Source organism: Rattus norvegicus, chromosome 3, assembly GCF_036323735.1.
Source record: "Rattus norvegicus strain BN/NHsdMcwi chromosome 3, GRCr8, whole genome shotgun sequence".
Lineage (NCBI taxonomy): Eukaryota > Metazoa > Chordata > Mammalia > Rodentia > Muridae > Rattus > Rattus norvegicus.
This window is the reverse complement of record NC_086021.1, coordinates 158699153-158826861: the sequence shown is the minus strand read 5'-3', so window position 1 is coordinate 158826861 and position 127709 is coordinate 158699153. Positions and strand designations below refer to the sequence as shown.

At 40.8% G+C, this 127709-nt stretch overlaps 4 pseudogenes; all 4 read right to left on the bottom strand.

Moving 5' to 3' along the window:
- Window positions 1-30547: 30547 nt before the first annotated feature.
- On the bottom strand, window positions 30548-57966 carry LOC134486326 (induced myeloid leukemia cell differentiation protein Mcl-1 homolog; annotated as a pseudogene).
- A 3729-nt stretch (window positions 57967-61695) lies between these two features.
- Window positions 61696-62801, bottom strand: LOC134486170 (ankyrin repeat domain-containing protein 40-like; annotated as a pseudogene).
- Window positions 62802-76342: 13541 nt separating this feature from the next.
- On the bottom strand, window positions 76343-77543 carry LOC134486171 (protein SET-like; annotated as a pseudogene).
- A 15182-nt stretch (window positions 77544-92725) lies between these two features.
- On the bottom strand, window positions 92726-98114 carry LOC134486174 (calcineurin subunit B type 1-like; annotated as a pseudogene).
- Window positions 98115-127709: the final 29595 nt, after the last annotated feature.

The window sequence follows — 127709 nt, the reverse complement described above, 5'->3', positions numbered from 1 at the left end:
GGTATAGATAGGTCCACAGGTATGACTATTTTCATTTTTCTGAGGAACTTTCAGACTGATTTCCAGAGTGGTTTTACCAGCTTCCAATCACACAGGCTATGGTGGAGTTTTCATCATTGTCTACATCCTTGCCAGTGTCTGTCGAAACTTGAAATTTTTATCTTAGCCATTCTGACTGTTGTGAGGAGGAATCTCAGGGTTCTTTTGATTTGCACTTCCCTGATGACTAAGGATGTTGAACATTTTTAGGTGCTTTTCAGTCATTGGATATTCCTTAATTGAGAATTCTTTGTTTAACTCTGTACCCCACTTTTTAATATGGTTATTTGGCTCTCTAGAGTCTAACTTCTTGAATTCTTTGTACATAATGGATATTAACTGTCTATCAGATGTAGTATTGGTTGGAAAATATCTTTTCCCAATCTGTTGGTTGCTTATTTGCCCTATTGACAGGGTCTTTTCCTTACAGAATCTTTGCAATTTTATGAGGTCCCATTTTTCTATTTTTGATCTTAGAACATAAACCCTTGGTGTTCTGTTCAGTAAATTTTCCCCTGCACAAATGTGCTAGAGACTTTTCCCCACTTTCTCTTCTATTAGTTTGACTATATCTGATTTTATGTGGAGGTCATTGGTTGAATTGGACTTGAGCTTTTTACAGGATGATAAGAATGGATCAATTTGAATTCTTTGATTTGCTGATTTCCAGTTGAACTAGCACCATTTGTTGAAAATGCTGTTTTTTTTCCACTGGATGGTTTTAGCTGCTTTGTCAAACATCAAGTGACCATAGATGTGTGCATTCTTTTCTGGGTCTTCAATTCCATTCCATTGCTCTACCTGCCTGTCTCTGTACCAATACCATACAGTTTTTATTACTATTGCTCTGTAATACAGCTTGAGGTTAGGGATGGTGATTTCCCCAGAAGTTCTTCTATTGTTCAGGATAGGTTTTGCTATCCCAGATTTTTCGTTATTCCAAATGAATTTACCAATTGCTCTTTCTAACTCTATGAAGAATTGCATTGTAATTTTTATGGGGATTGCATTGAATCTGTAGATTGCTTTCAGCTAGATGGCCATTTCACTTATTAATCCTATCTATCCATGAGTATTGGAAATCTTTGAATCTTCTGAGGTCTTCTTTGATTCTTTTTCAGGGACTTAAAAGTCTTGTCTTACAGGTCTTTTCTTGCCTGGTTAAAGTCACACCAATATATTTTATATTATTTATGCCATTGTGAAGAGTGTCCCTTTCTTAGATTCTTTCTGAGCCCATTTAATGCTTTTATAAAGGGCTACTGATTTCTTTGAGTTAATTTGATACCAGTCACTTTTCTGAAGCTATCACCTGTAAAAGTTCTCAGGTAGAATTTCGGGAATCATTTATATAAATGATCATATCTTCTGAGAATACTGATATCTTTCCCTTTTCTTTTTGAAAGATTTATTTATTATACATAATTTCACTGTAGCTATCTTCAGACACAGCAGAAGAGGACATCAGATCTCACTACAGAACTACTGGAAGAACAGTCAGTGCTCTTAACTGCTGAGCACTCTAGACCAACTCTCCCTTTTCCATTTTTATTCCCTTCATCTTCTTTTCTTGTCTAACTGCTCCAGCTAGAACTTCATGGACTCTATTGCTTATATAGGGAGAGAATGGTCAGCCTTGTCTTGCCCCAGATTTTAGTGGGATTCCTTCAAGTGCCTTTCCATTTAATTTGATGTTGGCTGTTGTAATATTACATTTATTGTGTTTAGGTATTTTTGCCATGAATTCCTGATCTCTCCAAGACTTTTAACATGTATGGGTTTTTGAATTTTTAAAGGCTTTATCAACATCCAGTGTGATGATCATGTGGTGTTTTTTGTTTTGAGATTGTTTATACGGTGAATTATGTTGATTGAATTTTGTATATTGAATCATTCCTGTATCCCTGGAATGAAGCCTCCTTAATCATTATGAATGCTGGTTTCGATGTGTTCTTGACTTAGTTTATGAGAATATTATTGAGTATTTTGTATCAATATTCATATGTGAAATTTTCTGAAGTCCTCTTTCTTCGTTGTGTCTTTCTGTGGTTTAGATTTCAGAGTAAATCTGGCTTCCTAGAATGAATTAGGTAGTGTTCTTTTTATTTCTATTTTGCAGGATAGTTTGAGGAGTATTGCCATTAGCTTTTCTTTGAAGGTCTGGTAGAATTCTGCAGTAAAACCATCTGGTCATGGGCTTTTTGTGGTTGAAGGTTTTTAATAATGGCTTCTATTACTTAAGGGTTACTTTTATATTCTTATATCTGTTGAAGCTTGTTTTCAATTTTGGAGAAGGTTCCATGAGGTGCTGAAAAGGTATTTTTTTTGTTTGTGGGTGACATGTTCTGTAGATATCTACTAAATGCATTAAATGCATTTGTTTCATTAAGTTTGTTAGTTTCACTGTGTCTCTGTGTAATTTTTGTTTCACTGACTTGTGCATTAGTGAGATTAGAATTTTGAAATCTCCCACTATTATTGTTCAGGGTTCAATGTGTGTTTAGAACTTTAGTAAAGTTCCTTTTATAAATGAGAGTGTCTTTGCATTTGGGGCATTGATGTTCAGAATTGATACTGCATCTTGGTGGGTTTTTCCATTTATGAGAATGAAGTCTCTTGCCTACATCTTTTGATTACATTTGGTCGAAAGTCGGTTTTATTGGATGTTATAATGGGTAATCCGGCGTTTTGTCTTGTGACCAGTTGCTTGGAAAAGTCTTTTCCAGCTCTTTAGTCTGAGGTAGAGTTTATCCTTGTTGCTGATGTATGTTTCTTGTATACAGCAGAAGGATGGATCCTGTTTAAGTATCCAATATGTTATGATGTGTCTTTTTATTGGGGACATCACTATATTGACGTTGAGAGGTATTAAAGACCAATGATGGCTAGTTCCTGTGATTTTTGTTTTGGGGGATAGTAGTGTGTGTGTGTGTGTGTGTGTGTGTGTGTGTGTGTGTTTCTCTTCTTTGGGGTGTGTTGTGAGAAAATTTATTTCTTGTGGTTTCATGGGTATAGATTCACTCCTTGAGTTGGAATGTTCATTCGAGTATCCTCTGTATGCCTGGATTAAATTGTTTAAATTTGTTTCTTTGTGGAATATATTGGTTTCTCTATATATGGTAATTGAGAGTTTTGCTAGGTGAGTAGCCTACTCAGTCATCCAGGATCTCTAAGAGTGTGCCTGACATCTGTCTAGAATATTCTGATAGGTCTGTCTTTATTTGACACTTGGCCTATTCTCCTTATAGCTAGCTTTTCATATTCTTTTTGTTGTTGTTCTGTGAATTTAGTGTTTTGTTTCTGTAGACTTCTTGTGTGTTTTTGGCAATCTCTTTCTTTAGTTTAGCAAAGTATTGTATGATTTTGTTGAAAATGTTTTCTGACCCTTTGAACTGGGAATCTTCACCCTGTTTTATTTCTGTTCTTCTTAGGTTTGTTCTTTTTGTTAGGAGCTTTTTACACTTTGCAGTTTCTTTTACTGGTATATGAACATCTTGTATGGTATCTTCTACATCTGATATTCGCTCTTTTCTTGTATTCTGGTAGTGATGTCTGCATATGTAGTTCCTTTGCTCTTTCCCATATTTTCCATCTCCAGGTTTGCCTGCATTTGTGATTTCTTTCTTGTTTTATTTCTAAATTTAGGTCTTGGACTGTTTTGTCCAAAACCTTCCCATGTTTGATTATATTTCATTTATTTCTTTAAGGGGTTTATTTATGTCCTCTTTAAAGACCTCAATCCTCTTTTTTTAAAAAAGATTTATTTATTTATTTATTATATATAAGTATACTGTAGCTGTGTTCAGACACACCAGAAGAGGGCATCAGATCCCATTACAGATGGTTGTAAGACACCATGTGGTTGCTGGGATTTGAACTCAGGACCTCTTGGAAGAGCAGTCAGTGCTCTTAACCACTGAGCCAACTCTACAGCCCCTCAATCCTCTTTTTAAGCTGAGATATAAAGTCAGAGTACTGGGGATAGCATACAATGACAGGGACTGCCAGCAGTAGGCCAGAATGGAGACATCTCAGAAGCCCAAGGTAACTCCTTGTTAAGTAGGGTGGCGTCTGGGACCCTCAGAAGCAGGAGACACATCCCTCCATGAGACCTGCCATCTGAAATAAGAGGCTGGCTGCCTGCAGTAGGCTGGGATACAGACATCTCAGTAGCCCACAGCAGCTCTTTGTAAAAACTGGTTGTTCCTGTTTCTCCTAACCTTAGCCCTGGACAACGGCTGTATAGATTTCATTTGTGCATGACTGCCTTTCAGTTGGCCTTGGTGTGCATAATTATTCTATTATATCTGACTTTCCTACTTCTTTCTCCTTTTGCCCTGTTGAATTCTGTGAAACTAGATGTTCCTTGATGTTATGATTCTTAAACAATTGGAAATTGAGGCATAGGGGCACAGCACAGCACAGCCCTAATGGCCCAGGTGCATGCTGCGTGTTCTTATCTTGGAAACAATGTAATAACTGCACAATAGTAGTTCCAGATCAATGCTTGACTTGTGAAGAAACTTTAAAGAAATTATTAGAAAATGAATTAGAGCCAACATTGGGACCCTAAGAAAGGAAAAAGTTATTGAAGTTAGGAAATGAGTTTTACATAATATTTGAGAGTGGTTTCTGGATAAGGAAGTATAGAATATATAAAATTATATACTAGTAAACTAAGTCAAAATACTGGGACTCTTAAAGAGTCATTGTGTGCAAGAAACAGAAAGCTAGCGGAACCACTGAGTGAAGGGTTAACTTGATTCTTTCTGGCCACTGCCTGACAGCTTTGCCTGTGTCACTTATCATGCAAAGTACTTGACCTCAGAGCTTTGAGCTCTGAAGTATAATAAGTTAAAAGTGAAAGTTTAAATAATGATAAGTTTACAATTATTATTATTTTGGCCACAGGCCTGGGAACAGAAGAAGCTTAAAACTTTGAGGAACAATTGTAATTCTTAGTTCTTTGTGGGATGTGGTTATTCTTTTGAATTTGATTTGACAATGATTATTCAATGTCTTTTTTCTACCTACTTTTGAATTATCAATAAAAGACTGGAGCAAGAGAAAGGCTAGAGAGCATGAGAAGAGTATGTGAAGAGGGAATGAGAGAGAGCAAGTGAAGAGTGAATGAGAGAGCGTATGGGGAAGCGAATGAGAGAGCGAGTCTGAGAACAAATGTGAGAGTGAGTGAGAGCATGAGAAGAGCATGTGAAGAGTGAGTGAAGAGAGAATGTGAGGTGTGTGTGAAGACTGTGTGTATGAGTGAAAGGAGAGTGCATGTGGTGTGTGTGCGATATGTGTGAGGTGTGTATGAAGAGTGTGTGTGAGAATGAAAGGGTAATGAACAGAGGTGTGAATGAGTGTGGGAGTTTGAGAAAAGAAACCTGCATTAAAAAAAAGCAGAGTGCACAAAAGAATGCAAAATTTGTGCAGCCTCAAGCTGAGAGAGAAAGAGAAAGAGAGAGAGAGACTTTAAGTCTTGAAATTGCCTGTCAGTTTGTACCCAAAGAGTAGTCTGTGTATATTTATTATGCGCCTTACAGATATCCCTGCTTCCAGTTGAGAACCCCGATCCTGTGTTGAGGCTGGATCCCGGCATCAGAGTTTTGCTTTTCATCTGTGAAAAAGGGTACCCAGGGTTTGCTGGAGTAGGATTAAAGTAAATAGAACACGAATGATAGGATATAGGAATGACCTTCCATTACTAGAGGCACCATGAGTGCTTGGCTATGGGAGTGAGCCTATCAGAGTACACAGATTATGTGTTCTGGCTTACAGGTATGAGTCTGTTATAATACATTCACCATGAGTTGTGAGTTACATCCATGAGTCCCCACAAATACTGGTAATATTGGTATATAGCCTTGAGTTTGCCAAAGTGTGTGTGTGTGTGTGTGTGTGTGTGTGTGTGTGTGTGTGTATCATGCCAAATTATAGCCATGAACATGCCATCGAACATGCAATGTGATAGCCATTCCAGGTGCTTTAGGGCTTTATAAACCAGGTCTACATCATGAGGATTGCTCTTAGAATTATATTTTAATTTACTACAATAGCTTAGCAAGCTCTAAATGCCCAAGGCTCTTTTGACCAGAAATTCAAACGATGTCCACCATTGTCACATAAGCAACAGATCACACTTGTCCTAACAAAACTGTCATGCTGTTTGTACAAAAATTTGTATTATTTTGTTCTCCCTTACTGTGATAAATACCATGACAGAAAACAATATGGAAGAACATGTCTTTATTTTATTTGTACTTATTAAGGAGGGAAAATAAAGAATGAATTAAACTAGTGTAGGAATCTAGTAGCTGGAACTATAGTTGAGACCACACAGAAATGCTTTGTACCTCCTTTGTCTTCAGACTCTTATTTACCTCCATTAAAAAGATATATATTTAGCCTTTGTATTTACTCTGTGTGTGTGTGTGCATGCACATATATGTGAATGTACATGGATGAATGTTAATAGACAGAACACAAACTAATTCTCAGGAGTGAACAAGATAATAACTATCAGATGAACTTCCTGAGACACGCCTGCCTTGTATTAATAAATAATCCACAGCAAATTTGCTCTAATACACAAGACCCAGGAGAAAATAATTTTAGGAACTATTCCTGCCATTAACATACTTTTCCTGTTATTATTAAATATATAACAATCACTAGGTAACAGCCCAACATTTTGAGCAGATCTCTGAAGAACAACAAAGATGTACTGTCTTGTAGTGATGCCATGTTGACAAATAGATGACACTTTTAAAAAAAGATGTATTCATTTTATGTATATGAGTACACTGTAGCTGTCTTCAGACACACCAGAAGAGGACATAAGATCCCATTACCAAAGGTGGTGAGTCACCATGTGATTGCTGGGAATTGAACTCAGGACCTCTGAAAGAACAATCAGTGCTCTTAACCACTGAGTCATCTCTCCAGAAGATGATATCTTCATTCTTAATGATGATCCTATCAAAATTCCTAAAATTGTATCAGTATTTATTAATCTCTTTTATTGTGGGACTGCTATTACTGGAAGCAGTTCCTTATATTCAAAGCATTCCTTATATTCAAAACTGCAAGGAGAACTCTGCCAGTCTCCCAGTGTCGCCTATTATGTGTTTCTCAGAGTAAGCAGACATTCTACTACTAAGAGCACACATTCCAGGAGGTTGTAAAACCATTAATGAAAGGTCATGAAAAGAACTAATGATTTATTATAGGTGCTAGGACAGAAGATAAAATATTGACTGGGTTTATCTATGTAAAATTTCACTAATAACTTAGTTGAGGTTTTTAACTCTTCAAGAACTTGTGGAGCTGAGACAGGTGATGAATGTTGAGCCAAGCAATTACTCCGAATGGAGATGCATATGGAGATGCATACAAACACTGTCCGTTGTAAACTTGTTATTTGATTTATGATTTGAATTTATGTATAAACTTGTGATGAGCTTGTATTATGTGATCCTGTATTCGGAAAGATGTTTAAGTGCCAAGGACAAACAGGACACTCTCACTCTCATGCACTCATTCTCCTCCTTTCCTCTTTTCTTATCCCTCCTCCTTTTCTTAGCACTCCTTATCCCTTTTCTGATCATTCAGCTTTTTCCTTTTTCCTGCAAGAGCTTTCATAAGAAAAGTTGTTTTTTTTTTTAGTTTTTATTAGATATATTTCTTTACTTACATTGCAAATGTTATTCCCCTTCCTGGTTTCCTGCCCATAAGTCCCCATCTACTCCCTTCCCCGTCCCCCATATGGGTATTCCCCCCATCCATCCCCCGTACTGCCCCCCCATATTCCCCTGCTCTGGTGGTCCAACCTTGGCAGGACCAAGGGCTTCCCCTTCCCCTAGTGCCCCAACAAGGCTATTCTCTGCTACATATGCAGTTGGAGCCCTGGGTCAGTCCATGTATAGTTTTTGGTTTAGTTCCTGGAAACTCTGGGTGGTTGGCATTGTTGTTCTTATGGGTTTGCAAGCTCCTTCTACTCTTTCAATACTTCCTGTAATTCCCCCCAAGGGTGTCCTGTTCTTAGTTCAGTGGTTTGCTGCTAGTATTGACCTCTGTATTGGATATGCTCTGGATGTATCTCTCAGGAGAGACCTATATCCGGAAAAGTTTTACAAACTAGAAATAAACACTAAGTTCACTTTTCAAAGTGTCCTTTTTCCCCCCACCTGAGACTTAGACTAGCTGGCTGAAAGTGAGAGCCATTCAATTCCTTCAGAAATAAAACAAAGTCTACATTACTCAATCTCCTGCTGTTTTAGGATGAGGTGCTAAATGCCAGACACTGTAGTTTCTGGCCTCAGAGGAACACAGAAGGTAGGTCAGCCACAGTAGAAAAGTATCTTAAATTTAGATAAGAAAACCTTTTATTATTATACAGCAAGACCACCATATAAGAGAATAAGCACTGATGTTACCCTAGTTACGAATCACATTACACTTAGATTATATATTATAATATATAATAATATATATTATTATTATATCTCTTAAGACAGAATTTTATTCCGAAATCTTGAAAGACAACTCTTATCCTCCAACATTGCCCTTCCTTCTCTGCTGCCTTATAGAGAACCAAGAACAAGAAAGAAGACCACTCCACAGTCTGGCCTATGGCAACTAATGACATATATTCTCCATGAAGTCACGGTAACATACAGTTTTCCGTTGCCTGCTGTAGGTGTTAGGAACTAAACTCCGGTTCGCTGAAAGGACTTTGTGTGCTCTTACTCAGGGTGCCATGGCACCAGGTTCATTACATAACTTTTTTTTCAAATTAGATACTTTTTTATTCACATTTCAAATGTTATTTCCTTTCCCGGTTTCCTGTCCATAAGCTCCTATCCCCTCCCACACCCCTTCTTCTTAAGGGTGTTCCCCTCCCCATCTGCCCCAACCCCCCACTCCATATCTTTCTTGGGCAATTCTGAACAACTTGCTAAGGTGTCATAAAACATGATGGTCTGAGTCCTCACACATCAATCAAATAAAACCCCCACTGATTAGGCAGCAGACCTCTGTATTGTATACATTTATTCAATAGAAATTCTCCTTTCCCGATGACTCTATCTCATAACAAGTTGACAAAAAAATGAACTACCAGAAGCCACATCCCACTTATCACACATACCTAATAGGAAAGACTGTAAACTGGAATTTTTATTTTTATATATTTCCTGTTCTGTTTTGTCTTGTGTTATTTTTCTAGGCAGGATTTCTTTGTGTAACTGAATACTGGCTGTAATGGGCATGCTTTATAGACCAGTATACCCTCAAACTCACAGAGATCCTCTTGCCTCCAGCTCATGACTGCTATCATTAAAGACACATGCAGCATGCCCAGCTCATGGCATTCTATTTTTTTCCTCTTTTTTTCTTTATTAAATTGAGTATTTCTTATTTACATTTCGAATGTTATTCCCTTTCCCGGTTTCCCTACCAACATCCCCCTAACCCCTCCCCCTCTCCTTCTATATGGGTGTTCCCCTCCCTATCTTCCCCACATTACCACCCTCCCCCCAACAATCACGTTCACTGGGGGTTCAGTCTTAGCAGGAACAAGGGCTTCCCCTTCCACTGGTGCTCTTACTAGGCTATTCATTGCTACCTATGAGGTCAGAGTCCAGGGTCAGTCCATGTATAGGCGTTAGGTAGTGGCTTAGTCCCTGGAAGCTCTGGTTGCTTGGCATTGTTGTTCATATGGGGTCTCGAGACCCTTCAAGCTCTTCCAGTTCTTTCTCTGATTCCTTCAACGGGGGTCCTGTTCTCAGTTCAGTGGTTTGCTGCTGGCATTCCCTCTGTATTTGCTGTATTCTGGCTGTGTCTCTCAGGAGAGATCTACATCCGGCTCCTGTCGGCCTGCACTACTTTGCTTCATCTATCTTGTCTAATTGGGTGGCTGTATATGTATGGGCCACATGTGGGGCAGGCTCTGAATGGGTGTTCCTTCTGTCTCTGTTTTAATCTTTGCCTCTCTATTCCCTGCCAAGGGTATTCTTGTTCCCCTTTTAAAGAAGGAGTGAAGCATTCACATTTTGATCATCCGTCTTGAGATTCATGTGTTCTCTGTATCTAGGGTAATTCAAGCATTTGGGCTAATAGCCACTTATCAATGAGTGCATACCATGTGTGTTTTTCTGTGATTAGGTTACCTCACTCAGGATGATATTTTCCAGTTCCCTACAATTGCCTATGAATTTCATAAAGTCAATGTTTTTGATAGCTGAGTAATATTCCATTGTGTAGATGTACCACATTTTCTGTATCCATTCCTCTGCTGAAGGGCATCTGGGTTCTTTCCAGCTTCTGGCTATTATAAACAAGGTTGCTATGAACACAGTGGAGCATGTGTCTTCGTTACATGTTAGGGCATCTTTTGGGTATATGTCCAAGAGAGGTATAGCTGGGTCCTCAGATAGTTCAATGTCCAATTTTCTGAGGAACCTCCAGACTAATTTCCAGAATGGTTGTACCAGTCTGCAATCCAACCAACAATGGAGGAGTGTTCCTCTTTCTCCACATCCTTGCCAGCATTTGCTGTCACCTGAGTTTTTGATCTTAGCCATTCTCACTGGTGTGAGGTGAAATCTCAGGGTTGTTTTGATTTGCATTTCCCTTATGGCTAAAGATGTTGAACATTTTGTTAGGTGTTTCTCAGTCATTCAGCATTCCTCAGCTGTGAATTCTTTGTTTAGTTCTGAACCCCATTTTTTAATAGGATTATTTGTCTCCCTGTGGTCTAACTTCTTGAGTTCTTTGTATATTTTGGATATAAGGCCTCTATCTGTTGTAGGATTGGTAAAGATCTTTTCCCAATCTGTTGGTTGCTGTTTTGTCCTAACCACAGTGTCCTTTGCCTTACAGAAGCTTTGCAGTTTTATGAGATCCCATTTGTCGATTCTTGATCTTAGAGCATAAGCCATTGGTGTTTTGTTCAGGAAATTTTTTCCAGTGCCCATGTGTTCGAGATGCTGCCCTAGTTTTTCTTCTATTAGTTTGAGTGTATCTGGTTTGATGTGGAGGTCCTTGATCCACTTGGACTTAAGCTTTGTACAGGGTGATAAGCATGGATCGTTCTGCATTCTTCTACATGTTGACCTCCAGTTGAACCAGCACTATAGGCTGAAAATGCTATCTTTTTCAATTGGATGGTTTTGTCTCCTTTGTCAAAAATCAGGTGCCCATAGGTGTGTGGGTTCATTTCTTGGTCTTCAATTCTGTTCCGTTGGTCTATCTGTCTGTCTCTGTACCAATACCATGCAGTTTTTATCACTATTGCTCTGTAATACTGCTTGAGTTCAGGGATAGTGATTTCCCCCAGAAGTCCTTTTATTGCTGAGGGTAGTTTTTTGTTATTCCAGATGAATTTGCAAATTGTTCTGTCTAACTCTTTGAAGAATTGGATTGGTATTTTGATGGGGATTGCATTGAATCTGTAGATCGCTTTTGGTAAAGTGGCCATTTTTACTGTATTAATCCTGCCAATCCATGAGCATGGGAGATCTTTCAAATCTTCTGAGGTCTTCTTCAATTTCTTTCTTCAGAGGCTTGAAGTTCTTCTTGTAGAGATCTTTTACCTGCTTGGTTAAAGTTACACCGAGGTACTTTATATTATTTGGGACTATTATGAAGGGTGTCGTTTCCCTAATTTCTTTCTCAGGTTGTTTCTCTTTTGTGTAGAGGAAGGCAACTGATTTATTTGAGTTAATTTTATACCCAACCACTTTGCTGAAGTTGTTTATCAGCTTCAGTAGTTCTCTGGTGGAACTTTTGGGATCACTTAAATATACTATCATATCATCTCCAAATAGTGATATTTTGACTTCTTCTTTTCCAATCTGTATCCCTTTGATCTCCTTTTGTTGTCTGATTGCTCTGGCTAGAACTTCAAGAAGTATATTGAATAAGTAAGGAGAGAGTAGGCAGCCTTGTCTAGTCCCAGATTTTAGTGGGATTGCTTCAAGTTTCTCTCCATTTAGTTTAATGTTAGCAACTGGTTTGCTGTATATGGGTTTTACTATGTTTAGGTATGGGCCTTGAATTCCTATTCTTTCCAGGACTTTTATCATGAAGGGGTGTTGAATTTTGTCAAATGCTTTCTCAGCATCTAATGAAATGATCATGTGGTTCTGTTCTTTCAGTTTGTTTATATAATGGATCATGTTGATGGTTTTCCGTGTATTAAACCGTCCCTGAATGCCTGGGATGAAGCCTTCTTGATCATAGTGGATGATTGTTTTGATGTGCTCTTGGATTCGGTTTGCCAGAATTTTATTGAGTATTTTTGTGTCGATATTCATAAGGGAAATTGGTCTGAAGTTCTCTTTCTTTGTTGGGTCTATGTGTGGTTTAGGTATAAGAGTAATTGTGGCTTCATAGAAGGAATTCAGTAGTGCTCCATCTGTTTCAATTTTATGGAATAGTTTGGATAGTATTGGTATTAGGTATTCTATGAAGGTCTGATAGAATTCTGCACTAAACCCGTCTGGACCTGGGCTTTTTTTGGTTGGGAGACCTTTAATGACTGCTTCTATTTCCTTGGGAGTTATGGGGTTGTTTGAATGGTTTATCTGTTCCTGATTTAACTTCGGTACCTGGTATCTGTCTAGGAAATTGTCCATTTCCTGCAGATTTTCAAGTTTTGTTGAATATTGGCTTTTGTAGTAGGATCTGATGGTTTTTTGAATTTCCTCTGATTCTGTAGTTATGTCTCCCTTTTCATTTCTGATTTGTTAATTTGGACACACTCTCTGTATCCTCTCGTTAGTCTGGCTAAGGGCTTATCTATCTTGTTGATTTTCTCAAAGAACCAACTTTTGGTTCTGTTGATTCTTTCCATGGTCCTTTTTGTTTCTACTTGGTTGATTTCAGCTCTGAGTTTCATTAGTTCCTGCCTTCTACTCCTCTTGGGTGTATTTGCTTCTTTTTGTTCTAGAGCTTTTAGGTGTGCTGTCAAGCTGCTGACATATGCTCTCTCCTGTTTCTTTCTGCAGGCACTCAGAGGTAAGAATTTTCCTCTTAGCACAGCTTTCATTATCTCCCATAAGTTTGGGTATGTTGTACCTTCATTTTCATTAAATTCTAGGAAGTCTTTAATTTCTTTCTTTATTTCTTCCTTGACCAGGTTATTGTTGAGTAGAGCATTGTTCAACTTCCATGTATATGTGGGCGTTCTTCCCTTATTGTTACTGAAGACCAGCTTTAGGCTGTGGTGGTCTGATAGGACACATGGGATTATTTCTATCTTTCTGTATCTGTTGAGGCCTGTTTTTTGACCAACTATATGGTCAATTTTGGAGAAAGTACCATGAGGAGCTGAGAAGAATGTATATCCTTTTGCTTTAGGATAGAATGTTCTATAAATATCTGCTAAGTCCATTTGTTTCATGACTTCTCTTCGTCTTTCTACGTCTCTGTTTTATTTCTGTTTCCATGACCTGTCCATTGATGCGAGTGGGGTGTTGAAATCTCCTACTATTATTGTATGAGGTGCAATGTGTGCTTTGAGCTTTAGTAATGTTTCTTTTATGTATGTAGGTGCCCTTGTATTTGGAGCATATATATTTAGGATTGAGAGTTCATCTTGGTGGATTTTTCCTTTAATGAATATGAAGTGCCCTTCCTTATCTTTTCTGATGACTCTTAGTTGAAAATTGATTTTATTCAATATTAGAATGGCTACTCCAGCTTGCTTCTTCCGACCATTTGCTTGGAAGGTTGTTTTCCAGCCTTTCACTCTGAGGTAGTGTCTGTCTTAGTCTCTGAAGTGTGTTTCCTGTAGGCAGCAGAATGCAGGGTCCTCATTGAGTATCCAGTTTGTTAATCTTTGTCTTTTTATTGGGGAGTTGAGACCATTGATGTTGAGAGATATTAAGGAATAGTGATTATTGCTTTCTGTTATATTCATATTTGGGTGTGAGGTTATGTTTGTGTGCTTTTCTTCTCTTTGGTTGCCAAGACGATTAATTTCTTGCTTTTTCTAGTGTGTAGCTTTCCTCCTTATGTTGGGCTTTACCATTTATTATCCTTTGTAGGGCCTGATTTGTAGAAAGATATTGTGTAAATTTGGTTTTGTCATGGAATATCTTGGTTTCTCCATCTATGTTAATTGAGAGTTTTGCAGGATACAGTAACCTGGACTGGCATTTGTGTTCTCTTAGGGTCTGTATGACATCTGTCCAGGATCTTCTGGCTTTCATAGTCTCTGGTGAGATGTCTGGTGTGATTCTGACAGGTCTGCCTTTATATGTTACTTGACCCTTTTCCCTTACTTCTTTTAATATTCTTTCTTTACTTTGTGCGTTTGGTGTTTTGACTATTATGTGTTGGGAGGAGTTTCTTTTCTGGTCCTATCTATTTGGACTTCTGTTGGCTTCTTGTATGCTTATGGGCGTCTCTTTCTTTAGGTTAGGGAAGTTTTCTTCTATGATTTTGTTGAAGATATTTACTGGTCCTTTGAGCTGGAAGTCTTCATTCTCTTCTATATGTATTATCCTTAGGTTTGATCTTCTCATTGAGTCCTGGATTTCCTGTGTATTTTGGACCAGTAGCTTTTTGAATTTTACATTATCTTTGACAGTTGTGTTGATGGTTTCTATGGAATCTTCTGCTCCTGAGATTCTTTCTTCTATCTCTTGAATTCTGTTGGTGATGCTTTTATCTATGGCTCCTTGTCTCTTCCTTTGGTTTTCTATATCCAGGGTTGTTTCCCTGTGTTCTTTCTTCATTGCTTCTATTTCCATATTTAATTCCTTCAACTGTTTGATTGTGTTTTCCTGGAATTCTTTCAGGGATTTTTGTGATTCCTCTCTATAGGCTTCTACTTGTTTATTTATATTTTTCTGCATTTCTCTAAGGGAGTTCTTCATGTCTTTCTTGAAGTCCTCCAGCATCATGATCAAATATGATTTTTAATCTAAATTTTGCTTTTCTTGTGTGTTTGGATGTTCAGTGTTTGCTTTGATGGGAGAATTTTGCTCCAATGATGCCACGTAGTCTTGATTTCTGTTGCTTGTGTTCCTGCTCTTGCCTCTCGTCATCAGATTATCTCTAGTGTTACTTTGTTCTGCTAATTCTGACAGTGGCTAGACTGTCCTATAGGCCTGTGTGTCAGGAGTGCTGTAGACCTGTTTTCCTGTTTTCTTTCAGCTAGTTATGGGAACAGAGCATTCTCCTTTTGGGCGTGTAGTTTTTATTGTCTACAGGTCTTCAGCTGTTCCTGTGGGCCTGTGTCCTGAGTTCACCAGGCAGGTCACTTAGAGCAGAAAAGTTGGTCTTACCTGTGGTCCGGAGGCTCAAGTTTGCTCGTGGGGAGTTGTTTATGAGCTCTCCACGAGGGCAGCAACCAGGAGAACCTGAGCCCCCCTTTCCAGGAGCCCCCATGCACCAGGGTCCAAGATGGTGTTTGGTGTTTTCCTCTGGAGTCAGAAATGTGGGCAGAGTGTAGTCTCTTCTGGCTTCCCAGGCGTGTCTGCCTCTCTGAAGGTTTAGCTCTCCCTCCCACTGGATTTGGGTGCAGGGGGCTTTTGACCGGGTCCTTCAGGTTCCAGCAGTGTCTGGGGCGCAGGGTACCTGTAGCTCCATGCCCCTATCTTCCCGTTCCCAGAGGCTGTATACAGTTTCCTTTTGGGCCAGGGATGTGGGCAGGGGTGGGCAGTATTGGTGGTCTCTTCCGCTCTGCAGTCTCAGGAGTGCCCACCTGTCTGAACGGTGAGCTCTCTCTCCCAAGGGGTTTGGGAGCAGGAGCTGCAGGTGGGGATCAGCCAGGTTGGGAATCCAGCTAAAAACCCGGCATTCTATTTTTAATGCTTTATTTTGATCAGATAACACTAAATATATCCTGACATTTTGTTCAATTAGTAGCATTGGGAATGAATTCTTTCCCAAAAGTAGTCTTAAAACAAAAACAATGATCAAGGTTTTTCAGTAAAAGGTAATCAAATAGGCAGATGAATTTTTATAATTGTCCAAATCCTTGTGTTGCTTCCTTTTCACGTCAAAATTAGTAAAGATGTACCAGTCATGTGTATAGCCTTCCGCAATGCATGTAAATTTGCACTGTACATAAATTTAGCTATTATAAGGCCTTTAGAAAGCTAACTATGTAAATATTTCAACAAACACCTACAATATCATTAACTGCAGTAAGATAGAAATAACTTCCTCTCACTGCTGAGAGGTACATGGGCAAACAAGGCAAAAGTGAGACTGTCAGTATTTGGGGATATGATATAATTAGGAAAGGTTGCTCCAAATGAGCTGGCAGCAGTACTTAACAAGTGCTGGAGACTCCAGAGAACTCAATGTGTGAATGGGATTAAAAAATGGCCATATGGCCTGCTTCAGGGAATTGTAAGGGATACCTGACAAGAACTTTGTACCCCTAAGAAATTTACCATTCTGGTTCTTTAAGTATCTCTCTTAAATCACCAGGGAAACATCCCCTTACTCTTGCCATAATCTAAATTGGCTAGAATCGGTCCCACTGAATATAATGTGTTCTTGATTACATAAGGAGAAAGTGAGTGCCTTCCTCTTTTTCTGCAAAACATTCTGACCACCATATAAGGGAATAAGTACTGATGTTACCCTAGTTACAAATCACATTACACTTAGATTTTCTTCTAAAAGAGAAGAGAAATGGTTCAGTTGTCACTGATATAGAGCATATTGATCCTCTAGCATGAGCGTTCCATTTACAAGTGAGCCAAGAAAACAGAAAGGAAGGACAACACTGAAATCCATGGTGACATCGGAATTTATCCATTCTTGAGGTCCATGTAACTTTTAGCATCATCATTGTCCCCATGGCCATTCTGCCTCAATATTCACCCTGGAGAGACTAACATTATCATGAAGTCCAATCTGAAGTCCATAAGATGAAATCCCCCAATTTGATGTAAAATACCTATGCCATGCTTCCATTCATATATTTTAAATGCTTCTCTTAATAACTTCCTTTGTTCTATTATTGTGAACAAATTAGAAAAACTGTGACAGTGCTGTTATATAGGAGCGTGGTGTGTAGTAATCCAGTCTATTTTACCAGGTCGTGATCTCTGATATTTGGCTCCAGAATTAACTTTTCGGGTTAGGCCCAGGTATGGTAGAAATGCTAATTTCAGGACTAGGTCCCACTCAGCTAGTTTAGCCTCTGTGCTTAACAGAGGCAAGCAGATCTCCGAGTGCTTTTGCAATGTTAAAAGAAAAAGAAAATCAGAATTGTTGATTTCTAAGAATTAAGGGCCTGGGTCACAGGATGCTAATTCTTAAGATAGTCAAAGGGAAAGGTGAAAATGACTGAATTGATATATAGAAAAGCCTGTGCTTATATGCAGGAGGTGAGGATCCAGAGATAGAATAACAAGAGAGAACTGCTTGGAGAAGGGTCTTTAGCAGAACTTAGAGAGAGCTGTCTGGAGATCTCCAGAGGAAGCAGAACAGAGAGAAAGCAGGCTGGAAAGCTGTCTCTAGCAGGGCATAGGCCTCTAGGTTGGATCTAAGATTTGACTGTCACTCCTTTGTTTTTGCTGCTCCCAGACATCCCTTCTTTTAGAACATCCCTCTTGGTCCTTGGTAATAGAGGTTTATTTTTATACCGCTAAATTTTGAATCTATATGTTCGGACTTATAGAAAACATATTCTTTTTGAAACCATACAAGTCAATCCCAAGTACTAGAATATACCTAACTATTTTGATTTATGTTTCTTATGGAAGAGTATTTACAGACCATGGTGAGCTGCCATGTGAGTGTTGGGGAAGGACAAAAGTATGAACAGTGCTTTTTTTTCTTCAATCTTTAATATTCTCTTTATTTAAATTTCATATTATCTTTTCCCATCTAAATTTTCTTTTATTTTTTTATTAGATATATTTCTTTACTTACATTTCAAATGCTATTCCCCTTCCAGGTTTCCCATCCATAAGCCCCCATCCCCTCCCTGCCCCTTCCCCCATATGGGTATTTTCCCCATACATCCTCCTTATTGACACCCCCATATTCCCCTGCACTGGGGGTTCAACAACGGCAGGACTAAGGGTTTCCCCTTCCACTGGTGTCCCAATAAGGCTATACTCTGCTATATATGCAGTTGGAGCCCTGAGTCAGTCCATGTATAGTCTTTCTGTAGTGGTTTAGTACATAGAAGCTCTGGTTGGTTGGCATTGTTGTTCTTATGGGTTTGCAAGCTCCTTCAACTCTTTCAATACTTCAATACTTCCTCTAATTCCCCTCAGGGGGTCTTGTTCTCAGTTCAGTGGTTTGCTGCTAGCATTGACCTCTGTATTGGACATGCTCTGGATGTGTCTCTCAGGAGAGATCTATATCTGGTCCATTTCAGCATGTTTTTTTTTTTTTTTTTGCTTCATCAATCTTATCTAGTTTTGGTGGCTGTGTATATATATGGGCCACATGTGGGGCAGGCTCAATGGCCGTTCTTTGAGTTTTTCTAAAGTTTGCTTCCATATATCCTCCTATGGACATATTTTTCCCCTTTTAAGAAGGAGTGGGAGCATCTGCATTTTGGTCATCCTTCTTCTTGAGCTTCCTGTGGTCTGTAGATTGCATCTTGGGTAATTTGAGCTTTTTGGCTAATATCCACTTATCAATGAATGCATAGCAAGTGTGTTTTTCTGTGATTGAGTAATCTCACTCAGGATGATACTTTCTAGTTCATTCCCTTTCCTTATGAATTTCATAAAGTCATTGTTTTTGTTATCTGACAAGTACTCCATTGTGTAGATGTACCACATTTGTTTGAATCCATTTCTCTGTTGAAGAGCATCTGGGTTCTTTCCAGCTTCTGGCTATTATAAATAAGGCTGCTATGAACATAGTGGAGCATGTGTCTTTGGTGTATGTTGGAGCATCTTTTGGGTATATGCCCAGGAGTGTTATAGCTGGGTCCTCAGGGAGTGCAATGTCCAATTTTCTGAGGAACCTTCAGACTGATTTCCAGAATGGTTGTACCAGTTTGCAATCCCACCAACAATGGAGGAGTGTTCCTCTTTCTCCACATCCTTGCCAGCCTCTGCTGTCACCTGAGTTTTTTATTTTAGACATTCTGACTGGAGTGAAGTAGAATCTCAGGGTTGTTTTGATTTGCATTTCCCTGATGATGAAGGATGTTGAACATTTCTTTAGGTGCTTTTTGGCCATTCCATAATCCTCAGTTTAAAATGTTTTGTTTAGCTCTGTACCCTATTTTTTAATAGGGTTATTTGGTTCTCTGGAGTCTGACTTCTTTTTTTCTCCATCTTTATTAATTTGGTTATTTCTTATTTACATTTCAATTGTTATTCTCTTTCCCTTTTTCCTGGCCAACTTCCCGCTAACCCTTCCCCCTCCCCTTCTATATGCGTGTTGCCTTACCCATCCTCCCCCCATTACCACCCTCCCCTCAACAATCACATTCACTGGGGATTCACCCGTGGTAGGACCAAGGGCTTCCCCTTCCACTGGTGCTCTTACTGGGCTATTCATTCCTACCTATGCAGTTGGAGCCCAGGGTCAGTCCATGTATAGTCTTTCGGTAGTGGCTTCTAGAGTTCTTTGTATGTTTTGGATATTAGCCTTCTGTCAGATGTAGGATTGGTAAAGATCTTTTCCCAATCTGTTGGTTGCCATTTTGTCCTAATGACAGTGTCTTTTGCCTTACAGAAGCTTTGCAGTTTTATGAGGTCCCATTTGTTGATTCTTGATCTTAGAGCATGAACCATTGGTGTTTTGTTCAGGAAATTTTCCCCAATGCCCATATGTCTAAGACTCTTCCCCACTTTTCCTTCTATTAGGTTGAGTGTATCTGGTTTGATGTGGAGGTCCTTGATCCACTTGGTCTTAAGCTTTGCACGTGGTGATAAGCATGAATCGGTTTGCATTCTCTACATGCTGACCTCCAGTTGAACCAGCACCATTGGACCCATGATTTGATTTCAAGTTGTTTGTTTGTTTCCCTGCTGCTCTCAAACACCCCTTCTCTTAGGAACCCAGACCTATTCAAGGTTGGTCCTTAGCTGTTGTGTTCTTTGTCCTTTCTATATGTGAGAATAGTGGCACTGGTATAGTCATTGCTTAGATCACAGGTCATGATTAGTAGCATTGGCTCTTTAGCCATAGGCTTTACAATGTCATTTGCTTGATGTCAGCTAAGACTTTGTACTGCAAGATGGAAATTCCAGAAAGGCATTTTTGTCCATCATTTTCATGATTTACATTTGTTTCTGCATGACTTTGAGCTAAGAATTCTCCTAAATATTTATTCTTTTGCATTATCACAGTGTACAGAAGAGGATGTAACTTAGCATGCTAAGAAAAGGCGAACCTATATGTGAAGGTATCCACATTCACTAAGTCTAAATACTTCCTCTTTTAGAAGAAAATTGTTGCTTTAGAAATGGCTTCCATGCTTTTTTGACTCCCACAAGGGGGGAGGGGGTCTTTCTCACCACTCCTGTCTAAATCGTTGGACTGGCAATTCGTAGTACTCAACGTAACTCTTATCAGAAATTATCTAAAACAAAATAGGTGGTTATTGTGGGGGGTTTTCTTAAAGCTTTTGAATTTGGAAAACCCTTCTTTAATCTGGATTTTTTGAGATGATAAGATCCATCTTTAATCTGTGCCACAGCTTACATATATTAAGGACACTAAAGATGATAGATACCTCGTTCTCTTTGTCTGATTGCTCTACTTCTGCCCAAGAAGGTTGTTTGTTTGTTTGTTTGTTTGTTTCTGGCATCAGAGCCTGTTTCTTAGGAATTCTGATATATACTGAAGACCAGGTGAAGCATGCAGCCACATGGACTAAAGCACTTCTGGTTTCTTCAAGTTTTCACTGGTAGACAGGCACTGTTGGGCTAGTAGAACAACACAGCCCTTGAGCCAATCTAATAAATCCATTTCCAACATGATAGAGATTGAATCTATCAGTTCTCTTTATCTAGAAATCTTTACTAATATAGCTGTGGGTTTTGTTGTTGTTCTTTGTTTGTTTATGGTACCGAGGAAGATGTGCTGCTTAACAAGAATGCTCCACCCTGTTGGTCATATGATTCCTCCTTTGCTCTGAGGGTTGTTTCATGACTATCAGGCAAAAAGGATTAGCAGTTTACTTGAACACAGAAGAAGGCACAAAACAAAAATCTTGTTTCCTAAATCCCTCCTTAATTGTTAAGATTTCGGGCACCAATTCAGGTGGAGGTACCACAGATAACCTCACTGCAAATTTAGAAATGGGCTGTGCAAGTTATGTGCCTTAATTCTAGGTAGAAGAAGGGGAAGTGCCTACTGAGTGTTGTGATTTGAGCTTAGGCAAGTTCCAAAGCTGCAACATGGGAGGATAGAGGCACTGTCCACAAAGGGGAGAAGCAGATGTTGAACATCTGGAAGCTGGAGTAATGGGTCCTCCCTGGACCTGGGTAGGAAAACAGATAAAAGTTGTGTGAAATGCAAAGCTCTGCAAATCTCCAAAGGGACTGGTCTGTGAGGAGTAGCCTTGGCCTGGAACTACTCCACTGAGTCCCCTCAGCACACTTTAACCCTAAGGGTGGTGCTTATGTCACTAAGGACTCACTAGCCAATCAGAACATCCAAGTGGATCTGCCAATCAGAGTAGAAGGTGGGCTTTTCTGGATGGTTTCCTGCAAGTTCCTCTTGAAGCTGAGCAGTCAGGAGTGTTTCTTTTTGTTCTGTTCTGAGTACAGCTGCTGGGTGCTATGCAGAGAGCTCAGGCAAACTCAGAAGTCTGCACATGGTAAGTGCAGGGCCATCTCCAACAAGGGGGAGGGAGCTGGTGTGGTGGGTTGTCCCTGGGCTCTGTGGTAAACAGCAGCCAGACAGAAGCAATGACTTGTGTGGTTCCTTGTGGTTTGGTTCCCTCACTGGATCAGGAGATGGTCTGTGAATAACTTCACCAGGGTGGCTCCATCTGCACAAAATATTTGGAAAAAGGGCTTCTGTGTATAAACATACTTGGCAGGATGCCAAACTCAGAGAGCCCTAGTTTCTCTACTATCTTCAGTAAGTTCTGGCCTTAGCTGTTAGCATTTAGCTGTTAACATGAAGGTGTAAGTTCCATTTGGAGTTAACTTTTTGGAGGCTGTAAAGGCATCTCATATGTTAGGTAACTCCCCAATATTAAGCTGTGAAGTAGAACAGTAAAAATAATGATGGAAAGGGTTTATCAAAATTTAGTGACACCAAGTAGAATGTTGCGGAGGGATGACTGCTTCTAAAACACTGGACACATACACTGTATGCTAACCAGGCCTGTTAGAAAATAGAATGCTAGTATACATGTGTTTGTTTATCAGGATTAGACATTTGTCTACAAACAATAACAAAGGAGACAATTCTGGTTCATAATAAGCTACAAGGCCCATCTTGATATCAAAAATAGGCTTCTAACAAGTGGCTTAAGGGGGCAATATATGGTCACCACTAATATTAGTGTTTGGTGTGGCAGGAGGTCCAGTTTCTGTTTCTGTCTTCTTCTTCTTCTTCTTCTTCTTCTTCTTCTTCTTCTTCTTCTTCTTCTTCTTCTTCTTCTTCTTCTTCTTCTTCTTCTTCTTCTTCTTCTTCTTCTTCTTCTTCTTCTTCTCCTCCTCCTCCTCCTCCTCCTCCTCCTCCTCCTCCTCCTCCTCCTCCTCCTCCTCCTCCTTCTCCTCCTCCTCCTCCTTCTTCTTCTTCTTCTTCTCCTCCTTCTCCTCCTTCTCCTTCTCCTTCTTCTTCTTCTTCTTCTCCTTCTTCTTCTTCTTTTTTTTTTTTTTTTAGGTTTTTTTTTTTTTTTTTTTTTTTTTTTTTTTTTTTTTTTAATGGGGCTGGGGACCGAACCCAGGACCTTGCGCTTCCTAGGTAAGCGCTCTACCACTGAGCCAAATCCCCAACCCCTCCTTCTTCTTCTTTTTCTTCTTCTTTTCCTTCTCCTTCTACTTCTCCTCCTCCTGCTCCTCTTCCTCCTCCTCCTTCTTTTTCTTCTTCTTCTTTTTTTAGTATAAAAGAAATACATATTTGTTTTATTGATATCAGGCTTAAACTTGTGTTAAACAAGTAAACCCTGAGAAGAGCACCGTGGTTAAAATTAGTCTGCTTTCTCAAAGCATTGTACAATTTAGCAAGTCAACAGGGGATCAAGTGTCTTATATCTACCTGTGATCCTTAAATACAGAAACAGATTAGATAATTAACCCAACACAGTTATAACTCAGATTTGTTCTACTACAACGAGTCCACACATACAACTGGCTCTGCATATACACTAGAACTGATCATGACAAAGTTTTAAAAAGCTGTAAGAAATACATTTCTAACTAGAGAAGTTGCAAATTTCAAAAGGCAATGGAAAAACTAAATCCAAGACTTCCTTCTTATGTTCAAAGAAATAGACTTTCTGTAAAAATATATACAATTTTCACAGACAAATACATTTCATAAGTTTTCTTAAAAATTGAGACACCCGTAGATCCCGGCCTGCAGCAGCTCTCTGCTCCCAGACCCCGTGAGAGAGAGACCCAACCGCCTGGTCAGGTGGGCACTCCTGGGGCTGCAGAGCGGAAGAGACCACCAACACTGCCCACCCCTGCCCATATCCCTGGCCCAAGAGGAAACTGTATAAGGCCTCTGGGCTCCCGTGGGGGAGGGCCCAGGAGCGGCAGGACCCCTGCCTGAGACACCGCCAGAACCTGAAGGAAACAGACCAGATAAACAGTTCTCTGCACCCAAATCCCGTGGGAGGGAGAACTAAACCTTCAGAGAGGCAGACAAGGCTGGGAAACCAGAAGAGACTGCTCACTGCACATACATCTCGGACGCCAGAGGAAAACACCAAAGGCCATCTGGAACCCTGATGCACTGAAGCTCCTTGAAAGGGCGGCGCAGATCTTCCTGGTTGCTGCCACCACAGAGAGCCCGAGGGCAGCACCCCGCGAGCGAACTTGAGCCTCAGGACCACAGGTAAGACCAACTTTTCTGCTGCAAGTGACCTGCCTGGTGAACTCAAGACACAGGCCCACAGGAACAGCTGAAGACCTGTAGAGAGGAAAAACTACACGCCCGAAAGCAGAACACTCTGTCCCCATAACTGAGTGAAAGAGAGGAAAACAGGTCTACAGCACTCCTGACACACAGGCTTATAGGACAGTCTAGCCACTGTCAGAAATAGCAGAACAAAGTAACACTAGAGATAATCTGATGGCGAGAGGCAAGCGCAGGAACCCAAGCAACAGAAACCAAGACTACATGGCATCATCGGAGCCCAATTTTCCCACCAAAACAAACATGGAATATCCAAACACACCAGAAAAGCAAGATCTAGTTTCAAAATCATATTTGATCATGATGCTGGAGGACTTCAAGAAAGACGTGAAGAACTCCCTTAGAGAAACACAGGAAAACATTAATAAACAAGTAGAAGCCTACAGAAAGTAATCGCAAAAATCCCTGAAAGAATTCCAGGAAAACATAAATAAACAAGTAGAAGCACATAGAGAGGAGTCACAAAAATCCCTGAAAGAATTCCAGGAAAACACAATCAAACAGTTGAAGGAATTAAAAATGGAAATAGAAGCAATCAAGAAAGAACACATGGAAACAACCCTGGATATAGAAAACCAAAAGAAGAGACAAGGAGCTGTAGATACAAGCTTCACCAACAGAATACAAGAGACGGAAGAGAGAATCTCAGGAGCAGAAGATTCCAAAGAAATCATTGACTCAACTGTCAAAGATAATGTAAAGCGGAAATAGCTACTGGTCCAAAACATACAGGAAATCCAGGACTCAGTGAGAAGATCAAACCTAAGGATAATGGGTATAGAAGAGAGTGAATACTCCCAGCTCAAAGGACCAGTAAATATCTTCAACAAAATCATAGAAGAAAACTTCCCTAACCTAAAAAAAGAGATACCCATAGACATACAAGAAGCCTACAGAACTCCAAATAGATTGGACCAGAAAAGAAACACCTCCCGTCACGTAATTGTCAAAACACCAAACGCACAAAATAAAGAAAAAATATTAAAAGCAGTAAGGGAAAAAGGTCAAGTAACATATAAAGGCAGACCTATCAGAATCACACCAGACTTCTCGCCAGAAACTATGAAGGCTAGAATATCCTGGACTGATGTCATACAGACCCTAAGAGAACACAAATGCCAGCCCAGGTTACTGTATCCTGCAAAACTCTCAATTAACATAGATGGAGAAACCAAGATATTCCATGACAAAACCAAATTTACACAATATCTTTCTACAAATCCAGCACTACAAAGGATAATAAATGGTAAAACCCAACATAAGGAGGCAAGCTATACCCTAGAAGAAGCAAGAAACTAATCGTCTTGGCAACAAAACAAAGAGAATGAAAGCACACAAACATAACCTCACATCCAAATATGAATGTAACGGGAAGCAATAATCACTATTCCTTAATATCTCTCAACATCAATGGCCTCAACTCCCCAATAAAAAGAAATAGATTAACAAACTGGATACGCAACGAGGACCCTGCATTCTGCTGCCTACAGGAAACACACCTCAGAGACAAAGACAGACACTACCTCAGAGTGAAAGGCTGGAAAACAACTTTCCAAGCAAATGGTCAGAAGAAGCAAGCTGGAGTAGCCATTCTAATATCAAATAAAATCAATTTTCAACTAAAAGTCATCAAAAAAAGATAAGGAAGGACACTTCATATTCATCAAAGGAAAAATCCACCAAGATGAACTCTCAATCCTAAATATCTATGCCCCAAATACAAGGGCACCTAAATACGTAAAAGAAACCTTACTAAAGCTCAAAACACACATTGCACCTCACACAATAATAGTGGGAGATTTCAACACCCCACTCTCATCAAGGGACAGATCATGGAAACAGAAATTAAACAGAGATGTAGACAGACTAAGAGAAGTCATGAGCCAAATGGACTTAACGGATATTTATAGAACATTCTATCTTAAAGCAAAAGGATATACCTTCTTCTCAGCTCCTCATGGTACTTTCTCCAAAATTGACCATATAATTGGTCAAAAAACAGGCCTCAACAGGTACAGAAAGATAGAAATAATCCCATGCGTGCTATCGGACCACCACGGCCTAAAACTGGTCTTCAATAACAATAAGGGAAGAATGCCCACATATACGTGGAAATTGAACAATGCTCTACTCAATGATAACCTGGTCAAGGAAAAAATAAAGAAAGAAATTAAAAACTTTTTAGAATTCAATAAAAATGAAGGTACAACATACCCAAACTTATGGGACACAATGAAAGCTGTGCTAAGAGGAAAATGCATAGCGCTGAGTGCCTGCAGAAAGAAACAGGAGAGAGCATATGTCAGCAGCTTGACAGCACACCTAAAAGCTCTAGAACAAAAAGAAGCAAATACACCCAGGAGGAGTAGAAGGCAGGAAATAATCAAACTCAGAGCTGAAATCAACCAAGTAGAAACAAAAAGGACCATAGAAAGAATCAACAGAACCAAAAGTTGGTTCTTTGAGAAAATCAACAAGATAGATAAACCCTTAGCCAGACTAACGAGAGGACACAGAGAGTGTGTCCAAATTAACAAAATCAGAAATGAAAAGGGAGACATAACTACAGATTCAGAGGAAATTCAAAAAATCATCAGATCTTACTATAAAAACCTATATTCAAAAAAAACTTGAAAATCTTCAGGAAATGGACAATTTCCTAGACAGATACCAGGTATCGAAGTTAAATCAGGAACAGATAAACCAGTTAAACAACCCCATAACTCCTAAGGAAATAGAAGCAGTCATTAAAGCTCTCCCAACCAAAAAGAGCCCAGGTCCAGACGGGTTTAGTGCAGAATTCTATCAAACCTTCATAGAAGACCTCATACCAATATTATCCAAACTATTCCACAAAATTGAAACAGATGGATCACTAATGAATACCTTCTACGAAGCCACAATTACTCTTATACCTAAACCACACAAAGACACAACAAAGAAAGAGAACTTCAGACCAATTTCCCTTATGAATATCGACACAAAAATACTCAATAAAATTCTGGCAAACCGAATTCAAGAGCACGTCAAAACAATCATCCACCATGATCAAGTAGGCTTCATCCCAGGCATGCAGGGATAGTTTAATATACGGAAAACCATCAACGTGATCCATTATATAAACAAACTGAAAGAACAGAACCACATGATCATTTCATTAGATGCTGAGAAAGCATTTGACAAAATTCAACACCCCTTCATGATAAAAGTCCTGGAAAGAATAGGAATTCAAGGCCCATACGTAAACATAGTAAAAGCCATATACAGCAAACCAGTTGCTAACATTAAACTAAATGGAGAGAAACTTGAAGCAATCCCACTAAAATCAGGGACTAGACAAGGCTGCCCACTCTCTCCCTACTTATTCAATATAGTTCTTGAAGTTCTAGCCAGAGCAATCAGACAACAAAAGGAGATCAAAGGGATACAGATCAGAAAAGAAGAGGTCAAAATATCACTATTTGCAGATGATATGATAGTATATTTAAGTGATCCCAAAAGTTCCACCAGAGAACTACTAAAGCTGATAAACAACTTCAGCAAAGTGGCTGGGTAGAAAATTAACTCAAATAAATCAGTAGCCTTCCTCTATACAAAAGAGAAACAAGCCGAGAAAGAAATTAGGGAAACGACACCCTTCATAATAGACCCAAATAATATAAAGTACCTCGGTGTGACTTTAACCAAGCAAGTAAAAGATCTGTACAATAAGAACTTCAAGACACTGAGGAAAGAAATTGGAGAAGACCTCAGAAGATGGAAAGATCTCCCATGCTCATGGATTGGCAGGATTAATATAGTAAAAAATGGCCATTTTACCAAAAGCAATCTACAGATTCAATGCAATCCCCATCAAAATACCAATCCAATTCTTCAAAGAGTTAGACAGAACAATTTGCAAATTCATCTGGAATAACAAAAAACCCAGGATAGCTAAAGCTATCCTCAACAATAAAAGGACTTCAGGGGGAATCACTATCCCTGAACTCAAGCAGTATTACAGAGCAATAGTGATAAAAACTGCATGGTATTGGTACAGAGACAGACAGATAGACCAATGGAATAGAATTGAAGATCCAGAAATGAACCCACATACCTATGGTCACTTGATTTTTGACAAAGGAGCCAAAACCATCCAATGGAAAAAAGATAGCATTTTCAGCAAATGGTGCTGGTTCAACTGGAGGTCAACATGTAGAAAAATGCAGATCGATCCATGCTTATCACCCTGTAGAAAGCTTAAGTCCAAGTGGATCAATGACCTCCACATCAAACCAGACACACTCAAACTAATAGAAGAAAAACTAGGGAAGCATCTGGAACACATGGGCACTGGAAAAAATTTCCTGAACAAAACACCAATTGCTTATGCTCTAAGATCCAGAATCGACAAATGGGATCTCATAAAACTGCAAAGCTTCTGTAAGGCAAAGGACACTGTGGTTAGGACAAAACGGCAACCAACAGATTGGGAAAAGATCTTTACCAATCCTACAACAGATAGAGGCCTTGTATCCAAAATATACAAAGAACTCAAGAAGTTAGACCGCAGGGAGACAAATAACCCTATTAAAAAATGGGGTTCAGAGCTAAACAAAGAATTCACAGCTGAGGAATGCCGAATGGCTGAGAAACACCTAAAGAAATGTTCAACATCTTTAGTCATAAGGGAAATGCAAATCAAAACAACCCTGAGATTTCACCTCACACCAGTGAGAATGGCTAAGATCAAAAACTCAGGTGACAGCAGATGCTGGCGAGGATGTGGAGAAAGAGGATCACTCCTCCATTGTTGGTGGGATTGCAGACTGGTAAAACCATTCTGGAAATCAGTCTGGAGGTTCCTAAGAAAATTGGACATTGAACTGCCTGAGGATCCAGCTATACCTCTCTTGGACATATACCCAAAGATGCCTCAACATATAAAAGAGACATGTGCTCCACTATGTTCATCGCAGCCCTATTTATAATAGCCAGAAACTGGAAAGAACCCAGATGCCCTTCAACAGAGGAATGGATACAGAAAATGTGGTACATCTACACAATGGAATATTACTCAGCTATCAAAAACAACGAGTTTATGAAATTCGTAGGCAAATGGTTGGAACTGGAAAATATCATCCTGAGTGAGCTAACCCAATCACAGAAAGACATACATGGTATGCACTCATTGATAAGTGGCTATTAGCCCAAATGCTTGAATTACCCTAGATACAGAGAACACATGAATCTCATAAGTTTTCTTAAAAATTGAGGCGTTCCAGTTTCATAACTAACTAATGAACCTTATTAACCTTATTAACCTTTGGCCATCACTAGACTAATAAACTTAAGCATACCTGGGCCTGCTTAGAGCACCTCCTCCTTCACCCTCTTGTACAGCACTGCGGCTTCTAGCCAGAGATTGGTTACTTGTAGGTTAAATATCCATTTTACACAAGTCACCACTATTGTCAGGGCTTCTCTGTCAGCACTAGGAGCAGCTTAATGGATGCTGCATACTTATTGAACTCTAGGACCAACCTGGTGACTGGCCCCTCTTCCATCTCCAGACAAAGAAATCAAACCTTTTCATTCACCCTTGTCATTCATTGTAGAAGTCCTCCATGGCTTCCCAAAGTTTGCTGAGAGCGAACTTCACTTCATTCAGACAGTGACTCTTCCAGAGGGAGCACTTTTCCCATGTATTTATTCTCATTAGCCACAAGTCTGTAGCCACTTTCTTTCTGCCGTGTTAAAATCCCGGGCAGCTTCAAGTGCACCTTCATAAACACATTTGTTCTCACAGAAGCATGTAGTTGGTGGCTGGAGGTTTTAGAGTCACCTATTGCACTCACAAGCTACCTTATTAGATATGCCAGACCAGCCCCTACTCCAGCAACACCCACAAAAGCCAGCAGCACATTTCTGATGCTGCCTTCTAGGTCCTGTAAGTGGAAGAACTCCACAAACCCATCCCAGCCTCTTTGTTTCACAAGCCAGTTATGCTTCTTCCTTACAAGAACCTCTGTGATACTTTCTGCTAAAGGTTCGATGCAGCTTTCTTGGTTTAGGCTCTTTAAGTGTTTGGCCACAAAGGCACCAAAAGAAATCCTGCCCCAGTTTGTTAATCCATCTTTGAAAACATGGAAACCACTGAACTGAGAATAGGACCCCCGTTGAAGGAATCAGAGAAAGAACTGGAAGAGCTTGAAGGGGCTCGAGACTCCATATGTACAACAATGCCAAGCAACCAGAGCTTCCAGGGACTAAGCCCCTACCCAAAGACTATACATGGACTGACCCTGGACTCTGACCTCATAGGTAGCAATGCATATCCTAGTAAGAGCAGCAGTGGAAGGGGAAGCCCTGGGTCCTGCTAAGACTGAACCCCCAGTGAACTAGACTGGTGGGGGGAGGGCGGCAATGGGGGGAGGGTTGGGAGGGGAACACCCATAAGGAAGGGGAGGGGGGAGGGGGATGTTTGCCCGGATACCGGGAAAGGGAATAACACTCGAAATGTATATAAGAAATACTCAAGTTAATAAAAAAAAAAAAAAAAAAAGAAAACATGGCTCATCACTCAAGAAAAAGATTTAACATTGTCTTCGTTTTTAATGTCCAGTTTCTGAAGCACGCCCTGGAAGGCAGTCTCATGGTTGGGCTGCACCTGATCGCTCAAGCGCCCCAGGGTCTCCAGCGCCCTCTGGCCCGCCCCAGGGGACCTCGCCAAGAGGCTTAGCGTCCTTGGAGCCGGTCGCCTGCTCCCACAAGTAGCAAGTAGCGCAAGATTATCTCCAGCAACTGGCAGTACAGATCGTGCCCCCCCCGCCCCCCCTCCCCCGGTCTAGCCGCCTTGCTCCTGAGCTCCAGGAGGGGCAGCACCGCTGAGCGTTTGCTGAGCACCTCGGGCTTGCAACGGTCCAGCTCTTCCTCTGGAGACAAGATGGCCGCGGCTGACAAGGCCATCTCCTAGGGCGGCACAGCGAGGAGGCCAAGCGACTTGAGCAGCCGCCTCCCTGCCGACGCGGTGACGTCAGGGTCCTCGGCGCCCATGGGCAGAGGCCGGGCAACCACCCATGCGCCAGGCAGCAGAACGGCCTCCCCTCCCAGCTCGCGCTGGGCCTTGGCCTCCTAGGCTATCCCTACCTGAGAGCTGCTGCCTGCGCTGAGGCTAGTGCAGCAGCAGTACAGGTTCAAGCCCATTACCCCGTTTCTCCGCAGGCCAAACTTGGTCTAGCTGGCTCGGGTGGGCGATGGGGGGGCGGGGGTGTGGGTCGAGTGCCAGGAAGGAGGCAACTCCAGACTTGAGGCAGGCGGAAGTCAGGAGTCCAGTTTTCTTCTTAAGAAAAGCATAGTTTTGCCACATGGGAAAACGACACCTGGTAACAACTCTTTGAGACTAAAAACAGGGTTGTGTTGAGGACTGGCCTGATCAAGCAAGGCTTTTTATTAGGCCTTCATGGATGGAGAATGGCACAGCTCCTTCTCACGCTCCAGAGCCAGTAACAGCCTGGGGCTTAGGCCTTAGGAGCTTCCCTAAGGTTCTGATGTAGTGAGAGTAAAATAGAGCTCCTTCTCTAAAGCAAGGAAGGTGCTTGGGAAATCAGGTAGTGGTCGGACCAGGGCCTTTGGGGTTGGGTTGCTTCAGATACTGAGATCCCAGCCCTTTCTACCACATGAGGCTATGGTTCTCACTGGGGCTTGGTCAGTAATGTTTTTGAGATGTTCAGTACAAAATTCTTTTATTAGATCCTTCCTGTGTTTTTCCCGTTTTATGGTAGTTTGTGCTAACTTTATAGAAATCTCTCACTTCTTTTTTCCCTCCTGTAAGAAGTACACCAGATGCTATTCTTCAGAAGCCTACTCGGCATAAGACAGCGGTTGTCCAAGACATCCCCACCCCAGCTCCCACACTGTCTACCTCCTACTTTTCCTGTCTCTCATCTTCTGCATCCATCTCAGGACCCTGTCACTGAAGAGTGACCTGCCGTGTCAGGGCACCAGTGTACTTAAGAAATAATTCTGGTTATATTGTTGCTGTGTAAGTCTCCCAACTGTGGGACTTGGGGTCTCCAGTCTACACTTGTTATTTAAAACATAACCCTGGGTCTGAACTTAAAAGAGACATGGATTGATAGCATATCTGGAATGTAAAATCTGTTCTTGGCTGTCTTTTCTTTGAGCATTAGCCAGAGCTGAGTAGATTGTGTCATTAAAAAGATTTTTCTTCACTAATGTAATCGTTTGTGGAGTGATTCCTCCCCAGGGAAGGTATATTAATCCTAGAATAGCTACATCTTCTTCCCTTTTACAGAAATGTTTCTAAGAGAAGCTGTATTGACTCAGGTATCTTTGATCCCAGTCTCAGGCTTCCCAGGCAATGACCTTTCTTTCCAATGATAAAATTCCTAAATTCTCAAGTCCCAATCCAATGTGGTCTTGGTCAGTAATGCTTTAGATGTATTAGATCCCTCTGGTGTTTTTCCCATTGTATGATAGTTTATGCTGACTTCACAGAAGTCTCCCATTTCATTCCATTGTTGCCCTGTATGAAGTATACAAGATTCTACTTTTTCAGAAGCCTACTTGGCATAAGACAAAGTTTGTACAAGACATCCCCATCTCAGCTTTGATCCTTTCTATAATCTACTTTTCATGCCTTCGAATTTTAAGACACCTCCATCTCAGGAACCTTGTCACTAAAATGTGACCAGGTGTTTCAGGGTGTACTTAAGAAATAATTCTGGTTATATCTTTGCTGTGTAAATCTCCAATCAGAGCATATACATTAACATTCCAAAATGTCAGAGCTAGGAAATGCTTGACTAAAGCAGGACCAAAAAGAAGATTGGCAAACTCCAAACCCTGCATTTCCATGTCTGATGTCCAATTCCTTTCAACTTTGTTGACTTCAACACAATTCTTTCTCTTGAGCTCGTTCTGTTTGTTGGCAGCTTTCCGCAGCAGGTAACCCACAGCTCTGGTATTTCTAACATCTTGAGGTCTCTTAGGCAAATTCAACTTCACAGCTTCTTGTTCCAATGAACTGGGCTCCTGCAAAGGGCTTGGGTCGAGTCTCCAGCTCTGCCCTCTGTAGCACTCTAAGCTCTGGCTGAATCCACTCCACAGCTGCTGCTGCTCTTAGTGGTCATCCCATGGTATAGGCATCTTCATTATGCTGGGGACTTCTACAACTAGGCTGAACTTTCACCAATAGCCTCTCATAGGATCACTTCTTGGTGCCAACCCTCAACTTCACCTATGCTGCCCTTTTACCAATGGCCTTTCCCAGCCTCTCCCAGTGTCAAACCTCAGGTGGTCTCCATGATCCATTCATGTCTTCAAAACCAGCACCATATGGGTGATTCTTATATATTACCAAGTTTGGCTACCAGTATGTCTACTTCTGGAATACAGCTTGTGCTCTCAGAAAACACTTCCTAGAAGATTTCAGTTCAGTGATACTGATCTCTTAATCTCAGCTAATTTCTTAGCTACAGATAACTAGCATCACTTGTCCCAGTAACCCCTTCTATTCTTTACTCTAAAGCCAGTGCCACTTGGCTAAAGCTGCCATGTTCTGCTGCTTGCTGGACTTGGAACATTGGCCCCTTGTTCTGTTCCATCTTCACCAGTTTTTCTGTTTTCAATAATTTTTTTCACTGCCTAAGTTTGACTGTTCTGTAACTTGCTCTGTAGACTGACCTTGAACTCAGAGATCTGCATACCTGTATCTACTTTGTGCTGGGACTAAAGTTCCACCACTATGCCTGGACCTAAGTTACTCTTTAATACATTTTCACAATATCTTTATAAACATGGCCACTATCTCTCAAGATCTAGATCACAGGTATGCCGTCCATTTCTCCATTGTAGTTCATTCTAGGTATGGTCAAGTTGACAACCAAAAATAGCCATCACAATTGGCGTACAGACACTTGGAGATTAAAAACTGTGTCATAGCATATCTCCAATAGTTGTGTAGACAGAATCCTGGGCTGACATTCAAAGCTGACCAGCTCTATGGGCATGGACAAAGGAACCGGCTCGTCCTGCCTGGGTCTTCCTTATAACACCATGATATAACCTAACTGCAATGAAGGTACCTCATGCACAGCGCTTTGAGTAAGGCCTTACACCTTCATGGCAGGACCTAGGAAAGCTTACTCATTTGTTTTAGTCTCTCTTGCAACCACCTGGCTAGCTTGGCCACCTTTTCATGTGTCTGTCACTCTTATAAAGACTCAGGTCATAATTTCCATATACAATTTAGTGCCAAGAAGAGATTATTCTTTTTTTCTTTTATTGGATACTTTTATTTACATTTCAAATGTTATTTCCTTTCCTGGTTTCCCAGACATAAGCCCCCTATCACATTCCCTACCCCTTCTTCTATAAGGGTATTCTCCTCCCCATCCACCTCCCCTTCCCAGCGCCCTCCCCCGGTCATTTCCTTACACTGGGGGTCCAACCTTGGCAGGACCAAGGGCTTCTCTTTCCATTGGTGCCAATAAGGCCATCCTCTGCTACAAATGCAGCTGGAGCCATGGGTCCATCCATGTGTATTCTTTGGGTAGTGGTTTAGTACCCAGGAGCTCTGGTTGGTTGGCATTGTTATTCTTTTGGGGTTGCAAGCCCCTTTAGAAGAGCTTATTCTTAAGGAAATGATAATATCAAACAGATGCTGGTTTTCTGTTTATAGAATAACACAAATAACATATTTTCCTTTTCATCAGTGAACAGCAAGTTTGGTATCAAATGTCATGATGTTACTGGGGTTACTACTCTCTATCATTTTGTGTTGCTCCATTCAATATTGAATGTTCTTGTAGAGAAAACACCTTATAAGTAGAATATGAATTTTATTAGTAGGGTGGGTAGTGACAAATATGTAGCTTCATAGAAAGGGACAGGCTTATATGTATTCCTAGTGTTCTCCAGGTTTAATGTTTTTTTTTTTAATTAAAAAAGTTCCTTCCTAAAAAGAAAAGAAAAAAGAAAATTTTTGTACATTGAGGGTAAATTATAATCCTTTACATCACCAAAATACATTGTAAAACTGATAGTGAAGTATTAAAAAATGACAGGGACCTTCCAGGGATGAGGATAGGTCAGTAAGAATTAGAAAATTTAAATATTGTCAAATTGCATTAATGCCCATGTTCATTTATCATAATGAACCCTTGCCCTTTGTATAATTAATGTTTGCCAATAAAAACATAAACTGAAGGGACTGCAACCCCATAGGAAGAACAACAATATTAACTAACAGGACCTCCCAGAGCTCTCAGGGACTAAACCACCAACCAAACATGGATGGATCCATGACTTCAGCTACATATGTAGCAAAGAATTGCCTTTTCTGGCATCAATTGGAGGGAAGATCCTTGGTCCTGTGGAGGCTTGTTGCCCTAGTGTATGGGGTGCTAGAAGGGTGAGGTGAGAGTAATTGGGTAGGTGGGGGGGGAGCACTCTCTTAGAAGCAAAGGGCAGGAGATGGGGAGTTTGCAAAGGGGATGACATTTGAAATGTAAATAAATAAAATAACTATATATACATATATATGTATATATATATTCTACTATTCTGCAGTTACTCCAGGATATATAGTCATATCTGAATACTTGGAAGTAAGATTTTACGGTGAGAGAACATAGGACCTTTTTTTTTATGGACCTGGGTTATGTCACTCACTGTGGACTTTTCTAGTCCAATCCAGTAAGTTCATTATTTTATTTTTCTTTAGAGTTGATGTTGACTGTGGGTTCTCATACATAGCTTTTACTACAATGGGATACAGTCTCTCTGGTTCTGTATTCTCCAGAACTTTCATCATGAAGGCATGTAAGATTTCTTTCCTGTGTCTACTAGGATGGTCCTGTGTTTGGGGTCTTTAAATTTACTAATGTGTTTTCTTACATTACCTACATGCACATGTTTAGCCATCTTTGCACTCAGGGATGACACCAACTTATCATGGTGGATAAAATCTGTGACGCACGTCTGCACTCTGTTTACAAGGACTTAATGAGCAGTTTTGTGTCTAGGTTATCAGGGTTGTTGGCCTGGCACTTTATTTTAATGCTGTGTCGTTGCATTTTTTTTTTTTTTTGATATTAGAGGGAATATGGTGACACTGGACTCATCGGAGCAGTTAGGTGAGTATTAATTCTGTTCTAGTTCAGTTTTTGTTTGGTTGGTTGATTTGCTTTTATAAATATTTTAAGGAGGGTTGGTTGTTGATCTCTGTCCCTGGACTTTATATTTAATTGTTCTATAGCTGGAAGGCATGTTATTAACGACTCCAAAGTCTTCACCATTTATCGGTCTATTTAACTTGTTGACTTCTTGGTGAAATTGAAGTATTTTGGTGGAATCAAAATTTTCAATAATCCTGTAGGTTTTCAAGATTAAAGGAATGCATGCTTCTACAGTATTTCCTTATAACATGCTGAATTTTGTTGGGGCCTCTTGTACTATTTCTCTTTTCATTGTCTATTCTGTTGAATTAGGGCCCTTTAGTTCTATTGACTAGTTGGGCACAGGATCTGTCAATCTAAGAATCAGCTCTCAGTTTGTTTATCCTTTGTATTGTTTTCTTTGATTTGTACATGATTTTCATAATTTCTTGCCATCTACTGGGTTATTATTTGATTTCATTTCAAACAATATTTATGTTGTATCATTAACTCATTTATGGTTTTGCTAATTTTTTTAATGTTAGCACTTAGACATATTAGTTTTCCTCCTGAGACTGCGTCAGTGTGTGTCTATAAAGAAATGTAGTGGGGTTGGGGATTTAGCTCAGTGGTAGAGCGCTTGCCTACCAAGCGCAAGGCCCTGGGTTCAGTCCTCAGCTCCAGAAAAAAAAAGAAAAAGAAATGTAGTAAGAAAATGACACACTTTTATATTAGTGTCTCTCTCAGCCATCATTAGAGAAGTTTCCTCTTGTAGTATGAAATAGTATAAATATAAAAACCCCCAAAATGACAATGTGCAGAGATATTCTTGAAACACTCTGTCCTAATTGCAATGTCTCAATCAAATTCCTCCCATCCAGCAAACTCTGTGGTGGAGGATCCAGAAAGATTCTAAGAATATGTGGGGTTGGAAGAAATCAAGAAAACAAGGTGGGAGACAGGCTGAGCTGTGGCCTGGAAAGTGGCGTATGGGGAATAGACAGGAGAGTGGGACCAAGGGACAAAATGATGAATGGAAACCGGTGTCTGGCTGGCAGGGGTTGGAGGAGCATCTCTAGAATGTGCCAGGGACCTGGGCTGTGAGAGGCTCCCAGGAGTCTATGGGGTTGACTTTAGCTGAGACTCCCATATAGGATCTGGAACCTTCAGTGGTACTGCCTATACGCAGGCAGGACCTCAGGTGGAGAGATAAGGACACCAAACCACTCAGGAAACTTGTGACCAAAATTTGTCCTGTCTAAAAGAAATGCAGTGATAACGATGGAGCAGAGACAGTGGGAATGGAAGACTTAAGACCCATCCCAAGGGCAAACATCAACTCTGACACTATCAATGATACTCATATGCTTGCAGTCAGGAGCCTAGCATAAATGTCCTCTGAAAGGCTCCACCCAGCAACTAACTGACACACATGCAGAAGCCTACAGCCAAACATTGGAAAGAGCTAGGGATGTCTTATGGAAGAGTTGGCGATGAAAACCCCACAGGAAGACCAACACAGTAAACCTGGATCCTTGGAGGTTCTTAAAGACTGAGCCACCAAGGAAAGAGCACACAACACACTAGACATACCCCCCAAAACACTTATGTAGTAGATATGCAGCTCAGTCTGTCTGCAGTTCTCCCCAGAACTGGAGCAGGGGCTATCCTTAAAGCTGTTGAATATTTTTGGATCCTATCCCCCAGCTGGGCTACTTTGCCTGGCCTCCGGGGGAAAGGATACACCTAGCCCTGCAGGATCTTTATGTTTGGGTGGAAGATAAGCAGGGGAAGGTGGCTTCACCAGTGCTCAGAGGAGAAGGGGAGGGCACGATGTAGGGAGGGACTGTGTGAGGATGCTAGTGAGAGTAGTGGGGGCAAGGATCCAGATGAAAAGTAAATGAATAAATAGAAAAAATATATGTAAACACACATGCATGTACATATAATATTTATTTACATATACACATATTTATAATTATATTAATATTAACATCAATATTTGTATTAATATTAATATTAATATTAATATTAATATTTATATATAGACTGTGGCAGCATGCACAGGTTTGGGCTGAATGAGATTCCAGAACTGAGAGAAGTGGATCCAAACCTCCATTCCTAACTCAGAAACTATTTCCAGTTGATAAAAAATTTACATAGTAAAAATTAGTTCTCTCTAAAGGAGTCTTTGTGGGTTTACAAAACACACTTAAGAGCAGACCCCATGCCCCTAAGTAGATAACTGAGGCAAAATGAACTTAGAGACATTTTGGGAGGACTTTTTTGTTTCTTTGATTGCTTGTTTGTTTACTAGTGCTTTGTTTTGCCCCCACCTCCATCCCCCTTACAGGACTTCTGCTATATACTCTTTCTTGTGATTTTGTGGGATATTTTTCTGTGCATGTGAATGTGTGTGTCTCTGTGTCTATATGTATTTCTTGGGCTTTTTCTTTGGCTTTAGTTTTGCCCATTTGTTTGCTTTTTTTCTTATTGTGATTTGTTTTCATTTTATCTTATTTTTTGTTATTGTCATTTTATTTATTTTTAAGATGCCTGATTCTTTTCTGTTGAGAGAGAGATGGGGGTGGAGTTCAGTGAGTGGGAAGATATAGAGAATCTGGGAAGAATTGGAGGACATTGAACCATAATCAGAAAATAATGTATAAAAAATCTACTATCAGTTTTGTTTAAATCCCATACTCATACTAATTTGATCTTGGCCCTGGACTTTATTTAGGGTTACAAGTACTGCAGGTCAATATCTCAAATGTTTGAGTAATGATTTTCATAGGCAACTACAGAGGATTTTTAGAAAGGTTATTCTGTGCAAGCATAAGATTCAACTGTGTGCTGCCTACAAGAAAGACACATTTTCCTAGTTGTCTGGACTAGACTTTCAGTCTCACACTCACATCTATCTTCCATAAAACTGTTGTTATTTCTGTGTAAAAGGTAAGAAAGATGACCAGACATTAGAGTATTAATTCCTAATCACCTTTTACACTTCTGCCTTACAGTCAGGAGAGAACTGCTGGAGAATATCAACTTCTGACTGAGGAGGGAATGTAGAACTTACCCTTTTAAGGTCTCTATGTGTCACCTACCTGACCAATTTCTTTCTCTTAGTATCAGCAAAATCAATTTGATATCTATATAGCCCTTCTTGCTCCATCATTCTTTGCCTAGTGTCTATGATGTAAAGCAAACTTTAAAGCAATAGAAGTCTTGTTATACAAGCTCTCTTTCTGCCAGGTAGGATTTTATACTTATTCAGTCTGACAGCCTTTCACCTGATGTTTTTAATCTTCATATCACCTCATCACTGATATAATTGATGACCATGAAAAAGAGTAGGAAAGGGAGGGATAAAATCTGCCAGAGCTGAAAATCTGCATGTAAACTTTGACTCTCCTAAATTTAACTTTCAATAGAGTACTGCTGAGTCGAAGCTCTACTGATAATATGAACTTTGATGAATAGGTTATTCTGTGTGTTGTATATAATGTGAGTGGTGTCAGAAATATAAGATGTGGGAGAGGTCACTGTGTAAAATGAAGGTCAGTTCACTGGTGTGGCCAACTGCTCTGAGATGTGAGTATTCTCTGGACTTCCTACGTACTCCTGACTCTTGAGTTCACCAGACTGACAACAGGTGACTAAAATAAACACAAGGTATATGTGTATGCCTCCTTCATACTTGGTTATATTTGCTTGATATAGAATGGCACCATGAATAGCCTGAATGTGAGGGGAGACATGTTTTAATAAACTGTAATATCTATAATCTACTTGCGTCTTGGGGTAGTAAATACTAGAATGGGCCTGACAGTAGTAAAATGTGTATTATGTGTTGAGGATGTACACTTTCCTTACTTTTTATATATTTGGACTAGATGGCTGATCTGCAAGTATGTTCTAAGTATCTCGTTTATGAGGTTGGCAATGAGCTTAGTGGGTAAAGGTACTTGGCACTCAACCTCATGACATGAATTTTATCATTTGAAGCCATGTAAAGATGGAAAGAAAAACTAACTCCATAAAATTATCCTTTGATTTCAGGTATGTGTCATGGACCATGCTCACTGTGTAATATATTTTCCAACCACACACACATTATATACAACTAACCCCATATGTAGTTACACACACACACACACACACACACACACACACACACACACAGTCAGACAAATAAAACCACTAATTTTCCTATTGATTCCCAAACAAAAGCACCTGCCTCTAACCTATATGACTTAGTTCATATTGACTCCCCACAAGTTGTTATTCCACACACAATCTGTGTTGCATATGGCCCAACACACACACACACACACACACACACACACACACACACACACACACACACACTGTAATTTAAAATTATAAATACATAAGAAAAAAGAATAAAAAAAGTATAACTAAACAAAATGAAAGAGATTATCATGTGACATACTTGCAATCTGTATGTGGGTCACTGGTCAGCAGCACTGGTCACCTGACATCAGATAGCATGATTTCTCCTTTGGTGCATCTCTGCAAAAAAAATTTTTGATTGTGAAAAAGAAACTTTTATGTGTCTACTATACTGTATACATGTCACATGGGGATGCAATACAGTTACTTACAGATAACTGAGTCTTTCTGATTTAGTCCTTGTGATTTATGGAAGTACTGTGGTCAGGCTATGGTTCATTCTTTTTTTTCCATCTTTATTAACTTGAGTATTTCTTATTTACGTTTCGATTGTTATTCCCCTTCCCAGTTTCCGGGCCAACATCCCCCTTACCCCTCCTTCTCCCCTTATATATGGGTGTTCCCCTCCCCATCCTCCCCACATTACTACCCTCCCCCCAACAATCACATTCAATGGGGGTTCAGTCTGGGCAGGACCAAGGGCTTCCCCTTCCACTGGTGCTCTTACTATGCTATTCAGTGATACCTATGCAGTTGGAGCCCAGGGTCAGTCCATGTATAGTCTTTGGGTAGTGGCTTAGTCCCTGGAAGCTCTGGTTGGTTGACATTGTTGTTCATATGGGGTCTTAAGCCCCTTCAAGCTCTTTCAGTCCCTTCTAAGATTCCTTCAACAGGGGTCCCATTCTCAGTTCAGTGGTTTAATGATGGCATTCGCCTATGTATTTGCTGTATTCTGGCTGTATCTCTCAGGAGAGATCTACATCAGTTCCTGTCGGCCTACACTTCTTTACTTCATCCATCTTATCTAATTGGGTGGCTGTATATGTATGGGCCACATGTGGGGCAGGCTCTGAATGGGTGTTCCTTCTGCCTCTGTTTTAGTCTTTGCCTCCCTATTCCCTCACAAGGGTATTCTTGTTCCCCTTTTAAAGAAGGAGTGAAGCAATTGCATTTTGGTCATCCTTCTTGAATTTCATGTGTTCTCTGAATCTAGGGTAATTCAAGCATTTGGGCTAATAGACACTTATCAATGAGTGCATACCATGTGTATTTTTCTGTGATTGGGTTACCTCACTCAGGATGATATTTTCCAGTTCCATCCATTTGCCTATGAATTTCATAAAGTCATTGTTTTTGATAGCTGAGTAATAGTCCATTGTGTAGATAAACCACATTTTCTGTATCCATTCCTCTGTTGAAGGGCATCTGGGTTCTTTCCAGCTTCTGGCTATTATAAATAAGGCTGCTCTGGACATAGTGGAGCACGTGTCTTTTTTATATGTTGAGGCATCTTTTGGGTATATGCCCAAGAGAGGTATAGCTGGGTCCTCAGGTAGTTCAATGTCCAATTTTCTGAGGAACCTCCAAACTAATATCCAGAATGGTTCTATGAGTCTGCGATTCCACCAACAATGGAGGAGTGTTCCTCTTTTTCCACATCCTCACCAGCATTTGCTGTCACCTGAGTTTTTTTTCTTTTTTTTCAGAGCTGGGGACCGAATTTAGGGCCTTTACCACTGAGCTAAATCCCCAGCCCCTGAGTTTTTATCTTAGCCACTCTCACTGGTGTGAGGTGAAATCTCAGGATTGTTTTGATTTGCATTTCCCTTATGACTAAAGATTTTGAACATTTCTTTAGGTGTTTCTCAGCCATTAGGCATTCCTCAGCTGTGAATTCTTTGTTTAGCTCTGAACCCCATTTTTTAATAGGGTTATTTATCTCCCTGAAACCTAACTTCTTGAGTTCTTTGTATATTTTGGATATAAGCCCTCTATTAGTTGTAGGATTGGTAAAGATCTTCCCCAATCTGCTGGTTGTCGCTTTGTCCTAACAACAGTGTCCTTTGCCTTACAGAAGCTTTGCAGTTTTATCAGATCCCATTTGTCGATTGTTGATCTTAGAGCATAAGCCACTAGTGTTTTGTTCAGGAAGTTTTCTTAAGTGTTCAAGATGCTTCCCCACTTTTGCTTCTATTAGTTTGAGTACATGTGGTTTGATGTGGAGGTCCTTGATCCACTTCGACTTAAGCTTTATACAGGGTGATAAGCATGGATCGATCTGCATTCTTCTACATGCTGACCACCAGTTGAATGAGCACCATTTGCTGAAAATGCTATCTTTTTTCCCACTGGATGGTTTTGGCTCCTTTGTCAAAAATCACGTGACCCAGAAACACCGCCGGACCCTGAAGGAAACAGACCGGATAAACAGTTCTCTGCACCCAAATCCCGTGGGAGGGAGAGCTAAACCTTCAGAGAGGCAGACAAGCCTGGGAAACCAGAAGAGACTGCTCCCTGCACACACATCTCGGACGCCAGAGGAAAAAGCCAAAGACCATCTGGAACCCTGGTGCACTGAAGCTCCCGGAAGGGGCGGCACAGGTCTTCCTGGTTGCTGCCGCTGCAGAGAGCCCCTGGGCAGCACCCCACCAGCAAACCTGAGCCTCGGGACCACAGGTAAGACCAAATTTTCTGCTGCAAGAAAGCTGCCTGGTGAACTCAAGACACAGGCCCACAGGAACAGCTGAAGACCTGTAGAGAGGAAAAACTACACACCCGAAAGCAGAACACTCTGTCCCCAGAACTGACTGAAAGAGAGGAAAACAGGTCTACAGCACTCCTGACACACAGGCTTATAGGACAGTCTAGCCACTGTCAGAAATAGCAGAACAAAGTAACACTAGAGATAATCTGATGGCGAGAGGCAAGCGCAGGAACCCAAGCAACAGAAACCAAGACTACATGCCATCATCGGAGCCCAATTCTCCCACCAAAACAAACATGGAATATCCAAACACACCAGAAAAGCAAGATCTAGTTTCAAAATCGTATTTGATCATGATGCTGGAGGACTTCAAGAAAGACATGAACACACTTAGGGAAACACAGGAAAACATTAATAAACAAGTAGAAGCCTACAGAGAGGAATCGCCAAAATCCCTGAAAGAATTCCAGGAAAACACAATCAAACAGTTGAAGGAATTAAAAATGGAAATAGAAGCAATCATGAAAGAACACATGGAAACAACCCTGGATATAGAAAACCAAAAGAAGAGACAAGGAGCTGTAGATACAAGCTTCACCAACAGAATACAAGAGATGGAAGAGAGAATCTCAGGAGCAGAAGATTCCATAGAAATCATTGACTCAACTGTCAAAGATAATGTAAAGCGGAAAAAGCTACTGGTCCAAAACATACAGGAAATCCAGGACTCAATGAGAAGATCAAACCTAAGGATAATAGGTATAGAAGAGAGTGAAGACTCCCAGCTCAAAGGACCAGTAAATATCTTCAACAAAATCATAGAAGAAAACTTCCCTAACCTAAAAAAAGAGATACCCATAGACATACAAGAAGCCTACAGAACTCCAAATAGATTGGACCAGAAAAGAAACACCTCCCGTCACATAATTGTCAAAACACCAAATGCACAAAATAAAGAAAGAATATTAAAAGCAGTAAGGGAAAAAGGTCAAGTAACATATAAAGGGAGACCTATCAGAATCACACCAGACTTCTCGCCAGAAACTATGAAGGCCAGAAGATCCTGAACTGATGTTATACAGACCCTAAGAGAACACAAATGCCAGCCCAGGTTACTGTATCCAGCAAAACTCTCAATTAACATTGATGGAGAAACCAAGATATTCCATGACAAAACCAAATTTACACAATATCATTCTACAAATCCAGCACTACAAAGGATAATAAATGGTAAAGCCCAACATAAGGAGGCAAGCTATACCCTAGAAGAAGCAAGAAACTAATCGTCTTGGCAACAAAACAAAGAGAATGAAAGCACACAAACATAACCTCACATCCAAATATGAATATAACGGGAAGCAATAATCACTATTCCTTAATATCTCTCAATATCAATGGCCTCAACTCCCCAATAAAAAGACATAGATTAACAAACTGGATACGCAACGAGGACCCTGCATTCTGCTGCCTACAGGAAACACACCCCAGAGACAAAGACAGACACTACCTCAGAGTGAAAGGCTGGAAAACAACTTTCCAAGCAAATGGTAAGAAGAAGCAAGCTGGAGTAGCCATTCTAATATCAAATAAAATCAATTTCCAACTAAAAGTCATCAAAAAAGATAAGGAAGGACACTTCATATTCATCAAAGGAAAAATCCACCAAGATGAACTCTCAATCCTAAATATCTATGCCCCAAATACAAGGGCACCTACATACGTAAAAGAAACCTTACTAAAGCTCAAAACACACATTGCACCTCACACAATAATAGTGGGAGATTTCAACACCCCACTCTCATCAATGGACAGATCGTGGAAACAGAAATTAAACAGTGATGTCGACAGACTAAGAGAAGTCATGAGCCAAATGGACTTAACGGATATTTATAGAACATTCTATCCTAAAGCAAAAGGATATACCTTCTTCTCAGGTCCTCATGGTACTTTCTCCAAAATTGACCATATAATTGGTCAAAAAACGGGCCTCAACAGGTACAGAAAGATAGAAATAATCCCATGCGTGCTATCGGACCGCCACGGCCTAAAACTGGTCTTCAATAACAATAAGGGAAGAATGCCCACATATACATGGAAATTGAACAATGCTCTACTCAATGATAACCTGGTCAAGGAAGAAATAAAGAAAGAAATTAAAAACTTTTTAGAATTTAATGAAAATGAAGATACAACATACTCAAACTTATGGGACAAAATGAAAGCTGTGCTAAGAGGAAAACTCATAGCGCTGAGTGCCTGCAGAAAGAAACAGGAAAGAGCATATGTCAGCAGCTTGACAGCACACCTAAAAGCTCTAGAACAAAAAGAAGCAAATACACCCAGGAGGAGTAGAAGGCAGGAAATAATCAAACTCAGAGCTGAAATCAACCAAGTAGAAACAAAAAGGACCATAGAAAGAATCAACAGAACCAAAAGTTGGTCTTTGAGAAAATCAACAAGATAGATAAACACTTAGCCAGACTAACGAGAGGACACAGAGAGTGCGTCCAAATTAACAAAATCAGAAATGAAAAGGGAGACATAACTACAGATTCAGAGGAAATTCAAAAAATCATCAGATCTTACTATAAAAACCTATATTCAACAAAACTTGAAAATCTTCAGGAAATGGACAATTTCCTAGACAGATACCAGGTATCGAAGTTAAATCAGGAACAGATAAACCATTTAAACAACCCCATAACTCCTAAGGAAATAGAAGCAGTCATTAAAGGTCTCCCAACCAAAAAGATCCCAGGTCCAGATGGGTTTAGTGCAGAATTCTATCAAACCTTCATAGAAGACCTCATACCAATATTATCCAAACTATTCCACAAAATTGAAACAGATGGAGCCCTACCGAATTCCTTCTACGAAGCCACAATTACTCTTATACCTAAACCACACAAAGACACAACGAAGAAAGAGAACTTCAGACCAATTTCCCTTATGAATATCGACGCAAAAATACTCAATAAAATTCTGGCAAACCGAATTCAAGAGCACATCAAAACAATCATCCAGCATGATCAAGTAGGCTTCATCCCAGGCATGCAGGGATGGTTTAATATACGGAAAACCATCAACGTGATCCATTATATAAACAAACTGAAAGAACAGAACCACATGATCATTTCATTAGATGCTGAGAAAGCATTTGACAAAATTCAACACCCCTTCATGATAAAAGTCCTGGAAAGAATAGGAATTCAAGGCCCATACCTAAACATAGTAAAAGCCATATACAGCAAACCAGTTGCTAACATTAAACTAAATGGAGAGAAACTTGAAGCAATCCCACTAAAATCAGGGACTAGACAAGGCTGCCCACTCTCTCCCTACTTATTCAATATAGTTCTTGAAGTTCTAGCCAGAGCAATCAGACAACAAAAGGAGATCAAAGGGATACAGATCGGAAAAGAAGAGGTCAAAATATCACTATTTGCAGATGACATGATAGTATATTTAAGTGATCCCAAAAGTTCCACCAGAGAACTACTAAAGCTGATAAACAACTTCAGCAACGTGGCTGGGTATAAAATTAACTCAAATAAATCAGTTGCCTTCCTCTATACAAAAGAGAAACAAGCCGAGAAAGAAATTAGGGAAACGACACCCTTCATAATAGACCCAAATAATATAAAGTACCTCGGTGTGACTTTAACCAAGCAAGTAAAAGATCTGTACAATAAGAACTTCAAGACACTGAGGAAAGAAATTGAAGAAGACCTCAGAAGATGGAAAGATCTCCCATGCTCATGGATTGGCAGGATTAATATAGTAAAAATGGCCATTTTACCAAAAGCAATCTACAGATTCAATGCAATCCCCATCAAAATACCAATCCAATTCTTCAAAGAGTTAGACAGAACAATTTGCAAATTCATCTGGAATAACAAAAAACCCAGGATAGCTAAAGCTATCCTCAACAATAAAAGGACTTCAGGGGGAATCACTATCCCTGAACTCAAGCAGTATTACAGAGCAATAGTGATAAAAACTGCATGGTATTGGTACAGAGACAGACAGATAGACCAATGGAATAGAATTGAAGACCCAGAAATGAACCCACACACCTATGGGCACTTGATTTTTGACAAAGGAGCCAAAACCATCCAATGGAAAAAGATAGCATTTTCAGCAAATGGTGCTGGTTCAACTGGAGGGCAACATGTAGAAGAATGCAGATCGATCCATGCTTATCACCCTGTATAAAGCTTAAGTCCAAGTGGATCGAGGACCTCCACATCAAACCAGACACACTCAAACTAATAGAAGAAAAACTAGGGAAGCATCTGGAACACATGGGCACTGGAAAAAATTTCCTGGACAAAACACCAATGGCTTATGCTCTAAGATCAAGAATCGACAAATGGGATCTCATAAAACTGCAAAGCTTCTGTAAGGCAAAGGACACTGTGGTTAGGACAAAACGGCAACCAACAGAATGGGAAAAGATCTTTACCAATCCTACAACAGATAGAGGCCTTATATCCAAAATATACAAAGAACTCAAGAAGTTAGACCGCAGGGAAACAAATAACCCTATTAAAAAATGGGGTTCAGAGCTAAACAAAGAATTCACAGCTGAGGAATGCCGAATGGCTGAGAAACACCTAAAGAAATGTTCAACATCTTTAGCCATAAGGGAAATGCAAATCAAAACAACCCTGAGATTTCACCTCACACCAGTGCGATTGGCTAAGATCAAAAACTCAGGTGACAGCAGATGCTGGCGAGGATGTGGAGAAAGAGGAACACTCCTCCATTGTTGGTGGGGTTGCAGACTGGTAAAACCATTCTGGAAATCAGTCTGGAGGTTCCTCAGAAAATTGGACATTGAACTGCCTGAGGATCCAGCTATACTTCTCTTGGGCATATACCCAAAAGATGCCTCAACATATAAAAGAGACACGTGCTCCACTATGTTCATCGCAGCCTTATTTATAATAGCCAGAAAATGGAAAGAACCCAGATGCCCTTCAACAGAGGAATGGATACAGAAAATGTGGTACATCTACACAATGGAATATTACTCAGCTATCAAAAACAACGAGTTTATGAAATTCGTAGGCAAATGGTTGGAACTGGAAAATATTATCCTGAGTGAGCTAACCCAATCACAGAAAGACATACATGGTATGCACTCATTGATAAGTGGCTATTAGCCCAAATGCTTGAATTACCCTAGATCCCTAGAACAAAGGAAACTCAAGACGGATGATCAAAATGTGAATGCTTCACTCCTTCTTTAAATGAGGAAAAAGAATACCCTTGGCAGGGAAGGGAGAGGCAAAGATTAAAACAGAGACTGAAGGAACACCCATTCAGAGCCTGCCCCACATGTGGCCCATACATATACAGCCACCCAATTAGACAAGATGGATGAAGCAAAGAAGTGCAGACCGACAGGAGCCGGATGTAGATCGCTCCTGAGAGACACAGCCAGAATACAGCAAATACAGAGGCGAATGCCAGCAGCAAACCACTGAACTGAGAATAGGTCCCCTATTGAAGGAATCAGAGAAAGAACTGGAAGAGCTTGAAGGGGCTCGAGACCCCAAAAGTACAACAATGCCAAGCAACCAGAGCTTCCAGAGACTAAGCCACTACCTAAAGACTATACATGGACTGACCCTGGACTCTGACCCCATAGGTAGCAATGAATATCCTAGTAAGAGCACCAGTGGAAGGGGAAGCCCTGGGTCCTGCTAAGACTGAACCCCCAGTGAACTAGTCTATGGGGGGAGGGCGGCAATGGGGGGATGGTTGGGAGGGGAACACCCATAAGGAAGGGGAGGGGGGAGGGGGATGTTTGCCCGGAAACTGGGAAAGGGAATAACACTCGAAATGTATATAAGAAATACTCAAGTTAATAAAAAAAAAAATCACGTGACCATAGGTGTGTGGGTTCATTTCTAGTCCACAGGTCTATCTGTCTGTCTTTGTATCAATACCATGCAGTTTTTGTCACTATTGCTCTGTAATACTGCTTAAGTTCAGGGATAGTGATTCTCCCAGAAGTCCTTCTATTGTTGAGGATAGGTTTAGCTATCCTAGGTTTTTTGTTATTCCAGATGAATTTGCAAATTGTTCTGTCTAACTCTCTGAAGAATTGGATTGGTATTTTGATGGGATTGCATTGAATCTGTAGATCGTTTTTGGTAAAATGGCCATTTTTGTTATATCAATCCTGCCAATCAATGAGCTTGGGAGATCTTTCAAATCTTCTGAGGTCTTCTTCAATTTCTTTCTTCAGAGGCTTGAAGTTCTTATTGTAGAGATCTTTTACTTATTTGGTTAAAGTCACACCGAGGTATTTTATATTAATTGGGACTCTTATGAAGGGTGTCGTTTCCCTAATTTCTTTCTCGGCTTGTTTCTCTTTTGTGTAGAGGAAGGCTACTGATTTATTTGAGTTAATTTTATACCCAGCCACTTTGCTGAAGTTGTTTATCAGCTTTAGTAGTTCTCTGGTGGAACTTTTGGGATCACTTAAATATACTCTCATCATCTGCAAATAGTGATATTTTGACTTCTTCTTTTCCGATCTGTATCCCCTTGACCTCCTTTTGTTGTCTGATTGCTCTGGCTAGAACTTCAAGAACTATATTGAATAAGTAGGGAGAGAATGGGCAGCCTTGTCTACTCCCTGATTTTAGTGGGATTGCTTCAAGTTTCTCTCCATTTAGTTTAATGTTAGCAACTGGTTTGCTGTATATGGCTTTTACTATGTTTAGGTATGGGCCTTGAATTCCTATTCTTTCCAGGACTTTTATCATGAAGGGGTGTTGAATTTTGTCAAATGCTTTTCAGCATCTAATGAAATGATCATGTGGTTTTGTTCTTTCAGTTTGTTTATATAATGGATTACGTTGTTGCTTTTCTGTATATTAAACCATCCCTGCATACCTGGAATGAAGCCTACTTGATCATGCTGGATGATTGTTTTGATGTGCTCTTGGATTCGGTTTGCCAGAATTTTATTGACTATTTTTGCATCGATACTCATAAGGGAAATTGTCCTGAAGTTCTCTTTCTTTGTTGGTCCTTTGTGTGGTTTAGGTATAAGGATAATTGTGGCTTCATAGAAGGAATTCGGTAGCGCTCCATTTGTTTCAATTTTGTGGTATAGTTTGGATAGTATTGGTATGAGGTCTTCTATGAAGGTCTGATAGAATTCTTCACTGAACCCATCTGAACCTGGGCTCTTTTTGGTTGGGAGACCTTTAATGACTTCTCCTATTTCTTTAGGAGCTATGGGGTTGTTTAAATGGTTTATGTGTTCCTGATTTAACTGGGGTACCTGGTATCTGTCTAGGAAATTGTCCCTATCCTCCAGATTTTCAAGCTTTCTTGAATTTAGGCTTTTGTAGTAGGATCTGATGATTTTTTAAATTTCCTCTGATTCTGTAGTTATGTCTCCCTTTTCATTTCTGATTTTGTTAATTTGGACACACTCTCTGTGTCCTCTCGTTAGTGTGGATAAGGGATTATCTATCTTGTTGATTTTCTCAAAGAACCAACTTTTGGTTCTGTTGTTTCTTTCTATGGTCCTTTTTGTTTCTACTTGGTTGATTTCAGCTCTGAGTATGATTATTTCCTGCCTTCTACTCCTCCTGGGTGTATTTGCTTCTTTTTGTTCTAGAGCTTTTAGGTGTGCTGTCAAGCTGCTGATATCTGATCTCTCCTGTTTCTTTCTGCATGCACTCAGAGCTGTGAGTTTTCCTCTTAGCACTGCTTTCATTGTGTCCCATAAGGTTGGGTATGTTGTACCTTCATTTTCATTAAATTCTAGGAAGTCTTTAATTTCTTTCTTTATTTCTTCCTTGACCAGTTTATCATTGAGTAGAGCATTGTTCAACTTCCATGTATATGTGCACGTTCTTCCCTTATTGTTATTGAAGACCAGCTTTAGCCCGTGGTGGTCTGATAGGACGCATGGGATTATTTCTATCTTTCTGTATCCGTTGAGGCCTGTTTTATGACCAATTATATGATCAATTTTAGAGAAAGTACCATGAGGTGGGGAGAAGTAGGTATATCCTTTTGTTTTAGGATAGAATGTTCTATAAATATCTGTTAAGTCCATTGGGTTCATGACTTCTCTTAGTTTGTCTATGTCTCTGTTTAATTCCTGTTTCCATCATATGTCCATTGATGAGAGTGGGGTATTGAAAACTACTACTATTATTGTGTGAGGTGCAATGTGTGCTTTGAGCATTAGTAAGGTTTCTTCCATGTATGTAGGTGTCCTTGTATTTGGAGCATAGATAATTAGGATTGAGAGTTCATCTTAGTGCAGTTTTCCTATGATGAATATGAAGTGTCCTTCCTTATCTTTTTTGATGACTTTTAGTTGACAATCGATTTTATTCGATATTAGAATGGGTACTCCAGCTGCTTCTTCCGACCATTTGCTTGGAAAGTTGTTTTCCAGCCTTTCACTCTGAGGTAGTGTCTGTCTTTGTCTCTGAGGTGTATTTCCTGTAGGCAGCAGAATGCAGGGTCCTCATTGCGTATCCAGTTTGTTAATCTATGTCTTTTTATTGGTGAGTTGAGTCCATTGATGTTGAGAGTTATTAAGGAATAGTGATTATTGCTTCCTGTCATATTCATATTTGGATGTAAGATTATGTTTGTGTGCTTGTCTTCTCTTTGTTTTTTTTTTTTTTTTGCCAAGATGATTAGTTTCTTGCTTTTTCTAGGGTGTAGCTTGCCTCCTTATGTTGGGCTTCACCATTTATTATCCTTTGTAGCTCTGGAATTGTAGAAAGGTATTGGGTAAATTTGGTTTTGTCATGGAATATCTTGGTTTCTCTGTCTATCTTAATTGAGAGTTTTGCTGGATACAGTAACCTGGGCTGGCATTTGTGTTCTCTTAGGGTCTGTATGACATCTGTCCAGGATCTTCTGGCTTTCATAGTCTCTGGTGAAAGTCTGGTGTGATTCTGATAGGTCTGCCTTTACATGTTACTTGACCTTTTTCCCTTACTGCTTTTAATATTCTTTCTTTGTTTTGTGCATTTGGTGTTTTCACTATTATGTGATGGGAGGATTTTCTTTTCTGGTCCTGTCTATTTAGAGTTCTGTCGGCTTCTTGTATGGTTATTGGCATGTTTCTTTAGGTTAGGGAAGTTTTCTTCTATGATTTTGTTGAAGACATTTACTGGTCCTTTGAGCTGGGAGTCTTCACTCTCTTCTATATCAATTATCCTTAGGTTTCACCTTGTCATTTAGTCCTTGATTTCCTGTATGTTTTGGAGCAGTAGCTTTTTCTGCTTTACATTACCTTTGACCTTTGTGTTGATGATTTCTATGGAATCTTCTGCTCCTGAGATTTTCTCTTCTATTCTGTTGTATTCTGTTGGTGAAGCTTGTTATCTATGACTCCTTGTCTCTTCTTTGGTTTTCTATATCCAGGGATGTCTCCCTTTGTGCTTTCTGTATTGCTTCTATTTCCATTTTTAATACCTTTGCCTGTTTGATTGTGTTTTCCTGGAATTCTTTCAGGGATTTTTGTGATTCCTCTCTATAGGCTTCTACTTGTTTATTTATGTTTTCCTGCGTTTCTCTAATGGAGTTCTTCATGTCTTTCTTGAAGTCCTCCAGCATCATGATCAAATGAGATTTTAAATCTAGATCTTGCTTTTCTGGTGTGTTTGGATATTCAGTGTTTGCTTTGGTGGGACAGTTGGGCTCTGATGATGCCGTATAGTCTTGGTTTCTGTTGCTTGGGTTCCTGCCCTTGCCTCTTACCATCAGGTTGTTTCTGGTGTTACCTTGTTCTTCTCTTTCTGACAGTGGCTAGACTGTACTATAGGCCTGTGTGTCAGGAGTGCTGTAGACCTGTTTTCCTGTTTTCTTTCAGCCAGTTATGTGAACAGAGTGTTCTGCTTTCTAGCATGTAGTCTTTCTTGTCTACTGGTCTTGAGGTGTTTCTGTGGGCCTGTGTCCTGAGTACCAGCCAGGTCACTTGGAGCAGAAAAGTTGGTCTTACCTGTGGTCCGTGCCTGAAGTTGCTCATGGGGAGCTGCTTTTGAGCTCTCTGCGAGGGCGGCAACCAGGAGGGCCTGCGCAGAATTTTCCCTGAGCCCCCATGCACTGGGGTCCCAGATGGTGTTAGGTTTTTTCCTCTGGTGTCAGAAATGTGGGCTGAGTGTAGTCTCTTCTGGCTTCCCAGGTGTGTCTGCCTCTCTGAAGTTTTAGCTCTTCTTCCCAGGGGATTTGAGTGCAGAGAACTGTTGACCGGGTCCCTTTGGGTCCGGGCAGTTTCTCTATGGTTCATTCTTACAAGAGGAACATCCTGTGTGATCAGTCTCCCCTTTGGCTTCTGGTTTTGAATCTGTTGATCCTAGTTAATGACAATGCACACTCCCTCGGTGAGCACCACACGTTTTTCTAAAAGTTTTTCAAATGTTCTGTCTCTAAACCTCAGTTGGTCTCTCATACATCTGTATTTTTTGGTAATCTAACAAATGCTTAAGGTGGCCCCTGCAGAATCACAGGTGCTTGGTTCTGGAGAAATGCCTCAGGAAGTATGAACGTTGGCTGTTCTTGCAGAAGATCAGGAGTCAATACCTAGCACATGCATACAGATTATAACCAACTACGTCAGGTCTAATGGATGCACAGTCCTTTTCTAGCCTTGAAGGCACGGGTACTCAAGGCAGCACATGTGTCAACATGCAGAAAACACATACCCGCACACCGCACACATACCCGCACACCGCACACACACACACACACACACACACACACACACACACACCACACACACACACACACACACACACACACACACACACACACACACACACACACTCACACACCAAAACTAAATCTTAAGAAAAAATAAAAACAAAAACTCTAGGATTCATTCTGTTCAATTTCTGTCTTCTGTTGAGTTCTGTAGTTTGGTCCTTGTCTGCACTGATTTGACCAACCTCTTAGTTTTATAATTCAGTTCTGGAAATATTGTAGAATGCTGCAGTTCCTTTTTCTTGCGTGGTAGACTTGGAAACTTACCTGATATATCTCCTAAAGTCCTCTGTCTAGAGAATTTTCTTTAATTGTTTCCTTCCTTCCTCCCTCCCTCTCTCCCCCCTCTTTCTTTCTTTCTTTCTTTCTTTCTTTCTTTCTTTCTTTCTTTCTTTCTTTCTTTCTTTCTTCTTTTCTTTCTTTCCTGTGATTGACAAAGGGTGAACGTACATAGGAAAAATTGATATAGGATTTGGTATAAAATACAAACTGGGCTCAAATATATGATCTTCTGCCTCTTTCTAATTACTGGAATTACAGATGTGTGACTCCATGCTTAGTCCTTTAAAATGCACTGTATTAGGTTCTTTTCCTTTCCACAAGGTGGGATGGTAATGGAACTTAAGTCTGTTGTAGGAGCACAGATTTGGAGATACAACATAGATTGCTATTCACACAAGACAGGGAATAGGACAGAACAAAGTACAAAGAGGAGCAAAGTTGAACTTGGTAAACCATGAGTTTCATTGGGGTTACTTATAGAGTTATGGGTGAGAGGTTATTTACAGAAGTAGAAATGACTCAAAGACAGAGGCATCAGCAAAGTCCACCAAACACAAGTGACATCTCACACAACCTGGGAACCTTATAACCTACAGACTCCTAAACAGGTTGGAGGGCGTTCTTTAGGGGTAGCTCGGTTGGTTGGAGCTTGCCCTTTCAAGTGACTCAGTTGGTCTATACATCTTCTAGGCACATTGGCTGCTTTCTGCTTCTTCTAGGCAGCTAGTCTGGATTGTCTCCTTTGTAGCTGGCTTTGTCTGAGAGTCTTCACTGCGCCTATGCTACTCTGAAGTAACTCTAAGCAGCAATTATTCTACTCTTGAAAGGGATGCCCTAGTGAATCTCATCAGCTTCAGGGACTTTCTGAAGTTACTTTGTGTTGGTTACTTTCTGGCTAAGGAGATTTCCTGTAGGGTGTAATGGTTCAAGCTCCACAGCATTCCACCCCATCTTGCAGCTCTTACATTATTCCTGCCACTCTTCTGCAATGGTCCCTGAGCCTTGGAAGGGGTGACTTACATACCTGTTGTGCCTAAGAACTAGGGGTGATTTACTTATCTTACATATCTGCTATGTCTAAGAATTAGGCCACAGTACCACAACTTGATCACAAGAACTGCAGTGGTGGTTATGAGTTGATGCTGATAGCTTCTATGATCTGTGTCATAAAAACAAGCTTATTTAAAAGGACATTTGACAGGTACATATAATCCATCTAATAAAGTGATAGAAGTTGCCTCCCCATTGTGACCACCCCATCCAGAGGTTTTTGTTCAGGCCTACAGTATCAGATATGAACTCCCTCCTATGGAGTGGGCCTTAAATTCAATCAGAAAGCTGTTAGTCTTACCTGTAACAGCCTTGTCACTACTAATTGAGAGGGACATTCCCCTCATTTCTGTCTGGTATGTTAGGAATCATGGTCCATAGATAAGCAGTAATGTGGGTGACAGTTCTCTACCACAAACTTGCATGCTATCCTCTGACACAATGATATGGACCAGCAGGGTGGGAGATCCATCTTAATCCCAGCCAGTGCATCCTATATGGTGATGGTCAGGTCAAAGCAATGTCTTCAGCAAAGTCTTAGTCTCTAATTCTGGCATATGACCAACAAGTGTAGCAATAGACTTTATGATTTGTGGGACCTCTAGGGTTTCCATAGCCATCAACTCTCTGGTAGGTAGCCCATTCCTGCAATGGGATTTTCATTTAGTTACCATGGGCCTTCTGGGAGTATCATTTTTCACACAAGTAACATCCCTTTGATACTTTTTCCTGTCAATTAACGCATCCTGGTAGGACTGTATTGTTCCTGGGTGTCTCTCCAATGTCTTGTCAACTCTGCAAAACACTCAAACCTCAGCATTGTGTGATCCATGGACCAAAACATTTTCCAGAGGGTGGACAATACAAAGCAATGTCTTTCCCATAACAAATAGTGGGATTACAAAGATGACCCAGTTGAAGCACTCAAGCTGTCTGTTTCATCTCTTCTACACAAGTGTCAGGTGACCCCACAAGTGCACAGTTAAGAAGATACTAAAATTGAACATAAGCAATATCAAATACAGTATGGAAGATTTCATCTGTTTTGTCAGTATCAACTCCATAGTTCAAGGTGGATACAAAACATGGAGAAAAGCTGCTAACTTCATTAGCTCCTGTAACTCTCAGTGATTTCCTTTGAGCTGTTATGTTTCTGTATCTCAGAGCTCCTCCCTGGAGCCTTCATACATTTCTACGTCCACAATCAACTCAGTAGGTGTGAGTGCAGGATTGGCACTGTAGCTGTTACTATGGCTTTAGTTTCCCCATTCAACAAATTTGACTATTTGTGGGTCCATAGCATGAACTTTTGTTAAAAATACATATACTCTGCTTAGTCTTCAGGAATAATCACCTACCTACCTCTGGCTTGATCATCTTCACCTGAACTATTTTATCACAGACACCATCTGCCAACTCCTCCTGCTTTAAAGCATTCCAGAAGCCCTTTAGCTCATAATCTGGCTTTTCAGCAATGTTTTTCTTAAGAACTCTAGCTTGACAGAAATCATTCCAGGTTTATCTCTGAGTCACTCAGACATACCTCGTCCTCTGCGTTACCATACCCTTAGCTCCTCTAGAGTGCCTTCCAATATTTTACAGATAGTTTTTCCTTGATGATGTAAGTCATTGAGATCTGCAAAACCTTTTCTACTATATAAAGTTCTTGCCCCCTGAAATTGTTCATCAGAATTGTTAAAGTTCTTTACTGATGTGGATTTTTGCTGTATCAAACTTTTGTTAAACTTCTCATATGAATGCTGTTCTATCTGTCCCGGTGAACTGGGTTTCAAACATACTGTGTCTTATTCTGAGGTCCCTCAATACCTCCTTTTTTTGATCTTCTAGCCCCTGACACTTATGAGGACTTCAGCTGGAGTTAACCAAGTATTACTACTGGCTTTCATATGCCAATCTCTTAGGGATTTATTTCCCTCATACTGTCTCAAGTCATGTATTCTTTCTCTTAAGGAAGGATGAAAAGTTACATTACTCAGTTTTCCTCCTTCCACAGCTACTGGACTGATTCCATTTGATTTTTTTTCTTGTGCCAAAGCACAATGAGCTAGGTTGCACCAGGCTCTTTTATTGTTTATTTAAAAACTTTCCCTGATTCCTGAAGTTTAAGTGCTGAATATGTGCTGATGACCCTAAGTTCTAGTACAGGACCAATGGTAAGGCCCCTACTGCCTGTTGGATTACAGATTTTCTCTCCTTTCCCAATAAAATTTGGACTCAAAGAGCATATTCTATTTCCCTAATCACCTTTCTCTTATCTGTTATTTTCCTCAATTTGTTGGCCAAACCAGAGGTTTAGATGGGGAGGATGCTAGCCACATCTCCCTTTTCCTATTTCTATAGATCCTTTATACAAATAACCCTCATGATCACATCAGATGGCTGTGCCATGGTGTTTCTTATACTAAATAACTATCCCTAGAGGTGTTCAGGGTCACACGGTATGAAGTTTTTTCTATTGACATTCTGAATTTTACTTGTCCTATATATTTTTGTTACTCCCCAATTTCTATTCAAATTGATGGAGAATCCAAAAGCAAAATGGCAGATTTTCTTCAGAATTTCATTTATCAGGGTCACATCTACAAAATGGTATAGGATCTAGCTAGATCCATCAGTTATGAATGTTGGAAGTCACAGAGTCTCACAATCATGTAAGTCATAGAAATGTGAATCTGCCATGATCAAGGAAACCTCAGCCATTTCCTCACAAGAAATCCCGAAAGAAGAGTCCCAAAATAGCATCAGAAATATTTTTAATTTGATACCAAGTCCAAGAAGTAAAAGTAGTTTTAAAGCAATGAAAATATGGTCATGGGATGGACACAGCAGACTAGGTGGTGTGGTCGCGATGGTGGAGTTTGCTAAGCGTTTCCTAGACCTTAGTGAGCATGTTGGCGGTTTTCACAAGGCAGTCCAGACTCAGCAGCAAGAACACCGAGAACGAAGCAAGCCTGTATTTCTAAAAATGCCTGTGTTTGCTGGAAATAAAGAAAGATTACAAACTTCATGCAAATGGCTATCATAAAAAACAGGAATTCCTCAGAGCTCTCTTGAAGGCTCTTGAAAAAAAAATCCAGATGAATTCTATTATAAAATGACTCAGGCCAAGCTTCACGATGGAGTTGAGATTTTCAAAGAGAGCAGGGAAGAAGGAACAGCAGGGCAGCTAAAGCTGGTGAGAAGTCAGGACATCAGTCCTGGACATAGAGATGAAAAGGGTTGCAGACGCAAAGACAATTGAAAGACTGAAACCAGAGCGCCGTCTGCTGGATTTACAGGGGAAGCAACAAAATAAGCATGTATTTTGTTTTTGACACCAAAGTTGGACAGTTTGCCTTAAAGCAACAAATTTACGACCATATAATTATGAAATATTTTATGTGCCTGGCCTTTTAAATGACCCTATGCTCTTTTTTAATTTTTTATTGGATTTTTTTTTTTACATTTCAAATTTTATCCCCTTTCCCAGTTTCCCATCCATAAACTCCCTATTCTATACCCCTTCCCCCGTCTATGAGGGTGTTTCCCCACCCATCTGCCTATTCCTTCCCACTTCCCCTGTCATTCCCTTACAACGAGAGGTGGAGTCTTGGCAGAAACAAGGGCTTCTCTTCCCACTGATGCCCAACAAAGCCATCCTCTGCTACATATGTAGCTGGAGCCAAGGGTCTGGCCATGTATACTCTTTGGATGGTGGTTTATCCCCTGGGAGCTCTGATTGGTTGGTATTGATGTTCTTATGGGGTTGCAAACTCTTTCAGCTCCTTCAATCCTTTCTCTATCTCCTTCATTGTACATCCCGTTCTCAGTTCAAAGGTTGGCTGCAAGCATCTGCCTGTGTATTTGTCATGCTCAGGAGACAGCTATGTCAGGCTCATGTCAGCATGCACTTCTTGGCATTCCCAATATTGTCTGGGTTTGGTGGCTGTGTGTATGTGGGCTGGATCCCCCGTGGAACAGGCTCTGAATGGCCTTTCCTTTAGTTTGTGTTCCAAACTCTGTCTCTGTATTTCCTCTATGAATATTTTTGTTACCCCTTCTAAGAAGGACTGAAGCAGCCACACTGTGTTTGTCCTTCCTGTGCTCCATGGTCTGTGGATTCTATCATTGGATAATCTGAGCTTTTGTGCTAATATCCCCTTATCAGTGAGTCTATACACGCTGTGTTTTTTTTTTTTTTGTGATTGGGTTATTTCACTCAGGATAATATTTTCTAGTTCCATCTATTTGCCTATGAATTTCATTGTCATTTTTTTCAGTTAACATTTAATTTTAATAATACCTGTTATGTTTAAATAGTCAAGAACGCACAAGGTAATGTCGTCTGTGAATGTTTACATGGGTGAATACATGCTTTAAATATGCAGTGGAGGAGGAGAGGTGCATTCAATTACAAAGTTTAAAAGAAAATCCCTTGTTATCAATTACACAAAGCATATAAAAATATTTCTCTGAATGCATAGATTAAGACTCGGAACTCACCTAAGAACAACCATGCAGTTTCATCCCACTGCAGAGACACTGACCCCAGAGAACTGTGGCAAAGGACAGGACACTGGGCAGAGCCATGTGGGACATGACCTTTGGTCACTCTGAAGCTCTCCATTGCTCTTGTGCAGCCCACCTCCCAGCCAATCAACTAGGGTGGCTGAAGGAGTCTGAACCCCAGGAATTTAGACATGAATTAAAACTGAGTTTATTTCTTCTAAGATAGAATCACACTTAACTGAATTACTGAAGTTTTTCAAAGCAAATGAGACGGGGGGAAATGGTTAGTATTTCTAAGAAGTAGTGTCTGATTGGTTGAAACACAAGGGAGGTTTCTTCAGTAAAGTACTTGGGAAAAGGGGTGAAGAGCAATGGCCACTCTGCTATGCAGACACTCTGCAGGAGAAGTTACCAGCTGTGTCAGTGGTCATACCATGCAGTCACTCCACAGTGACAGCACAACACTGGCTTTGAAGTACACTCAAGCTGATTTAAGCACTCAGGCGACAGTGGGAGGCCATTACCTCAGCACAAAGTTCTCATCTAGTCCATCTGCATCTTTCCAGTCTACTGCAGTGTTCTAATAAAATTAAGTTAATACACAGGAAGTTAAGTTTCTTTGGAAACTATAGGCTCTATGGGGAAAAAGTTAAAGACAGCAGGGATCCTGGACAACCACTGCTCCAATCCTGCTCTCCTGCCCTCCTGGGTGGGCCAGGTCCTATCTAAAGTTACGTCAACAGAGGCTTCAACTTTAATGATGCTGAGGAGCGAAGACTCTTGAATGAACTCTTGGAGAAGATCCATACACCACACTCTAGAGTCTAATCAGGTCCTCACAACTGACTGTGGTTGTAACTGGATATTCCTAAGATTGAACACTTTGTTTACAAAAGTAACAGACTTCAGAGTTATGCAAAAACCCTAATCATTCCCAAAATAACCTTTATCTTTGATACAAAAATAAAGATAACTCCTTTAGTTTGGTTTCCCACAATAACCTTTAAAACAGCAACAAATCAGGCTCAAAAGCTGCTTTTCATTCCTGGTGGGGGTGAGAGTGGTGGATGGACCAGCAGAACTTGTTCTCTTCTTGAATGGTGCAATTAAATAGGGGCGACAGGAGCTGCCTCTGAGCAAGGTGGTGGCTTCTTTGGAAAGCATTAGAGAGCCCCCTAGTGACTGTGGAGGGGAGATGCAAAGATGACTGTCCGAGACAGCTGCAGTCATTAGTGGTCATAAAAGGAAACTGCAGAAGGCTCTTTTGGTTAACAGCTTATTTACAATTAGGTAACTATATTTTAAATACTTTAAACCTGAGTAACATTTATAAATATGCTACATGAGACCTCACAGCCGCAAGTTTCACTGAAATCCCTTTGTCCAGTACCTGTGCTTGCTTTCTTTCCCCAGTCTTCCTCACTAGTCAATTCAAAATTTCATGAGTGTCATAAGCATGCAACACCAAGAGAAACGCACCAGGCCCTTCAGGTGCACCGTCAACAGGAGTGGCTAGAAATATGTCCGAGGTCTCAATTTCTTTGAAAACTCTCTAGATTCCGCACGTAAAACACTGGCTTTCGTACCTTCAGCTTCTGCCTCTCAAGACAATTTTCCAGCTGCTCAAAGATTCAGCAATAGGGTTATTGTCCACCAAGAGGCTTGGAAGAGCCGCACCATTGCTGGGGGACGGGGTTCCCGCCTGCCCAGGCAGGATGTTAGTGAACACTGCGCAGTGGCTCCAGGGACCCTGGCGGACCTCCAAGGCTTTTTGATCAATGGCTTGTCCTTTGTCCCAGAGGTGACACATACTGTCATGATACTCAGTGATAAAGTCCCTGCTGCATTAGTTTGTCAGGTTTGAAGCTCTTGGGTTGTATCAAGGTCTCTCAGTCAGGGAGGATGCAGCGTTTCTAAACAGAAAATTATTCTCACTTATCATCAGAGCCAGTTCCAGCTCCTGGAAGTCCTGGATTCATGCAACATCTTTGTTCTTTCTTAACAGAGTATTGGGTAACTGTATCATCTTTTCCACTTGGTCTGGATTAACACTCAGCTCACAGCAACTCACTCTGAACAATTCTAGGTAAGTGAGTTTCTATCGATCAAGTTCACTTTCAATGAACTCATTTTCATGAAGAGATGGGTTCTGTACCTCACCTTGAGAACCAGCTCTTGCATATTTAATGGAAGTGCTCCGGTGAAGAAACGTGGCTGGGATGCTGGCACTGGTCCTGCATATGGTACAGCATTTTGAGGTTCTAGAGACACCGGTGGGTTGGATGGGACAGAGAACAGTGAACATTTCTGCCCCACTGGTGGCTGACAGACAATACCAGGTTTTGATCTTTCTGGTGTTCTAAGTATGGCAGAGGGGCCAGAGATAGCAACATTCTGGACCAGTGCCAAAGAGGTGTGACTCCCTAGGAAAGGCCCCTGGCAGAGGGGTTCTGTGGGGGAGGCAATGGAGGTGAGGTGAGCCATCTGCAGGGGTCGGGCACTGGAGGTGGAGAGGGACCTCCACTCTACAGCTGGGTGGAGTCTCTGCTGCAGGGGTGTAGATAAGAGGGAAGGCTGGGTTGGTCAGATAGTTAAGATCAAAGGGCAGTTCTGACTCCTTCAGCTTGGGGATCTCGTCCTCATCATCATCTTCTACTCCCACAATCTTCCTGATTTCTCTACTTGATGTGAATTGTACTGGCATTTCTCCTTTTGTTGTAAGAATCTCTGTCAGCTCCTGAATATAACAGGTAGGATACCATCTGCCCATGGTTACATTTACATGCCCAGCGTAAACAGGCCCAGCCTTTGATCTCATTTTGGGAGTCCACATCCATCCCACTCTCTACCAGTTTCTGTACCTCCTGAATGTCCTGCAAGGCCTCTGCCTACAGCAGCCTCTCCTGTTGCTCCTTCTGCTCTAAGAGGGCACTCACCTTCCCCAGGGCCCTGGCCCCCAGTGGCCCCTCTTTGAGCATGTCCTGCCTGCCATGGCCTCCATGGCCTGGGGAGGGAGGGCCAGGCTCTCACCCTCCACTGGCACCTGCACTCATGCTGCACCCAAGGGTGGGGGTGGGGGTGTTCTCCTGCCTGCTCAGCAGCAGATCCCCCAAAGTCATTGTTTTTAATGGCTGAGCAGTATTTCGTTGTTTAAATGTACCACATTTTCTGTATCCATTCCCCTGTTGAGGGACACCTGGGTTCTTTCCAGCTTCTATCTATTATAAATAAGGCTGCTATGAACATAGTGGAGCATGTATCTTTTTTGTATGCTGGAGCATCTTTTGGCCCAGGAGTGGTATAGCTGGGTCCTCACGTTTCTGAGGAACCTCCAGACTGATTTCCACAGTGGTTGTACCAGTCTGCAATCCCATCATCAAAGGAGGAGTGATTCTCTTTCTCCACATCCTCACCAACATCTGTTGTCACCTGAGTTTTTGATCTTAGCCATTCTGACTGGTGTGAGGTGTAATCTCAGGGTTGTTTTGATTTGCATTTCCCTCAACTAAGGATGTTGAACATTTTTTAGGTACTTCTCAGCCATTCGAAATTCCTCACTTGAGAGGTCTTTACTTAGCTCTGTATCCCATTTTTTTTTTAACTTTCTTGAGTTCTTTGTATATATTGGATATTAGCCCTCTACTAGATGTAGGATTGGTAAACTATTGGTTGCTGTTTTGTCCTATGTCAGTGTTCTTAGCCTTACAGAAGCTTTGCAATTTTATAAAGTCCCATTTGTGGATTCTTGATCTTAGAGCATAAGCCATTGGATTTCTGTTTAGGAAGTTTACCCCAGTGCCCATAGGTTCGAAGTTCTTCTCCACTTTTTCTTTTACCAGTTTGAGTGTATTTGCTTTTATGGGAAGATCGTTGATCCACTTGGACTTGAGCTTTGTACGAGGTGATAAAAATGGATCAATTTGCATTCTTCTATATGCTGACTGCCAGTTGAACTAGCCCATTTGTTGAAAATGCTATCTTTTTTCCACTAGATTGTTTTAGCTCCTTTGTGAAAGATCAAGAGACCATAGGTGTGTGGATTTATTTCTGGATCTTCAGTTCTATTCCATTGATCTACCTCCCTGTCTCTGTACCAATATCATAAAGTTTTTGTTACTATCGCTCTGTAACACTGCTTGAGTTCAGGGATGGTGATTCCTCCAGAAGTTCTTTTATTGTTGAGTATAGTTTTCACTATCCTATGTTTTTTGTTATTCCAAATGAATTTGCAAATTGTTCTTTCTAATTCTATGAAGAACTGAGTTGGAATTTTGATAGTAATTGCATTGAATCTGTAGATTGCTTTTGGCAAGATGGCCATTTTTACAATATTAATCCTGCCAATCCATGAACATGGGAGGTCTTTCCATCTTCTGATATCTTCAGTTTCTTTCTTCAGAAACTTGAAGTTCTTGTCATACAGATCTTTTACTTGCTTGGTTAGAGTCACACCGAAGTATTTCATGTTATTTGTGACTATTGTGAATGGTGTCATTTACCTAATTTTTTCTCAGCCTGTTTATCCTTTGAGTAGAGGAAGGCTACTGATTTGTTTGAGATAATTTTATATACAGCCACTTTGTTGAAGTTGTTTATCAGGCTTAGGTTCTCTGGCGAACGTTTGGGATCACTTAAGTATACTATCATATCATCTGCAAATAGTGATATTTTGACTTCTTCCTTTCCAATTTGTATCCTTTTGGCATCCTTTTTGCTCTGATTGCTCTGGCTATGACTTTAAGTATTATATTGAATAAGTAGGGAGAGAGTGGGCAGCCTTGTCTACTCCCTAATTTTAGTGGGATTGCTTCAAGTTTCTCTCCATTTAGTTTGATGTTGGCTACTGTTTTGCTGTATATTTCTTTTACTATGTTTAGTTATGGGCCTTGAATTCCTCATCTTTCCAAGACTTTTAACATGAAGGGGTGTTGAGTTTTGTCAAATGATTTTTAAGTATCTAATGAGATGATCATGTGTTTTTGTCTTTGATTTTGTTTACATAGTGGATTATGTAGATGAATTTCCATATATTGAACCATCCCTGCATCCCTGGAATGAAGCCTACTTGATCATGACAGATGATCATTTTGATGTGTTCTTGAATTCAGTTTGGTAGAACTTCCTGAGTATTTTTGTGTCGATATTCATAAGGGGGATTGGTCTGAAGTTCTCTTTCTTTGTTGGGTCTTTGTGTAGTTTAGGTTTAAGCATAATTGTGTCTTTATAGAAGGAATCGGGCAGTGATCCTCTGTTTCTATTTTGTGGAGTAGTTTGGACAGTGTTGGTTGTAGGTCTTGTATAAAGGTCTGATAGAATTCTGCACTGAACCCTGGGCTCTTTTTGGTTGGAAGACTTTAAATAACTGCTTCTATTTCTTTAGGAGTTATGAAACTGTTCAGATGGTTTATCTAATCCTGATTTAGCTTTGGTATTTGGTATCTGTCTAGGAAATTGTCCATTTCCTCCAGATTTTCCAGTTTTGTTAAATATAGGCTTTTGTAGTAGTAGGATTTGATGTTTTTTTAAAATTTCCTCAGACTCTATTGTTATTTCTCCCTTTTCACTTCTGATTTAGTTAATTTAGATGCTTTCTTTGTGCCCTCTGTTTAGTCTGGATACTAGTTAATCTATCTTGTTGATTTTCTCAAAGAACCAGCTCCTGATTTTGTTGATTCTTTGTATAAGTTTTGTTTGTTAGTTTGTTTTTGTTTCTACTTGGTTGATTTCAGCCCTGAGTTTGATTATTTCCTGCCTTCTACGCCTCTTGGGTGTATTTGCTTCTGTTTGTTCTAGAGCTTTTAGGTGAGCTGCCAAGCTGCTAGTGCATGCTCTCTTTAGCTTCTTTTTGGATGCACTCAGAGCTATGAGTTTTCCTCTTAGCACTACTTTCATTGCCAACATTCCCCACAGTGAGGATATGGAATCTGAAGAGACCACCTCCAGTAGATAGAGAGGGCCCCCAGTGGAAAGAAGTGTCAGCAACCCATCTTCAGAATTTTGACCCAGAATTGTTCCTGTCTTGACAAAATTCAGGGATAAAATGGAGCAGAGCCCGATATAAAGGCCTTCCAGTCACTGGCCAATGTGGGATCTTGGCCATGCACAGGAACCAAACCCTGACAGTCTTACTGATGCCATTTTCTGGTTGTAGACAAGAGCCTAGCCTGGCTGTCCTCTGAGAGGCTCTATCAGCAACTGACGGAGACAGATGCAAGTACTTACAGCCAACCATTGGACTGAGGTCAGGGACCCCTATGGAAGAGTTAGGGGAAGGACTGAAGGAGCTGACAGTGATGGCAACTTTACAGGAAGAACAACAGTATCAGCTAACCTGAACCCACCCCTCAGAGCTCCCTGAGACTAACAACCAAGCAAAGATACATGGGGTTGGTCTGTGTCCCCTGGGACATATGAAGCAGGGGACTGTCTTGTCTGGCCTCGGTGTGAGAAGATGTGCCTAATCCCATAGCGACTTGATTCCCCAGGGAATGGGGAATGCTATGGATATAGGGTGGGAATGGGTAGGTGGGTAGGGAGCACCCTCTCAGGAACAAAGGGGAAGTCAGCTGGGGTTAAAAAAAAACAAAACTCTTCACAGGGGGACCAGGAAGTAGGCAACATTTGGAATGGAAAGAAAGAAAATAATTTAAATTTTAAAAATGGCAGGGACCTTCTATGGGTGTAGACAGGGTTATGAGAAAGAAATAGAAGGGTTGTTATAGTCCCATTTTAGTATATACTTGCATGCATTCATCATACTTAACACTCTCACTTTGTATAGTTAACATGTGGTACCAAAAATAGAAGTTCAAGTTCTACTGTCATCAATAAAACAGTGGGGCTAGAGAGATGGTGCCGTGGTTCAGAGCACTTCCTGGTCTTAAGAAAATTCTGGTTTGGTCCTCAGCGCACACATGGTAGCTGGCAACTACCTGTAGCACTAGTTTCAGGGACGAGATTTGCTCTTCTGGCCTGGCCGCCTGGTGCTCCTGTAAGCACTTGGTGTACTTAAAACTCATACACACACACACACACACACACACACACACACACACACACACACGCACATGCACGCATACACGCTCACACGCACGCACACACAAAGAAACATAAAATGTAAAAGGTATATAGTTTTGTTTTTTTTTTATTAACTTGAGTATTTCTTATATACATTTCGAGTGTTATTCCCTTTCCCAGTTTCCGGGCAAACATCCCCCTAATCCCTCCCCCTCCCTTTCTTTATGGGTGTTCCCCTCCCCATCCTCCCCCCATTGCCGCCCTCCCCCAACAATCTAATTCACTGGGGGTTCAGTCTTAGCAGGACCCAGGGCTTCCCCTTCCACTGCTGCTCTTACTAGGATATTCATTGCTACCTATGAGGTCAGAGTCCAGGGTCATTCCATGTATAGTCTTTAGGTAGTGGCTTAGTCCCTGGAAGCTCTGGTTGCTTGGCATTGTTGTACATATGGGGTCTCAAGCCCCTTCAAGCTCTTCCAGTTCTTTCTCTGATTCCTTCAACGGGGGTCCTATTCTCAGTTCAGTGGTTTGCTCCTGGCATTCGCCTCTGTATTTGCTGAATTCTGGCTGTGTCTCTCAGGAGAGATCTACATCCAGCTCCTGTCAGCCTGCACTTCTTTGCTTCATCCATCTTACCTATTTGGTAGCTGTATATGTATGGGCCACATGTGGGGCAGGCTCTGAATCGGTGTTCCTTCTGTGTCTGTTTTAATCTTTGCCTCTCTATTCCCTGCCAAGGGTATTTTTGTTCCCCTTTTAAAGAAGGAGTGAAGCATTCACATTTTGATCATCCTTCTTGAGTTTCATTTGTTCTAGGCATCTAGGGTAATTCAAGCATTTGGGCAAATAGTCACTTATCAATGAGTACATACCATGTGTGTTTTTCTGTGATTGGGTTACCTCACTCAGGATGATATTTTCCAGTTCCAACCATTTGCCTACGAATTTCATAAAGTCATTGTTTTTGATAGCTGAGTAATATTCCATTGTGTAGATGTACCACATTTTCTGTATCCATTCCTCTGTTGAAGGGCATCTGGGTTCTTTCCAGCTTCTGGCTATTATAAATAAGGCTGCGATGAACATAGTGGAGCACGTGTCTTTTTTATATGTTGGGGCATCTTTTGGGTATATGCCCAAGAGAGGTATAGCTGGATCCTGAGGCAGTTCAATGTCCAATTTTCTGAGGAACCTCCAGACTGATTTCCAGAATGGTTGTACCAGTCTGCAATCCCACCAACAATGGAGGAGTGTTCCTCTTTCTCCGCATCCTCACCAGCATCTGCTGTCACCTGAGTTTTTGATCTTAGCCATTCTCACTGGTGTGAGGTGAAGTCTCAGGGTTGTTTTGATTTGCATTTCCCTTATGACTAAAGATGTTGAACATTTCTTTAGGTGTTTCTCAGCCATTCGGCATTCCTCAGCTGTGAATTCTTTGTTTAGCTCTGAACCCCATTTTTTAATAGGGTTATTTGTCTCCCTGCGGTCTAACTCCTTGAGTTCTTTGTATATTTTGGATATAAGGTCTCTATCTGTTGTAGGATTGGTAAAGATCTTTTCCCAATCTGTTGGTTGCCATTTTGTCCTAACCACAGTGTCCTTTGCCTTACAGAAGCTTTGCAGTTTTATGAGATCCCATTTGTCGATTCTTGATCTTAGAGCATAAGCCATTGGTGTTTTGTTCAGGAAATTTTTTCCAGTGCCCACGTGTTCCAGATGCTTCCCTAGTTTTTCTTCTATTAGTTTGAGTGTATCTGGTTTGATGTGGAGGTCCTTGATCCACTTGGACTTAAGCTTTGTACAGGGTGATAAGCATGGATCGATCTGCATTCTTCTACATGTTGACCTCCAGTTGAACCAGCACCATTTGCTGAAAATGCTATCTTTTTTCCATTGGATGGTTTTGGCTCCTTTGTCAAAAATCAAGTGCCCATAGGTGTGTGGGTTCATTTCTGGGTCTTCAATTCTGTTCCGTTGGTCTATCTGTCTGTCTCTGTACCAATACCATGCAGTTTTTATCACTATTGCTCTGTAATACTGCTTGAGTTCAGGGATAGTGATTTCCCCCAGAAGTCCTTTTATTGCTGAGGATAGTTTTTTGTTATTCCAGATGAATTTGCAAATTGTTCTGTCTAACTCTTTGAAGAATTGGATTGGTATTTTGATGGGGATTGCATTGAATCTGTAGATCGCTTTTGGTAAAATGGCCATTTTTACTATATTAATCCTGCCAATCCATGAGCATGGGAGATCTTTCCATCTTCTGAGGTCTTCTTCAATTTCTTTCTTCAGGGTCTTGAAGTTCTTATTGTACAAATCTTTTACTTGCTTGGTTAAAGTCACACCGAGGTACTTTATATTATTTGGGTCTATTATGAAGGGTGTCGTTTCCCTAATTTCTTTCTCAGCCTGTTTCTGTTTTGTGTAGAGGAAGGCTACTGATTTATTTGAGTTACTTTTATACCCAGCCACTTTGCTGAATTTGTTTATCAGCTTTAGTAGTTCTCTGGTGGAACTTTTGGGATCCTATCGTATCATACTTTTGGGATATATACTATCATATCATCTGCAAGTAGTGATATTTTGACTTCTTCTTTTCTGATCTGTATCCCATTGACCTCCTTTTGTTGTCTGATTGCTCTGGCTAGAACTTCAAGAACTATATTGAATAAGTAGGGAGAGAGTGGGCAGCCTTGTTTAGTCCCTGATTTTAGTTGGATTGCTTCAAGTTTCTCTCCATTTAGTTTAATGTTAGCAACTGGTTTGCTGTATATGGCTTTTACTATGTTTAGGTATGGGCCTTGAGTTCCTATTCTTTCCAGGACTTTTATCATGAAGGGGTGTTGAATTTTGGCAAATGCTTTCTCAGCAACTATTGAAATGATCATGTGGTTTTGTTCTTTCAGTTTGTTTATATAATGGAACACGTTGATGGTTTTCCATGTATCAAACCATCCCTGCATGCCTGGGATAAAGCCTACTTGATCATGGTGGATGATTGTTTTGATGTGCTCTTGGATTCGGTTTGCCAGAATTTTATTGAGTATTTTTGCGTCGATATTCATAAGGGAAATTGGTCTGAAGTTCTCTTTCTTTGTTGGGTGTTTGTGTGGTTTAGGTATAAGAGTAATTGTGGCTTCATAGAAGGAATTCGGTAGTGATCCACCTGTTTCAATTTTGTGGAATAGTTTGGATAATATTGGTATGAGGTCTTCTATGAAGGTCTGATAGAATTCTGCACTGAACCCGTCTGGACCTGGGCTCTTTTTGGTTGGGAGACCTTTAATGACTGCTTCTATTTCCTTAGGAGTTATGCGGTTGTTTAACTGGTTTATCTGTTCCTGATTTAACTTCGGTACTTGGTATCTGTCTAGGAAATTGTCCATTTCCTGCAGATTTTTAAGTTTTGTTGAATATAGGCTTTTATAGTAAGATCTGATGATTTTTTGAATTTCCTCTGAATCTGTAGTTATGTCTCCCTTTTCATTTCTGATTTTGTTAATTTGGACACACTCTCTGTGTCCTCTCGTTAGTCTAGCTAAGGGTTTATCTATCTTGTTGATTTTCTCAAAGAACCAACTTTTGGGTCTGTTGATTCTTTCTATGGTCCTTTTTGTTTCTACTTGGTTGATTTCAGCTCTGAGTTTGATTATTTCCTGCCTTCTACTCCTCCTGGTGTATTTGCTTCTTTTTGTTCTAGAGCTTTTAGGTCGGCTGTCAATCTGCTGATATATGCTCTCTCCTGTTTCTTTCTGGAGGCAGGTATTTAGTTTTAGTACTATAATAACAATGAGTGTGTTTATAAAAATGACATGTGAAAGGTGGGGGATCTTTTCACATGTGGAGACATTTACCTGACAGAGTTGGTTCATAAATGATGGCAATAGGTCAAGGATTTTTTGTATGAATTAAGAATACATAAATCAAGGCTTAGTTGGGCTCAGCCTCTTTTGGTTTCCCGAGAACATATCAGGGTTTTATGTTTGAGTCTTTAGTCAAATGAATAAAATAATTTAGCAAATCTCTTGAAAGACACTCATGAACAATTTTATCCAAGTATTGTGAGAAAAGGATGACAGACTAGCTGGAAATATTAGGAGCTGCCTTCAAGAGTGAAGGAAGAGGATAGAAGAAAGCCATCCCTATTGCAATGGACATTACCAAGAAGTCATATGGTAGAAGTGCGTTCCAGAGCTAAAGATAATGTGTGAGGAAATCCAGAGTGTACAGGAATGCAGGAGTGCATCCCTAATCTTTGGCTGGTACCACTAAGACTGATGGTGGGGGAAGAGGAAGAAGAGAAAGAGTAGGAGGAAGAGGAGGAGGATGAGGAAAAATACTCTTTTTTGAGATAGCACTGTGGTGGTTTGAATGAAATTGGCAACAATAGACTCATAGGGAGTGACACAGCTAAATGTTGTTGCCTTTTTGAGTAGATTTGGAACTGTTAGAGGATGTTTGTCACTGGGGGTGAGCCTTGAGGTTTCAAATGCTAAACCCAGGCCCACTGTCCCCTTCTCTTCCAGCTGCCTGACAATCCAGATGTAGAACTCCACTCTGCTACCATTATTCATGCCACGATGATAATGGCACCTGATCTATAAACCAGCCCCAACTGAATGTTTTCCATTGTAAGAGTTGCCATAGTTATAGTTCCACTTCACTGCAATAAAATCTAAAGTAAGACAGAAATTGGTACCAGAGCCCAGGGGATAGCTGTGATAGGCCAGACCATGCTTTTGTTTGGAAGAATATGGAAAGCTTCGGGACTTTGTAAAAGAAGTGCAATTGAACAATTTAAGCAGGGCTTAATGGTTCACACTACTAGGAACATGAAAGAAAGTGGACCAGAGGGTTATGTGAACTATGAGAGTTCATCTCCAGAGGATATAGAGGAGAATTATATTAGTATATGGCCTAGAGATAGTTCTTATGATATTTTGGCTAGGAACATCTCTGCTTTCTGCCATTGTTGCAAAAACATACCCAAGGCTCAAATGAAGAGTTATGCATTAACTTTGGCATGTATGTTTTGGTAGAAGACATTTAAAAACAGCCTACCATTGACTGTGCCATGTGGTTCTTATTGGCCTGTCATATGATGTTCTGTAATGAAGAAGGATGTTACAGTCAACACGGCTGAAAAGAGCTGATGAGTGTTCTGACATCAGATGTGGAGATGCAGTGTTTTCAGTCTTGCCTTGATCCAGTATTTTCTCGCTATGCTCTACTCAAACACCTTGAGAATGGTGATGTTTACCCTGTGTCATTATTTATTGGATTATGTGACTGGCTTCTTCATCTTGATTTTGAAGGAGAATACAGTTAAGAGATTGCACAGGTCTCAGAAAAGACTTTAAGAATCGTGTTCACAGCCTTTGCCGTGCTGCCACTCTCTAAGGCCAGCCCAGCCTCTTGCTTGCTGAGCTTAACCGAAGGAGAAGGGGGGTAAGTAAGGAGGTGCCCATACCATGACTCCTACAAAGCAGATTTCCTGCAAATCCACCTGTGTTAAAGCACCCAGGAATCAATTGGCTACAAAAGCTGCTCTCAAGAGTGCGCCCTCTACTGGAGGGGTGAAGAAACCTCATATTTACAGGCCTGGTTCTGTGGCACTCCGTGAAATCAGACTCAGAATCAGTCCATTGAACTTCTGATTTGAGAGCTCCCCTTTCAGTGTCTAGTGTGATAAATTGCTCAGGACCTCAAAACAGATCTGCTCTTCCAGGGTGCAGCTATTGGTGCTTTGCAGGAGGCAAGTGAGGCCTATCTGGTTGGCCTTTTGAAGGTACCAACCTGTGTGCTATCCATGCCAAACCTGGAACAATTATGCCAAAAGATATCCAGCTAGCACGCCGCATATGATCAGAACGTGCTTAAGGGTCCACTATGATAGTAAACATTTCATTCTCAAAAATTTTTTTTCCACTTCTTCCTGTTATCAGTAGTTCTGAATGTTAGATATTTTTTCCTTGGTCTCAAAGGTACCTAAGTTTATGATTGCAAGTGGAAACATAGGGGACAGAATCAGGTATTGGCAGTTTCTCCACGTTCATTTGTGTGTGAAGTTTTAAAGATCAATGCAAGATGTAAAGCATTAATGCAAGCAAAATGTTTCAGTGAATACATTTCATCATTTCAACTTTATAACAATTATAAATAAACCTGTTAAAATTTTCTGACAATGCCAGCACTTAGATTTTTTTTAAGTAAATTTCTTATTGACGAAGACTAAATGCTGTTTGTAGCGTTTTATCATACAGTAGGTTCCATCCATTCACTAGACTTTTCTAACGGAGTTGTCCTACGTGCAAGTACATGTTGTTAATGCTGTCTGTCTTCTGTGCTGTTCTGTTCCTGTAAGTTTGCTATTAAAATGCATCAAACTAAAAAAAAAGACTCAACTTTGGAGTGTAAAACAGTGCGGGTGCTGTGATTATGTGGACTTTCGAAATTAGAGTAAATGCATTTTGCATTATGCTATGACTATAGGCCTTTTAGAGAAAGGAAGTGGAATGTGGTAGTTTGAGTGGAAATGGTCCTGATAGCTTCACAGGGAGTAGCACTATTAGGAGATGTGGCTATGTTAAAAGAGATGTGGCCCTGCTCGAAGAAGTGGGATACTGAGCGTGAGCCTTGTGTTTCCAAATGCTACAGCCAGGTCCAATATCCCTGTCACTTACTTCTGCCTGTCAATCCAGATGTAGAACTTTTAGCTATTTCTCCATTACTACATCTGCCTGCATGGCATCCTGATTCCCATCATGATGATAATGAACTTCATCTCTGAACTGCCAACCCCAATTAAATGTTTCTTCATAAGAGATGCCAAGTTTTGGCTGCTTTCCCAGAGAACATGCAAGCACCAGGGACCCTAGGTAAGTCCCCATCCCCTGCCCACCATCTCCCTCTTAAAACTGCTCCAAAAGCCCCAAATAACACCCTATTCCACAGGCTGCATATTCTTGCCTATAACTCTGGCAGCTTTCCTGGAAGCAGTGTTGTCATGAGGGGTCACAGGTAAGACACCATCCCCTGCACCCTAACTCCCCTTAAACTCACCCAACCACCCTAAACTACACCCATTTTCAGAGTTACATATTCAAGTCTACAACTTCAGCAGATAATCTCTGCTTTTCCTGAGGCCATGCCAGTTCTAAGGACCTCAGGGGCACTGTTGTTTCCCCAAATCTCAGAGGTAACCCCCAAACACAAAATTCCAGTAGAGATACCCTACTGAACTTGACGTCTAACTGGTCATGAGAACTGCAGGCCACTCAGGCAGAAGACCAGAAAAGAAACAGAATTCAAGGGGGGAAAATAGGCAAAAAGAAAATAAATAAATAAAGCCCATCCATCTAACAAAGACAAACTCAGAAATCAGAATTTAAACTGATAATAACTGTTAACCTAGAAAACTATGGACCAGTGTAAGGACAAGACAGCCATGGCAGTGTGACACCACCAGAGGCCAGGTATCCTAGTACGGCAAACACTGGCTATTCCAACACAGATGAAGCAAAAATGTTAAACATAAATGTCCCTCACAAAAACCACAAATGAAGCAAAAATGTTAAACATAAATGTCCCTCACAAAAACCACTTTTGGACACTATGAAAAGACCAAACTTGAGAATAGAAGGGATAGAAGGAGAAGCTTCCCAGCTCAAAGGAAAATATTTTCAACCAAATTATAGAAGAAAATTTCTCTCCCCTAAAGAGATACATGTAAATGTATAAAAAGCTTATAGGACACCAAATAGTTTGGACCAGAAAGGAATGACATCCCATAACATAACACTCAAAACATAAAACATATAAAAAATAAATAAGAAAAATAGTGAAAGTTGCAGGGAAAAAGGCAAAGTAATGTTTGAAAACAGATCTCTTAAATCTGCAACAGACTTCTTAACACACATTTTAAAAGCCAGAAGGTCCTGTATACATACCTGGCAGACTCTAAGAGTCTAAGAGTCTAAGATGTCATTCTAGACTATGACAGCAGGCAAACCTCTGAATCACCATAAATGGAGAAGATACTTCATGACAAAACCAAATTTAAAAAATATCTATCCACAAATCTAGCCATACCAAAGATACCAGAAGGAAAAGTACAACCCAAGAAAGTTTTTTTTTTATCTTTATGTTCCTTTATTGGAGCAAGATTCCTAACATATACCGTGATGTATTTACTAAACAGAGTCCTGCGCAGAAATTGCACACTATCCATCTAGACAGATTTTGGTTATACTTTGCCTATTGATGGAGTAGTTCCATTTATAAAGTTTTATACATCAGAAAGCTTTGAATTTGGCCAGGCTGTCCATTAATCATCTCTGAAAAAGTGGCATTTCATTTTAGCTCTATTTTACAGCATTAAAAAGCTTATGCATCAGGTTGCTTCTCGAAACATTGTTCTCTGCACAATGGCGCTGGGCAGACAGCTCTTCACCCACCCAGGTCAGAGTCACATCTGAGAGCTTCTGCTACATACCCGTGACAGCCCACCTCACCGACCGCTCATCCTGACAGACAGCCCACCTTCTCGGTCAGTTCACACTGCCAGTTCACACCAGCAGTTGTCCTTTGTAGATGGCATTAGAGCATCAGGTCAGTGACAGTGGGAGCAGGGGCTGCCATGAGATCCAGGCAACTAAAGGCCCTTATTTTTTTTTTAAAAATGCCAAATGTGAGATAAAAATCAAGGGTATAAGTCCACAGCAGTAAGCCGTGCCCACTCAGTTATGGAGACATTGACATGATTCAAATCCCTCTAACTCAATCTGCACAGCCCTGAGGTCATCCTGCAAAGTACGTATCAAAAAATAGGAAGTTAGGGAGACAAAGTTTGACATGATGTCATTATGCAGGTCAAACTTGGAAGGTCTGTGGAGCATCTGTTCTGACAGAAAAGCATCAGGTCCATTGTGTAACATTGATTTTATTGTAACAAAGCAACTTGTATACGGCAACATTTAAAATAAGCATCTTTTTCCTTCCAGTGAAAACAGAAAAAGAATAAAAAAAAAGAGAGGAAAAAAAGGAAAAGAAAAAATTAAAGATAAAAGTTAGAACAGAGAATGTTAACTCCAAATAAAACCCTACAGCTTCTGCTGCTACTCCTATTGAGTGGCAGGGCTCAAGTCTTCATCAGGAGAGAATTTTATTTTAAGTGTCACCTTAAATGGCAAGGCTGTCTGTTAAACGTCACAATGAAACATGCCAAAGGAGAAGCCATTTTGTCAGAGGCCCACCTACCCACCCCCCCCGACACCTCGATCCCACACTTGCTCACTGTCTATACCCCCCTTTTTTCTTTTTTTCCTTTTTATTAAACAAGAGAAAGTAGACAGATACATGTTGGTAAATGCTAACGTTTGTATTCACATAGAGACACAGTGTAATCTCTGAGACCAATATACAGAGAAAAGAAAAAGCTAGAATTCTATGCAGGACTACACAGGGGCCTGGCCCCCTCCAGCCTCCAGCAGAGCCAAGGGAACTGGAGGGCTTTTCTTTCTTCCCACAGAGTGTGGTGGCATTGAATCCACAGTTTGAGACAAGGATAAAAATGAATTTAGAACAGAAACATGAAGATTCTTTTCCTGTTGTATTTTGCTCAAGATATTTTCCCCTAAATTAATTGAGAACCATGATGTTGAAACCTCAAAATCAGGGCAGCTGAGCACAGAGGGACAGGGAGGAAAGGACTGCAACTCGCTCCCAGGGACTGGGGAAATTTAAAGAATAAAAAGAAAATGAAAAAGAAGGTCGGATCCATCGGTCTTCTGTGCTAGCCATCCTCACCTTCATCCTCCTCTCCTTCCTCCCCTTCATCCTCGTCGTCTTCTTCATCAATATCTTCCAACCCTTCCTCCTCTTCATCGTCGTCATCATCATCATCCTCTGCCTCTCCTTCTTCATCATCCATCGTCAGAACGGTCAGTAAACCAGGCAGAGAAGCTCTCTGACTCTTCAGGCTGCCTCTTCCTGCTGGCCTTATTCTGCATTTGACTTGAGCGTTTTGTCAAATCCTTTCCAGATTTCCATTTGATTTCGGTGGACTTTGAAGATGGGTCACCGCTCTCATTCAGATGAAATTCTTTGGAGAGAACTTTATTTTCAAAGTAGGGATTTTCATCAAAATAAAAATCTATTCTGTAACCTGATTTAATGTCTTCAAATTCTGTCACTTCAACTCTGGTCAAATAAAGCAGGGCCTCCTCGACTTCCTCCCCAAGCAGTGCAGACACTTGTGGATGGTTGACAAATGTTGTTACCCAAAAATTTGGGATTTTGGCAATCAATTCTGACCTCTTCTGAAAAAATGGTTGGCGGAGTTTGTTATATTTTTGCTTTACTCTCAAAATTTCCTCACTGGCTTGTTCATTAAGTCTGTCTATTTCATTTTGTACGTCATTAATATGTTCCATTTCTTCTTGCTGTTCTTTTTCTCCCTTCAGCAGGCTGGGAGAGGCCGACTTGTCCTCCAGCTTCAGGGCAGCAATGGGTCTGGGTTTCTTGAGCTGAGGCAGGATCGCAGATTGCTGCTTCGGGGCCATGGCGCGAGGGAGGTGGCCAGGAGACAGAGGCCAGAGCCCTGATGTTCACAGCAGGAGGAAACTCACAGGACAACCCAAGAAAGTTAACTACAGCCAAATAAACATAGGAAATAATTGTACAACAGAAAGGTAAAAGAAGGAAAGCACCCACAAAAGCATTCACATGTGCATGTGAACACATACACACATGCACGCATGCATGCACGCATGTACATGCACACGCACACAGCTGCTTAATATCCTAAAGGTTGGATGCATAGTGGACCTCAGGACAGATTAAGTTCCTACTGGCTTGTGCAGATACTACCCTTCCTTGGTAGGAACAATACCCATGGAATTTAGGGCATCTGCTGTCCCCAGGACAGGTCAAGTAGCCTCCAGGAACAACTACTAACTACTTTGTTAGCTCAGTAACCAGGAGGCCATACAAACAATTGACCTCTGTGAGTTCAGTGCCCCAAGGATCCAGCCCATTTTTATTACTAAGCAAGTTTGATGCATAAGCAGCCACACACTGATCCTCAAGGCAAAGCAATGCCCAAGGTTGGGACTGCAGAGTGGACACCAGGACGAGAGCACATGGGGTGCACCAAATGGCACTCTCTAGGAAGAAACAATAGCCAGGGACCACCATGTTGTACTTCTGTGTTGGGGAAAGTATCCAGGGCCCCAACATCAGTGGCCCACTTCTCTCTGCCTGCAGCGTTTGATTTTTCCTGCCTGAAATTTATGTCTAGGGCCTACAATTATATGTCCATCAAATGAACACCATAGTTTCCCTAGATGAACATACTTCATTCCTCTCAAGACCCTTATAAGACTGTCTTCTTGCAAACCAACATTGTACCCCACAACCCCTAGACTTCACCCTCTTAACCAGACTTCAGGGAGTAGCCATGAATTAAAGTGTCAGCCTTTATTTACATACTGGAGGATTATGCAGTGGGGCCCCTGCCATTTGTTCCAGAGAAAGGCACATAAACTGGGCATGAGCCAGACCCTGGAAGAAAGTACCCTAGTGTCAAAAGTCTGAGGTCCTAGAAAGATCTTTAAGTCATCAACTCTTTAAGGCACGCAATGCAACAGGTGCATAAAAACAAATGAAAAATAAGGTACAAAAAAAACCTGCCAGTCACAGTGACTGTGAATGAGTCAACACCTGTGTGTACGGTAAGGGTTGGAATCCATGAAAGCCTGCTCAGCATACCCACCAGTCTAGGCAGATGAGCATTAGGATAGGTCTAAAAATGCAGGATGTGTAAACCTGTCGCCACAGCACTCAGGATCTAGAAAAAGATGGAGAATTACTACTGGCCAGTCTATGTTTCACAAAACCAGCCTGCTTCTAAGAAAGAAAGGGCCAAGAGATCCTGCAATTTATGTCAAGATGGGTAAAATGGGAGGGGAATATGGGGAGGAAAGGAAGCCACAAAGGGAGGAAAATATTGGATAGAGGAACAAGAGGCTGAAATGATGGAACATGTTGATGTATGTAAGGATGTAAGTGTGCAGCAAGAAGTCAGAGATCTACTGCAGGCAGTGGAGGTGGTGGTTTACTGTGAATTACCTAGGTTCTGGTCACCTGGGCTACAAAAATAAATGAGATGATGGATCAAGAAATAATGATGATATTTGGAAGCCTAAGTGGACGATAACATTTATTTTGAAAAGATAATAATTGCCTTTGTACTGCAGATGTAGAGGTTTAGTCCAGGTTGCTGCGTGTGACACTCTCGGTAACACTTCTGCAGGCACAGCATGGTACCCAGCTCTCTGTCAGATCCCAGGTGGCTGATCCTCACCCAGACACAGAATGTGTAAAATCAGCAACCACTTGGCTTTCCAAATCTGGGTCCTTTGAAAATGGTTCAGTTCTGCAGGTATTGGCTGATGTCACTGCTGTGGGTGGTGCCATCATAAAGAGCCTCCAAAGTGACTGTCACTGTTCTGCATAGCTGACTAGCAGATGGCAGTCTTTCTTGAGTCTTCTTATTGGGGAAGAGGTTTCCCTGCTTAGGTAATGGGGGCAGTAGAACCTGCTGACTCTGCTTGCTCCTTATGCACTGCAGTGGATGCGACAAATGGACAGAACTCGAGAAGCACCTTATCGTGATTATGTGGCTCCTGCTTGGACTGAGAGAAACTGTCCCCAGTGAGGAAGTTCTCCAAGCTGCTGTGGACAGTGTTCTCCCACAGCACTGGTCAGTATAAGTAAAAGATGCTCCTAGGATCAGGAAAAGTTTTTTTATTTCTTCTTTTACTGAGGTCCAACCACCTGTGAGTCTGGCTTACCTCCTGGTCAGAGAAGTATCTTCCATCAAGATGATCTGAATAAAAAGGATTTTCTGAAGGAATTTTTAAAAGTCCAGTTGTGCATCACCCCTCTAAATGACCAACAGTGACTGATGGCCTGAGCCAAGAAGCATCATCTCTGTGCCTTGCTTCTACACAGGTGTCTGTGCTCAAAGAGACAGTCTTTTCCCAAGTCTCTGCAGGTGAGACAGGCTGCAAGCCTTCTTCCCCTTTAAAGTTTCTGGTGTTTTTCTGCATTTTCCACAGCACTGGGCTTTGGAATGTTCAGTGATTGGCTCCAGAAGCACCTGGCCTTTCATACCCTGCAATGGACATAACAATGAGGGATCCTCCTCCTCTTCCTCTTCCTCTCTCTCCTCTCATCTCAATTCTCTCCCTCCTCCTCCTCCTCCTCTTCCTCCTTTTCTTCCTCCTCTTCCTCTCCCTCCTCCTTCTCCTCCGCAGCAACAGCATGGGTAGCAGAGGAAGCAAGGACATGTGCTTGTCAGGTCCCAGCTTTGTGGTAAAATTGCTCAATATACACAAAATAATTTGCACCAGTGTTTGGGGTCAGGAGGTAGAATGATCCAGTTCCTCTTTAACCACATAGGAGTGACCCCAGGTCTGTCTACTTGGAGGGAATGTGGAAAGTCACTATATGCCACCCAGAGTACACCCCACAGTGTCAGATGAGGCGATCTCATCTGTTTTGCCAGCAACATTTCGCTGCCCACTGCAATACTTGTGGCCACACCTTCTCTGGACTCAAGTGGCAAGCACCTCAGTCCTCATCTTGGTTCTTCTCAAAAGGCAATCAGTAGGTGAGCCTGGACTTGCACATGGCTGGATGTTCTGGGCCAACCCAGTGGAGAACCAGACCCATACAGGCTTTCCATGACTCCTAGGTACCAGAAGAGCAAGTGCTTAATGTTTCAGATGGGAGTGGAGACAAGGTAAAACGGATTTGGAGGGACACCTATGCATTTCCAAAAGTGGGATTCATACAAAACATGAATTTACCTTGTTTGTAATGTTATTTCTCTACACTTTAAGCAAACTGCACCAGTATCAATTTTACTTGAAGGACAGTAAGTAGAGTAGCAGTATGTCTTTGTTTTTCTGTCTCCTCCTGTCTCTCTGTCTCTTTTTTTTTTCATTTTTTATTAACTTGGGTATTTCTTATTTACATTTTGATTGTTATTCCCTTTCCAAGTTTCCGGGCCAACATCCCCCTAGCCCCTCCCCCTCCCCTTCTCTATGGGTGTACCCCTCCCAATCCTCCCCACATTATCGCCCTCCCCCAAACAATCGCGTTCACTGGGGGTTCAGTCTTGGCAGGACCAAGGGCTTCCCCTTCCACTGGTGCTCTTACTAGGCTATTCATTGCTACCTATAATGTTGGAGCTCAGGGTCAGTCCATGTATAGTCTTTGGTTAGTGGCTTAGTCCTGGAAGCTCTGGTTGGTTGGCATTGTTGCTCATATGGGGTCTCAAGCCCCTTCAAGCTCTTTCAGACCTTTCTAAGATTCCTTCAATGGGGCTCCTGTTCTCAGTTCAGTGGTTTGCTGCTGGCATTCGCCTATATATTTGCTGTATTCTGGCTGTGTCTCTCAGGAGAGATCTATATCTGGTTACTGTCGGCCTGCACTTCTTTGCTTCATCCATCTTACCTATTTGGTGGCTGTATATGTATGGGCCACATGTGGGGCAGGCTCTGAATTGGTGTTCCTTCTGCCTGTGTTCTAAACTTTGCCTTCCTATTCCCTCCCAAGGGTATTCTTGTTCCCCTTTTAAAGAGGTAGTGAAGCATTTGCATTTTGGTCATTCTTCTTGAGTTTCAGGTGTTCTGTGCATCTAGGGTAATTCGAACATTTGAGCTAATATCCACTTATCAATGAGTGCATACTATGTGTATTTTTCTGTAATTGGGTTACCTCACTCAGGATGATATTTTCCAGTTCCCTCCATTTGCCTATGAATTTTAATACGTCATTGTTTTTGATAGCTGAGTAATAGTCCACTGTGTAGACGTACCACATTTTCTGAATCCATTCCTCTGTTGAAGGGCATCTGGGTTCTTTCCAGCTTCTGGCTATCATAAATAAGGCTGCTATGAACACAGTGGAGCATGTATCTTTGTTATATGTTGGGGGATCTTTTGGGTATATGCCCAAGAGAGGTATAGATGGGTTCTCAGATAGTTCAATGTCCAATTTTTCTGAGGAACCTCCAGACTGATTTCCAGAATGGTTTTACCAGTCTGCAATCCCACCAACAATGGTGGAGTGTTCCTCTTTCTCCACATCCTCACCAGCATTTGCTGTCACCTGAGTTTTTGATCTTAGCCATTCTCACTGGTGTGAGGTGAAATCTCAGGGTTGTTTTGATTTGCATTTCCCTTATGACTAAAGATGTTAAACATTTCTTTAGGTGTTTCTCAGCCATTCGGCATTCCTCAGCTGTGAATTCTTTGTTTAGCTCTGAACCCCATTTTTTAATAGGGTTATTTATCTCCCTGCAGTCTAACTTCTTGAGTTCTTTGTATATTTTGGATATAAGCCCACTATCAGTTATAGGATTGGTAAAGATCTTTCCCAAACTGTTGGTTGCTGTTTTGTCCTAACAACAGTGTCCTTTGGCTTACAGAAGCTTTGCAGTTTTATGAGATCCCATTTGTCGATTCTTGATCTTAGAGCATAAGTCATTGGTGTTTTGTTCAGGAAGTTTTTTCAAGTGCCCATGTGTTAGAGATGCTTCCCTACTTTTTCTTCTATTAGTGTATCTTGTTTGATGTGGAGATCCTTGATCCACTTGGACTTAAGCTTTGTACAGGGTGATAAGCATGGATCGATCTGCATTCTTCTACATGCTGACCTCCAGTTGTACCAGCACTATTTGCTGAAAATGCTATCTTTTTTTGCATTGGATGGTTTTGGCTCCCTTGTCAAAAATCAAGGGACCATAGTTGTGTGGGTTCGTTTCTGGTCTTCGATTCTATTCCACTGGTCTATCTGTCTGTCTCTGTACCAATAACATGCAGTTTTTATCACTATTGCTCTGTAATACTGCTTCAGTTCAGGGATAGTGATTCCCCCTGAAGTCCTTTTATTGTTGAGGATAGTTTTAGCTAACCTGGGTTTTTTGTTGTCCCAGATGAATTTGCAAATTGTTTTGTCTAACTCTCTGAAGAATTGGATTGGTATTTTGATGGGAATAGCACTGATTCTGTAGATTGCTTTTGGTAAGATAGCCATTTTTACTATATTAATCCTGCCAATCCAGGAGGATGGGAGATCTTTTCATCTTCTGAGGTCTTCTTAAATTTCTTTCTTAAGAGGCTTGAAGTTCTTATCATACAGATCTTTCACTTGCTTGGTTAAAGTCACACAGAGGTATTTTATATTATTTGGGACCATTGTGAAGGGTATCGTTTCCCTAATTTCTTTCTCGGCTTGTTTCTCTTTTGTGTAGAGGAAGGCTACTGATTTATTTGAGTTAATTTTATATCCAGCCACTTTGCTGAAATTGTTTATCAGGTTTAGTAGTTCTCTGGTGGAACTTTTGGGATCACTTAAATATACTATCATATCATCTGCAAATAGTGATATTTTGGCTTCTTCTTTTCGAATCTGTATCTCTTTAATCTCCTTTTGTTGTCTGATTGCTTTGGCTAGAACTTCAAGAACTATATTGAATAAGTAGGGAGAGAGTGGGCAGCCTTGTTTAGTCCCTGATTTTAGTGGGATTGCTTCAAGTTTCTCTCCATTTAGTTTAATGTTAGCAACTGGTTAGCTGTATATGGCTTTTACTATGTTCAGGTATGGGCCTTGAATTCCTATTCTTCCCAGGACTTTTATCATGAAGGGGTGTTGTATTTTGGCAAATGCTTTCTCAGCATCTAATGAAATGATCATGTGGTTTTGTTCTTTCAGTCTGTTTATATAATGGATTATGTTGATGGTTTTCCATATATTAAACCATCCCTGTATGCCTGCGATGAAGCCTACTTGATCATGCTGGATGATTGTTTTGATGTGCTCTTGGATTCAGTTTGCAAGAATTTTATTGAGCATCTTTGCGTCAATATTCATAAGGGAAATTGGTCTGAAGTTCTCTTTCTTTGTTGGGTGTTTGTGTGGTTTAGGAATAAGGGTAATTGTGGCTTCATAGAAGGAATTCGGTAGCGCTCCATTTGTTTCAATTTTGTGGAATAGTTTGGATTGTATTTGTATGAGGTCTTTTATGAAGGTCTGATAGAATTCTGCACTGAACCCATCTGGACCAGGGCTCTTTTTGGTTGGGAGACCTTTAATGACTTCTTCTATTTCTTTAGAAGTTATGGGGTTGTTTAAATGGTTTATCTGTTCCTAATTTAACTTCGATACCTGGTATCTGTCTAGGAAATTGTCCATTTCCTGCAAATTTTCAAGTTTTGTTCAATATAGGCTTTTATAGTAAGATCTGATGATTTTTTGAATTTCCTATGAATCTGTAGTTATGTCTCCCTTTTCATTTTTGATTTTGTTCATTTGGACACACTCTCTGTGTCCCCTCTTTAGTCTGGCTAAGGGTTTATCTATCTTGTTGATTTTCTCAAAGAATCAACTTTTGGTTCTGTTGATTCTTTGTATGGTCGTTTTTGTTTCTACTTGGTTGATTTCAGCTCTGAGTTTGATTATTCCTGCCTTCTACTCCTCCTGAGTGTATTTGCTTCTTTTTGTTCTAGAGCTTTTAGGGGTGCTGTTAAGCTGCTGAAATATGCTCTCTCCTGTTTCTTTCTTCAGGCACTCAGAGCTAAGAGTTTTCCTCTTAGCACAGCTTTCATTGTCTCCCATAAGTTTGGGTATGTTTTATCTTCATTTTCATTAAATTCTAAGACGTCTTTAATTTCTTTCTTTATTCCTTCATTGAGTAGGTTATCATTGAGTAGAGCATTGTTCAACTTCCTTGTATATGTGGGCATTCTTCCCTTACTGTTGTTGAAGACCAGCTTTAGCACATGGTGGTCTGATAGGATGCATGGGATTATTTCTATCTTTCTGTATCTATTGAGGCCTGTTTTATGACTACTATATGGTCAGTTTTGGAGAAAGCATCATGAGGTGGTGAGAAGAAGGTATATCCTTTTCTTTTAGGATAGAATGTTCTATAAGTATCTGTTAAGTCCATTTGGTTTATGACTTCTCTTAGTCTGTCTATGTCTCTGTTTAATTTCTGTTTCTGTGATCTGCCCATTGATGCGAGTGGGGTGTTGAAATCTCCTACTATTATTGTGTAAGGTGCAATGTGTGTTTTGAGCTTTAGTAATGTTTCTTTTACGTATGTAGGTGCCCTTGTATTTGGAGCATAGATAATTAGGATTGAGAGTTCATCTTGGTGGATTTTTCCTTTGATGAATATGAAGTGTCCTTCCTTATCTTTTTGATGACTTTTAGTTGACAATCGATTTTATTCGATATTAGAATGGCTACTCCAGCTTGCTTCTTCTGACCATTTGCTTGGAAAGTTGTTTTCCAGCCTTTCACTCTGAGGTAGTGTCTTTGTCTCCGAGGTCTGTTTCCTGTAGGCATCAGAATTCAGGGTCCTCATTGCATTTCCAGTTTGTTAATATGTTTTTTTTTAATTGGGGAATTGAGTTCATTGATGTTGAGAGACATTAAGGAATAGTGATTGTTGCTTCCTGTCATATTCATATTTGGATGTGAGATTATGTTTGTGTGCTTTTCTTCTCCTTTTTTTGTTGCCAAGATGATTGATTTTTAATTTTTTCTATGGTGTAGCTTGCCTCCTTATGTTGGGCTTTACCATTTATTATCCTTTGTAGGGCTGGATTTATAGAAAGATATTGTGTAAATTTAGTTTTGTCATGGAATATCTTGGTTTCTCCATCTATGTTAATTGAGTTTTGCAGGATACAGTAACCTGGGCTGGCATTTGTGTTCTCTTAGGGTCTGTATGACATCTGTCCAGGATCTTCTGGTTTTTCATAGTCTCTGGTGAGAAGTCTGGTGTGATTCTGATAGGTCTGCCTTTATATATTACTTGACATTTTTCCCTTACTGCTTTTAATATTCTTTCTTTATTTTGTGCATTTGGTGTTTTGACTATTATGTGATGGGAGGAGTTTCTTTTCTGGTCCTATCTATTCAGACTTCTGTAGGCTTCTTGTATGTTTATGGGCTTCTCTTTTAGGTTAGGGAAGTTTTCTTCTATGATTTTGTTGAGGATATTTACTGTTCCTTTGAGCTGGGAGTCTTCACTCTCTTCTATACCTATTATCCTTAGGTTTGATCTTCTCATTGAGTCCTGGATTTCCTGTATGTTTTGGACCAGTAGCTTTTTCTGTTTTATATTATTATTTTTCCGTTTTATATTATCTTTGACCATTGTGTCGATGATTTCTATCGAATCTTCTGCTCCTGAAATTCTCTCTTCTATCTCTTGTATTCTGTTGGTGATGCTTGTATCTACGGCTCCTTTTCTCTTTGGATTTCTATATCCAGTGCTGTCTCCCTTTGTGCTTTCTTTATTGCTTCTATTTCCATTTTTAATTCCTTCAACTGTTTGATTTTTTTCCCTGGAATTCTTTCAGGGATTTTTGTTATTCCTCTCTATGCGCTTCTACTTGCTTATTTATGTTTTCCTGCATTTCTCTAACGGAGTTCTTTATGTCTTTCTTGAAGTCCTCCATCATCATGATCAAATGTGATTTTAAATCTAGATCTTGCTTTTCAGGTGTTTTTGGATATTCAGTGTTTGTTTTGGTGGGAGAATTGGGGTCCGATGATGCCATGTGGTCTTGGTTTCTGTTGCTTGGGTTCCTGTGCTTTCCTCTCTCCATCAGGTTGTTTCTGGTGTTACCTTGTTCTGCTATTTCTGACAGTGGCTAGACTGTCCTACAGGCCTGTGTGTCAGGAGTGTTGTAGACCTATTTTCCTATTTTCTTTCAGACAGTTATGGGAACAGAGTATTCTGCTTTCGGGCGTGTAGTCTTTCCTGTCCACTGGTCTTCAGCTGTTCCTGTGGGCGTGTTTCCTGAGTCTACCAGGCAGGTCACTTAGAGCAGAAAAGTTGGTCTTATCTGTGGTTCTGCAGCTGAAGTTTCTCCTGGGGGGCTGCTTTTGAGCTCTCCGTGAGGGTGGCCACCAGGAGGGCCTGTGCTGCCTTTTCCTGGGGCCCCCATGCACCGGGGTCCCAGATGGAGTTAGGTGTTTTCCTCTGGAGTCAGAAATGTGGACCGAGTATAGTCTCTTCTGGCTTCCCAGGCATGTCTGCCCCTCTGAAGGTTTAGCTCTCCCTCCCACGGGATTTGGGTGTAGGGAGCTTTTGACCAGGTCCCTTCAGGTCAGGGCGGTGTCTGGACTGCCCTTTCTCTGTCTCTTGATGTCTCTCCCTCCACCCCCTCATGTGTGTTTATTTCCAATCAGATGTCCAATACCAAACATGACTCATGTGTAAATGCAATGTGAACAATCAGAGACTAGAGCTGGTAGCTTTGTGAGAGCTCCTGGATCTCTCTCATTTTGACTGTGCAGTAGTATGGATGTTATGGAGGCCAGCAGCAGAGCTGTGGGGTTGAGCTTTCCGTGTCCATTCTATATTCATTTCTGGACTCCAGATGGACCCTCACTGCTTCTCAGTTCTGTTGCTGCTTCTAGCTTGTTCAGCCACACATCTCTTAGATACATACAATAGGTCAGGTCCTCCTGCTTTTTCCTTTGCTAGCAGGACCACTGTCTCATTAGCTCACAGGTACATTGGAAACAAGCATCTGGGCTGACATTCTGATTGTGCACAGAAGCTTCTCTCAAGTGTGTTGTTTCTTCTCAGTTTCATTGGTAATCACCAGCAATGCATGAAGTTTTTTCCAGGGGCCTGTGAGGCCTACATAAAACAATGCACTGTCCCAGGGGTTCTGGACCACATACCAGAACAGATCACCCTACAGGGCATAGGCAGAAGGACAATTAGTTGAATATCTGTGTTTGAGGATCACTAGGACTACAGAACAAGTTCCAGGATGGCCAGTGATGACAAGAAAACCAAAGGAAAGAAAGACAGAGAAGGTAGAAATAAAGATAGAAAGGTAGAAAGGTAGAAAGGAAGATAGGAAGAAAGAAAGAAGAGAGAAAGAAGAGAGAAAGAAGGGAGGGGAGACAGTGAGTGAGTGAGGGAAGGAAGGAAAAAACAAAGAAACAATGAAAGAAACAAAGATGGGTAGATGTTAGGGCAAGAAGGAAAATGAATTGATCAAGAAGGCAAAGCTGTATAAACAAAGCCCCCAAATGAATAAAGTCACATAAACAGAAAACCTGCCCTCTGAGCTTGTGCAAATAAAACGGCAGGAAAAAACTCACTCTGTGGAAGTGTAAATGATGGTCAATGCCGAAGCCCAAATAATCATAAAAGTCCGAATCTCCAACCATCCAGTCCTTCAGATCACCACCAAACAGCTCTCTGTACAGGACACAAATTAGCCCTAGACAGTACATTATATGGACAGCTGTCTGTCATTCCTCACAATGACAGCAGGTGAGATCAGAAAAGTAGTGACCACTCAGAGCTGGCACAACCCAAAGTGGCCTTTTCCACTTCTTAGTACCATGGGGTCCTCTCTATCAGTTACTGTTCATTTCACTGAGACCAATGCCCGGACAAGAGGCAGCTTTAAGGGGGAAGAGCTCTATTTAGGCTCACGCTATGAGGGGCTTGCTGGGAGTGTTAGGGCTCCTCTTCTTGGGTTTTTAGATTCTTGCCAGAAAGAATTTAAGAGCAGATTTGAACGAAGCTCCTGAATAACTTTATTCAAGTGTGAAGGACAGACAGAAAAGCAGCTGCCATCAAGAGGGAGTTGAGGATGGTGGGAGAAATCCAGGCCTTCTGCAGTGGCATCCAGAAGTAAGGCATGTGGTGGGACTAGGTCTAGAGACTTCATAGCCTGTGACAGGAATTTCAGTGTGCGCAGGAATATAGGAATACATTGCAGAACAGGGGATGGTACTTCCTTCAAAGAAATAGAACAAGTAAGGACTAAAAAGCTAGACAGGCCTTGAGGTGCTCACTGGGGAAACCTGCAAGTGTCAGTGTTTAGGAGGGACTTTTAGAAGCAGACTCCATTAGGGATATAATTACTCCTCCCATTTTCATAGGATGGCTTCAGTTCAGCCAGCTCTCATTTGTGATGATGATCTGGCCAAACCCAGGTTTTCTACAGGCCCAGGCTTCATTTACTTTTAGTCAAAATACTAGAGAATAATATGTATCTTTTTGAGTTTGTAAAAATGACAAAACTAAGCAGGGTCAGATATTCTGCATTGAAATGAAGAGAGAGAGTACCAAAATTTCAAGAGACAGAATCCACTGGTATATGATTAGTTTTTTTTTATTGCATTAATGTAACTCCTTTCTTATGCTGTCTCAACTTGAATGGCTGCTGTATCCCTGGCTTTTTAATATGGCTTCCTTTTCAGTTGTGAAACTAGGGTTTCTGGAAATGTCAAGTCTGTTTTGAAGGTTTAGTACTGAGTAACTGTTTGAAGCATGATGATTCTTAAGAAGTAGAGTTTTATTGTTGGAAGTGAATACGGTCTTTGGCCATCAAGAATCATTTCCATGAACATCTCTTAGCCTAGTCTTTATGTACCTACACATCTTTCTGACTTTTGGGCCAAATATTTACAGTGTTTGAGGAAGCTACAAGCTTCCTCCAAACCTAAGCTCTGCTTGCTGTAAGACAGCAATAAAATCTATAGTATAGTCTCCCTACTGTATCTGATAACTGCATTGTCTCTGAATATTCTTCTGTGACCATGAATATTATATACCAATGGGGGAACCTTAGTCTTTTGGAGAATTCTGAATCCACATTCCCTAGCATGGTCACTCAGATTTAACTTCAAATAAACTTTCTTCCTATCTATGGTGAAAGATAGGTATTTTAACAGGAAAATATCAACCAGTAGATGTCAGGCTTGGCCTGAAAATGGCTATGTTTCAGCTTTTAAATGAACTTTACAGCAGGCCACTCAGCTCTTAAAGAGAAACAGAAGGATGTTCTTTCTAAGCCCATTTATCCTTTGGGTAAAAGAAGACTACTGATTTGTTTGAGTTAATTTTATATCCAGCCACTTTGCTGAAATTGTTTATCAGCTCTAAGAGTTCTCTGGTAGAATTTTGGGGGTTGTTTTGAGTTTGTTTATATAGTGGATAGGGTGTGTGTGTGTGTGTGTGTGTGTGTGTGTGTGTGTGTGTGTGTTAGACTTACAGGCTGCAGTCTGACTAACAAACAATGGTCAGCTATGAGAGGCAGCTCTAAGAATCTAGTAGATGTTTAGTCCCACAATGTTGGGTTTTTTAGCTGGTCTTCTGTTTAAACTGGAATCCTGAAAATCTAGGCTCTAAAAGATGTGCTGTCAATGAAGTCCAAGCAGAAAAAGAAAACACCTTCCTTCTTCTGGTGTTCTCATGTAGACCCCTAGTAGTAGTTGTGGTGGAGATTAAAAGTGTGACTCAAGATCTGGGTTCACGATTTGTGTTGACCCTGAAAATGCATCCTGCCTCAAGATCTAGTCCAAAAACTTGTGCCTTCCAGCTTCAAGATCTGGGTCACGGGTGTTTCCTCCAGTTTTAGATTGTAGTTCATTCCAGAAAACAGAGAAGAGGCATCACACCACCAAAATCCAAATGTATTAAACCAATGACTTTTGAGGGGGGCAGAGAACAAGGAAGGCAGAAACCTCTCATGGAACAGAAGGGCAAAAGATCATTTGATCTTCAATTTCTATAGGAACAGAGAGTGTGAGTATGGGAACCAGCTCTCCCTTGGCACAAAACTTACATCTGTAATGGGAGTAAACATCAATGTGAATGGGGCTCTCTGAGAACTCTCATCCCTATGGGAGATTTCATTTCCCAGGAGTTAGGGAAGGATGTGTGACAGCTTCTGATGACTGCTGCCCTGGGGTGCTTATCTGCCGAGTGAGGTCTTCACCGTGGTGTCTTCCATTTACCTTGTTACCACCTCTTTCCAGCAACACCAGGTTTCTTTGTGTATGTTCTCAACAATATATTTCTTTTTTGAATCTCATGCCATAAGCAAATAACTCTGAGTGTAGACATATCAGCATTGTCAGAAACAATGGAGTTGCAGTTAGGGTGTTAACCAGGGAGACACAGATTCAAGCCCCTATGAATTGTGTTCTGAGGATCAAAGAACATTTCTGAGATATACCTTACAAATGTTTTCTTTTTTTCTTTTGAGAACTCTCTATTACCAGGCCCATTTTTTAATGACTCCTCTATTTTTTTTCACTTTTTTCCCCTAAGTTTTAAATATTTTATTTTCTTACTCATACAGTATAAAGTTCGCTAAAGATTTCACAACATGACATGTATCATGTAGAAGAAAACTTAAACATTCAACATAAACCATGCCCTTCCCACTTCCCTCACACAAACTAAAAAAGAAAACACCTCATTTGCCAGCAAGGAAATAGTTTGCACTATTTTTTTCCACAACAGCAGCCAAGATACGCACAAGCAAGAGGTGTAGAAAGCATTTGCTAAAATATTTGTAACAAATAATTATATACCAAAAAATTCACAAAAGACTAGTTCCCTCTTGAAGCAGAGCACATGGCGGTTGACACTGGGACAGATCACACCACTGGCTGGGATAACAAGTCAGGTACTGTTCACGAGGGAGAAAGTAGTCACATGGAGTGGAGATTTTCGTTTTGAGTATTAATATTTCCATAGTTTAGCAACATCATCTTTTTAAATTATGTAAATTATGTAAACAAGAGGTACATTTTAAATTGATCTACATGCAAAACTCCATGTCATGCAAAGACACCAAGCACGGGATTTTTCTCTCACAGACAAAGGCCATGATATGCAGCACTCAGTTGAAGGGACAGCGATGGCAGGCAGGTGCATTCAATTTAATATTCCCTCACATTGATTCCTCCCACCCTTTACCATTCATGATCATAAGACCAATTTATATAGAGAAACTTTGTAGGGAAGACGGCCATATAAAACTATCCAGAATGTCTTACTCCAGTCAATAGTACCTTTGCAGAGAAAGGGAGGGATAATGTCAAGTGGTAGAACACGACGTACTTTTATGTCACACAAATTTATTAAATCATTATCCATCACTAGTTGTTTGGGCAAAACAGCATAAATCCATCATGTGCTATCTAGCCTCCGGGCAAATAAATTTTAAAAATATAAATGTGAACAAAATCTGCTCTCCTATGGCATATATATTAGCAAGATATTCCCCCATTTTAACCACAAAAGGTATCTTACATAAATATGTGCTCATTAAGTATTGGTTGAATTTTTAGGTTAGCTGTATGTCTTTTGAAATGTAGAAGGAAAATAAACCCATACAATTTAATGAATAAGTACTTCCTGTGTACAATGAAACATGGGTATTTCAAGCCATTAAAATACGATTGCTTTAGGTTTTCTTCACTAAATAATGCTTTTTAAAAAGTCATGACTGCCTCAGAAAACTTCTGACCTTCATAAAATCACAACTGCTAATTACGTTTTCTCAGGGACACTTAATGAAAATAACAGTGACTACTTAAAAAGTATCAGCCTATAGCAGTCATAGTATATGTGGTTCTATGGACACAAGAACCCACTTTTGGCAACACAAAGAACTAGATCTCCAACAGAGATGGATTAAGTGCTGCTTGGCAATAAGACAGCCCCAGGAAAGATATTCAGAGGTATAAATAAAGTTACAGACTCTTTACAAAAGTGTGATTAAGGTAAATAATAGGGCATTAACAAATGCTTTGTCAATCTCTCAAAGGAGAAAGCACAGTGAAAGGAAACTAGCTGACCCAATACCTGGCTCAAATTGTACAATTTTCTATCTACATATAAAACTGTGTGAAACAAAAGTAAGGATGGTTTACGTGCTGCTCAGCGCTTTTGTACTCTAACATTTTGTTTCTGAATCAAGTAAATCAAATTAAGCCAACCTACTAAACATATAGAAAGCTACATACATCTATAAATATTTACATGTGAATACATAGATAATTTATTGTTATAAAAGATGAAGAAAAATAACCAGTCCCTTCCCTTTCTCCACCACACTGATATGCCCTTTTCCTGCTGCTGTCCCTCAAACTTTAAAGTGCTACACTGAGGCATTGAGAGGGTAGGAGTTCAATAACGCTTAGCTGGTTACATGAAGCTCATGTTGGAAAATGTGGCTTCCCAGAGAATAATACTTCCATTTAAACACACAGACAGCATTGCTGGACGTCTTGAGCAGGTCTTCAGAGATGGAGAAGAAAATCAAAGTGTTGGGCGGTATTCTTCAAAGAGTCACACACTCACGGCGATCTTTTTGTGGACGTCTAGGCCACCTACAACAGCACAGACTCCCTGAAAGGATGTTCCTCCATCTCCATCCTTATCTGCATTTATTACAGCTTTGTGTACAATCTGCTGTAACCGCGTTTCCTTCAGATTGTTACCCACCATCATCTTCAACACCTGGAAGAGTTCTCCATTGGAAAGATAGCCGTCTTAATCCGTGTCATAGATAGGAAAAGCAAACCTCAACTTCTGTTCCCTATGGCCTTTGACACTGAACTGAGACTTCTTCAATGAATTCTTTGAAGTCTACGTCTCCATTCCGGTCTGTATTGAATATATCTATATAGCCCCTGTACTAAAGTTTTCTGTTGTAATTCACGCAGGGACATGAACTCCTCCATGCTCAAAGAACCAGACTTGCCCAAATCAAACTTCTTAAACCTCTTTCCCAGCCTTTTAATTTCATCAGCACCGACTGAGCACATTTCCAAAGGATAACTCACCTCGTTTTCCATCTTGCTCAGGGGCAAGGGGTGGGGGAGCATGACTGGTGGCGGCTGTAGGTTCCCCAGGACTCTGTGATGGCGGATTTGCATCTGGGGCTCACCAGAGTTGAACCAGGCCTGGGCCAGAGCAGAGGTGGTGGGTGGAGTCAGGGTTGGAGATGAGTCAGAGCTGGTGGGAGAGGTGCAGCCTCATGCAAGTGGGCAGCCTAGACTCTCTGCTGCAGCAGCTCGCGCTGACCCAAACCTCACTTTGGCTTTTTGAGTTCTTTTTATAAACTGCATAGGCGAATGCCAGCAGCCACTGAACTGAGAACGGGACTGCCGTTGAAGGATTCATAGAAAGGACTGAAAGAGCTGAAGGGGCTCGAGACCCCATATGAACAACAATGCCAACCAACCAGAGCTTCCAGGGACTAAGCCACTACCCAAAGACTATACATGGACTGACCCTGGACTCTGACCTCATAGGTAGCAATGAATAGCCTAGTAAGAGCACCAGTGGAAGGGGAAGCCCTTGGTCCTGCCAAGACTGAACCCCCAGTGAATGTGATTGTAGGGGGGAGGGCAGTAATGGGGGTAGGATGTGGTGGGGAACATCCATATAGGAGGGGAGCGGTAGGGGTTAGGGAGGGGTTGGCCTGGAGCAGAGAAAGGGAATAACAATTGAGATGTAAATAAGAAATACCCAATTTAATAAAGATAGAGAGAAAAAAAAGCCTGTCAGATGTGTAGCTAGGAAAGATTCTCTTGCTTTTATGCGCTTCCTATTCATCCAGTTGATTATTTCTTCAGCTGTGCAGAAACTTCTGAGTTTCATGGATTCCCACTTGTCAATTTTGGCCTTAATTCTTGGACAAACAGTGTCTGAACCCTAGCTACCCTGGTATCAGAATTTACATGCAAACTTCCAAAGTAGGGAGGAAACCAACAGTCCCTAGCCTGTTATGACATCTATGAAACATGACAGCAACCGACATAGCAGAATAATCGTCACAGTGAAGTAGTAGCATGCATTCACTGGCCGTATCTACCAGCTCTCTAATTGGAATTAAGACCCCTCAACAAGAGGAAGACGTCTCCTAGGACTGGAAACCGAGTAAACGACTCCATGTTAGTTGAGTTGGTTAATGAGGGAGAATCTAACCCCTTGCTTTACTAAATCAGCATAACTTGTAGCAACAGTCTATGAACATTTATCCCTTTCCTCCCAGAGCAGTGGAGTCCTCCCCTCACCAGGGAAAGTTCTCTTTGTAACAGATAGAGATCACTGCAGAAACTGACCACCAATAAAAGTACAAAGCCATTGAGCCCAGTCCCAGAGTTACAGCTACAAAGTACTCCTACTGCTAAGGGTTGGCAAAGAGAGAGAGGCCTTGCAGATTGTAAGAGCTGCAGGAGCAGGGAGGTTGCTTTGTGCTGAGAATTTGGTGTCTGTGAATGTCCTGTACTGATTCCAGGACATGGACTTCCCTTTCACTCTCATGTTCTCCTCTGATTTTCACTGTCATCCTCATAATTACAGCATCGTTCCGTGTTATTGGTTCACCAGAAGAGGAGCAATTGGTAGGAGCAGATTCCTGGATTCTGTGTTGAAGATTTGGAGTTAATGACCAAGTGAGATTTGTATGTGAGTGAACCATTGTTTCTGTGAGGCCTTGTTTCTACAGCGGCGAAGGACAGAGAAAGGCTCCCAGAGGCAGTGGCTTCAGGAATGTGACAGGATAAAGGATCCTCATATCCAGGGGATGGAGAATCACGATTCTTGCTCAGGATTTACATTACTGCTCTGCTTGTTGCTACATGACCTTGGATATGCAGAAGGTCAGTGAACATTGCCTCACAACATGGCTCCACTCTGTAGCTGTTTTGAATTTGAGAACTTTGGAAATGTTCAGATGCTAGAAGATGCTTGAATGTGATATTTCTTTATAAATATAAGACCAAGCTACCAAAGATAACAGTGTTGCTTTTCTATTACCACATATGCTAAATATTGTTTAATTGAAGAAGGCACAAAGAAAATCCTATACTGAAGTGGAGAATGTCCTGGGATTCCTTCACACAATTAACTCATATCTTTTTTCAACTTTATTGAGTTTATTGACCTCTGTTCTTTTAACTCAGATACTACAGTTTGTATCTTGAGTGTCCATCTTCTACAGGCCTAGTTATTAGGGAGGTGCTATTCAGAAGTGGTGGGATTTCTGAGAACTAGGGCATGACCTTTGATATGGATAAGTTCAGTGAACATTGCCCCACAACATGGGTCACAGCGGAAGTCTTTACTTCATCAGTTGGGATCATGGTCCCACACCCACGCCCCTCTCTTTCAGCCCCATGAGTTGTGAGGATGTGAGGGATTTTGTTCCACCGTTTGTCCCTGCCATGACATTCTCTCTCAGCACAAGCTCATAGCAAATTGTCAACCAATCACAGACCAGATCTGCCCATGTTGTGAGCAAAAATAATCTTTCAGAATCAATTATCTCAGGTATTTTATTGAAAATGACAGAGAGCTGGCTAGCACAGTAGGGTCGAAGAGTTCCTTCACCTCTGGGTCAATTTATGTCAATTTTTAAAAGTGACTCTTTGTTGTTAAAAGTCTGGGCCATAGTACCACAGGCAGTATGACTGTAGAGATTTATAAAACCACTTGGCCTCATGTATTTCCTGTGTCTAAAGCAATACCCATCAATAATTCTAGAACAGAGGCTGTGGAGATCCAGTTGCTAACCAGTATTAAAACGTGGGGGGAAGTTAAATAATAATGAGTCAAAGCCAACTAAGGGTTGGGGTTGTGCTCTGATCTGGGGCAAACTGTGAACATCAGGGCAGATGCAGATACTCCCTTGGCACTGGAGACAGCCATCTAGTCCTTGAAACCTGAATATAACTCTGTGTGTGTGTGTGTGTGTGTGTGTGTGTGTGTGTGTGTGTGTGTGTGTAAGAACAAGGCCATAAAATGGCAGCTCCCCTAAAAGTTCCTACCATCTGCCCAAACAGACTTGAGAGTGAGGTACCACCAAAGGCCTCTGAGGAGCACAGCCTGAGGAACTAAATGAGAGCCTCACCACTCAGAAGTCAGAGGTGTTCCCACAATCATAGAAGCCTCAATCCCATCAAAGTACAAGGTGTACGATATTCTATCAAGTCTCTTCCTTCTATTTCCGGGCTAGCTGCCTCAGTGCCTTTGTGTGGCCTCACAGGAGAGAGATTTTAGTAATCTTCATCCCCTCAGGTCTTCCTTGTTAGATTTCAAATCCAGAACAAACAGTTGTAGTGCCTATTTAACATGCCAAAGTGGACCTGGCCACCAGGTTCTCCCAGCATCCCTCAGATCCTACCTGTTACAGGGTATGGCTGGCATACCCCATCTTCTACCCTAAACTTCTTCATCCCAGAGATGTAAATTGAACTGATCTTCCCCCAGATGCCTTTCCCAATATAATCCAGCCATTTTGCTTACCTGACCCATTTTTGGTCTACCCTTTACCCTCCTGGCTTCTCGGTTTGGTTCTCTCTTCTTTTTCCTACTCCTTTCTTTACAGGACCCAGCTCAAGAGTTCACTCTAGACTCTTCAAGATGTCCTTGCCTGCTCTCTGGCTATGTTCTCTCTTTCATCTACAATAAACCTTCTTCTCCACCATATCTAGGAGAAGTCATGTGTTTCCTTTTTTATTACTAGTTTCAGAAGCTAGTAATAAAAAAGTTACAGTACTAGTTTCTGGGCACCCAGAAGGGTACTGTGCTTTTTGCTCAGTTTGGGGAGGGCACTAAGGAAGATTGAGAAGACTCTCTTAGGAAGTTTCACAGGCATGCAAAGATGTGTCAACCACCATCAATTAATTTCTTCCTTACATGTTGAATGCCTCTTAAAGTTATAAAATTAGAAACTGGAGGAGAAGGCCCAAAGCTCTGTCAAACAGGCATCTTCTCCAGGGTCCGAAGGCAATTAAAGAACAGGACTTACTGCTTTAGAACAAACAGTACTGCCCAGAAACCCTGAAACCTGAAGTTAGGAAGCTGGGTCTTCCAATGTTGAGGAGAATGCCTCTGAGAAGTGCAAGAGAAAGAGAAGAAGGGCAGTTTGATTCTTGCTGAGCTGATTGTGTACATAGAGTGTTACTTTACTCTACTGATGACCTGATTTGCCATAGGCGTGCTAGTGAACTGTACTGTGTGCGATGATAAGGGCCAGGAAGTCAAGTCAGACAGGAAGAGAACAGTGTGTCTACACCCTTGTTAATAACGTCCTGAGTGACTTCACTCCATCCCACTGAAATCCACATTCTGAAGGTTCCATTTCCCAACAGTGCAACAGGCCAGGACCCAAAGCTTCCGTCATGCAGCCTAGGATAGACCCGAGCTTTCGTCATGCAGCCTAGGATAGACCCGAGCGTGTTGTTTTGAGAATGTTGTGGAGTGACTTTGGAACTTTGTGCAAGAAAAGCCATTCTGTGTCCAATGCTTGGTGAGCTGTTCTGCAGGAGCTTTGAAGATAAGAATATTGAGGGCAATGTGGACAGTGGAGGTGGCTTGTGAAGATTCAGAGGGAAGTTTAAAGATTCTAGAGGGGACATTTGGGTTTTGTTTTGTCTTGTTTTGTTTTAATTTCATTTTATCTTTATTTTTACGCACCAAGTTTTATCCCCCTCCCGGTACACACTCTGCCCCCATCCCATACCTACTCCCCACTACCCTGTCTCCATGAGGATGTCCCCTCAACCCCCACTCCACCAGACCTCTAAACTTCCTTTGGCCTCCAGTCTCTTAAGGGTTAGGTACATCTTCTCTTGCTGAACCCAGACCTGGCAGTAATCTGCTGTATATGTTTTGGGGGCCTCATATCAACTTTTGTATGCTGCCTGGCTGGTGATCCAGTTTCTGAGAGATCTCTAGGGGTCCAGGTTAATTGGTACTGCTGCTCCTCCCACAAGGTCATCCTCCTCCTTAGCTTCTTACAGCTTTTCCCTTATTCAACCACAGGGGTCAGCAGCTTCTGTCCATTGGTTGGGTGCAAATATCTGCATCTGACTCTTTCAGCCGCTTGTTGGATCTTTACGAGGGCAGTCATGATAGGTCCCTTTTTGTGAGCACTCCATAGCCTCAGTAATAGTGTCAGGCCTAGGAGCCTCCTCTTGAGATGTCTTCCAAGTTTGTTCAGTAACTTGACTGCCTTTCCCTCAGTCTCTTCTCCATTTCTGTGCCTACAGTTCTTTCAGTCAGGAACAATTATGGGTCAGAGTTTTGACTGTGGGATGGCAACCCTATCCCTTACTTGATGCCCTCTCTTTCTGCTGTAGGTAGGCTCTACAAGTTTCCTCTCCCTACTGTAGGGCATTTCATCTAAGGTCTCTCCCTTTGAGTCCAGAGACTCTCTCACCTACCAGGTCTTTAGTACCTTCTGGAGAGTTCCGCCACCTCCTACCTCTTGAGGTTCCCTGTTTCCATTCTTTTTGCTAGCCCTCAGGGTTTCAGTCGTTTTCCCTCACTCAGTACCAGATCATGTTTTCCTCTTCCCTTCTTGTCCAGTTTCCCACGCAGGTTCCCCTCATACCCCCTTTTGATTGCTTTCTTCTTTCTCCTAAGTGGCATTGAGGCATCCTCACATGGGCCCTTCAGCTATATCTTGGGTATTCTGTATTTATTTATATATCTGTGTAAATGAAGCCACATTTTCTGTATCCATTCTTCTGTCATGGGATATCTGGGTTGTTTCCAGCTTCCAGCTATCACAAACAAGGGCACTGCAAACATAGTGGGGGATCTTTTGGGTATATTCCTAAGAGTGATATTGCTGGGTCTTCTATTTCTAATATTCTGAGCAACCTCCATATTGATTTCCAGAGTGGTTGTATCAGTTTGCAATCCCACCAGTAATGCAGGAATGTGCCTCTGTCTCCACATCCTTGCCAAAATTTGCTATTACCTGAAGGTTTGATCTTAGCCACTCTGGTTGGTGTAAAGTGGAATCTCAGGGTTGGTTTGATTTGCATTTCTCTGATCACTAAGGACTTTGACATTTGAAGCACTTTTAGGTGCTTCTCAGCCATTTGAGATTCCTCTGTTGTAAATTCTCAGTTTAATTCTATACCCCACCCCCTCTTTTTGATTGTGTTGTTTGGTTTTTGGGTGGTTAGTTTCTTGAGTTCTTTATATATGTTGGATATTAGCCCTCTATTGGATGTGGGCTGAGTGGAGATTGTTTCCCAGTCTGTAGGATGATGCTGATTTGTCCTACTGACTATGTCCTTTCCCTTACAGAAGATTTCCAGTTTCATGAGGTTCTATTTATCAATTTTTGATCTTAGAGCGTGAGCTATTAGAGTTTTGTTTAGGAATTTCCCCCTGTGACATAGAGTTCAAGGTTCTTTCCCACTTCTCTTATATTAGATTCAGTAAATCTGGTTTTAGGTTGAGGTCCTTAATCCACTTGGACCTGTGCTTTGTGTAAGGTGAGAAATATGGTTTATTTTCATATTTCTACATACAGACAGCCAGTAAGACCAGCACCATTTATTGACGATGCTTTCTTTTTTCCATTGTATATTTTTTGCTTCTTTGTCAAAGATCAAGTGTGCGTAAGTATACTATCATATTATCTAGAAATAGTGATATTTTGACTTCTTCCTTTCCAATTTGTGTCCCTTTGACCTCCTTTTGTTGTCTGATTGCTCTATCTAGGACTTCAAGTACTATATTGAATAAGTAGGGAGAGAGTGGGCAGCCTTCTCTAGTCCCTGATTTTAGTGGGATTGCTTCATATTTCTCTCCATTTAGTTTAATGTTAGCTACTGGTTTGCTGTATATGGCTTTTACTATGTTTAGGTATGGGCCTTGAGTTCCTGTTCTTTCCAGGGCTTTTATCATAAAGGGGTGATGAATTTTGTCAAATGCTTTCTCAGCATCTGATAAATAATCATGTGGTTTTTTTTTCTTTGAGTTTGTTTACATAGTGGATTATGTTGATGGTTTTCTGTATATTGAACCATACCTGCATACCTGGGACGAAGCCATGATGCATGATCATTTTGATGTGTTCTTGGATTCATTTTGCAAGAATTTTATTGAGTATTTTTGCATTGATATTCATAAAGGAAATTGGTCTGAAGTTTCCTTTCATTGTTGTTTTTTGTGTGTGTGTGTGTGTGGTTTAGGTATAAGAGTTATTGTGGCTTCATAGAAGGAATTGGGTAATGCTCTGTCTGTTTCAATTTTGTGGAATAGTTTGGACAGTATTGGTATGAACTCTTCTATGAGGGTCTGATAGAATTCTGCACTGAACCCAGCCGAACCTGGGCTCTTTTTGGTTAGGAGACTTTTAATAACTGCTTCTATCTCTTTAGGAGTTAATGGGTTGGTTAGATGGCTTATCTGATCCTGGTTTAACTTTAGTACCTGGTATTTGTTTAGAACATTGTCCATTTCCTCCAGATTTTCCAGTTTTGTTGAATATAGTCTTTTGCAGTAGAATCTGATGATATTTTGAATTTCCTCAGATTCTGTTGTCATGTCTCCATTTTCATTTCAGATTTTGTTAATTTGGATACACTGTCTGTGCCCTCTGGTTAGTCTGACTAAGAATTTATCTATCTTGTTGATTTTCTTAAAGAACCAGCTCCTGGTTCTGTTGATTCTTTGTATAGTCCTTTTTGTTTCTACTTGGTTGATTTCAGCCCTGAGTTCGATTATTTCTTGCCTTCTATTCCTCTTGGGCGTATTTGCTTCTTTTTGTTCTAGAGCTTTTAGGTGTGCTGTCAAGATGCTAATGTATGCTCTTTCCAGTTTCTTTTTGGAGGCACTCAGAGCTATATTTTTCTTCTTAGCACTGCTTTCATTGTGTCCTATAAATTTGGATATATTGTACCTTCATTTTCATTAAATTCTAAAAAGTCTTCAATTTTTTTCTTTTCTTTATTTCTTTCTTGAACAAGTTATCATTGAGTTGATGGTTGTTCAACTTCCCTGCATATGTGGGCTTTCTGTAGTTATTGTTGTTTTTGAAGACCAGCCTTAGTCTGTGGTAATCTGATGGGATGCAAGGGATTATTTCAATCTTCTTGTATCCATTGAGGCCTGTTTTGTGACTGATTATATGTCAATTTTGGAGAAGGTACCATGAGGTGCTGAGAAGAAGGTATATTCTTTTGTTTTCGGGTGGAATGTTCTACAACTATCTGTTAAGTCCATTTGGTTCATAACTTCTGTTAATTTCTCTGTTTCTGTTTAATTTCTGTTTCCATGATCTGTCCATTGATGAGAGTGAGGTGTTGAAATCTCCTACTATTATTGTATGAGGTGCAATGAGTGTTCTGAGCTTTATTAAGATTCCTTTTATGAGTGCAGGTGCCCTTGTATTTTGAGCATAGATATAGGATTAAGAGTTCATCTTGGTGGATTTTTCCTTTGATGAATATGAAGTGTCCTTCCTTATCTTTTTTGATAACTTTTGGTTGAAAGTAGATTTTATTCGATATTAGAATGGCTACTCCAGGTTGTTTCTTCAGACCATTTGCACGGAATGTTGTTTTCCAGTCTTTTACTCTGAAATAGTGTCTGTCTTTGTCTCTGATGTGTGACTCCTGTATGAAGCAAAATCCTGGGTCCTCTTTAGGTATCCAGTCTGTTAGTCTATGTCTTTTTATTGGGGAATTGAATCCATTGAGGTTAAGAGATAATAAAGACTAATGATTGTTGCTTCCTGTTATTTTTGTTGTTAGAGTTGGAATTCTGTTAATGTGTTTCTTTTGGTGTTGTTGCAAGGAGATTACTTCTTACTTTTTCTAGAATGTAGTTTCCCTCCTTGTTTTGGCATTTTCCATGTATTATCCTTTGTAGGGCTGGATTTTTAGAAAGATATTTTGTAAATTTGGTTTTGTCATAGAATATCTTGGTTTCTCCATCTATGTTAATTGAGAGTTTTGCTGGATATAGTAGTCTGGGCTGGCATTTGTGTTCTCTTAGGGTCTTTTTGACATCTGCCCAGGATCTTCTGGCTTTCATAGTCTCTAGTGAGAAGTCTGGTATAATTCTGATAGGTCTTCCTTTATATGTTACTTGAGCTTTTTCTCTTACTGCTTTTAAAATTCTTTGTTTTGTGCAATTTGTGTTTTGACTACTATGTGACAGGAGGAATTTTTTTTTCTGGTGCAATCTATTTGGAATTCTGTAGGCTTCTTGCATGTTTATGGACATCTCTTTCTTTAAGTTAGGGAAGTTTTCTTCTATAATTTTGTTGAAGATATTTACTTGCCCTTTAAGTTGGGAGTCTTCACTTACTTCTCTACCTATTATCCTTAGGTCCTGGATTTCCTGGATGTTTTGTGCAAAGAACTTTTTGCATTTTACGGTATCTTTGACAGTTGTGTTGATGTTTTCTATGGTATCTTCTGCCCCTGAGATTCTCTCTTCTATATCTTGTATTCTGTTGGTGATGTTTGCATCTATGACTCCTCATCTCTTCCCTAGGTTTTCTATTTCCAGGGTTGTCTCCCTTTGTGCTTTCTTTATTGTTTCTATTTCCATTTTTAAATCCTGGATGGTTTTGTTCAATTCCTACACCTGTTTGGATTAGTTTTCCTATAATTCTCTAAGGAATTCTTTAAGGGATTTTTGTGTTTCCTCATTAAGGGCTTCTACTTGTTTACTTGTGTTGTCCTATATTTCTTTAAGGGAGTTATTTACGTCCTTCTTAAAATCCTCCGTCATCATCATAAATGGTGTTTTTATATCTAAATCTTGTTTTTCCTCTGTGTTTGGATATCCAATATTTGCTTTGGTGGGAGAACTGAACTCTGGTGATGTCAAGTAGTCTTGGTTTCTGTTGCCTAGGTTCCTGTGCTTGCCTCTAGCCAACAGGTTGTCTCTGGTATTGGCTTGTCTTGCTGTCTCTGAAAGTGGCTTGTCCCTCCTATAGGTCTGTCTGTCAGCACTCTACTCATGGAGACCTGTTTTCTTTCAGCTGGATCTTGAAACAGGGAACTCTGCTCTGAGTTGTCTAGGTGCTCCTAATTGTCTTTTAGCTCTCAAGGCAGTTAGAAACCTGAAAGGTCCTGCCCCTGACTGCTCCTAGGTCCCTGTGCCCAGGAAGGTTTCGGGGGGGCAGATGGCAGTAGGCTATTACCTCTTGGGTCAGGAATGTGTGCAGAAAGTGTTTGTCTACTTTGGGTTCTCAGGAGTGTCTGCACTTTTAGGGGTCCAGCTCTCTCCCTCAAGTGATTTGGGTGCAGGGAGCTGTGGGATTGGTTCACTTCAGTTTCGGGCACATCCAGAAACCAGAAGTGTCCTGGACAGGATTTCTGCCTTTGTGTGTCCTGATGCCACCAGGCAGATGGCTTGGAGCAGAAAATTTGGTCTTACCTCTGCTGTCAGGCATATAGGCACTCTCAGTGATTGGCTTTCAGCTTTTGGCACAGGCAGAAACCTGAAGGGCCCTGCCCCTGACTGCCCCTAGGTCCCTGTGCCCAGGGGGCACAAATGGCACTAGGCAGTTTCCTCTTTGTTCAGGAATATGGGCAGAAAGTGTTTGTCAACTCTGGGTTCTCAGGAGTGCCTGCACTTCTGAGGGTCCGGCTCTCTTCCCCCATGGGATTTGGGTGCAGAGAGCGATGTGACCAATTCATTTCAGTTCTGGGCACAGCCAGAAACCAGCCAGTTCCTGCCCCTTACTGCTCCTATATTCCTGTATCAAGAGGCACTATACAGTTTCCTCTTCAGCTGGGAATGTGGGCAGAAGTGGCGATCTGTCCTGAGGTCTCAGGATTGTCAGCATTTCTGGGAGTTCAGCTCACCCATGGGATTTGGGAGCAATGATTTCTTATAGATGGATATAATGATATTGCCTTAAAAATAACTTACTATGACATATCCCAGGAAATATTGAACATTAACTCTCAATTAGCATACAGGCTGATCTTACATTGGAGTCCATCCTGGAGAAAACTGGCTAAGATATATAGAACACTCATTTCTATAGATGTTCATCAGAAGAAATGTTGTAAAGACATCACTTTTTCCCTGAGAAAATGGTGGGAAAGCAGAGAAACTTCAACAGAACCTATGGGTGCAGGACATACTTCCCTTTCTTCTCACTTCTGTCAAAAGCTTCTCTCTCATAGTAGCATAAAAACAGAAGAATCAAGAAGCTGTGGAATGACCCAAAAATGAAATCCAGATGTTATATTTTTTTGTTTTCTCTTGTATTTGTGGTAAGGCATGGACTTCCCTTCCTTAAGCAGAGACCACAGAATTCTATACTCCTTTCTGACTTAGCTCCCTTTCATATCTATCTGTAGAACCTTTCCTACTTTGGAGATTGTATGCTTTGAATCACATACTGTTGTTCTATGTGTATTTTTGTCTTCTGCTCAGAATGGGCATCCTTAAGTGAAATACTCTGAATGTTCTATTGTCATGTGCTAAGGCACAAGCATTCTCTATCTCTGACTAAGGTGGTAATACCACAATTAGGAGCATATACTTCTGGCTTTGAGTAACTTACTTATTTAATGTATTTGTATAACTTACTTGGTTCTGAAGGGAACTTAGAGGTTCTTCTGAGGCCATGTGTCTCAAATTCTCTGTTGTAAACTCAGGTAGTTTTTAAATTTGTTTTTCTTCCTGATTGCTATAGATTTTGCAGACTGGAATGCAATGAAATACCTTAGAGGCAATTGTAACTTTTCTATTAAAATTAAACCTTGACCTCTGCCTATGAAGATAACGTCTATGTCCTAAATCTCACCAGTCAGCAAGGAAGCTTAATCCTCTACAATTAATGAATCTCTGGAATTGGAAAGTGTATGCTACCCCAATTCCCATTAGTCTTTTGGGCCTTGATTCCTGTCAAGTCCATTTTCTTTTTTTATAGCAAGTGGGACCAATGAGTATATTTGGTTTATATATAAGAACATATATACTTACTTACAGGAGCATGTGTGACCACAAATCTGCATCACCGAAAAGTCCTGTCCATCGCATAGGTGATGACCTCCATAATGCTTCATAAAGACCTCCTGTGGTTAATCTTTCATCTCTCTATACTCTACCTCCTCCTGAGACTCATAGCTTGGGAAGGATTTTATGCAGTTGGGGACTGGGGAAGACCAGAGTAAGTAAAAGAATGGTTAGAATCCCAGGTGAAGTTCATTCAGGTAGTCACACCTGCTATGATTTCAAGATGGTAATAATGCCCATGTCATGCCCAAGGATTCAAAGTCCCACAGCACTTAGCTGTGATGCTCAGTAGGTGTCCTGACGAGATTTTATTGTCAACTGAATGCAATCAATAGTCACTTGGGAAGAGGTAGTCTCAGTTGAGGAATTGCCTTGACTAGACTGACCTGTGCCTATGTTTGTGTGAAATTCTCTTGATTATTGCTTGATGGAGAAAAGCCTAGCCCACTGTGGTAATTTGAATAGGTTTGGCCCCCATTGAATCATATATTTCAATGCTTGACCAATAGAGAATGGTACTATTAAGAGGTGTGGCCTTGCTGGAGAAAGTGTGGCACTGTGGAGGAAGGCTTTGAGGTCTCCTATGCTCAAGCTACTCCCAGTGTGACACACAGATTCCTTCTGCTCCCTGTGGATCAGGATGTAGAACTCTCAGCTCCTCCATCACCATGCCTGCCTGCATGCTGCCATGCTTCCTGCCAGGATGATAATGGACTAAACCTCTGAAACTGTAATCTAGCCCCAATTAAATGTTTTGTTTTTAATGAGAAACTCCAGATTCTTAAAGTTTATGTTACTGTTGATTTCCATATTTACTGATTTGTCTCTCAAATATATTCCACAGTTTTCTAAGATTTGATTAATTCAATCAGGCAAGAGGTGTCAAGGTCCTGGTACAAGGTTCTCAAAAACCACATTAGTGAGAGTATTTCATCTCCTCAGTTAGCCAGGTATGAAGAGTGAGGCAAAGCAAAATTACTGGAGAGTGCTGTGAGGAAAGGGGAGGGGGTGCAGATGCAGAAGAAGACATTGTAGTGCCTCCTGGATTTTACAGATGGATAACACTCGGTTGTTCATTCAACTCACAGACCTCCAAAAAAAAAGCCTAATAATTTTTTGCATTTGAGCCTCGGCTGACTTTAAACTAGAAGTTAGAAAAGGAGAAGCAACCTCTAGAAGAAATTGTCAGTCACGGTATTACCTTGTTGTTGGAGAGGGAAGACTCTTATTAAGGTTTTCAGGTTGCTTCCACATAAAAGAATATCACAATTGATTGTGAGGACAAACTTTCAAAAGTTGATCACCCGCCAGTATAGCCATGGAGGATCTCAACTAGACATAGATAATGATGTATGTATGATATTAAAATTTCTAAGGTCATTGTTTAACAAATAAATAATTAATTTCCATTTAAAGCAACAGAATACTCTGAAGTTATCGATCTGCTCTTGGGAACATTTACAAATACTTGATTAAGAATCAAGTGTATAGCTAATCAAAAAACTGCTTGGTAAACTGAGTCTTCACGAGATTAGAATGTATTTATGTCTTTGGTTTTTGTCAAAGTTTTATCTAAATTTTACACCGAAGGTAAAGTACCAGACTGGTGTAACTGACCACCCAAGCTAGGATGCCTATATGGACACCAGAGCAAAAGGGTAGGGCTAACGATGTCAACTGGGTTGCAGTAGAGTATCAGACATTGCTCAAAGAGTCTTACAGTTCAAAGTGAGTTACCTGTATTTTAACTAAGGAAGGCATGCAGAAATATTGCACTGGCCTTGATTTTTTAAAAAAAAATATAAGATTTATGTAAGCTTGAGAATTTATTAAAAATATGAAAATTTTACAATAATACCATAACGTTTGATTATCTGAAGTGAAAATGTATGTGAATAAGTCAAACTGTCACCTCATCAGCTGTAATAAGGCATGACTGCAGAGCTGACCATTGACTCTAAATATCCATTAGTTCAGTGCAACTCCTTTTCAAACACTGATATTATATGTGGGAATTGACAGTGAACTTTATAGAAAGGATAATAATAAGGAGAAAACAGCCACAGTAAGCCTAAGACGAGCTATGAAAGTCCAATATCTGGATTTTTACTGCGAGGATTTTCATGGGGGCAGACAAGTCTCCAAAATACATAAAAGTTACTCACATTTTTGTACCTGTGATAGGTGGCTTTTCAAACCAGAGAGTTAAAGAGAAATTACTGGTTAGAAACATTTTACTATTAGGGGAAATTCTGAACCCTGATTGACCCATTTGCTCAGCACTCTGGAAGATTCTAAATGAGCCCAAGACTGGAAGAAGTGAAAGGGAAACACAATATTCTGAGGTGAAAATGTGAAGTTATTAACCATTGCGAGTGGAAAACCTATTAGAATATATATCTAGATTGATGGGAAATGGTACTATTCTGTATTTGTCTGAAAAGAAAAAGAATCAATGAACTCCAGGAAAATATCACCAGATAAAAACAAACTATGAGCTGAAGAATGTGTTTGTAGCCTAAATGACCAGAAGCTAATGTGCTTTACTGAGCCACGGATTTTAAGAACAGCTCTCATTGTAAAAAAGGACAATGTGTACCAACCTGGATGAAAAAGGAAATGTTGATTGAAATATAAGTGAATTTTGTCAATGTGTTCACCAAAAAGGAACCTTGCTCAGTCTCTCTTGGAATTAAAAATGAACAATTTAAAACAAGAAGACAAAATTAAATAAAATTTAGAGTAGCAAAAACTGGCCCTGAGCTTATACAGACACTGCCTGTAATTGTGTGTGTGTGTGTGTGTGTGTGTGTGTGTGTGTGTGTGAGAGAGAGAGAGAGAGAGAGAGAGAGAGAGAGGGAGAGAAAGGGAGAGAGACAGAGAGAGAGACAGAGAGACAGAGAGTGTAGTGGACAGACACACAGCAGGAATGGTTTACCCTCACCATCAGTTTGTTTCATACAAGGCTTATCCATTGGTAATATCATCTCCAGGAGATTGTTGAGTGTCTGCAGAGGGGCATGATTTATGGCTCCCACTAAGACTGGCATTTGTCTGCCAGTCAACATGAGCAAACTCATGGAGAGTGGCAGAGCAGGTTCCTATGCTGCCTGGAGAGTCTGGGGACAATGTGAGAAAGATAGCTTTCCTGTCTATTTCTGGCAGGATTTGCTTCTGCCCTGTAGAAACACTCCCCTTCCTGCCTGTTCTTCCCCAACTCCACTGCACTTCAGCTCCATTGGGTGCTTCTTATTTGGCTAGGTTAATGTGAGCTACAGGTTAAAAAGGCTCTATTTACCAAGAATTGGACAGTGTCTAAAGGACCAAGACAGGTCTGGATAATGTGTCAGGGAGGAGATTTCAAAAGGTGCAGGGACTAAAAGTGACGGGGCTCCGCTAAGGCTTTGGACCACTGGAGCTCAGCTACAATCCCAAACAACCCACCAGTCCTTGAAATAGGCTGCTAGCTGAGAATCCAGAGACTGAATCATTTACCCTCCAATTCTGACCAACAATCAGCAAAGGAGGTCTGGCTCTAAGCCAGCCGTAGGAGGGTCACAATTCTGCAGGAGGAAGGCTGAGGACTGTAAGGGACCATGATCATTGTAGGGGTATGGATAGTCACTCACAAAGACATTTCTGGGAAGAACCCATAGTTACTGTATAATTTAAAAGGAGATCACCAATCTACTGGAATTATGGAACAGAATGTATTTAAGGAAAAGGAGAAAAAATAGTTTCCCCATGTCTTCTAGTTAATTGGACCACTCTGGGATGAGAGAATTGGAATGAAGCCACTGTGATCTGGGTTTCTGTTTAATAAAACAACCACAAGCACAGCATAATCCAGCCACTAGTATTTGTCTTCCAAGTCAGTTGGCAGCACTGATATCTCTAATTGCTAAATACATGTGGTTAGCAGAAAGACCTAAAATAATACAACACACACTCTCCATTTACTGCAGTCAATGGATATGCTATTTAGAGACTTGAGAAATTAGAAATCTTTAAACACTGTGGTAAACAAAGACTGGGTTACACGTTCTAATGCAGGGTCTGCAGGGAGTTCAGTGTTCATTTCAAGAATCATTCCACAAGCAGGACTGACAGATGTTTGCCAACAACCTTATGGGAACCATGGCATTTGCCCTCCAGGGAAGGCATTCTACATTCCCTACACTAGGAGGTAATTTTCAGTACAAAGTTTGGATCTAGAATGTCTCCCCAAAGGCTCTTGTATTGAGCTGATGAGATCACTTAGTGGGGGAAAGCCCTTGGCACAGAGCCTGGCAACCAGAGTTTGATCTCAGATCAACATTGTTAGAAGAAAAGAACCAAGTCTTGCACCTTGTCCTCTGGTCTCCATCAGTGCTCCATGGAGTGCACCCCCATCTCGATACAAATAAATAAAGTAAAAGCTTGCTACTTGTCTGGAGGGCTATTAGAAGGTGGGGAGTTAGTCCATTGGGGAGCAAGATTTTGAAAAGTATGTCTGGCCCCTGGCACCTTCTCTGTACTTCTAGGCTACTATGAGAGGAGAACTTTTCACATGAAATCCCCACCATGAGGTCCTCCTAAACAGGTTCCAAGTAGTGCATTCACTGACTATGGACCAAAAATTCTAGAACTGTGAGTCAAGATAACTTTTCTTCCTTATAAGCTGTTTACCTCAGGTATTTTATCACAGTGCATGAATCAGGACTTTCAGTACACAGCCTGGTGTATAGCAGCTCATCCAGTCAGAGAAGTGAGAACAAAGCATTGAAACAGAGCGGATACCTTCACACTGTTCTGTGTATTTGCAATTGGTGGGCAGGAGTTACATTCCATTCTGTCGACACTCTATTTCCTTTAGGGATTCTGTTTTCTCCTCTGGGTTGGTTTGTTGAGACCAGGCAATCCCCTGTCTCGGAGGCATGAATAAGCTACCCCAGCCATGTAGGCTATTTTCTTTCAGCTCCATAAAATGATTAATTCATTCAATAATGCATCCTCAGAAGCTATAATGTTCTAAACATTTTTATGGAGGTAAAACGGCAGGAGAAACAAAAGTGCTTCTTCCTGAAAAATCTCATTTCAGTGAAGGGGAAAACAGGTAGATAAGACAAAGATGTAGGGTGGGAGTATGAGCTGCTAGATGTTGGCAGGTTCTGAGATGAGAGTATATGAGAAAGGGGTTTCAAATGGAGATGGCTCAAGCCCAGATTCTCACTTAAAATGGGTATTTGATCAAAGGGCGGAAGGAGGTTGTGATAGAAAAAGATCCTGGAGATGGGTGAGCAGGTATGAGATGTGGAGTGGGGAAAATCTGAGGAGGAAGAGATAGAGAAATAAAGGGATGGGGAAAGAAGCATGGAACATGGTAGCATGGGAGAAGATTGATGGAATATGGAGAGAAGCAGGGGAGGACGAAATGGAAGAAGAGAGATGGAGGTGGAGAATGAAGAAAAAAGATGGCAGAGGGAAGGACAAATATATAAGTAACCCATATCTGACCCTGAGTGGAGGTCAGGTGCTTTGTTCAGGCTTCTCACCTGTGGTGTCATCTCACCTGCCCTCACATCCTGTGTAGCCTGCTTTTCTACTCTGTCTCCTCTCTATCCCACCATTGGCCTATGCTAATGTCCTTCCCAAATAGGCATCCTGTCCTTAGATCCCAGCCTCGATGTCTGCTTCCTATAATCCCAATCTGTTACAATTATAATCTGCATGTGTTAAAAGATAATCCATCAAACCCAACACCCATGATGTCTTTGCTCTGCATGAACCCATCAGTGACTGCATTTCTAGGGGTGTGTGTTGTGGGTCTCCAGCAACCAACTGGCCCTTGCACACTGGTGGTGTCAGGATTCAGGGAGCAGGGTTTCAGGCAGCAGTGGGTATAGCTTGCATGACCCTGGAGTCTGTGGGAGGACAACTCCTTCACTGAAATAGAGGGGCTATATTATATAGCTCAAGTCAGTGGGGATGAAGGAAAAAGACAAGGGAGGAATTGTTGATGTGGGAGCAGGAACCTTTTAAGCCTATCAGCTAGGTTAGCAGATCATCAGTCACATGATTTCTGAGAGGCCAGTTCTTTGATGGGGAAGCAGAAGTCTTACTGGCTTAACCATGCCATGGCCTTTGTTTCTGTGGAGTGGAGTAGGTCCAAACCTGAGTTGGGTAGGGAGCAGCCCCACTCTTGCTTTTTGAGAGCTATTTGGGTATGGGCAGTACTCTATCATCCTTTACCTAACTTGGGAATGCACAGTGTGTGGGTACTGGCTGTCATCTCGAGGGCGGGGAATACACTCAGGTCCAGTATGATATTCAAGAAGGCAGGGCAAACATGATAACATGGGCCCCTTCTGGGAATTAGGACCTGTCCCACCACACCATGGGATCAGGAAATTCATTCAGTTACCATGAAGATTATGCTAGGCCCAATTACTTCTGTTACACTTGATTCATAGGCATTGTGATAGAAGAATGAGCCTTCTCCCACCTCCATCTCCCTTCAGGTGTGGGTGACCCTTTCTGTCATTTTCAATTCCTTTCCACTGCCTTTCCTTTGTATTTGGAGAGGTGGTACTGGTTGAGCTTTTATTGATTTAATAGTATGTAGTGTCACTGTTCTACAGGGAATCTAGGAAATTTTCTTCCTTCCTTCCAAACACCATTAAAAACGGAGATTGGGAATCAAGCACATGAACTTAGGGACACAGGTTCAAACTATAGAACTCAGCATTTCTTGGGCCTGGACTTAAATTTGAAAGGAGTGTGGCTTTTGGGCCCTTCATGAACACTTGAGAACTCTGACTGCTCTCTTGCTTTTCTTGGGGACACATATGATCATCCCAGACAGTGATTGAGCATAGTGTAGGACTGGTGAGTAGCAGGCACTGAGGGAAATCTGTGCCAGCCACTTTGTCGGCCTTGCACAGAAGAGCATCCATGGGACAAAAGATATGTGTTCCCCTGTCTCTGATGGAGATCACAGGAATCTTGGAGTCCTAGCAACAGTAGATGCCTTCTCATAAGCTGTGCCTTCAATTCTACCCCTGAGAAGTCAGTGTCAAGAGTTCCCTGATAATTGCTCCAGAAACATTCTCAGAAAGAGAATTTTTCCTATTCAAGGTGTGTGGAGTTGCTTTGGGAAAGCTCATGGATGGCACATTGTACAGACATGACTCTGTAGCAAGCTGTCAATGCCAAGGCTGCATTTGCCAATGCTGAGATTAAGCTGTGATAACAGAGAGAGTCTCATCAAAAGCCATTACAATTTTGATGTAATGCCATTTTTGGAGACTGATTAATATGCCAAAAATTTCAACTCCCAAGGTGTGATAAAAATAAGCTGAGTCCTCTGTAATTTCATGGCTTAGCATTCAAGTGATTGATTTCAATTCCATTTTATAAAATCCTATTTAGTATACCCTATTTTCTGAGGGATTTTGCAAATCTGCTTCTCTAGGATATGAATTTGCCTGGGCCGGAAATGACAACAGAAACCATAGGCTATTATGAAAGTGTCTCTGGACTAGACTGAGAATAATGTTCTTACCCTCAGTTGCTCTGACACCAGTGGCATGGTATGTATGAATCACCGATTTAAAAAAAAAAAAAAACAGGAAGCTGGGGACTGGTTGATGGACATTCACTGCCCACATAGCAAGATTTGGGACACATACATAAGCCACTCCCAAGCTATCTTTTTGTTGATAATTAGTTATTTTGTTCTTTTTTTTTTCTTTAAGAGTTAAGGTCTTTTTGAATAGCGTAGATCTCTGGCTTTACTTTTGTTGATCTCCCATAGGCTCTGTGATTAAGATCAGGTAGAAAATTCAGGACTGAGCACAGAGACCCCAATGGAGGAGTTAGAGAAAGGACTGAAGGAGCTGAAGGGGTTTTCAACCCCATAGGAAGAACAACAATTATCAACCAACCAACCCCCCCCAGAGTTCCCAGGGACTAAACCACCAACCAATGAGTACACATGGAGGGACCCTTGTCTCCAGCCACATATGTAGCTGAGGACGGCTTTGATGGGCATTAATGGGAGGAGAAGCTTGGTCCTATAAAGGCTCATTGCCCCAATGTAGCGGAATGCCAGGGTGGGGAGGCTAGTGGGAGTGGGAGTGGAAGGATGGGTGGGGGAGCACCATCATAGAAGCAGGAGGAGGGGGAATGGAATAGGGAGTTTCTAGAGAAGACACTGGGAAAGGGGATAACATTTGAAATGTAAGTAAATAAAATATCCAATAAAAATAAGAAAGTATAAGAAAAGTTTATTTAAGCCCATTCTTCAGGAGCACATGGCTATAGTGATAGTCTAGTTAAGACGAAGCCTTGTCTCTCTACCAGCCTACATTTTCTTTTCTCCTGTAAGTGCTCTTTTAGCTTTGCTGAGATATGACGCCCAAACCTTCCATGCGCTTAACATTGTTCATTCAGCTGAATTTGTGACATCATCAACATGGCTAAAGACCTCCTTCTAGCTCACGCTTGCTCTCTCTCTCTCTCTCTCTCTCTCTCTCTCTCTCTCTCTCTCTCTCTCTCTCTCTCTCCCCTCTCCTCTCCTCTCCTCTCCTCTCCTCTCCCCTCTCTCCTTTCTCCTCTCTTGCCCTGCTCCCTCTCCCCCTCCCTCCCTCCCTCCCTCCCTCCCTCCCTCCCTCCCTCCCTTCCTCTCTCTGTTTCTTCTCCCTTCTTTTTCCTCTCAACAGGGTCTAAATAGAGAAATTTGTCCAGGCTGAGCTTAGACATGATTTGTTTCCTGGGTTTACCTTAAACCCATGATCCTTCTGCCTCAGCCTCCTATGTGCTTTGACCCACACCTGGTTTGGTTTTCATTGTTTTTATTTTCACTTTTTTTTAGCAGTCAGAACAGTCTGTGTGACAATTGTTCTTTCAACAGTTTTTGAAGTTTTGTTAAGATATAAATGACAAATGAAACGATATAATATAACATTAGATGAGCACACAGAAAATGATAAGGTAAATTGCAAATCATTGTTGGACAGGATAAAGGACATATAGGATATAGTTGTCCTCAGTTTGGAACTTTTCTATAAGCTTTAAATTATGTTGACATGTTGGTTGCAATACACATATGTGTAGACATTACATTAAATCACTTCAGTTGTGTTGATCAGAAATAATATTTATGTACAATTTATCTTCTAGATGCTTATTTTGCTCTATTTACCTCTATGACCTTTATCCCATTTAGTAATTGCTTACATTTTGAATCATTATGATTTTATGTATTATTAATTCATACTGTTTTATTTTTCTGAAAGTTGGAGTCATTATATTTTTTAGCCAAAGTCCTTTACTTACATTTGTTTTACTTATTTTGTACATGTGCATGAGTTGATGGGTGGGAAGTACGGTGGTACTCTTGTGTCACTGTGTGTGTGTGTGTGTGTGTGTGTGTGTGTGTGTAGGACAGAGGACAACTTTTGGAAGTTGATCCTCTCTTCACTTCATGTATGGTGCCTGAACTTGGGTTTTCAGACTTAAGCAAATGTCCTTACTTATTGCAGAGCCATTTTGCTGACTCTTACCCTGGTTTTCAGCATATCTCCTAGGACTAATAGCACACACATTTTTTTACATAGCCACAACACAACCATCAAACTGGGAAATTGAATATCAGTGCTGTTCTCCAGCCACATTTGTTGATTTTTGTGGCAATGCCCATAGTTGTCTCCTGACTATGTAGAATTCAAGCATGAATTGTGAGTCTGCTTTAGTTATATTCTTTCATTCTTTGATGTGGGATGATTTCTTACCTTCCTTTATGTTTACCTGCTTTAACATCTTTGAGAATAGGACAATAATTTTGACAATGTTCACATAATCAGACCACAGTAAGGCATGTAGAATAAAGAAAACCCAAAGCCCAGGGTACAGGATAAGCAGCTCAAAGGAATAGTTTAGTTATCTGCACTATCCAACTATCCTAGTTGTTTTGTTGTTGTTTCATTTTGTTTGTCAATTTGACACAAGTTAGAGCCATTAGAGAAGAATACTCAATTGAGATTAGCCTGGGAGACATTTTTTTGATTAATGATTGATGTAGAAGGACCCAGATCACTGTAACTGAAGCATTCTGAGTTGTATAAGCAAGCTGAGCAATCTGTGAGGAACAATCCTCCATGCATTCCTCCATGGACTCTGCAACAGTTCATACCTCCAGGTTTCTTCCTGTTGTGGCTTTCCTCAGCATTCAGATAGTCTGATAGTTTGTCTTAGCCATGTCCCAGCACCATTGCTTTTTCAATGACTCCAAATGATCTAAGCCCTCCAGTGATCTAAGAGGAGCTGCAACAACCAGTGGAGGCAACACTAGGGAAGAAACTCAACAATAGGGAACAAAAATATTAATAGTAGGAAATACAGAGACAAAGTTTGGAGCAGAGACTGAAGGAAAGGCCATCCAGAGATTGCCCCACCTAGGCAGCCAGCCCGTATACATACAGCCACCAAACCCAGACAATATTGCTGATACCAAGAAGTGCATGCTGACAGGAGACTGATATATCTGTCTCCTGAGAGGCTCTGCAAGAGCCTGACAAATACAGAGGCGGAGGCTCACAGCCAACCATTGAACTGAGAATGTGGTCCCCATTGGAGGGAGTTAGAGAAAGGATTGAAGGAGCTGAAGGGGTTTGCAACCCCATAAGAACAACAATTACAACCAACCAGAGCTCCCAGGGACTAAACCACCATCCAGAGAGTACACATGGACAGACCCATGGTTCCAGCTGCCTATGTAGCAGTAACGGCCTTGTTGGGCACCAATGGGAGAAGAAGCCCTTGGTTATGCCAAGGCTTGACCCCCAGTATAAGGTGATGTCAGGGTGGGGAGGTGGAAAGGGGTGGGTAGATGGGATAGGGGGTTTATGGATGGGAAACCAGGAAAGGGGATAACATTTGAAATGTAAATTTAAAAAATCCAATAAAGCAAAGAAACTCAACAATGAAAGAAAACCACATTTGTAGGAGGGTTTCAACTCTAAGCAAAAGAGTCCTGGTGTTCTATTTTCAACCTAAGTAGCTATAATGGCTATTCCTGCCTGTCACCTTGACTATATCTGGAATGAACTACAATCCAGAATTGGAAACCTCACCTATGATCCAGATCTTGAGGCTGAAAGATACAAGTTTCTGATGTGGATCTTGGCATAGAGAGCTTGATGCATAGTGGCTGTGAATCCCAAGAGACTAAGGTAAGGATATCTCAGAGTTTAAGATCATTTAGGACAAAGCAAGGCCCAGATCCAGTCATGGTGGTACACACTTTTAATCTGGGCCACACCTTCTGCTGGAGACCTACATAGGGACATTGAAGAAGGAAGATTTGCTCTTCTTCACCTGCTTGTCTTGTAGGACTGAGCAACTACTGTATCCTTGGACTTCCCTTCACAGCTGATACTGTTGGGGCATTGGACTACAGACTGTAAGTCATCATAACAAATTCCCTTACTATATAGAGTATAAAGAGAATACTATATATTCCCTTACTATACTATAATCATAAGTTCTGTGACTCTAGAGAATCCTGACTAATACAGAAGTCAAACACCTCCAATTCAGGCATCTTACCCAATCCACTGCTAAAGGCACACATTACTGGTTTATTCTGCTTCTTCAGTGCTGTAGGCAGAGCTGGGCAGTAGGAAAGTGTCATCCACATGTCTGTGTCCTGTACCTCAGCAATGTCCTTGTGGGATTCTCAGTGAAGAGGAAGAAATGGACATAGCATCCATGATCCAGAAATAGAAGCACACTATTAAGTAAACGTCCAATTTTATCTTACAACGGTGGCTAAATATCCTGTCTGTCCTCTGTGCTTCTCAGAGCTTCTGCTACCTTTGTTGGTGACTGCACAGAAATGGCCTCCAGTGTGTAGAGTTTGTTTCCTCTGTGTGGACCTGTAATCTTTAGTGAGTAACAATGCTTATGTGCCCAGTGAGAGGCATTTTAATAGGGGCAGGAAAGTCTACGTATGCTCCACAGTGATAAATCCTACTCTTCTAGCTGCAGTCACACAAAAAATCTACATGTGCTGCTCAGTGATATATCCCTCCATCCTCTAGTAGCACAGAACAGCTGGGCAGAACTCCCTAGCTCCTCCTTAACAGGCACTGATAGCTGGCATATCCCCCCCTAGACAGGTTAGCGTGCTGTCATCTTGAAGCAGGAATTTGTCTCTCTGGAAGAAGAGCTGTAGAAAAGCGGCAGCATTATTGTTTCTGCATTTGAAAGATCTGGGGGGTGGTGGGTTGTTGTGAGCAGGCCCAGGAGAGCAATAGAACAGCTGGCAGCAATGTGGGGCTGCAGCAATGCTCCACTGGAGAATGTAAATGCTTAACCCCTCCTTTTCATTTGCTGGTTGGCTCTGAAGCTTCAAAGACTTTGGACTCCAAGCTGCCACTTTCAAACATTTGTGCTGGGAGCCTTTCATCACCTCTTTGATTCCTGAGAGGCCCCTCTCAGCTCATTATAGCACAACGCCTGCCAATATCAGCTGCAGTAATAGTCACATCTACATGAGATGACTACCCTCAAGGAATGACTCTTCTGCCATCTTTCTGGTACTAACATTGCCCTATGTGTCTCACAAAGGATTTCTATGCTCTTTCCAAGTACAAGGATCTATTTTAATGATGTTGTGTGGATTTCAAAATACTAGGTTACAATGTCTAGGACAGGACAAAGTGGATGATTCAGTATATAAATCACTAGCTGCTTAAGTTGTTAGACAAGAGTTCAGATCCCTACCACTCATAAACAATGCTAGACAGGCATGGTAGTATGAGCATGCCTGCAATCCCAGCATTCCATAGACAGAAGCAAAGCATAACCATGAAAATCTGGCAGGGCATATCCGCCAATTTCTGAACACTGGGTTCAGTGAGAAACCCTTCTTCAGTCAAGAGCAGAGGAATTGAGAAAGACATCTAACATCAACTTCTGGCCTCTACACACATATATGCACTTGCATATGCATGCATACTCAATGCACAAATGTACCTACCTGTGTAGAAGTAGGCATGCACACATGCAAGGACACACCATGTATTCATGCAAAAAAAGGATTTGTAGGGCATTAGGACTGAGTTGCTTTAAATATTTAGTGTGTTTCTGAAAGTTTAGGGTAATTACTGCTTTAGATACGCAACTAAATCTGTTATCCTGTAGGCAAACAAAAAAGACAGCACCCAGTATTTATTTAGTAGATAGGAGCTCACCTGGCTTAGGTATTTGGTCTCATCAAACAGCAACACAAAATCTCTGTTGCATTCAGTGTAAAGCTGAGGATAAAAGTGAGGAGGACAGAATCTTGAGCTCAGCCATCATAAGATGAGGACTTGGTGTTTTAATCCAAGTCTGGCTCTGGTGCCAACATTCTTTAATAGTATGCTGCACATCAATTTTCCTCCCGAGAGTTGGATGCCATGTTATGTCTTGATTTCTCCTCTTCCCTTGATTTCTTAAACTCTTGAGTACATAGTTTTGTAATTACTTTAATAACTTTATTGGTAGTCTGTGGGTAAGAGTAACTGCCATGTGAGCACAAGAACCTGTATGTGAATCCCAAGCATTCACAGAAAGATAAGCATGAATATGTGCGTGTGGAACTCTAGCCATGGAAGGCAGAGATAGGTGGATCTCAGGAACTCTCTAAGGACACAAGTTCACTTCCCAGCTTCTGCATCTGGTGGTGCAAAGCAATCATTTCCAAGGAATATGCTGCATGTTTGTCCCCCATATACATGTAATTAATTCATTTTTAAGCTTTAAAAACGTATCCCATCATGTCACCTTGTTCAACAGGAGACAGTATTCAAAATACAACACTTAGGATGAGAATGCCTTTTTATCTGAAGTCCAGCACCAGGCAAAAGCATGCTCAAAAGGCATTATGACAATGACAAACAAGATCTCTCAAATACACAGCCTTCCAGTTCCATAGCCAACCACCTGCTGGTTATTTGTGACATTGTTGAGCAGAGAGGAAAACTGGAGTAAAGTTAAATAAAATAAATAAATTAAAGTTAAATAAAGTTTAATAAAGAAATTCATATAGACTAAGGTTCTCTGAGGACGGGGATCATCCAGCATCGTGACTTCTCCAGAGCACTCTGGTGATGTCACTGTGTATAATGGACATAGCCACCTCAGAATTCTTGTAGACATATGTCAGGTGCTCCTTCATAAAACCTGTCGACTCAACTTTTTCTTCAATGTACAATTCATACTGCTGCTTGGTATGTCAAATAACTCAGTACTTTTTTCTGACTCCATAGTCATGAACCATGTGTAACTTTTCTTTCTTCTCTTGATCTACTCTCTGCCAATTTATTAAGAAAGGGCTTGCCATGCAAATAAAATACCAGAGGGACCACTTCCCAGGGTCTCCAAGAGTGCAGTTGCATCTACACTGGGTGAAGCTATGCCTCCTCTATCCTAATCCATCAGAGCCTGATAAAGATCTACACACCACAACTCATATGCTCTGTACCACTCTTAGGTTTACCCGAAGCTATCCAAGTCATCATACCAAGAGATATCTGCATTTACTATACAATAAGTCACAGTAGTCAAGACATGGTACTAGCCAAGGGGCCTAACAACAAATGAATGGATCAAGAGATTGTGAGGTAGTGAGGATCTGGAAGGAGAATAGGGAAGTGAAGCCATGATCAGAATATATTGTATGAAAATATCCTTTTCAATAAAACATTTTTATAAAAAATCTGATTACATACATGCAATATAGTTTTATTTAGCCATGAAAAAGAATGAAACTATATCATTTGCATTTACCTGGAGATCATTATATAAATGAAATAAGCTAGACCCAGTAAAAGAAATATCATATTTTTTCATATGAAGATCTAGGCAACCAGTCTACCATCTAGTAATATAGATGATACAATAATATAGATGATATAGTACAGATGGTATAATATGGAATATAATATATATTAATATTACATGTATATATTTCAATAAAGAAAAGGGGGAGTAAGTGGTAGAAGAGAACACTGTTATCCCTTTCTTCCCTGTCATTTCCAACCCCAACTCAATCTTGTTACCAATCCTCTCTGCAGCCGTGTATCCACTACCTTGCTCAGCATGGTGGATGGTAGCCCACTCATCCTCCTGTTCTCTATAGCAGTTAGTATCTCTTACATTTCTTCCACGAAGGACATCAGTAGGTCTGAATAGCCAAGCTTCAGGGAGACAGTGGAGAACTCCCGATTTTCTATTGTTCCTTAGTTAGTTAATATCTTCATTTTCGTTTTAGTCCACTACTAAAACCAAATGTAAGGGTACTTGTCACTTCATCATTTGCTGTGACAAAAACTTGAGAAAAGGAACTTAAGGAAGAAAGTTCATTTGGTCTCACAGTTCTATGGTACAATCCTGCGTGATAGGAGCTTAAGGCAGCTGGTCACATTATTTCTCTAGTAAAGAAAGTAAAGAGAGATCAATGCTTGTGCCCTTTCTCCTTCATGTTCAGTCCATGGACTGTGGTGTGCATTGTTAAATTGGATCATCCCATTTCATTTGATACAATCTAGATAATCTTGTAAGGCATGCACAGAGGCTTATCTCGTAGCCTCTGTAAAACAGTTTCTACTGACATCTTCAATCTTGAAAGAAAGCAATAAACAATATATCATATGGTAAGTGATAATGTGGGGACACTGTCCATTATTAAGATGTGAATTGTTTACCTGGCATACTAAAGCCTACTGAGACTCACCGTGACCCTCACAGATGACTACTGAAGGATTTTCCTGGATACTGGTGATACCACTACTGTATGAGCTATACTCCCATATGTAACATGTTCTGTGATGACCCACACTCAACCACCTCTGAACCTTGGAGGAGGCTCTTCAGTGTCCCTAGCTGCAGAGACCATAGCATCTCTATATCCTTTGAGGAACTAGGTAAGCCCCTGGGGGTTGAACACAACTATTGGAAATAATCCAATCCTTTTAACCTGAGGCCAAGGTTATCTGTTCTCTCTCATGGTTATAAGTAGAATATTTATTGGTTTACCTCAAAATGAGTCTTTATTTCCCATGTGACCTCATGATGTCTCATGCAAGACAGTTATCACTTGTGAATGCACAGCTCTTCATGTCCCTCCTAGAATCCTCCCTGGCACTCTACTCTCCCCTTATTAAACAATCAGTTAAAGCTGCTACACATTCCGCTGATGGGCCAGACCTTGAGGTCTAGGGGCTGTATGGCTGGAGATGGTACATTCGTCTAAACTCTCCTCTGATACAGAACAAACTTGCTCACCAGAAAGAGGGGAGAGAGGATGAAAATGGATACTAGTAGGCAGTCTGTGCCTTTCATATGTTCTGGAAACATGAAATTTTTGTGCTTGGCGGTCCCGTATTTCCAATTAAGAATTCCAACACTTTTGTACAGAGCTAGTTTCACGTCTCTAGTTCATGCCTGCTGCCTCCTCCTGTCATTTATCCACCTCCAGTATTGTCTAAGTCTGAAATCATGAGTCATTCTTGGCAAAATTTCTTCTGACCTAAAAGAACATTATAGGAAAAGATTTAGTAAGGTGCAATTGAAGAAGATCATGCTTAATGGAATATTAAAGGCTCGGCTTTTTCAAAAAGCAATCAGTTTCCTGATTTCAGATTGTGATAATGGCAGTCATCACATATACATACCCCTTTTTAACTTTGAAAATAAGCTGACTTTATCTATCTGTCTGTCTGTCTATCATCTAATTATTACATTATAATTGTGTTTTCTTTCCCTCCTCTCCTCCAATTCCTTCCCCAACCACCCCCTCCCCCATTCACTCCTCCTAGGGTTCATTTTAGAAAACAGGAGGCCTCCTCCCATGGATATCAAACAGCCCTGTTATAACATGTTGCAGTAAAATTAGATTCATCTTTTGTTGAGACTAGACAAGGCTACACAGTAGGAGGAAAGACCAGCTTTGACAGTACAAATAAACTGACATGGGACATTGACAGCTCAGCAGACATTTCTCTGAGGAGACAAAACTTGATTCTCTGGGGCAGGTGAGAAGCTCTCTGGTTGGGCGAAAAAAAGCAGAACACACACACACACACACACACACACACACGAATACAAACATATACATGCACACACACAAACACACACACACACACTTGGTGGATGAAGCAAGCACTAAGAAGGTCCAGTCATTTTACATACATATGTACATACACATACACATATTTGGTGGATGAAGCAAAGTTCCAATCACTTAATGTTTTTCTCCCACAGCTTATATATTCCAACAAAATCTTTCAAAGAGTAAAAAAATTACGATGTGGTTTCATTCCTTTTTTTCTTTACTTGAACAATTGCAATGAGTATACATAGAAAAAAAAACATGTAACCCAATGTCATCACTTGGTCAAATGTGAGGTTTATGTATTATGGATTAAAAACCAAATTACTCTCCAAAACCCACATACATTCATAACTAAACAACTTGTTATAGATTAACAAAATATAAGGATCCAATGTAAATTTTCCCAGCCAGTTTTTCTTACTGTCAGGCTGCAAATTGTGGTTATGAAAAAGGATCATCTATTTTGCTATTTATCTTAGAAAGTAATCATGAAAATCTTAAAAGAACCCCAAATCTAAATTTTCATATAAAACATTCATTTCCCCTTTAAATCCTCAGGGTGCATATCTATGCAAAAACAATTTCTATTAAGTCATGTCTGGAAAATGAGGGCATAAGAAATTAACCATTGCTTTGATCACTAGCCTGGCTTTAGCAAGAAAGGCATGCCAGCTAGTCGGGCTGCCATTGTTCTTGTTCCCTGACCTTAAAACCATTTCTCACTCAATAATCAGAAGTGTGCCTTCCTAAATTTTCCCCCACAATATTTTGCATCAGGACCACTAACAAAAACATCTTAATCCACCTTTACTAAAAATCTACATCTCCATTTTTTTCCTAAGGTTGATGAACATTACTAACATTCTACATCTCTAAGTTCTTTCTGAAGGGGGTAGTTGAATCATTAATCTGGTCCAACAGCAATGCTTGGAAAAGATAAATCACTATTTCTGGAAGTGCCAATGACACGGCCCAGTGAGAGCCTGGAAACCACCTAAGAGTTTTCATGCAACTCATAGGTTATAAAGGACATGATGACCGCTAAGGTTACAAGCAGAATGGTGCTCTACAAGAGCAGGAAGTCCTCAGGACATGTAGTCTTCGATGATCTGCTTATCTGAGGTAAATCCATTGTAGTTGTGCTAACTGGTGAGCCTCATTCCATGAGTCCTAAAGCTGTTTTGTTGTTTTCTTGCATTGCCACAAACAGGGTCTCAAAGGCAGGCAACAGACTCAGAGACAACCCATGTCCAACGGTTAGGAGTCCCACATGAAGGCCCAGCTACACAACTGTAACATATATGTAGAGGACCTAGGTCAGTCCTGTGCAGGCTCCCTGGTTGGTGGACTCTGTGAGCTCCTATGGAACCAAGTTAGTTGGTTCTGTGGATTTTCATATGGTGTCCTTGAACTACCTGACACCTACAATCCTTCTTCCTCTGGTCTTCAAGAGTCCACCTGTTCCACCTAATGTTTAGCTGTGTATCTCTGCATCTGTTTCCATCAGTTGCTGCATGAAGCATCTCTGTTGACAATTATGCTAGGTTCCTATCTGGGATCCTGAGTGCCATCCGGGAATCTGGGAAAGCATCTGGAATTGTCATGAATTGTCTCTTTTACTTCCTCCTATGGGAATGTGCATACTCTATTTTACCTTCATGGCATAGGTTTAAAAAATAGTTCTACTTGAGATATTTTAAGTCCATGTGTGATCAGCATACCCTTCAGAAAGTTTTCCTGTTCAAACACTAGGACAGTGTTAGCAAATTGCTCTTAAATCAACAAATATCTAGAAACAAGGAAGTTTCTTATCTGCTTTTCCAGGCTTTAGAAACATAGCTATTGCACTTCCCATTCCCAGCACAGCCATGGCTCATGGTCCCAAGAAACATCTGAAGCCAGTAGCAGCTCCAAAGCATTGGATGCTGTTTAAGTTGACTGGTGTGTTTGCCCCTCATTCATCCACCAGGAATTCAAGGCCCATACTTAAATATAGTAAAAGCAACATACAGCAAAACAGTAGCCAACGTCAAACTAAATGGAGAGAAACCTGAAGCAATCCCACTAAAATCAGGGTCTAGACAAGGCTGTCCACTCTTTTCCTACTTATCCAATATACTATTCAAAGTCCTAGCCAGAGCCAAAAAAAAGTCAAAGAGATAAAAATTGGAAAGGAAGAAGTTAAAATATCACCATTTGCAGATGATATGATTGTATACTTAAGTGACTGCAAAAATTTCACCCAAGAACTCCTAAACCTGATAAACAACTTCAACAAAGTGGCGGGATATAAAATTAATTCAAACAATTCAATAGCCTTCTTCTACTCAAAGGATAAACAGGCCGAGAAAGAAATTAGGGAAATGACACCCTTCACAATAGTCACAAATAATATAAAATATCTTGATGTGACTCTAGCCAAGCAAGTGAAAGATCAATATGAAAAGAACTTCAAGTCTCTGAAGTAAGAAATCAAAGATTTCAGAAGATGGAAAGATTTCCCATGCTTATGGATTGGCAAGATTAATATTGTAAAAATGGTCATCTTGCCAAAAGCAATCTACAGATTCAATGCAACCTCCATCAAAATTTCAACTCAATTCTTCATAATGTTAGAAAGAGCAATTTGCAAATTCATTTTGAAAAACAAAAAACCCAGGATATTGAAAACGATCCTCAACAATAAAAGAACTTCTGGGGGAATCATCATCCCTAACCTCAAGCTGTATTACAGAGCAATAGTGATAAATAATTGTATAATATTGCAATAGAGATAGGCAGGTAGATCAAGGGAATAGAATTGAAAACCCAGAAATGAACCTACACACCTATAGTCACTTGATCTTTGACAAAAGAGCTTAAATCATCCAATGGAAAAAAAGCATTTTCAACAAATGGTGCTGGTTCAACTGGAGGTCAGCATGTAGAAGAATGCAAATGAACTCATTCTTATTTACTTGTACAAAATTCAAGTCCAAGTGGATCAAGGACATTCACATAAAACTAGATACACTTCTATGAAACTAATAGAAGAGAAGGTAGGGAAGAGCCTCAAACATATGGACACAGGGGAAATTTTCCTGAACAGAATACCAATGGCTTATGCTCCAAGATCAACAATCAACAAATGGGACCTCATAAAATTGCAAAACTTCTGTAAGGACACTGTCAATAGGACAATATGGCAACCAGCAGATTGGTAAAAAATCTTTACTAATCCCACATCCAATAGAGGGCTAGTATCCAATATATACAAAGAACTCAACTTAGACTCTGGAAAATCAAATAACCCTTGAAAAAATGGGTACAGAGCAAAACAAAGAATTCTCAGCTGAGTTTGACTGAGAAGCAACTAACGAAATGTTCAACATCTTTAATCATCAGGAAAATGTAAATCAAAACAACCCTGAGATTCCACTTCACACCAGTCAGAATGACTAAGATCAAAAACTCAGGTCACAGCAGATGCTGGTGAGGATGTGGAGAAAGAGGAACACTCCTCCATTGTTGGTGGGATTGCAAGCTGGTACAACCACTCCGGAAATCTGTCTGGTGGTTCCTCAGAAAACTGGACATATTACTACCTTAGGACGCAACTATACCACTCCCTAGCATATAGCCAAAAGATCCTCCAACATATAACAAGGACACATGTCCCACTATGTTCATAGCAATCTTATAATAGCCAGAAGCTGGAAAGTACACAGACGTCCCTCAACTGAGAAATGGATACAGAAAATGTGGTACATTTACACAATGGAGTACTACTCAGCTATTCTTAGGCAAATGAATGAATCTTGAAAATATTATCCCGAGTGAGGTAACCTAATCACAAAAGGGTGCACATTGTATGCACTCACTTTGATAAGTGGATATTAGTCCAAAAGCTCAGAATTTGAATACCCAAGATACAATTTATAGACCACATGAAGCTCAAGAAGAAGAAAGACTAAAGTGTGGAGGCTTAAGTCATTCTTAGAAGGGGGCACAAAATACCCACAGAAGAAAATACGGAGACAAAGTGTGAAGCAGAAACTGAAGAAAAGTCTATTCAGAGACTGCCCCACCGAAGGATCCATTCCACATACAGCACCAAAGCGAGACAGCATTGTGGATGCCAAGAAGTGCTTACTTACAGAAACCAGATATAGCTGTCTCTTGAAAGGCTTTGCCAGAGCCTGACAAATACAGAGTTGGATGCTCCCAGCCAACAATTGGACTGAGAATCGGATTCCCAATGGAGGAGTTAGAGAAAGGACTGAGGAAGCTGAAGGGGTTTGTAAACCCATAGGAAGAACAATAATATCAACCAACCAACTCCCCAGAGTTCCCAAGGACTAAACACCAACCAAAGAGTACACATGGAAAGACCCATTGCTCCAGCCACATATGTTTTAGAGGATGGCCTTGTTGGACATCAATGGGAGGAGAGGCCCTTAGTCCTGTGAAGGTTTGATGCCCCAGTGTAGGGGAGTGCCAGGGTGGGGAGGCTGGTAGGAGTGGGTGGGTGGGTGGGGGATCACCCTCATAGAAGCAGGGGGAGGGGGATGGAATAAGGGGTTTCTGGAGGGGAAACTGTAAAAGGGGATAACATTCAAAATGCAAATAAAGGAAATATCCAAATTTTAAAAAGGAGAAACATAGCTACTGGTCCTAAAATATGCAGTCCTTGCTTTCTCAGATAACAGAAACACAAGCTACTTTACTTGGGCATCTGAAGAAGAATCCTACACATTAAACTCTAATTAAATCGTATTCTCCTGATACCTATAATGTAGGGATTATGGTAATGTATGCGATTATTAATTATATCTAATTATTCAATTAACAAAAAGCAAATACCAGTGGAGATGAAAGTAGGTGAGTGATTAATGAGAAAAGTCAAGTTTGACAGGCTTGGAGTGTGCTGCTTCTTGACAGAAATTTCTAGGTATTAGGGAGGAACAAATTTTGTTCCCCAAATGTCATTTGATACCTACTATGAGATGTTAGGAAGTCTGACCATTAGAATGTTTTGAAAGTCTGAGAGATCTGCCTTTATGAATGTATTGTTCCATTTATTCAATTAATGGATGAATGGATCATTGATATGCTTGTGGATTGGATCTGCTATGAAGAATGTGTTAGCTA